The sequence below is a fragment of the Tenrec ecaudatus genome, chromosome 2, assembly GCF_050624435.1.
Source record: "Tenrec ecaudatus isolate mTenEca1 chromosome 2, mTenEca1.hap1, whole genome shotgun sequence".
NCBI lineage: Eukaryota > Metazoa > Chordata > Mammalia > Afrosoricida > Tenrecidae > Tenrec > Tenrec ecaudatus.
Genome location: NC_134531.1, coordinates 289,335,346 through 289,469,036, shown reverse-complemented (window position 1 = coordinate 289,469,036; position 133,691 = coordinate 289,335,346). Strand labels below are relative to the sequence as shown.

General features: G+C 41.8%; 1 protein-coding gene, 1 non-coding gene and 2 pseudogenes across 5 annotated transcripts; 2 read left to right on the top strand and 2 right to left on the bottom strand.

Moving 5' to 3' along the window:
- Positions 1-13,416: 13,416 nt before the first annotated feature.
- LOC142439877 (OX-2 membrane glycoprotein-like) lies at positions 13,417-59,995 on the top strand. 4 transcript variants are annotated; one of them, XM_075542536.1, is made up of 7 exons: positions 13,417-13,571; positions 19,092-19,173; positions 21,711-22,037; positions 24,762-25,034; positions 30,881-30,988; positions 57,557-57,686; positions 57,779-59,984. In XM_075542536.1, exons 1-6 carry the CDS (start codon positions 13,560-13,562, stop codon positions 57,646-57,648), a joined length of 894 nt encoding a protein of 297 aa, XP_075398651.1. In that variant the 5' UTR covers positions 13,417-13,559; the 3' UTR covers positions 57,649-57,686; positions 57,779-59,984. The 4 variants fall into 4 exon arrangements, with proteins under 4 accessions (XP_075398651.1, XP_075398650.1, XP_075398652.1 ...); XM_075542535.1 differs by having other exon boundaries at positions 57,557-59,985; XM_075542537.1 differs by lacking the exons at positions 57,557-57,686; positions 57,779-59,984 and adding an exon at positions 48,147-49,235.
- Positions 38,250-38,413, top strand: LOC142441829 (U1 spliceosomal RNA). The gene has a single exon (XR_012783148.1). It is a non-coding gene; the product is annotated as a U1 spliceosomal RNA (small nuclear RNA).
- A 5,355-nt stretch (positions 59,996-65,350) lies between the features above and the next one.
- LOC142441663 (small nucleolar RNA SNORA26) lies at positions 65,351-65,466 on the bottom strand (annotated as a pseudogene).
- Positions 65,467-70,422: 4,956 nt separating this feature from the next.
- Positions 70,423-71,051, bottom strand: LOC142441507 (eukaryotic translation initiation factor 1 pseudogene; annotated as a pseudogene).
- Between the last annotated feature and the right edge of the window lie 62,640 nt (positions 71,052-133,691).

Here is a 133,691-nt window from a genome sequence, read left to right as displayed (position 1 = left end):
TGGGAATATAAATCCCAGGTCTTTATAGATCTTTTTCTGAGTGTTCTAGTGTTGCTGCCTACAGAGATATGTTGACAGTTTTGTGTAAAGTTCTCCACTTTCGGCACTTCTTACCTATTTGTGTGTTGCTTAAAAAGAACTCAGTGAGACATTAAAAAGTGTTCCTAAATAATGTCTGGGCATGCACCAAAAAAGACACAAAGTTCTTCAAAGAATATGCACTCATTTTGCTAATAGTTCTGGGAATGAGAATCACCTAACAAGGATGTTTCTCCACCACAAATGGTCATGGAGAATTCTAAGTAACAGATTTTCAAAATCCAAGAAATTACTAAGAGCAGATGGATAACAGCTGTCTAACAATCCGGACATAACAAAAGTCATCAAAGTAAATATACATCTTGCTGTGAACAACAGACCTGAAAATGCAAAATACGTACTGGCTGAGCCATTTAATGGAAACACAAATTTCTAAAAGTCTGTCCATAAAGTATACAGATTAATTTCTCTTTTCCGTATTGTGTATTCTGTAGGAAATCCTACGCAACAAAATATCTGCCAGCCCCACTTCCACGTCGACAACTCAGTGGCCTTGATTCTATATCCCATGGGCCACCAGTATCTCTAAATCCATTCTAACATCCAACCAAATCGAGCAACCCCCCAAAAAAAACCTTGCCATTACCGCAGTACCAAACCTTGCAACTGTGAATAATCTTTCCTCGAGATCATATGGAAGCTGTCCTTTTGACTGTGATCGGTGGCTCTATGGTCATTCTGTGTCCTTCTTTGGGGAGCCCACCAAACTGTTTCCCCAGAGGCTGCACCACTGTATATTCCCTCGGCGACGGAGGAGGGGCCACTGTCTGCAACCTGGACATAATTGGCTATTTTCCTTCTTTTGTTAAAGTGTTTATGATCACGAGTATTCTAATAGTTCTCATAGGGTGATTCGATAACTCATGTTGGTCTACTTTCCACAATTTTAATAATGTTGAGCGTCTTCTCCTGTGCTTCTTTGACATTTGGAGGTCCTTTCTGCTGAAAGGTCAGATCAAGGTGATTGCCTATTTTTGGAAAGGTTGGCTTCTTGTTATCAGGATTTAGTTTCATTTTTATATTATAGCTCAGAACAATAATTGATCATCAAAATTATTGGATTTTGTTGCATTTATGAGATTCTGAAATTTTAAAACTATATCCAGTGAGCATCACTAAAGTAGAGCCTGTATTAGGATTTGATAGTTTTCTCAAAATAGCCGCTTTTATATATATTGATGGTTGGGTTAGTCTGGGTTGACTGGAGGAACAAATTCAGAGACAATCATATATATCTAGGAAAGAGGTTTTATATAGAAGAAAAATTGTATTATGAGAACATTTCCCAGCACAGTACAGAGCAACTCCATAAATCCAATATTAGCCCATATGTCCAATACCAATCTATGAATTCCTCTTCAGACTCACGTAAGATATGCAATGACGCCAAATGCGGGAAGGTAAAAGAACAGTAAGTGGAAAGTCTTATAGATCCAGTGGCAGTCGAAACAGTTCCATGTGTCTTGTCAGCAGGAATGCCTCACAGGCCGTGACGGTGTGTCCCACCTCCAATGAGCTATTTATCTCCTTAGCACCTCCAAATGAGGTGATAGGCTAAACTCCACCCCTTCATTCTTAATATTTTCAAATTATGTAACTACCACAGGCCACCCCTTATTAATTTGACACTTTCACACAACTCTTTAGCCATAATTTTCTTTTCTTTTAAAAACCCATTTTATTGGGGGTTCATAGAACTCTTATCAAAATCCATACATCCATCCATTGTGTCAAGCACTTTTGTACATTTGTTGCCCTCATCATTCTCAAAACATTTCCTTTCTACTTGAGCCCTTGGTAACAGCTCCTCCTTTTTTTTCCCTTCCCTCCCCACACCATTCATTCCCCCTCACGAACCCTTGATAAATTATAAATTCCGATTTTATCATGTCTTACACTATCTCAGGTCTCTCTTCATTCCCCCTTTTCTTTGGTCCATCCCCAGGGAGGGGGTTATATGTAGATCATTGTAATCGGTTCCCCCTTTCTACCTCCCATTCCCCTTCCCCTCCTGGTATCACTACTCTCGTTATTATTCCCGAGGGCTTCATCTGTGCAGGTTCCCTGTGTTTCCAGCTCTGATCTCTACCATTGTACTTCCTCTAGTCTAGTCAGATTTGTAAGGTAGAATTGGGACCATAAATAGTTAGGGCGGGAGGGGCGGAGCATTAAAGAACTAGAGGAAAGTTGTATGCTTCATTATTGCTATATTGCACCCTGACTGGCTCATCTCCACCCTGTGACCCTTCTATAAGGGTGTGTGCAGTTGCCTGCAGATGGTGTTTGGGTCCCCACTCCACACTCCCCCTCATTCACAATGATATGATTTTTTTTGTTCTTTGATGCCTGATTCCTGATCCCATTGACACCTCGTGATCACACAGGCTGGTGTGTTTCTTCTATTTGTGCTTTGTTGCTTCTGAGCTAGATGGCCACTTGTTTATTTTCAAGTCTTTTAGACCCCAGATGCTATATCTTTTGATACCCGGGCACCACCAGCTTTCTTCACCACATTTTCTTATGCACCTGCTTTGTCTTCAGCAATTGTGTCAGGAAGATGAGCATCATGGAATGCCAGATATATAGAACAAAGTGGTCTTGCATTGGGGGAGTACTTGAGTGGAGGCAAATGTCCATCTGTTACCTTAATACTAAACCTATACATATATGCACATAGACCTATTTCTGTATCATCATATATAAATATATTTACATATGTACGTGCCTGTATTTAGACCTCGATAAATGCCATTTTCCTCCTGGTTCTTTCCTTTTACTTTCCTCTTGTCCCATTATCATGTTCAGCCTTCATTAGGGTTCCAGTAGTTCCTCTCAGTTACATTGCCCTTGATCAAGCCCTACCAGGCCTCCTACACCATCCTTGCCATCAATTTTGGATCACTTGTTCCATTGTCTTGGGTCTGTTAACACCCACTTTCTTTCTCCTGCCTCCCCCCTCTCCCATGTCCCCCTGGAACTATCCATCCCATCCCATTGTTTTCTCCTCCAGATTGTTTATCCCACTTGTTATCTAAGATAGACCTTGCAGAGATAATATGCACAAAAAACAAGATGGAGCAAATCAAAGCAACAAAAGAAAGCAAAGCAACAACAAAACACCAATGACAAAAAGAAGAAAAGCCTGTAAATAGTTCCAGGTCTGTTGGTTGACCTTTAGGAGTGTTTTATGGTTGAATCTGATGGAGTACCAATCTATTTTTGGTATATCCTTGGGACTTCTTTGCTCTGCTCCACTTGTTGTTCTGTTGCACGCCCTTAGTGTTTTGCCTTGGTGTGGTGGGGTCAGATCGGGCACAGTTCCCACACTGTGTCTAGTGTGTTGTCCCCTGTAGGGATATGGGTCCATGAGAGATGTCCTCTCTCATAGTGGGGCCGGCCATATGATCCTTTCTATGCATTGGCTGCTCTGAGAAGGGATACTGTCCTCAAGGCTTGGTGCACTAGGATGTGCTCCATTCTCTCTTCTTCCCACTTCATTTGCTCCTGTGTCCTCTGGTCAGACATGTCCCTCTCCCTGAGATGTAGCTTCAGTGCTATCCTCAGAAGTAAATTCTTCTGGGTCAAAGGGGTCTGTCCATTTCATTGGGATTGGGGATGGCCCACTATACCTCTTTATTAGCTTCTTGCTTTGTGCCAGTATGCTGCATTCACATCTTGGAGCACTGGGTTGAAGTCATATATAATATTCAAACAAACAATAAAATCATATCTATACCTAACAGGACAATACTGAAATTCATATTATTAAATATGTGCCACCCTCATTTAAATGTAACATTCTATAAGTGAACAAAACAAAAATATCCTATACTTATGTGATACCTACACCATAAACCTAGGAACATATTCCTATGAATATATTCCCCCACCTGTGAAAGTTTGTGTAAGCCAGCCACTTCATGCCTTTATCCGCCCCATTTTTGGTATCCAATTTCTATACTGCCCACTAATACCAACCCAGTGCTCTGAGGAGACAAACATGTTCTTTGATGTGAAGAATCTTCATTCCAGTCGGGACCCAGTGTGTCTGCATCCATAAGCAAAGTCAGATCAGGACAGGCCATGCATAAAGTCAGCAGCAATATGCACCAGTTCACAGGCTCAAATATGTTCTTTACATCTGGTCAGGTTCTGGTCACCTCAGATAGGCTACTTCACTTAACTTCACCTGGGTGTCATGGTAGCCTCATCTTTCGAACATGGACCCGTCACAAATTCTCAATAACTCCAACTCCCTTGGGCTAGGTCATGCTATAGGCTCAGGTTTCACACAATCCTATAAACTTCCGAACAGACAACCTGCTCTCAACTCCTTCTCTAGTTCCCATAAACCAGGTCCACAGTGTCAGTGGCCAGACTCAACCCATCTCTTTATTGCTGCATTTCTCCCACTTCCACTCAACAAGTGGATCCAGGTGGTCCCCCTAGCAAGCATTTCAGCCTGCTCACAGGTTCCCTTTAAGATTCGGTTTTAGAGGAGTTTTCTTCATGGTTCAAGATTTTTGTCAACAGCCCTCTAGGCAAGTCTCTTCACCTTCGAATGTTCTGAGGGCTCAGGACACTGGGTGGGGCTTAGCTCTTCAGAACCTTCTTTGCAGGGGTGTTCTAAACCCACTTAAGTTTCAAATGGTAATGGCAGAAAGCAAGGCTTACCAACTCTCTATTTTCACACCTGCCAATAATCATTTCTATCAATCATTATATCAACAATAAGAAGCAGAAGAAATCGGTATAAACAAAGTAGAATCAGATCCTAAACTCAATTCAGAGAGCAGTCAAGTTCAATCCTTAGCTATCTTATCTTAATCCTTATCAAAATTATTCTATGGATACAAAGTATGGGATTAGGCCTCAGACAGCATCAAGCCAGAGCCATTTTGACCTTTTGTCAGCCATGTCCACTAAGCAGCCTAATCTCTGAGAATGTCAAGGGGTGATTTCTATCTCTGAGCTCAAAATATATATTAACAACATTCATTTTCACCATTTCAAACAAGTATAACCAAAGACTACACCCAAACAAAATAATCAAAACTTTAACTATGGGAAACAGAGAGATTTGTCCCCCAAATATATGTTAGACTTAGGCCACTGCTTGCAGCTAATGGTAATTGATTGTCAAGTTACCTCCCTGGGAGTAGTCAGTTGCCAAACTACTGTCTGGTCCCACCACAGGTAGGGCCCATTCCCTGCTGTTAAGGACAATGGGCTACTTCTCCCTAAAGGCTTGCAGCCATCAGTCTGGTCCCTGCATGGTGGGTTTGCACCCTACTGATAATGGTTTCTATAATGAGCCAGAGAACAGGTCATACCTGCTCAGTGGACATCCAAAGTTAGGCTGCTTCCCTGAATCTAGGATCCGCCCATCTTGTCACATGCATACCCCCATTACCTCCTCTTCCTATTGTGTATATATCCTTAGATTGCCCCCTTCTCGTTGCTACAGTACCTATAGTGCAACCCCTTCCTGTGACGCATGTCTTTACCTGTAATTAGGGGGCTTGCATGCCCTCCCAAAGGTATATAAGCCTGCGTTAGCAGTAAAGATCTCCCTTGGCCTCAGCTCTTCCCTTCCTCTCCCCCTGTCCTCTCTCCCCTGCTCCCTTTCCTCTTATCATCCTTCCCCTTCACCCCTCTCCTGCCCTCTCTTCTCCCATCTCCACATGGACCACCGAGTGGGGCTGAGGTCAGCATGCTACAATAAAATGGGTCTGACTCCATTATTTCAATCTCTTCTATCTCTCATGCTCTCTCTGACTTTATTAGAATCTTTATAGATCTCTACCGTACAATTGGAACTATAGGATCTGTGATTAATTGTGGGGGCTGGCCTTTCCCCCCACATTTAGCTTCCTATATGCTTCCCAGAAAGCAACATGGTAAACTGCATGGCCATACCTAACGTCTGGCTAGCCAAAGGAGAACTGCCATGAGGCAGAGGTCATCCAATATCCATCTCTGATTTGTTTCTCTAGTAGCCAGCTCCCAAGCTACCATCATGTGGTCAGTCTGTGTTGACTAGAGAATTTAGAGAGACTCATATGTGTATAAGAAAGAGTTTTATATAAAAAAACTATTGTATATTGAGAAAACCTTGCAACCCAGTCCAGATCAAGTCCTTAAGTCCAATATTAGCCCATATGTCTAACAGCAATCTATGAATTCCTCTTCAGACTCATTCAACACATGCAATGATGTTGAATGCAAGATCACAGGCCACTGGGTGGAAATTCTTGTGGATCCAGTGGCAGTGGAAACATCGCAATGCTGGCAGGGGTCTCCACATGCCTAGCCCAGCACCAGGGCTCTAGCTTATCTGGTTGTGTCTCGTTAGCAGGAATATTTCACAAGTAGTGAATGTGTGTCCCACCTCCATTGAGCTATTTATCTCCATAGTGCCTCCAAATGAGGTCATTAAGCTGCAACCTGAGTGACTGGCTAAACTCCACGCCTTCGTTCTTAATAGTCTCAAATTGACAACAGATTATGTACCATCCACAGTGGTCAAAATTTGACTTCTTTGTCCTTCTAGCAATGAAGGCTCCCTAGTCAGGCAGAATTGAATTTTCTTCTCAACTGTGTCATTTGGGTGATCTGCTGAGAAATCTGAGCATTTTCCCATCTATGTCTATTGATTGCACTATTTGGCACATAATTTTTGTAAGATGCTTTAGTGTATTACATCAATCATTAATGTTGAATTTCAATTATTATTTCTCCAATTTTATTTTCTGAGCTTATAGCACACTCCCATTTTAGTAATTGGATAGTACTTGATCAAGTTCTGTTGATTCTATGCTATGATGGAACATGTAAGTGGATATATCTTTTTTCTCCCTACTGGTACAAAATTAATATTTTATTAAGTTTAGTTATTTATAACAATATATAGCAGCATCGACATTTATTGTTATGTCACCTTATGAAATGAAAAGTAACAGATCATCTCTGGGCATTCATTTGAATGTCAAAAACAAAGAACATTTCAAGTTTACGCTCCCACACTGCCATCAAGTCAATTCCAACTTGCAGTTTCTTTTCACCTTTGGGTTTCAGAGATTGTAAAGTATGACAGAAGTAATAATGCTTCCATTTTTCTGCCAGGAATAAGCTAGTGGTTTTATACGGCTGACTTGCAATGAGGACCACATGCCAACTGACAGTCTCATTTTAGGTAAAATTGTCAACTGTCAGTAGTGTGTGGATAAGATGTATAGTCACCATGAGTGTGTCTGCTCATGTTTTCCAGGTACTGGTTGCTATCCTAACGATTGGAAATTCATAGGATGGGTAGTGCTATATACTGCTTCCACTGTGCTATGTACTGCTGTCTCTATCAGCATCATTATCTATATTCTTCAAAGGAGAAAAAGGTGTAGTACTCTCAGCCAATGACTGAGAAGGTGAGTAAATCGGGTCCTTTAGTTTGTACTGGGCCCATTTGCATCTTAAATATTTTAATTAGCAGTGGGATACACAGAAAACAAATAGCTCTTTTCAAAATCTTGTTGGAGAAATTACCAAAAATATAATGTAATTTTTGCACACACTTTCCCAAGTCTCTTTATATACGTATTTTTGTACAACCCAGGTGTAACTAAGCAAGGAATAAAGACTCATAATAATTTCAGTCCTTATTTCTTCCACTCATAAGTTGCAGACATTTAGAACTACATTCCTCTACCTCTTCTTTAAAAGTCTCTTTGCCCTCAGCCTGCAGCTCAGCTGCTTGTATTTCTCTGGAGGCTGACATGAAGCCATCCTTCATTCAGGAATGGTCTGGTCCATTAAAGGTCATGTTGGATTGGATTGCAATAATTGTCCATGGACTTTAATCACATGGCATGGTAATACAAAAGACATCCTAAGTGATTTCCCATATTACAGATATATGGTTTTTTACCTTCAATAGCTCCTATCAGTCTGATTTCTGGTTTCCTTGCCTCTTGATTCAGCGATATATAGAAAATGAAGTGAGCAGGCATCATTTCCTACTAGCAGCTAATGGAATTACGGTTGTTTCTCTTGGTGGGGTCATGTTCTAGAATAGAAAGGTAATCAGGTTCTTGAAGACTAAACTGTGACATAATGTAAGAGAGATTTCATAACTTGTGACATTGGTTCTCCATGGAACACCACCAGCTGCTATTCAACAAAAATATGGGCTTACAATTCCCATAAAGAGTTATCTGGGGCTACAGATGGGCATTGGGTCTCCACTCCATGCCCCACCCCATAAACATTGGGTATGATTTTGAGGTCACAGGGAAGAGATGAGTTAGTTGGGGTACAGTATATCACCTATGAGACACTCTACTTTCCTCTAGCTCTTTGGTGCTTTCTTTACCCCACTATCATGACCAGAATTCTACCTTAAAATTCGGATTAGACCAGAACATGCACACTGCTACAGATAAGAGCCCACAACACAGGGAATCCAGGATAGATAAACCCCTCAGAGATAACAAGGAGAGTCGAGATACCAGGAGGATTAGGGGAGGGTGGGGGGCAAAGAGGGAATCAATCACAAGGATCAACCTAGAACCCCCCCCCAGGGGTATGAAAAATGGAAAAGTGTGTGAGGGGTGATGGAAGATGATGTAAGATATGAGAAACACTCTATAACTTATCAAGTGTTCATGAGAGAGGGTGAGGCGGGGAGGGAGGGCATAGAACTGGGAGCTGATATCGGGGGTTCAAGTGGGAAGAGAATGCTTTGAAATGATAGGGATGTATGTGCAAATGTGAATGACACACTGGAGGAATCTAAGGATTGTGAGAAGAGATGTAAGAACACCCAAAATAGTATTGTAAAAAATAAAAATAGAGTAAAATAAGTTATCTTTACCAAGTGGTGAAGAAAGCTGATGGTGCCTGGCTATCAAAAGATATAGCATCTGGGGTCTTAAAAGCTTGAAGATAAACAGGTGGCCTTCGATCCCAGAAACAACAAAGCCCACATTGAAGAAACACATCAGTCTACCCAGTCAGTATCGCTGAAGACAAAGCTGGCACTTAAGCAGCTGCGGTGAAGAAAGCTGATGATGCCTGGTGGTCAAAAGATAGAGAATCTGGGGTCCTATAGTTTCGAGGATAAACAAGGGGCCATCTAACTGAGAAACAACAATGCCCACATGGAAGAAGCACATCAGCCTATGACATCACAGGGCATCAAAGGGATCAGGTATCAGACATCAAAGACCAAAAAATAAAAATCATAGCATTGTGAATGAGGGATAGTGTGGAGTGGGGACCCAGGGCCCATTTGTGAGAAATTGGACATCCCCTTGCAGAAGGGCTGTGGGGAGGAGAGGAGCCAGTCAGGATGCAGTGTAGCAATGATAAAACACGCGACTTTCCTCTAGTTTTTGAATGCTTCCTCCACCCCATCGATCATGATTCCATTTCTATATTACACATCTGGATGGACCGGAGGATGCACACTTATACAGACAGGAACTGGAAACACAGGGAATCCAAGAAAGATGAACCCCTCAAGACAAGTGTTGTAAGTGGCGATACTGGGAGGTCGGGGGAAAGGTGAGGGAGAAAAGGGGAAGAGATTACAAGGGCTACATAGAACCTCCTCCCTGGGGGAGAGACAGTTGGGAAGTGGGTGAAGGGAGTCGTTGGATGGTGTAAGATATGACAAAATAATAACAATAGTAATCTATAAATTATCAAGGGTTCATGGGGGGGCAACATGGAGGGAGAGAAAATAAAGAAAAAGTTAATTTTACTCATCTACTTATGGCATACTCATATAACACCATTAGAGGGAGCGTTTGAGCTATGTAAACCATTCTTCGTTTTCCCTAGGATAACCAAGATGCAGCATCCAACAGAAGAGCAGGCACTGCAGCGTGAGACCATCCACGAGTACACCAAAAGGAGACCTGGTGGCAGAGGGGTAAAAGAGCTCAGCTGCTAACCAGAGGGTCAGCAGTTCCAATCCACCGTGAAGAGGTGACAGTCTCCTCTGTCACTTCTCCTGGAGGAGCAGTCCTCTGCCCTATAAGGTTCCTGTGAAACAGAATACACTGTTGGGCATTGGTTTATTTCAAATGTGAATGGTAATTAACCTTCTACCTCAAATTATGCATTTGGTAGCAGCAACAAAGATTTTAGAAATAAGTGAATGAAAAGAATTTGTTCAACTATAAACTCCATTTCCTGAGTTTAAATAATATTATATAATATTCATGTTTTTGTTCACCCGATGGATCCCATTACTACAAACAACAAGTAAATGGCTGCTTCACTTTATATATTTTTCTGATCAATAAGAAAATTATGTATGTCTTCGTATCTGTTTATTCATTCTGATTTTTGTTACCTGATGGTCTCATTTACACGTACTCATGTGTTTTCTGGTATATGTTTGTATTTGCTAAATTCAATACAATCATTTTTTTGTATTCTATGTATTGTGGTAGTGGTCTATTAAAGGCTTCTTCAAAGGGGTGATTATATTCTTGCCATGGAACATAAAATATTATCTTTAGCTTCGAAGAGGTCTGTTTTAACAGACTCTGGGGGACTCTGGGTTCACCCCTGACCACTAAAGGAAAGTACCAAGAATAATCATGCGTACATCAGATTCTAAACCAGGAAAGCTACGAAGGGAGCTATGAGACACAGCCAGATTGATGACAGGGGTGTTTTCTTTTGTTTTGTTTGGGGGGTACGTGGTGGGCAGAGGTTGGCAAGTATCTCAGGTTGACATCTGCCCTGTTTGATACACTGGCTCATTCGCAAGAAGCTACATTTTAAAAAAGGAAAAGAAAGAAAGAAAATTAAATAAATAATAAAGTAAAGCCAATATTTTACAAAAGAAAAATAATGTGCATATCAAAATATATCTCAAGGGAATATTTGATGCAAGAAGACAATGGATGAATATTTTTAAAACACTGAATTAAATAAACTTGGAAGTGCACTTAGGTTTTTATCAAATTACTGCCTCAATCTCTCTATCGACCTATCTATATCTATCTACCTATCAAGTGTTATCAATATAGGGGAGGTCTGTCCATGTGACACATGTGATTTGAATAACCACAGAGGGAACATATCCATGTAACCAGAACCATTACCCCGGGCCAGTCTTCGCTTCACAACCACACTGTTGTAATGCGTAATAACTGTCCCACAATCTTACATAGCTTAGACCTTGTTTAAAATAGGCATGTCATCACAGAGCACGTCCTCATACGTGTCTAATTTCTTTCATTGACGAGGAGAATGAAGCATGTCTTCATCTTATTTCATGTAGTGCAGTTCATCCAACTCTCTGCCTCTGCATAGGTCTACGTCCTGGGGAGAAGGTGCCTTTGGAGGGGATAGCGGCGGGCAGGGGGCCTACAGGGCGATGGGGGCACATACTTTCCCTGGGTGTCGGTGGAAGTCTTGCGGGTAAGTAGGAAAGTACTGGGAGCTGAGGGGAAGGCGAGTTCACAGTTTGGGCCAGAACTTCCATTGTCACAGACTAGATCGTTTCCAGGCCACAGAAAGCAGCTGGAGGGAAATGGTGCTCAGACCTCAAGACCAAGGTCAGAGATAACACCAGTGATCACCACAGGAGCCCCAGCCCAGTATGTGTGCTTGCACGTGGCATGGACTTTTAGTGTCTCACACTCGTATCATTTATCAGTCTTACGAGATGGAATCTGCTTGACGGTAGGGTTTTTTGTTGTCGTAGGTGGTGCTGTTTTTCCAACAGATTCGGAGTTTGGTGCTATAATTGCTTTGTTTCCCTTTCTCTGTCTGAATCATGAGGGAAGTCTTTTACGTGGCCATGGCCACGTAGCTTCCTCAGGGAGGAAGGAGACCTAAGAGCCTGCACACAGACTTGTTCCACTGAGAGCTCAGAAACCCAGCCACTGGATGCCAATGGGATTCGCATAGAACCCTCTCAGACTAACTTCCCCATGGCTTAAATGTGTGACCTATTATTTTCCTACACTGTAGTTTCCATGTCTAAAACGAAGTGAGGACAACCATTGTGGTTCTCACCTATCTAACACAGAAGGAAATAAAATAAAGGTCTTAAGAAGGCAAAACCGTGGGTGGAGATCAAACAATCCAGAGCCTCCTTGTATTTTAGTCTCAGGAAGCCAGTGCCTAAATGGCCCCTACTCTCCACTCTTCAGGCAGGCGACGCCATGCTGCGTGGCCTGGGAAAGTGAGTGTGTCATGGGTCCTTAGAGCAAAGACATCTATGCCAAATCAGAACTTAACCCACTGCCATCCAGTGCATGTGACTCCCAGAACCAGTCTACAGGCTAGCTAAGCGCTGCTCCTTGGAGTTTCTGAGACTGAATGTTTGCTAAATGGGCAAGCTCCATTTTCCTCTTTTGGAAAGGGGTTTGCACCATTCCATCTTCTTATTAGCTACTCCATGCTTAATCCACAGCACCAACAGGATCCCGTTGTTAGAGTCAAATAACCCAAGTTAGAAGATGTTAGTAGGAAGACAGAAAGGGTTTCAGGAGGTAGATATTTTGCTGAGCTCTCTGTCATTTTTTTTATAAGCACTATACATAACCTCCCTGCCACAGACAGGACCCTATTGGACAGGGCATTGCTGCTCCTGTGGTTTGCCCAGACTGGAATTCTTGTTGGCAGTAGACAGCTCTGTCTTTCTCCCACTGAGAGGCTGGTGGCTTCCAACTGTTGATTTTTTGGATCACAGATGAACTCTCACACATTATGCACCAAGGCATCAAGAATCCTAGAATTTGCTGAAATAAGAATCTCTCCTCCCTCCACCCCCAGCCAGTCCTGGGGCTTTGGGGCTTGGCTCAAGGGGAGACCCTTTGGGACATGGGTATGAGCCTTTACCCTGGCATGTCTACACAGTAGGGTATGCGAGGCCCCTCTAGGGTTTCCCTTATGGGCTCCAATAAATTTCTTTTCTTCCCTTTTGCTTAAAAAGAAAGAACAAAAGAAAAATCTAATCACTCCCACTAGTGCGAGCTGTAGGGAAAAAATGAGAGCAGGCAAGGGGAGGTCCTTAGAGAACTGATTGCTTAGAGATCGTATTTGAGTCTGGATATAAATAGTACACGAAGATGTGTTTTCTTTGAAAGTGGCCTTTGTTTACACCACCGAAGCAGGAGAAAAAGAAACTGCATTTCTCAGCAACAGGCTCCTCCTATTTGCAAGCCCCCTTTGTAGTTTCCCAATGCAGTCACTGTTCTTGTTTAAAGAATTCACCCCCCAGCCCACATTTCCTCTCCCTTCTGCCCACAAGCAGACATTGCACTAAGCACCTTCCCTCTGTGACCTGAAATCCCAACTGCACTATTGGTTAGCAAAAGCTATGGTGGGCGGTGCTACATTTCTCAGAGGCCAGCTGGATCTTTACAGCACAGACTGAGAGCCTGGAATGAGGAGCCAAGGCTGAAGTCCCCCAGTGCAGGAGCCTCCAGATAAAGATGAAGAGGCAGGTGAGCTAATTTGGGACTCAGGGGAGGGTTGAAAAAGGACTGCAATCTCCTGCTGTGATCCTGGAGTGGTGGGGAGAGACCTGTGAAATTCTGAGTTTGGCTGCCTATTCTTGTTTACAGACCCATTATCTGTCCCTTTGTCTCCAAGTGGTGGCAGGATTTGTCTTCTCTCTTATGTAGTAGTTGTTTTTGCCCAAATCCAGTCATTCCAGAGTCTTTGTTCTTTGCTCCCATCTACAGATGGCCTCCCAGAATGCAGACAAATATGCTTGTTTTCAGGCAGTAAAATCTTTCGTGACTCTCCTTTGACTAGAGGGGGAAAAAACCGGTACACAATTAAAATACATCTACATATGTACATTATCACAAAGCTTTCATCCTGATTTCGTTTGTTTCAATCATTCTGTTCAATCATATGAAATATTGTTGATTCCTAATCCATACGTCTTTTCTCATGGCAAGCCTTCATGGTATTCCGTGTCTTAAAATGCAGACTTTATTAGTAGCCAAGCCATTCCAAGTATCTCTTCACAGAGTTTGCCTACATTACCATGTTAACATGAGGTATCTTGTAAATAGCTCAAGGGACAGAGAGATAGACAGACAAACAAGCAAACTGGGTGGGCTTTGGGGTGGGGTGAGAGGGACAGAGAGAGGCAGATAATGTAAGTAAGTAGAACTGGGATGCCCTTCTCTGCATTCTCAAAATCCGTCATGGTCTGTCCCATTATCATCATTACATCTTTCCAGGTTAAATCAGAGGCTAGAGTGAGGTGCTAGAAGTGGTCTATGTACTGTTTGGGTTTCTTAGAGTAACTGCCTAAGTCATTTTTAATTTGCTTGAGTTCAATTAGGGTAAAAGGATTGTAAATTGCTTGGGGACCAAGCTCCCCTGCTGCCTCCACTACAGATAGAATACTCTGGGCTGTTTCAGGGTTGGGGTAATAGTTGCCCTCTAGTCCAGGGTCCCTCAGGGGGTCCTGTGTGCACTGGGAATAAAGATATTTGTTCTTCCTTAAAAGAAAGAATGCTCTAATATACGGAATCTCCCACAAGCTCTCCATCATTCCACAGAAATGTTCTAGCTGTTGCAGGGTTGGAAGCGAAAGTGTACCAGTGACTGGCCATGATTCCCCTTCCTGTAAAACATACTCTGGCCGAATAGAATTGCAAAGCGTAATCGGCTTCTGCCTCTCCAGCTGTTCTAGCTAAAATCTTTCCCAATTGAACAGGATGCATCTGAAGGGGCAATTCCTGGGTATTGAGCTGGTCTGTTCCATCTGGAAAGCAAACACATGAATGTTATCAAGAGCTTGATGCCTCAAGGTTAGATAACCTCAGATTCAGCACCCACATCTGGAGTGTTGTGAATCTGAGGCTTTAGGCTGGTGCCCTCCCCCAAGGGAGGAAGAGTCTGATACCAGTCAGGACATTTTAGTCCAACTGCTTTCCACATCACAGGCTGAGGGCCACTGTGTGGCACGGCCCCACGACCTTCAAAGACGCCTGCAGGCAGGAGCAGACCCTCAAATTTCTGAATGGAAGTGACGTCTATCTGGCAGCTCGGGAACCTTTAAAGAATCAGAATTTCTGGCTGGAGCATCCTTGCGGTGGAGCTGTATTAAGAGATGTCCCAGAAAGTGACGGAGGCAGCATCAGTGGAAGGCAAAAGTTAACAGTTACTCTGGCTTAGCTTCCGAATTCCTTTGGCCTAGACCTGGGCAACGAAAGACCCACTGGTATCAAGGAACAAACCCACACAGGTAGAACACCAAAGCAGCTTGTTTGAAAATCCAAGGGAAGCTAAAAGGGAGTGGGGGAAAGGGGAACATCTGGCTCTGGGACTAGAGCAGGAGCTAGCTCCCGGGACCACAGGAGGGACTAGCTACCCAGGTACCTCCCCTCCACGTGGTTGGAGCGGTGGACGCCATCTTGGTAGGGTCACGTGCTCCGTTGACCTGTAGCAAAAATGGCGGACACCAAGTGATGCCATGCTGCCGTGGCGAGACAACACACATGGTCTGGAAAAGGGCGGCTGCCACTTGTGGCCTAGAGGGAGATAAGCATGGGGCAATTGAGATGCAAAGAGGTTTGGGGAATGGCCTTCAGCCCACAGTGTCCCAGCCCCCTCACAGGAATCCAGCCTGGGGAAGAAATGCAAACTCCCAAGAAGGGGAGCACAGAGAGACAGACAGATTCTGAACATCAAAAGGATGGGGTATGGGAATACTTTACGAATTTCTTTATGTGCGGCTTGGGGAGCCATCCATCTCCCAGACATTACTGGAGCAGTTCAGCCTGAGTCCTTACAAGTTACTCATCGTCTCCCATGGGTGGTGAGGTTAAGAGTCCAGAAAGTGCCCAAAACCAGTGAGACCAGGATGAGAGGGAGGGGAGACCTTGGAGTCTGCTTTTTATTCTTTTTTTTTTTACCTTGTATCTCCGATGTCACGGTACCACTTAATATTAGATCTCTCTGGGGATAGAGTTGCACCTCGGTCCTTGGCTCCAAGCGAGAAAGAATTAATGTGAAGGCTGGCTCATGATCCAAGTGAGTTTTGTGAGAGTTAGATGAAGTTCCAGGTTTTATGCTGCACCCGTAGTATTCCTCCCGACCATGCAGCCTGGCAGAGACTGCTCAGCATCACACAAAGATCTTTTTCCCTGAGACTCTCTGTTAGATCTCTCTCCCAAGTTCTCCTCCAAAAAGCACTCTCTCCCTCTGGGCTCCTGCCTTTTCAAGGATTCCAGGGGGAGGCGTGGTGAATGACCCCAGATCGACCCCATTGGCTGAATTGCAATCACGTGGCCCAGGTGGGCCGATACAGGTTTAATGCCCACCCATGCCCACCATGGGATAACCTAGGGCTCTGAGCATGTGCAGTGTGCCACCCTTTGTTCTCCTGTTTGACTCTCTGGACATGCGTCAATGGACATCCCATCCCTGCCTATCTGCCTAACAATACTAGGGACATGATCACATTGCTGCTGAATTACTTCCACACCAAACCCTTTGTGCTTGAGTGGACTTGCTCCCCAGAGAGATGAGCAAGTGATGCACATGAGCTTAATCTTTTCAGAACAGCCACATCAATGTTGGCTTCTTCAAGGTTAGTGGTTCTTTTTTTGTCCCGGAATCAAGAGATAAATGAACTGGAGTAATTGAAGAAGTGCCCATGGATGAGTAGCTCTTAGTGGTTGAGGTCACCGATGGTGCTTCCAGCTTCCAGAAGTTGGTGTGCTTCTTCCAGGTGTGCTTAGTTGACATCTCACACACATGGTTGCTTGCTTGAAAACAAACCTTTAAGAGCCCAGGTGCTATTCTTCCTGATCATGAGGCACCATCTAATTTCTTCACCACGCTTTGCTGTAGCACGCTTATCTTCCATGTTTCATGCACACCGACTCAGGCCTTTTGTAAGCACACGTTATTCTTAGATTAGAGCTGGGATCCCGTACAAGCCCAAAATTCATTCATTCCTACATATATTTTCTATCTGTCTCTATTTCACATTACAGACATTTTATTTAAAAAATTTTATATTAGAGAATCTTACCAACCACATGCCTGGAGCATAAGACCCTTGTGTTTATAGTGTCATTGATTTAGTCCATGATAATGTATTTAAAACACAGTTGGGAAAGGGAGATAAAGCAAATGTTGGGAAAGTACAAATCATAGTACATGTATTATTTACTTGTACAGATTAAATCCAACGTGTCTGGACACAGTTTACACCAAGAATGGAAGTTGATGTGCAGGGAAAACTTCCAATAGCATTCTCTGGCAACATCAGGTCCAGATCTGCCAGAATAGAACATACCTTGTGAAGTAAAAGTCAATATTAGTCCATTTAAATACAGTTCAATACGCTTGGTAGAACTGTCCTCTGCTTCTCCACACACCTTGTAGTTTGGGCCTTAAGTTCTCAAGCAGCATGTGTGCCCTCTTAGGAATACAGTAACAGGATACTCTCCCCTTGAGTCTGCAAAATATTGTTAGTCAGTTTCTCCCCTCTAGGAGGTTTGATCCCCTTCTTCTTCCAACAGAAATGCACTGTCTTCTCCAAGATGTGTATGCTCCCCACGCCCTTCTTGACTAATTTGCCATCCGAATCACTTATCACTCTGGGAGAACAGTTGCTGGTCTGGAGGAACTTGATCACATGTTAGCAAGGCAGCATCTACAGGGGCATCTTCCTTGGCCCTGTTTTGAAAATCTGACCCAGCAGCAATGAGGGCTCCTCTGGCAACGTGATTTTCAAGATCTTCCCACAGAGAGGATGGGTTATGGTTCTTGGCCATCAGTCAGACTCTCTACTGAGCTGCTTGGCAGAAGAGGTTCGTGAATGGCAGGGCCTGAAAGCCTGAGTTTGCTTTTCTCTTTGTGTTTACCCTTACAGCAGTGGACCAATACAGTGTTTGCCTTTTTGTGAATGATGACTTCACTCAGCGTAATGAACTCCAGATCCCTCCATGGCATCAAATCTTTCGTGTTTCACACTGATGTTTAGGGATGCGTAGTGTTCCACTTTGTGTCTATACCAAAGATTTTAAGTCTGTCCGTTCTGAATTTGGGTTGTTTCCAACGTCTTTATATTGTGAACTGTGCTCCAATCAGCATGATAGAGCACATGTCTGCTTGATCTCTTATTGGATGGGGTGGTGGAGCATATGCCCAGCAATAGCTCTACTCTGCAGTATGGTGTTTCCCTTGCCAATAGTTTTAACAATCACCGTATCATTTTCCCCACTGGTTGTATGTATTAAAAGCCCACCAGCAGTGTTTACAAGACTTCCAACACGTCCACACCATTTGCAGCATGTGTTGTTCTCTGTTTCTTTTTCATCGCCAAAAGGTTGTAGAGTTTAAATAACTGGAACACAACCCATAACAATATCTTAACCCTAAGCCTTTAAGTGACAATAATCCAATATTCTTGAACTACCTTTTCAGATGATAGTAGTAGAAGCTGCGACCAAGCAGGGTCAAATAAAAACATAAATTCACAATGGAATAGCTTTATTGAATTTATTGCAACAGCAACTATTGGAATGGAATAATGGGCTGTGGTATCTTGCCGAAACACAGGTTTTGGCACATATTTATGTTCTTGGTCTTGGTCCCCAAAATAATGTAGGCAGAACCCCATATTGAAATCCCTCCAGGTGGAAAAAATAAAGCCATGCCACCCAGAAAGCAGGTCGTATTCCAACTCGAACACATAACACAGGCTGAGGGAGAACAGCGGCTTCCGAATCAGGAGGTTTGGGTTTGGTGGTAGATTTCCTTTTTCCACGGACAAGGGAGAATGGTCATTCTGGGAATTTCAAGGAGCTCAGCGTGTGGGGAGTTCCAAAGCGAGCAGGCAAAGGAGAATAGTGACTCGGTGTCTCGGGGATTTCTCTGGTGGGTTGAAAATCTGGTTACATATCCCCTGAAAAAACGATGAGACCGAAGTTCCTTTGGCTTTGTTCGAATCTCACTCCCCGATGCTGTCCTGTGCTCTGTGTCCGCAGGTGCAGCACAGGTGCTTCTACCATCTGTTGACCTACAGGCTGATTTGCAGCTTGGCAACCCTGGCCCTGTGTGAGGCTCAAGGTAAAATGCACTTATTCACTTGCTGGAGCCCAGCAACGCCAAGCCCTTTGGCTCCTGATGCCTGTGCTGTGTTCTCTCCATTTGTTTCCATGAATTATTTAGCATGGTTTTCTGGGAGCTTTGGGAGTGACTTTCTGTCTCTACCTTTCTGTTTTTAGTGTTGAAGAACCCTGTGGCATTTAAAAGCTGTTTCCTGACATGGACCAGACTTAAGACAAAAATATATGTGTTTACATACTCCAACTCTGTGCCATCAAGTCAATTTGAACTCACAGCGATCTTGTATATAGTTTCTAATCTGCCTTCACGGGAGAAGGCACCTCATCTTTCTCCTGTGAAGGTGCTGATAGTTTGATCCACCAACCTCGTGGTTAGGAGTTCAATATCTAACCCACAGAAATGCCAGGGTGTTGCATGTGTGTGTACATATATGTTTATTTCCATGTCCATATTTGTTCCAACTAAATTCATATTTCTACTTAAGTTAAACATATCTATGTCCTGTGTTGCTAATGGGGGTGCTTGAGACAGGATGAATGGATGGATTCTTTAAGAAAATAATTTCCCAGAAGCCTTAAAATCGCATGTGTGCCTAGTTACAGGACGTAATGGAGAAAGAGAGGGATACAGGATCCCATCGGTTCACTTTTTTCTCTTGCGCAGGAAGTATGTCTGTGCTCTCTCTCTGACCGCTGATTTCCCCAGTTGCACCCACTCTTCATTCTGCTTTCCCCTGGAGGCCAGCCCGTACATGGGTGCTGTCCTTTCATCGCCTGCCCTGGCTTTCCAGTTTCACACCCAGCATGTACCTGCCACAGGCTCTAAGAGCAGTTCCGTAGAAACAAACAAGGAAAATCATATTTGCATCTAACCTCATACAGTTAGCACATGAACAGACAGAAGCCCCTCACCCTGTTTTGCATCTAGTGTACTATAGACGAAGAAGAGAAAAATATCTGATGCAGAGAAAGAGAGAGGGAATACTGACAAACAGAGACCTCACGTTTCTAATCGACTTTCGTTCTTAAGGGGTCTGGGCCATTAGTGGTCATGTCAGGATTGAGTGGTTGTAGTTTTCCATTTAACCTACTCCTAGTACCAGAAAGCGTTAGGTTGGGTGTTCTAGAGAAACAAATCCAGTGACATTCCTGTATGCATAAGAAAGCTTTAGACTGATAAATAATTATATATCGGGAAGGCATCCTAGGCCAGTCCAACTCAAGTCCAAGGCTAGTCCAGAAATCTCTCTGCAGACTCACGCAACCGCAGACCCGTGACAGAGGTCCAAGAAGCCAAAAGATCACCGGCCTGCAGGTGAGGAGTCATGTGGGTGCAGTTTCAATGGAAACATAGCAGGGCACCAACAACTCTTAGAGTCAGTGGCAGAATCCCAGAAAGCAGGAAGGTAAGGGGCTAGAGAGAGAAGGTAGTTCCCAGGTTGCCCACAAAAGGCCACATCCTAAGGAGGTGTACTCCAACTACCATTTGATTCACAGATTTGACTTGACCACTGACCATGACAGTCTAGTTGACATAATCTCTAACTACCACATCCTTTTCTTCATGGTCCATTCTAAACGCATTAGTTTCAAGTCTCTGTAAAATCTTGATAAACTTTCTGGATGCTCCAACCTTAGCAGCAGGCATTGTCTCCAAGGACTTTTCCATCTTCCAAGAGTACACGTCACCAAACTTGGAGTTACGGGACATGTTTTCCATTTGTATGTGTTGTTATGCCTGCCTGTTCATTGCTGATGTTGTTGAGGACCCCTGCTTATAATTGCCTTCATTTTAAAAGATTGCATTTGTCAATTTTCTCTATGGTAGTAATCTTCAAGTAACCGTGGCATATTTTTTGTGCTTTTGACCAAGTACCTCTTTGTATATACTGATGTCATTTCTGAGTTTTTAATAGAGGAGACCTTGTGCTGGATTGCATATGCACTGGGCTGCTAACCACAGGTCAGCAGTTTGAAATCACCAGCTGCTGTTCCGTGGGACATAAATGAGGCTTTCCACTCCCACAAGGAGTTACAGTCCCAGAATCCCACAGGAGCAGTTAGTTCTACTCAGTCCTAAAGGTCACTGAGTCCAAATCAACTCTATGGCAGTGAGTTTTTGATTTGGGAACTTTTAATAAATATGGTTAAATTAAACATTCCTCCCTTTGAAGTGGTTTACTTATTATACTATAATGAACAATTCCCAAGATTTTAATATATGGTTGTTTTCATTTAGCTACATGAATTTATAATTCCTTTTCTATATTTTACAGAAGCCTTGGTGGTGGTGTGCTTATGTGTTGGGCTGAGCTTCTCAAGGTCAGCCACCATGTGTTTTGCAGGAGAAAGACAAAACATAATAGTCTTGTAGATAGTTGCAGTCTAGGAAACTCAAAGGAGGCCAGTTCTACCCTGTCCTACAGGCTCTCTATGAGTTGGCATCCGCTTGATGGCAGTGAGCTTTATTTGTTTTTTTTTAAATTTTTTCCTCTTTTGTATATTTGAGTTTTAGAATATAAATGCTTTTCTTCCTAGAGAACGTGATGACCCAGAATGAAAGAGAATTGCTGAATACACCTGCCTCCCTAAGATGCTCTGTGCGGACTTACCAGGAAGTCCTGATTGTAACATGGCAGAAAATTAAAGCTTCAGGTCCAGAAAATATGGTTACTTTCAGTAACATCAGTGGAGTTGTACTTCAGCCTGCCTACAAAAGCAAAGTAAACATCACGCATCTGGGACTCAGTGACTCAACCATAACCTTCTGGAACGCCACCCTGGAGGACGAGGGCTGTTACATGTGCCTCTTCAATACCTTTGGTTCTGGGACAATCTCAGGAAAACCCTGCCTCACCCTGTATGGTGAGTCAGAAAATGTATTGCATTTGCTGGATGTATTTTGAAGAATGTTGGAAGCAGGGCTGATGTGCCTAGTACTGGAGGCTCTAGCCACTGAAATGTTAGTCTCTCGCATCGAATATTGTTGTTCGGTTCTATCCACTCAATATTGACGCATCATGCCTCCATTCACAATAAGAAAAATGCTTCTTGGCCCTGTGCTGTCTTTACAACTGTTGTTACATTTGAGGTTATGCTTGTAGCGACCGTGTCCGTCCATCTCTTGGACCGTGTTCCTCTCCTTCGCTGGCCTCTGCTTTACCAAGTAGGGTGTCTTTTACCAGGGACCGAACTCTCCCGATGACATAGCTGAACTCTATGAGGCACAGTCAACTGTAGCAATGGTTATGGGGACTGGAGAGTCCCTGGGCTTCATTGTGACCTTGTCTGATAGCAGTCTTTGCTCTGTGGATGCCCAGGTTGACATAAATGGGTAAGCACTTGGCCGCTACTCAATAGGCTGCCAGTTTGAACCACTCCAGGTTCTTTGAAAAAGGACTGAGGATGTAGTTCTAAAATGGAACAGCTATTGAAAATCCTATGACACAGTTTTACTCTGCATTTATGGCTTCACCAGGAGCTGGGGCCAATTTGGTGGCAACCAAACATTTTTTTTTTCCTTTTGGAAAATCCCAGTCGGAAACAGTAAGGTGTGTATGCCCACGAGCAAGATAAGCTCTCCTCGAATAGCAATTTGGGACAGACCTGGTTCTGCCACTGATCATCTTTGAACCTAGAGGAGTCATGGCCACTGTGTCCCTGAGTTTCTCAGTCTGCCCAATTACTGCTTTTAAAGATCAATGCTTTTAAAGGTCCCTGAAGCTACAGGGATAGCTTCCCATTTTGCTCCAAGGAAACTTGCCTAAGGATTGGAAACCAAACTTGCAGAAGAGACTCATACATGAAGTGACATCAGTTTGGAATTCATTAAATCACATGCTTTTTTTTTTGAAACCCAGGATTGTTGGCTTGATGAAATTCTGAGATTAAGGTTTGAGTAGAAGCAATCAGGAATAATTTCAGCACATGGGACACTTGGTGGTTATTTTAAGAGAAGAAAGACCAGCTCAGACAGGATAGTTAGGAATATTACAAAGAGAGTTTGAGCACACCAAGAATATTGGGCACGAGGGAAGAGGGGGCTTATTGGTAAGGATTCAAGGCAAGTGTGTGGACACCAAAGATAAATGTCTTCCACTTTGTTTGTCTGTGAGTCCTCTGTGCACGGTTCATTGTCCAGCTCCCTTCTTGAGTTCCACGGCTTTCACTTGTTCTTTCTAGTCTACCTCCATCCTTCTTCCTTCTTTCCCTCCTGCTTTCCCTTCCCTTGTTTTTTTTCTCTCTCCTGTTTCTCCTTGAGCCATTTATGTGCCTTGCCCCCTCCAGCCCCCCATTGTTTCTCCTACTCCCTCACTCCTGCTCTCATAAGCATCTTTCTAATTTTTAGTCCGAAAACCCAAATCCCCTGGGTTTTCTAGCCAGGAATCCTGGAAATGTCTTCTATTTTGGCTCTTTTTAACGAAAATGGGCATCGTTCATCTCTGTCATTCTTCACCACACCCAATCTCACCATATCAGCCACCCTGCTATTTCTTTATTTTTCTGTCTTTTAACCTCCAGTGCACATTGAAGTTAATTATCTGTCATCCGTTGAACGGAACCACAACCCTCCGCCCTCATTTCCTTCATGCTACCATATCATTCTTGAGTGAATAAACACAGGCCATGTTTGGGTTTTTTAAGGACATTTAGTACATGTTTAGTTTTCTTTTCATTACATTGTGGGTTCCGAAGACAACAACGAAAAGGCAAGTCTGTATTTGTTCCCAGATATAAGCCGCATGCCTAGGAGTACAAACTTTAACTGCAGCTGGCCTGCGGCAGGGAGATGGAGCCTTTTCTCTCATGCTGTCATTTGGGTTCTGTGCATCTGCCAACAAGACTGTGTCTCTTCCAGTTACTTCATCCAGCGGTCTAGCTCCAGAGCACAGCCCCCTTTAAGCAGCACCTCCTCGGTGGGCTCTCTCTTTCAGTGCTTCTAAGAAGTGCAGGCAACTTGCTTGGAGTGACAAGCCTGGAATTATTGTCAAGTTAACGAGCAGAATACTGCATACTCCTTGGGAAAAACAGATTAAATAAAATATGGATAGCTTGGGAGAGAAGAGTCATCCCAGACCACTCAATGTGCTCTCTCCATCCAGCTAATTGTCTTAGGGACACATTTGGGACACAGTCTCCACCCTTTAGACCAGTGTTTCTCAACCTTCCTAATGCCACGACCCTTTCATACAGTTCCTCATGTGGTGGTGACCCCCCCCAACTATAAAATTATTCTCATGACTACTTCATAACTGCAGTTTTGCTACTGTTATGAATTGGGCGAACCCCTCTAAAAGGATCTTTTGACCCCCAAAGAGGTCATGACCCACATGGTGAGAACCGCTGCTTTGGACTTGAGATTTAGTCTAGTCTAAATAAACTGGCAGACCCCAGCTGGGGTAGAATGTTCTACCTTGTCTTTGCTCATTACATTGTCTGTCTGTATAGATCTCTCATGTGGCTCTCTCATTTCTGAGGTGAATAATAGGCCCTGGCTGGTGTGTAACTGACAGCAGGCCATTATTTATTTATGTATTATCTATCTATCTTTCATTTATTTATCTATTCATTTCTTTATTTTTGTCCCAGTACAGCCTATAGTATCCTTTTACTATAAATTCTCTGAAGACCACTTAAATATCACCTGCTCTGCCACTGCCCGCCCAGCCCCTGTGATCTCCTGGAAGGTGGCTGAGTCGGGGATTGAGAACAGCACGGAGAGCTTCCCACACCCCAATGGGACCACATCTGTCACCAGCATCCTGCGGATGAAAGACCCCAACAGTCAAGTGGGGAAGGAGGTGATCTGCAAGGTGCTGCACCTAGGGAACGTGACTGAGTACCGACAAACCTTGAGCAAAGGTAAGGGAAGGTGGGTGACATTGACCGTGGTCACAGCTGTGTGCACATACCTGGAAGGTAGTGTCTCCAGCAGAGCCCTTTCCCTTCTAAACAAGAGGGCTTCTCGGGGGAGGGGAGGGAAAGCAAATGAAACACTTACCTATCCAGAAACACTTACCTATCTACCAAATGTTATTGTTGAAATTCACTCATTCCTTTGGGGCACTCCAACAACTTTGACTGAGCGTCTGTTGTGTGCCATGCCATGGGTCGAACGTGGGAGAGACAAGAGTGAGCAAGCGAGTCCCTACCCACAGGGAGCGTCTTGTCTCCCTGGGAATACAGAGGAGTGACTGGGCAGTGGAACAGCAGCTGCGTGTTCAGTGGTTCCGTTAGCGTGCAGCGGAGCAGACTGGGAGCAGAAAGTGGCAAGCTCAATGTAGAGAAATGATGATTTCCCACACATGACATACCTGAGGACATCTGCGACCACCTACACTGTGGAAAGATCCTAGGAAGGGAGCAGATCTGAGGAGCCTTTTAAAACCATCTGCCTCCCATTCAAGGCCCCTGTGGCTCTCTGGGGTTTCTATCTAAACTGCTATCTCTGAGCCCCTTCCGTACATGGAAGGAAGATGATGGGGCGGCAATAAGATGAACAGTGCTTTCCAAGATCAGATATTTTAAAGATGACAGTTAGAGAGAGTTGAAGCAATAACTCTGGATGAAGCACTCAGAGCACACCTCCTTTGGAACACTGCTACTGCTTCTCTTTGGGATTGGGAGGGTGGCGTTTTGAATAGCAAGACCTGGGCAAAGCTGTCCTGCACAGGCTTACAAGGGGGCAGCCGCCTCTAAGAACATTTCTCTAGGCATTTCCGGTGTCCCTGAACAAAAAGCAGATGGATCAGAAAGTGGATATTTGGGGAAATTTAGTCAAAAAATATTATTGCAGTTAGACCTTTTTGAATATCATTTTATTGGGGCCACTTACAGCTCTTATAGCAATCCATACATCCATTGTGTCAAGCACGTTTGTACCTATGTTGCCATCATCCTTTTCAAAACATTTTCTTTCAACTTGAGCCCTTGGTATCAACTTCCTCATTTTTTCACTCCCTCCCCCATGCTTCCTCCCTCATGAATCATTGGTGACTTGTAAATCATGATTTTCATATCTTACATCAACCCTTCACCCATGTTTCTGTTGTTCATCCTCCTTGAGGTGGTTCTATGTCCATCACTGTGATTGGATCCCTCTTCCTTCCCCCACCTTCCCATCCCCTTCCTGGTATCGCTACTCCCATCATTGCTCCTGAGGGGTTTATCTGTCCTGGGTTTCCTGAGTCGAGAGCTCTGATCTGTAGTGTACTTGCTCCGGTCTAGCTGGTTTGTAAGGTAGCGTGAAGAAGCATTAAGGAACAAGAAGAAAGTTGTGTGTTTTGTTGGTGCTCTACTGCATTCCGACTGGCTCATCCCTTCCTTGCGACCTTTCTGTGAGGAGATGTCCAACTGTCTACAGATGGGCTTTGGGTCTCCACTCGACCCCCAGCTCCTCCCCACCCCCAAGTTGGACACTGCTATAGTTTATTGAGAAATAAACTATAAATATGGATTTCTTAAATTGGTTTTCCAACCTATTTAGTCTTGACGGGGATACGTCTACTACCCGTACTAATCCGTGGTGTGAAATAGCAAAGATAATACCTAAAGTAGCACCTAAAGTAGATGACGTGCTGGATAAAGGAGATGCTCTAGGACATCGTATATTTGATATTTTCCAGGAGTTTTGTGATAGTGACAAGTATAGGGAAGCTGGTTGGCTGGTTCTTCGTACAATGGAAAGTGTGATTGAGGAGAGGGATGATCTCAGAGCCTCAAAAGCACGCCTCAGGTGCAGACTAACAGATTTGAAAATTTCCATCTGTGCTACAAAGGAGAGTCTTCTCTCCTCTAGTAAAAGAGCTGACATTGCTGAGAACCAGGTCCAGAGTCTCATTATATGAGTGGCTGAATTACAACGGCAGCTGAATTGAAGATCTAGAATAGTGTCTGAAACCAAAGTAAGGGCATTAATTGAGAAAAGTTGGGACCCAGAAACATAGCATGGGAACATATGGGCTGATGATCCAGAAGAGGATATTGAGCCCTTAGAAACACCTGAGCAGATTAGCCAAACTATTCAAGTTGATATGCCAGGTGGGGCTGCATCAGTAGCATTACCTGAGGAAGATGCCTCGCAAGACATTGCTGAGAGCACCTAGGAAACACCCTCACCACCCATTATTTCCGCTAGACCAGTCACTAAAATTAATCTCAGAAAGTTCCTAAAGGTGAGGTTGAGATGGTTACCCAAGAAGAAGCGTGCTATACTCATAAAGACCTGCTCGAGTTCTCAAATACGTACAAGCAGAAGCCTGGGGAATATCCCTGGGAATGGTTACTAAGGGTGTGGGATACTGGTGCACGAAATGTAATATTAGACCAGTCTGAGTTTCTCGACATGGGACCCCTAAGCACAGACTCTTCTTTTAATGTCTCCTCGAGACAGGCTAAAAAAGGATCTAAGTCTTTTTTTGGTTGGTTCAATGAAGCATGTACTGCCAGATGGCCTAGATTAGACCAATTTGAAGTACCTGACCTACCTTGGTACACTGTAGAGGAAGGCATCCAAAAGCTTAGAGAAATTGGTATGTTAGAATGGATCTATCAAGATATTCCCATCGATGCAAAAGGGGGCGTCCTGAAGACATACCCTTTACCACAACCATAAGGAACAAGTTTGTGAAGTGGGCCCCAGCATCTCTTAAGACTCCTTTAATTGCTATTCTATGTGCACCAGGATTAACAGTGGGCACTGCCCTAAGCGAACTCCGACATTTGCCCACAATGGGGCTGATGGGTCCCCGTGATGGTAGAGGGCAGGTGTCAGCACTGAATCAACAGAGACAGGGTAGGCGTGGTTATAATAGACAAGTTTTCAATAATAATCAAAGCAACCTGTCTCGTGTGGAATTATGGCATTGGCTACTTAGCCACGGTGTCCCAAGGAATGAAATAGATGGGAAGCCTACTAAATATTTACGTGATCTGTACAGGCAAAAGAATGGTAGATCAGGTGAACAGCAGAATAGACAGTCACTATCGCTCAATCAATTCCCAGACCTGAGCCAGTTACAGACCCACAACCCCTTGAATGAAGGGGAGGCCGTTCCCTTGTCAGGAGGATCCTGTTACATCACTGAAGGTCTGGGTCACCCCACCAGGCCAAAAACCACAGCCAGCTAAGGTGCTTGCTGAGGGCAAAGGTAATACAGAATGGGTAGCAGTAGACGGTAGTTCTACCTAACAATTACGACCACGTGATCAATTGCAAAAGTAAGCCTTGTAATTGTCAATGTATTTTCTTTGTATGTGATTATTGTGTATATTTCCTTTGTTCAAGTATGTTATATCAGATATAATTTGACTCAGTGTGTTTTCATTTATATGTATGATAGATGATTGATGATAAGTATAAGTGTGATTTCATTAATATCTGGAAATTATATAAGTATGTATGGGTAAATAATTGTGTACAGGTGCCAGGCTGGCAAGGGGTGGATTGCTATAGCTTATTGTGCCAGCCTGGCCGATAAACACAAGTAGGACTAACTGAAGGGCAGAGGGATAAATGGCTTGCTTGTTCTGTGCCTCAGTTTAAAGGGGTACACTACCTGTGTGATGCCTAGCCTGTGGACTGTGTTGCTGTAAGTTGAGGTCCCTTTAAGCCCACACGATTGGAATGTTCATCTCTGGAGCTGGGGACTGACAGTTGATGACAGTTGGGGACCTGCCTTGCTGTTTGCTGCCTGGATATGTATAGCGAGCTCTCTCTACAGAAGGGGACTGCCAACTGGCAGCTCTCAAGCCTTGAAGGACTGCTAGTGTCTCACTGCTTTATAATTTAACTGTTAATTTCTTGTATTATCTATCTGTATATAATTTAATGGTTTATTTTTTGAATTATATATCTATCTTTATAAATATATTTATATATAATTACTAGCAATCTGGTTTGTCTCTCTAGAGAACCCTGTCCAATACAGACACTTTCAAGGAGAACTTTGCTGGCAGTCATGTTGTTGCAATAGAGTTCGCACTTTCATGCAAGACACCTATCCTTAGCCAGTTCCTCTCTGCCACTGCAATCTGTGAGTTGTTACGATGCTAAATAGCTTTCAGCAGAGCTTCCTTTGATAGGGATGAGACAGACCAGGCTAGAGAAGAAATGGAATAGCACAGCACCCGATTAGAAGAAATGCATTCAACACATGCAGATAGGTTATTTCTAGGGATTGGGATCCTGACAGGCATCGTTGATCCTTTACAGTTCACTGGCTATCCGGTTTTTCCTCAATCGGCATATGTCACTTTAATTATAACGCGCAGCGTGACATTTTCATAACATTTAACCATAACATATCTGGTACCGAAATTAGAAACTTGAGAATTGGGTTACATTTAGAAAAACATTGAGCGTTTTGTATTTTTAAATATATTTTGGTTGTTGCCTCTATATTGATAACTATGAAAGTGAAGATTACAAAGTGAAAAACAAAACATTTTTTTCCTGAAATTAAAAATTCAGGCGTTTAATGGACTCCATAGAAGAGAGTCTCTGGCCTGGAGGCAAGCAAACTTCTGACCAAGGCTGAGCGCTACCATGTAGTCCTGTGCCTCATGACTCATTTCACTTGATTTCTCTGAGCCTCAGCTTCTTGATCTGTTCGCTAAGGAGATGGAGAACTACACCTAATTCTTGGAATATTATATGGATTACAGGTAATAACAGCTTTTATCAAATAGTGATCCTATAAAGCATACTGTTACTCAAATATTGATCAGACAAAATGAGGTCATGAATGCCGGCTATCAAAAGAGATAGTGTCTGGGGTCTTAAAGGCTTGAAGGTGAACAAGCGGCCATCTAGCTCAGAAGCAACAAAACCCACATGGAAGAAGCACACCAGCCAGTGCGATCATGAGGTGCCAAAGGGATCAGGGATAAGGCATCATCCCCCTAAAAAATACCATAGTGAATGAAGGGGGAAGTGCAGAGTGAAAACCCAAAGCCCATTTGTCGGCCACTGGAGATCCCCTCACAGAGGGGTCTAGAGGAGGAGATGAGTCAGTCAGGGTGCGATGTAACACCGATGAAGAATACAGCTTTCCTCCGGTTTCTAAAAGCTCCCCCTGCCCCCCCCCCCATTATCCGAATTCTATCTTGCAAGTCTGGATAGAGCAGAGGTTGTACACTGGTGCAGACGGGAGCTGGAGGCACAGGGAATCCAGGGTGGATGATACCTTCAGGACCAAGGGTGTGAGGGGCGATACTGGGAGGGTAGAGGGTGAGTGGGTTGGAAAAGGGGAACAGATTACAAGGATCTACATGTGACCTCCTCCCTGGGGGATGGACAACGGAAAAAGGGTGAAGGGAGATGCTGGATAGGGCAAGATACGACAAAATAATAATTTATAAATGATCAAGGGCTCATGAGGGAGGGGCGAGTGAGGAGGGAGGGGAAAAAGAGGACTTGGTGCAAAGGGCTTAAGTGGAGAGCAAATGCTTTGAAAATGATTAGGAAAAAGAATGTATAGATGTGCTTTATACAATTGATATATGTATATATATGGATTGTGATAAGAATTGTATGAGTCCCTAATAAAATGCTAAAAAGAAAGAAACCACACAGCTTTTGTATTTGGTAATAATTTTCATCGAAAGCCAAACTCTAACAATAGCTGTTGTATTACTTTTTGCCTCTTGTACAAATTCCTCTGTTAATTTTGTTTTCTTTTTTTTTTTAATCTCTCCAACATCGCTAGACGTTTGGCTTTCAATTCCTCTCTTGCTGAGTGTTGTGTCGCTGGTCATTCTTCTGATCTTGATCTCCATCTTATTATATTGGAAACGTCGTCGGAATCAGGATCGAGGTGAGTAGAGAGCGAGACAAGGGAAATGATTTTTAAGGTCAATTGGGGACCAGTTGAAGATGTTGACTAGCTGCTAGCAGCGGTATGCTTTGTTTGCTATTTTGAAAATGCATACAAGTTGCTGTGCACTTTGGGGTCATGTTCTTGCAGTAGGCCACTAAATTTGACATTTCTGCATTTATTTGCCAACATATTTAAAGGCTCACTAAATTCTCCTATTTTCTGCTGAGTTTACTATTTTATCCTAAGGCGTCTCATGCCCTGTCGACAACATGAAGATGGGGATCAACACTTAGAGTAACTTATGTCCTGCTGCCCTTTCATACTGTACGTTGTTCTCTGTGCCTCATCCAGTGCACACTCTCTTATGTATACTAGGTCCTCAGTCAATGTCCGTTAAGGGAATGAAGATATAATGAATCTACGGGTGAATAGATCCTTCTAAATAATTCTTTGGGCCAATCTTTTTTCCTTATTGTCACCTCCGTGCCTTAGAGATCCCAAATGGAAGTAAAATGTTGTGAGACTATCAACGAGAGGAATGAGAGTGACAGACAGAGAGATGATTACATTTCTTTGCTTCCTGAAGGCAGTGCATACTTTTTAAAGTGAATCAACTCTGCTTTTTTTAAAAACAATTTATTAGGGGCTCATACAACTCTTATCACAGTCCATACATATACATACATCAATTGTATAAAGCACATCCATACATTCCCTGCCCCAGTCATTCTCAAAGCATTTGCTCTCCACTTAAGTCCTTTCCATCAGGTCCTCTTTTTTTTTTCCCCTCCCTCCCCGCTACCCCTTCCTCATGTGCCCTTGGTAATTTATACATCATTATTTTGTCATATCTTTGCCTATCCGGAGTCTCCCTTCCCCCTCTTCTCTGCCATCCATCTCCCAGGGAGGAGGTCACATGTGGATCCTTGTAATCAGTTCCCCCTTTCCAACCCACTCACCCTCCACTCTCCCAGCATCACCCCTCACACCCTTGGTCCTGAAGGTATCATCCACCCTGGATTCCCTGTGCCTCCAGCCCCCATATGTACCAGTGTACAACCTCTGCCCTATCCAGCCCTGCAAGGTAGAATTCGGATCATGGCAGTTGGGGGGAGGAAGCATCCAGGATCTGGGGGAAAGCTGTGTTCTTCATCGGTACTACCTCCCACCCTGACTGACCCAACTCCTCTCCTAAACCCCTCTATGAGGGGATCTCCATTGGCCGACATTTGGGCCTTGGGTCTCCACTCTGCACTTCCCCCTTCATTCAAAATGGTATACACACACACACACACACACACACACATATATATATATACATATACACACATATATCTTAATTTATGTTTGCATGATGCCTTATACCTGGTCCCTTTGGCACCTCGTGATCGCACTGGCTGGTGTGCTTCTTTCATGTGGGCTTTTTTGCTTCTGAGCTAGATGTCCGCTTGTTCACCTTCAAGCCTTTAAGACCCCAGACACTATCTCTTTTGATAGCCGGGCACCATCAGCTTTCTTCACCATATTTACTTATGCACCCATTTGTCTTCAGCGATCCTATCATGGAGGTGTGCAGCCAATGATATGATTTTTTGTTCTTTGATGCCTGATAACTGATACCTTCGGGACCACTCGATCACATAGGCTGGTGTGTTCTTCCATGTGGACTTTGTTGCTTCTGAGCTAGATGGCCGCTTGTTTATCTTCAAGCCTTTAAGACCCCAGTCACTATCTATTTTGATAGCCGGGCATCATCAGCTTTCTTCACCACATTTACTTGTTCACCCACTTTGGCTTCAGCAGTTGTGTCGGGAGAGTGAGCATCATAGAGTTCCAATTTAATAAAAGAAAATATTCATGCATTGAGGGAGTGTTTGAGTAGAGGCCCAAGGTCCTTCCACCACCTTAATACTTAACCTATAAATATAGACACATAAATCTATTTCCCCATCCTCCTATATGTATTTGCATGTACATGTCTTTGTCTAGACCTCCATAAATGCCCTTTGACTCCTAGCTCTTTCCTCCATCTCCCTTGACTTTCCTCCTGCCCTACTACCATGCTTCGTCACCACCTGGGCTATGGCTATACCTTTTCTCTACGCAACCTTACTCTTGATCATTCCCCACCAGGCCTACCACTCCCCCCTCTCTACCATTTTGGGTCCCATGTTGTTCCCTTGTCCCTGTGTTTGTTAACACCACTTCCTTACCCCCCACTACCCCCGCACCCCAAGTCCTCCCAGAACTGTCGGTCCCGTTGTTTTTCCTCCAGATAGTTCATCCAGCCTGTCCTATTCAGACAGATCTGTGGAGACATTAACACGCACGAAAACAAGACAGAGGAAAACAAAGCAACAGTATACAACCAAACAACAAAACAACAAAAACAAACCACTGACAAAGAACAAAAAAAAAAACACTTCACAAGAGAAAAGCTTGTAGTTAGTTCAGGGATCGTTTGCTGGCCCTTAGGAGCGTTTTCCAGTCCAGTCTGTTGGGGCACCACGCCCTGGCCCCAACGTCCACTTTCAGCATTTCCTGGGCACCTTGCCACTCCATTCCCTTGCTGTTCCGCTGCACTCCCCCAGTGCTTTGCCTCGGTGTGGTGGGATCAGGTCAGGTGCAATTCCCATACTGTGTCTCCGGTGCTGTCCCCTGTATTGCCATTAGTCACCGAGTGGCATCATTTCTCCTAGTGGGGCCAGCCATGTTGTTATCTCTGTGGACTGGCTGCTCTACTCAGGAACATCATCCTCACGGCCTGGTGGACCAGGCTGTGTTCCACTCTCTCCTCCTGCCCCTTCATCTGCTCCCGTGTGCTCTGATCTGATATGTCCATCTACCGGAGCAGCAGAGTCAATGTCGTCCTTTGGAACAAATTCTTTTCGGGGGGGGGGGGGCAGGAATCCACTTAATCTACGGTGCTGGGGCCAGCCTCCCAGACCTCTCCACTGGTTCCCTACTCCACGCCGGGATATTGCATTCACACCTTGCAGCACTGGGTTGAATCAACTCTGCTTTTTATGTGTGTGTTGGAAATTCCCTAGGTTAAAGGGTGAGATATAAGTCCTCTCCATCTCTAATAACTGAAAGCTAGAAGCCGGCAAACTGAAAGAGTGGGCTGAGTATTAACTTACAAGCGTCATATACATCTTTCCTGATTTTTAACCTTGGGGAATCTCCTTGTTCTGTTTGAATGGCAGCCTCTTGGTCCATGCAGAAGCTGTGCATGAGCTCAATGAAGGCTTCTGGAATTCCCACTTTTCCCAATGTTATCCATCATTTCTGAGGATCCACACAGTTAATACATTTGCATTGTCAGCAAAGCAGAGGCAAAACCCATTTCATCGGTTACTCACTTTCAGCCCAGGGCCATCAGATACCAACACCAAGAGCCCTCCTTTCATATCCTATTTGAATCCCTGGCAGCTTCCTCTCAAGGAACTGCTACAGACCTGTTTGGATTATAATAATATTTCAATAACTTTTGCATTATGTCAGGCTGCCTCTTTTGAAAATGGATATGAATATGGAGCTCTTCCAGTGGTTGTTCAGAGAATTATTTTCTAATCTTTCGGCATAGATGAGACAGGGCTTATAGCAATGCGTGTTTGTTGCATTTCATCCATATTCATATAGATTTAACCCTACAATGCCTGGATTGTTAATTTCAGGAAAAGGAATCCTTTTTGTTTTTATTCTTTACTTTCATAGTTACCAATATATATTATAAATCTATGTATAGTAAATGTTACGAAAGCAGCATGCTTGGCATTGTAGGGATAATATGTTGTGTTGCACTTGTGGTTCATTTATTCCTGGAACCTTGTTGTTGTTGTTGTTTTGCCAATGCCTTCCATGCAGTTTGGGCTGCTTCCTTTAATACTCCCAGACCCGAACATGTGCTACCTCCTGAAACGTTTGAACATTAACCAGTCACAGTCAGTACATTGACTCTGTGGTATGTTCCTTCCATTTGCTTCCAACATCACTAAGTATTTTGTCTATAGAATCCTTCAACATTACATCTGAGACTTGACTCCCCCCCCCTCCTTTTTGCTTGAGAACCCTCCAGAATGTTCTTTCTTTCTTGTGTCCTAACTCCGGTTCTTTGCAGATCTCATCCTAATTTTTTGTATTCTGGAGCTGCCTTGTGAAATCTTTCATTCGCTTCCTTTCTTCCTTCACTTTAGCTAATTTTGTGTTCAAAAGCAAGTGGCAGAGTCTTTGATGATGCACACTCAGAAAAGTCACAGACACTGCAGAGGCAGACGGCTCTTTATTTTTGCATTAGACCAAAATTTGTCTTTTCCTATTAGACAATAGTAGCCTGCAAAAAGGGAGTTGCTAGCTAGTTAACCGGAAGCCCAGGACTAGAAACCTGGTCACCTGACATATGCCGGAAAGTTTTTTCAATCATTATTGATAGCCTACAGTAGTGACTACAAAGGGGTTATTGTGACATTTGTTTCAGTCTATGTTTGCCATTGCCACTGTGTTCTTTTGAAAAGCTCAAACAGACAAATATGTTTAAGGTTATTTTCAAAGTCCCTTTTTAAAGATTCTTCTAAGACAGTCTCTTCAAATTCTAGGTACATTCCACTAGAAAGGGGTATTTTCCAACGAATCACCCTGTGTTTATTAACCATGTCTTGAATTACATGAACACAGTCATTAATGTTATCAAAATTTTGAAGAAGAAACAGTCAGTCTATCTCTGTACATGGCCTTCTCCTATTTTTGTAATCAACACTGCAACTTGGACGTCTTGTAAATACAGAATTGCCATTTGCTGATCATGTCTGAATGACATGTGACCAATTCATTTGTTACCACAAACTAGCAGGGGACTATTTTGATCCAGTGGAATTTTGACTGGTTCATAATTTATCAGCCAGATAATTTGGTCTTCTATCACTAGAGACTTAAACATTCATCCCTAAGGAAAGCACTAGCTAGTTAATACCAACATTGAAGATTTACAAGGGTTTAGGAGAGAGGTGAGAAAATCAGAGAGTGTAGTACTTTCTGGGTTTTTTTTAATGAAACCTTTTCTGATTGCCCATTTATGAGTAAGGGAAATAGTCCAGCTACATTTGCCTTCCCTCTTTTTTCCTTACCCTTCTTTTGTATTTTTCCTCTGATTCTTCCTTTGTTTGGGGGAAACGGAACATTTGTGGGCTGGCAAAGGTGACAGGAAGGCTCTGAATCTGGCGACTTCAAATATGAGAAACTCAAGGAAGAAATAGGGAAGTGAGGACAATAGGAATGAGTGTCCCTGCTTATGTGCGTTCGGAAGAGTCTATTTTTTTACGGAAAGTAAATTACCATCATTTCCTTCATTTCACTTTCCATGGACACGACTTATGAGTGGACTCTTTGCAATGATAAAATGGAAGTCAGTAAAATGTTATGTCTTGGGAGAAATTCTGTCAGTGTCTTGCTTTTTGGCACCATGTTAAAATATTGCTGTTATGTGCTCGTGAGTTGGTTTCAACTCATGGAATCGATCCATACGCGGAAAACTTGATGGACACAGATTACCAGGTCTTTTCTCCCATGGAGCCACTAGTGACCCTGAATCAATGAATGAACTTTGGGTGTGCGGCTCTGTGCTTATCCCATGTACTAATACGCTTCCTGTGTCAGAGGAAGTGCTCAATGAACAATCTGCGGTCTGGTGTGCTCAATGGGAAAGACAATTACCAAGAGTATTTGTTTCAGAAAATAAAGAATCTGTGCTGGCTTGTATAATTGCACTTTTGCTTTCCAGATGTGGGGTAGGTGTGCGGAGATGCCTCCTGTCCCTCTAATTTCCTCCTTGTTTTGAACACAAGGAAAGAGGTGGTTTAGAAGAGAAAGGCCTTACAGAGCCTTTCAGGAGCTGCCATAATTCCTGGGTAGTACAAGGAGTTCACATGTTCAGCAGTTAGCCTGAAGTTCTAGGTTCAAGTTCACCCAGGGACACCTCGGAAGAAAGGAATAGTGATCTAGCTCCCCAAACTCACCCGCTGAAAACCCAATGGGACACAGATCCACTCTGACACACACGGAGTGGCGGATTGTCATGAGTTGGAATTACCTTGACAGGAACTAGTAGCACCAAGTTATGATGGTCAATTTTTCATAGGAAGAATTCTTGCAATTTACTACCAACCTTTTACCGTGGAATGGAAACACATGTCACCCATTATGTCAAACTGGGATGACATAATTTGATCAAAATTTTTTATCTAACAGACCCTAAAATCTGGACAGTCTTGAGGGCAGTGTTATCCCTTAGTGCCCCAAACCATGTGGACTCAGGTGACCCAAATTCTGAGTGTCAGTCTGGAGATGGGGAACACTACGGGTCAAGGTATCTCTGTCTCCTGCCCAGGAATTAAATGTTAGTTCAGGCCCTGAATTGGGACACTTAGCCCCTCAGCTATTTTATGATGGGATTGCTCTAAATCATCGGTTAGACTCTTGGATACAAAATCTGAAAGACAAGGAAAACTAGCTGAACAATTTTCCAGTATCGGTTTTCCTTTTGCATTTTAGTCAATACATGCTTTACATCTGGTGTCTCTAATGAAATGCTAACTTCAGCCACAGAATCATACCAATTCTACCCAATTTTAGTCATACCTATTCTACTGAACATCAGTGGGATAGTTATACCCATTCTAATAAATTTTGCCCTGAGCAAGTGCAAGCCCCTAGTCCTTACTACCAGAAGTCAGCTGGACTTTGTACTAGACAGATTTGGGTTGCTTTATGAAAAAAATATCCCACAAGACTCAGCTAAAAGATAAATATAACTACTGTATTAATTTCCTAATTCTTTTTAAGAATCCATTATTTGGACAATCCAGAGTGCCCTCCGCACTTGAAGATTTTCAATTTAATCACACCTGCAGAATCTCTTTTGCCATTGACATTCACAAGTTGATGGGGTTAGGACATTGACATCTTTGGGGACACTATTACATAAGCTTCCGACAATTGCTAAGGGGAGAGGAAGGTGAGCGGGGTGGAGGGGTCACCATCAAATGAGTTCCTCAATGTTCGTGTTCCATAGCTACAGTTCTACAGCCTTAGCTTTGTCCCACAGCATTAGCTTTGCTCATGGTAACTTTGTACCTCTGACCACATTGCTCATAGCCTTCTGACCAAGCAAGACATCATTGAAAAGAGTTGGCATTTTTTGTTTCCTAAAATAATACTGAAAGGAACTATTTCTGTTTTACTTCCTTTTAAAAAGGTATCTATTATACTTACCTGGCAGGGGAGATACCACGATCACGAAGGTGGTTTTCCCAGGGCGAGGCTTATCCATTGCACTCCGGATGTGCTGACCCCTGCGATTTCCCCAAATGTGGGAAACTCGACTGCATAATTTGTGGTAGTGGGGGACTGCGTTCGCGCTCTCCCCTGAAAGAAAAAAAAAAAGGTATCTATTAACGTTACAGAGAACTGAAGTTTTTAATCTTCAACACTGTTACAAAGACAAGTAATTTTGACTTCCCTGAATATCTTAGTCAGAGTTGAATTGCTGGTCTCTTGTGACCTCAAATTGATCTTTTCCACTTTAGCACAGCTTGCTGAAATGGGGGAATTCTGTATCCGTATCATTTTCAAAGCTAGGCTTGGAGGCCAGAGGGAATTTTTCCAATACAAGTCATTTCTGTAGAAAGGACTCCGCGTCAGGAGGTGTTACTACTGGCATCTTTCCTAAAAACAGATTAGTGAATAATATAAATGCATAACTCTAGATCTTGTACTTGTTATTCCATCCAAGATTTTACTGTGAACGAAAGCAAGCATTTTCTGAGCATCATAAACTGCTTTTTCACGGGTTAAGGCACAAATATCTTCCTGAATATTTTTTTAAACAATTTATTAGGGGCTCATACAACTCTTATCACAGTTCATACATATACATGCATCAATTGTATAAAGCACATCTGTACAGTCTTTGCCCTAATCATTTTTTCTCCTCTTTTCTTTTTTTACATTTTATTAGGGACTCATAAAACTCTTATCACAATCCATACATATACATACATCAATTGTATAAAGCACATCCATACATTCCCTCCCCCAATCATTCTCAAAGCATTTGCTCTCCATTTAAGCCCTTTGCATCAGGTCCTCTTTTTTTTCCCTCCTTCCCCTTTCCCCCTCCCTCATATTTTCCTGAATATTATCTTTTATTACAACTGCAGCAAAATGGATAGTGAAATCATTTTATGTTACTAATATAAAATCTTGATCACTACCGATTTTCATTTATGGTTTCCATTAAGTAATATACATGCATTCTTAAATATATCATGTCTAGATAATTTTTTTATTACATTAGAGGGTCAAGTTATTATCACTCACATTGAGTCATTGTCATTGTCTAAATGCTGACTCAAAGTGACCCTAGCAACAGAATGAGGTTTGGAAACCCACGGGATTTCCAAGGCGCTAAAATTTACAGAAGAAGGACTACCCGGTCTTTCTCCTGAAGAATGTAAACGACTGACCTTTCAGCTGAGTGCTCATGTAAAACATGAACACAATCAATCACAGGCTTAGTGGAGAGTTTGGGTAGATGCTTGCTGAACTTAGAACCCAAATATTTTCCACACAATTCTTTGAAGTCGTTTTAAGATTCCCATTGTAGATTCAAATTGATTCCAACAATCTTTATGCAGGAGAGCAGTTTTCCACTATAGACACATGATCAAATATATCGTATTGGATGTTTTAGAAATACTGGTGAAAGGAAATGAACACCCTGTGCATGTTTTCAGTACAATTACATGAATGCATTTAATTCTCTTCTAACCATCATACTGTAAAAAAATTAAGCTTTCCGTAGCAGATCTCATCTCGCATGCTCATTGACCTACCATCCAATTGATGCTGACTCATAGCGACCCTATAACTCTATATGTCAGAGTAGAATTACCCCTGTGGGGTTCTGAGGCTGTGAATCCCTACAGAAGCACAAAGCCTCATCTTTCTCCCGAGGAAGAGCTGGTGGTTATGAGCTGCTCTCCTTGTGATATGAGACCACACACCACCGTGGCTCATTTACTTAACAGACGGTGAGAAAATAGTATATTTTTTAATACAAATGTGTTCAACAAATATTGCAAAAATCACAACCTTGATATTAAAGACTATGTCCCATCAGAAGCAATTAGAGAAGTTTCTTAAAACACAAGAGTAGTTGAAGAGTCTCATGAGAGCCTCTTGCCTTTCTCTGGAAATGGACTGCAAACAGAAGTGCAGTATCGTGATGACTGGCCAGTGTTTCTAGTCTGAAGTCTCAGTAATCACCGGTTTGCATATTCTCCAATCTACTACCACATGAAAGTCCTCAAAAGATTCTCAATAAATATATTTGGGACTTGTGTGCACTAGTTTCTCTTTATATTAACAATTGATGACCCACATACAGTCATTGAAGATTGGAATACAATGCTTCCTTAGAGTCAGTGTAAGCCTGATTGTTTCCGAATAGGACTTTTCTTTGTAGCTACGATGAATTACTAAATGATTTTGATGACATTTTGTCTCTTTACAATGAGTTGAGTGGCTTTGGGCAAGTCATTGAACCTCTCCATGTCTCTTTATCCAACTTAGTTAAAGGGGACATCATAGTCCTATATCTCATAAGGGTGTTGTTTAAAGATATTGCATACAAGTGTGTAGAACGTCAATAGTGTCCTGGTAAACTAAGGAAAAACAGGGTGAAGAAAGAAGCCCACTTTTGTAGCCACTGGCAACTTCCATGTAACTATTCCCACCCTGGTCTAACTCAGGCTATCAACCATTTAACCATCAATTTAGAACATTTCTGAGTAACTAACAAGTGACTTTTATTAGGGAGGCTGATATAATTCCCGCAGACCCATGTACATAGTAAATTCATAATATATAATAATTAATGCCAGCTCTTTTTATTAGAGCTCTGTTGTTCTGGAATAAGGGATATCATTGCTGATCTCAGATGGATCTTAGTCGAAAGCACAGAAGGCTTGAAATATCTTTACTTGTGTGTAATAACTATGCATACACATTTGATTGTTTGGGCCATAACAAACTATGTTTAACCTTGACAACCATGATAATTCCAAAATACTGATGTGTCCTCGGGTAGAACCTATCCATAGACCACGAGGCAGCCATTTGAACAGAACAAAGGGGTGATAGGGATCGTGCATGGCTTAAATCAGGAAAAGAATGTGTCAAGGTTGTTCCTTCAACTATACTTAATTGTTGTGTACACCAAGCCAATAATCTGAGCAACTGAACTGTATGAAGGGAAAAAAAGGACATCCGGTTTAAAGGACAGTTCATTCATAACCTTCAATATGACAGAACCCTGCTTTCTGACAGCAGAGAGAACTGATGCACTTATGATTGAAGGTCAAGGACAACAGCCTTCTTAGCAAAAAGGATGCAAAACTCCTTACAACTGGACCAATTAGCAGCATAAAGATAAACAGGGAAAAGATGGATGTTCTCAAGGATGTAATTTTACTTGTATCCCTAATCAACATCCATGGGAGCAATCGTCAAAAACTCAAGTTATGTATTGCATTAGGTCAATCTGCTGCAGAAGACCTCTTCAAAGTATTAAAGAGCAAAGGTGTGGTATTTGGAACTAAGGTAGGCCTGATCAAGTCATGATATTTTCATTGCTCTTGTTTGAAAACAGGGCAGTGGATTAGGCAGACTAAGAGAAAATTGATTTCAGTGAATTACGGTGCTAGCAAGGAATATTAAGTGTATCACGTACTGCCAGAAGAATGAATAGATATCACCTGGAAGAAGTACAGCCAGAATGGTTTTTTAGAGACGGGGATGGCAAGCCTTCATCTCACAGATTTTGGACATGTTATTAAGAAGCATGTGTATGTATGAACAGGTAAATGGAGGGGGAGAGAGGGGCATAGAGAAGTTTGGGGACTTAGGTAGGCTTTGAGGAAGAAAATTTCAGGATCACTTCATTTTATTTGGACATGTGGACAAGAGGATTTGGAAAAATAGTACATAAAGGTTATTTCCCCTGGCAGGCTTGGGAGAAGTTTGGAGCGGAGAAAACACTTATTTATCACCAATCCCAATGCCAAAGTGTCCATTGCAACTCATAGTGACTTAGCTACGTGAATTTTACCAGAACAGTTAGCTTAATTTTTCTCTCAAGGTGTGACTGTGGTGGTTTGAACCAATGACCTTGTGGTTAGCAGTCTGTCTTGTACAGGGTAGCACCACTCCTTAATTACATGAGACTATGAGCACAGAAGTGAATGTATGATGCCTAAAATTGATTTCTACATATTTGAAGCTTTTTTTCTTCTACTTGAAGAACAGAAACTGTTTTTTGTGTGATTTTTATCTTATGGTTTTGGGTGAGGAGAACATGAGGGTAAGCCCATTTGTGGAATGAGGACAGTTACTCACTGTAAGGAGGGGAGAACTAAGCAACTTCTCTTTAAGGAAAAGTTGCTGTCAAACTGACGTGTAGACTGGTGAGTCATGGGTTTTCCATCCAGTTTCTCCTATGTTATCATGAGTGTAACATTTTCTTTCTTTCTTTTTTTTTTTTTTTCAGTTTCTGGTAAGACTTTATTTTGGGGGTGGGGAGAGGGGGGCACGGCACTCAGTCCTTCTTGGCAGCGGCCTTCCTCATGGCGGCCAGCACGTTGCTCAGCTCCTCTCTCTTCCTCTTGGCCCGGATATGTGTGCCCACCCGCTTCTTGATGAACTTCAGTGCCCGCTTGTCCTTGGAGACCTTCAGCAGCTCCATGGCCCTTCGCTCATAGGGTGCGAAGCCGCACACCTCCCGGATCATGTCCCGCAAGAACTTGGTGTGCTTGGTGAGGCGCCCGCGGCGGCGGCTGTGCCTCGGCTTGCTCAGTTCTCGGTCACCTTGTGGCCCTTGTGGAGGCCCAAGGCCATAGGGGAGCGCACAGCCATGGCGGCGACTCTTCGGTGGGTGCCGCGGCGGAAGGAAGGGAGTGTAACATTTTCTTATTTGCATTAACCAATTTTTTTCCACCATCGGTATATCAATAAACACACTTTAATGTTTCTGCTTATAAATAGTTTCTCTCATAACACTGGTTCATCGGTGGTCCAATACAATCTTCCAGCTATAGCGCTCACAGCTTGCTTCTTTCTTTCTGCAGCTTCTTTTTCATTGGAAATCACCGGAGATCATAATTGATTTCCTTGTTTTATGCATTTCCATGGAGTTCTGATCAACCTGTTGGTTGAGTACTCCCCTCCAGGGACAGCTGTAGTAAGACAGCCCTATCAGAAATAGGTTAAGGAAATAGTAGCAACAGGAACTTTGCCTTAATTAGAGAAGGGAACATATTTTTGAATTGGATTCAAGATCGAGGAATCCATCAATAAAAGTTTCATAATTTTTAAAAGAAGTTATTGTGTTTGAGTGTTCTCTAAAGAAAATTAGCCAGTAGATTGGATTGTTTTCCAGACCCCAGCATATATTTAGGTCTTATGTACAATTTCAGGTTCTGTTACTGCTAATTGGCAGTTAAAAATACATAGTCATACGCTTTTGGGGAAATAAAGATGCTTACATTTGAGATGCGGAAACTTTGAAAAAGGGAATGTGCTTGTGAGGGAAGGAGACTTGATGCCCACTCTTAAACATTTAAGTCATATAGACATGACAAAAGGACTCGGTTTTCAAGAAACCAAGGGCTCAGACATAAGAATAATTGTAAGGATGGTACAGCACCCGGAGGTGTTTTGTTCTACTGTACAAGGGTCGCTCTGAGTCGAAACCAACCCATTGGCACCTAACAACAACAACTGACTAGAGAATATTAGATGTGGCCTCCTCTTTTTCTTTTTTTTCCAGAGAGAATTGAAGGTGGGGCGTGATGGCATGTAACACATTCAGCATATGCCAAAACCTTAATATGACAGTGCCAAGATACTTTAAAACCATGGGATCAGATAATCTTTAAGGTAGAACTCTACTCTGATATCTCATAATTCAGTGGCAATAGTAATTGTATTCAAATGAGACCGTGGTAGAGAAGCTAACTACGAAATGTATTCAGGCTGTGTGAAATAAGAAAGAGGACTTTGTTTTATGAAACCGTCCTTTGCAATCCTCACACTAGAATAACACACCACCTCTCCTTTACCCTCAAGGAGGGAACCAATTCACATGAGAGAAGTGTTTATTTTTGCTTGCAATGTGTTTTATAGCTCTACAATGGATAATCAAAAGCAAATGACCTGGCTAATTTATGAAATCGGGTTTTAGAGTGTGGAGCAAATACATGGAACTAATTTGATGAAAGAAGTGAAGTAAGGAAACTGAGCATTGGGTTCTGCGGCCTGTACATCAGCTATCTAACTTACACTAACATTAGTGAACAAATATGTTTCTACCAAGCTTCATGATTGTAAGAATATTTTTATATATCTGATTTTATATCAGTCATCACCGTCCTTTGATGTGCCATCCCAAGATTTTATCATTTTTAACTTTTTATTGTGAATTGGGTGAAGGTTTAGAAAGCAGAGCAGCTGATTTCCATTCAACCATTCACATGCATTTTGTTTCATAACATCACTTATCTCACTTCCTCCTCATGTTTCCTGTTTCCAGTTCTCTTTCTTTCTTAACTCCTGAATTTTATCCATGAATGAAGGCTGCCCCTTTGCTCCCAAACAAATGATAATCTAAAATGTGTCTCCCTCACAAACCTCTCTGTTGCTTGTTTGAAAATGGAGTCATGGGAATGAGTTCATTTCCAGACATGATGTGTGATGAAAGACCATGATCTTGGAGGTTCCACCATATTGACCTCTTAGGATTTTTAGTCTTGTTCCATATCTTTCTCCCACTTTCACCAGGACCTTGTAATGAGATCTTTTTCAGAGTAAGTGGGAGTGGTAGCCAGGTATCATCTAGTTCTTTTAGTCTCAGGGTTGTGAAGACTGAAGTTTCTGTGGTCCATTAGCCCTTTAGATTAATCACGTCCATGGGTCCTCTATTTTTACTGCTCTTCTTTCCTCCGTGGTATCTTCCAGGGCCTCATATGCTTTTGAAAGGGGCACAGTGAATAAGGGAAAGTTGATGTATTTGAATTATGATATTAATGAATAATATGAAATATTAAAGTAAAAATCAAAATAATAAGAACCTTTATTAAACAAAAATGTAAAACAATGAAGCTATTATTTCTTGAGATTTCCTCCAACAAGGTCTTACATATCTGAAGTCAATGTCCCCATCTTTCCAATTCTACTCTGAAGAATTCTTCATTCTTTGTTTATACCACATCAGAATTGTACTTTTGGCATACTTGAAGGCCTTAAATTTTTCTCATTTAAAATGTTCTTTGAGTTTGGAGAATAAAAAAGAAGACTAAATAGGAAACATGAAGGCTGTAGATGAGATAAGACGTCCCAATAAAATTCTCATAGGAACAGCTCTTATAATCCTAGAAGAATGAGCAGGTGCCTTATTTAAATATTTAAAAATCCTGGACACAACTTCCCAGGCATTTTTCTCAACAATTAGTTTCTTAAAACTTCATAATTAGCCCCATTATCATCCTATGTCGTTCAAGAAAATGTATCGATTATCCCAAAGCAATCCAATAAAACAGCTACCATGACCATCTAAGCTTAACTCCATTGAATTTAATGACCCCAGAAAATCTCTTCAGAAGCCCTGGACCTTTTAAAATTTTAAGACACCCCATGGATACCAAAAGAAGTGTCTTACTGAGTTGCAACCATGCACGGATTGCCCAGACATGTTGAAACATTGTTGGTTTGGAATCAACCTGTGCACGAATGAACAGGACCCTAGTAGCAATACTTCTCCACTGACCCTCAAGTACCATGGCTGCCGGATGAATGAACAAATCCATCTGGGAAGAAGCACAGCCAGAATCTTCTTTAGACAATAGGATGGTGACAGTTTCTGCTCATGTCCTCTGGGCATGCTATCAAAGAGAGCAGTCCCTGGAGAAGTCCATCATGCTTGGTAAAAGTTGAGGGTCATCCAAAAGGAAGACACCCCGTGGCTGTAAAAATGGACTCAACCCCAACAATTGTGAGGACGGCACAGGTCTGGGCAGTGTTCTGTGTGTTGTATGGAGGGTCACTAAGCCCGGGAACCAACTTAATGGCACCTAACAACAACAACAGCAAGCAGTGTCTATAAATTCATTGCTGCTGAGTCGATTGTGACTCATAGTGACTCTCCAGGTCAGAGTAGAACCTTTGGCATTTCTGTGATTTCAGTCTTTGCAGGAGTCGATAGCCTCATTTATCTCCTTTGTAGCAGCTGGCGGGTTCGAATTGCCAACCTTGTGGTAAGTAGTTCAATATGAGACCCGCTATACCACCGGAACATGTGTATTGTGACGACAAAAGCAAAACAAAAAAATGAAGTTTGAAAAATTTGAATTCTAAACTTTTATGAATGATCTTTTTTTCTTTGATTTTTACTACATAAACATTAAAAATCTGATATCCATATAGCATACAAATGAATAAATTAATATTTGTGAAATACTTATATTGCTCTTACACTATTCATGACACCTTATACACGGTCATATTGAATTCCGTTTTCACAATCTAGTTCCATCTCACACATGATAAAGGTTACACGTTGATTTAAGAAGGATACGTGTTAGTTTCTTCATTTATTTCACCAATATATATTAAAAATGTATTACATCCCAGGCATTGCAATTACTGTGGCTGCAACAATGGACTCAAACATGAAAACAGTTGTGAGGATGGCACAGGATCGGGCAGTGCTACCTTGTTTTATGTAGGCTCTCGATGAGTCAGAACAAAACAGGACACATGGCTGGTTGGGGGATACAGCCTAGTAGGGTAGGGCAGAGAGACAAGAAGTAAATCAACAAACAATTACAGAGTCTTAATTTTCTAAAAAATTAGGTGAACGTTTACATAGCAAATCAGTTCAATAATTCATACACATTATTTCATGACACTGATTGCTTTCCCGACAACGTCATAGCACTCTTCCCACTTCCTCCTGGGGTCTACCACATCCATCCATCCTTATTTGCTCTCCCCGCCTGCCTTCTGAGCTTTATCCCAGGGATGTACCCATTTTGACTCTCCTATGGCTGTGTGTATGTTTGGGTGACAGTGCATTCACTTTCAAAGTTGAAGAGGGACAAAGGGTCAGAGTATTAGGGGCTTCACCAATCTCCTAAGCCTGTTTTTGTTGTTGTTGTTGTTTTTAATTATTTTGAGGGTTTTTTTACCCCCCAAATTTATCCCACTCATTCAGGCCCCTTATTGTGATCCCAAAGGAAATGCTCAGCAGTGATAGCTGCGTACCATCTTTTCCTGGTCTCAAGTTCAGGGAGGCAGAGGTTCGCATGACCCATCAGTCCTTTGAACTAATTGTTTTCCTGTCTCATTAGTATAATCTTTAAACATGAGAAAAATGTAAGAAACAAATGTGTATAACTCATTGCAGAAGAATAACTTGAGAAAAGGACTACTTGTTTGGGATCTGCTATGGAAGAGTGTTCTGAAGGGGATGATGCTTAATCAGAAACCTGAATGAAGGGACTGAACTAGCCATGGAGGAGAGAAGGGAGGCGAGACTCCTACCTACGTAACTATACAGTTGGGAGCACGAAGGCAGAAAAGCAACTCATACGTACATTCTTGCTACCCAAAGATTGATCTGATGTTGATTATCCATTCAAGAAATTGTATTTATCTGTCTTCAGACAAGGAGGTAAAGAAGTGAAAATAAATGCTTAAACACTGTGATAGCAATTTGACGGGATAATTTTATTATTTAGACATACAAACATTATAGTACAATTATTCCTGGATTGAATTTTATCTACCTGTTCTTTGATTCCATTTAGATCAGTTACAACTACCGAAGACGCTCCATAATTTGTTGTCTTAGGAGATTTCTTAAACCATTACTTCCTAGGATCACCTATGGCCTTGCCAAGAATGCCACAGTTCCCCAATACCATATGGGGTTAGCTATGTCCACTTTTTCGTGTTTATTTGTTGCTAGTGTTCTTTATCTTTGAAAAACAAATTAGGACAGAAATAACAAATATCCAATCGATGTCTTGCTGTTTCCTTTGTCCAGAGCTCTAGAGGAATCGCACAACGTTATTCCCTGCTCCACTTGAACTTGAAACAGGAGGATTTAAGGTCATTCTCCATGAGACCAAAAGAGAAACAGAGGCAGGAGCTACAGGCCTTGGAACTTCGGGGGTTTCTCCTGTCATCAGATTTACTCAGTTCTGTTCTGAGTTCCAAAAGGAGACTGTTTAACTTCTCAGGTCTGTTGTAGGACTTGGTTTTGTGAAACAGTACAATATTGCTCTGTTTAAAGGACACTGGACTTAGTCAGAAACCCTGGGCTCCCATGTTGACTTTGACGCTTGCTGTTGACAGCCCTGAGCCCTGTCTGAGCTAGTTACTTTACCTCAAAGAGAACATTCCAGAGCTTGATAAATCATGGGACCATTCACTACTGCAAATCTATGCAGAAAAGAAGCAAAAGAGAAGTCAGAAAGAGGGAAGAAGGTCATGGAGATATTAAAAACCAAAGAACATTCCTGAAATGATGTTTTATCTTTCTTTCACATTTGTTCTTCCTTTGTTGTTCTTGGTTCGAAAATCTGTTTTCCTGTTGCTTATTTTCTGTGCACCTTGTTTTGCCAGTAACCAGTCTTGCTCAAAGCCCCGCTTTCACTGTTAACCTGCAGGTTTTGCTACTAGCTTTACTACAGCCAGAATGAGACAGAATGTATTGTGAAATGTCATCGGTAACCTTTGCTTTACTCAACTATTTTTATAGCAGTACAAGAAAACTCATATTAAAAAATTCTTATCTGCCCACTTACCTCATAATATCCTAAATCCAATTAATGACATATATTATGAGAAGAGGCTTTTGGAGGATTACATGTATAGTGCTCAAGAAACTCACAAACCCTCTTCTGGTTTCTTCCATGATTTAGCATCATATAGTAGCAGAGGACGAAATATGAGCATGTATATCTCTTAGTTCTAACAGTTGGATTCTAACATTCCAAGAACCAAGACTGCTTTTCCTGGATGTTTTGCTTTCTTTGCCTCTATCTAGTGAACTCAGAGCTAAAACTTGTTTTTAGCCGTCAAATTTGATATTTATATATCTAGTAAGCATTTTTGTTACTTTTTAATTTCTTATATTTGTATGAAAATATAAAACAATTAAAGATATTAACTCTAAATATTTGGTTTATCAAATTCTCTTGGGGAATGTGAAAGTTGCGATAATCGATATATCTTGCCTCTGTGTCTGAAAATTACATCTCCTTTCAATTTTCTATCTTCTAAACAATTCAATTGGAGGTTCTGGTGGTGTTGTCAGGTAAGTATTGCACTGCTAGCTACAGTCACCAGTTCAAAACCACCAACCCCTTCCTCTGAAGAACGATGAGGCTATTTGTTCCCATAAAGATATGCAAACTCTTGACACCCTATATAGAGTTGCTATAAATTGGAATGAGCTTGAACACAGTGGATTGGCTTTCTTTTGAAGATCAAGTTTGGTTTGAAAACCCAACTGTTTAAATCATTAATAAAGGGATGGCTTGTTGGGTTTAAAAAAAAAAGGCATGCACTGACCTTCCTGATAGAGAGTCCCAATAAAAAAATGAAATTAAAGCATACGAAGGTCATCCACGCAAACAGAAATTATGACTTGTACATATGAGAATTACATAACCAAGCCCATTGTGATGCTATAGAAGCAGTGTTGTTATTGTCGGCTAAGATCAAGTTGGCTCCTGACTCATGGTGACTTCATGTACAATGCATAATTCATAATGCATCGTGAAACCAGTGATTCTTACTGTTTATGGTGGCTGTAGGAAATATATTGTGATATAGATCAAGTCTATTGGGCCAACCTGACCGAAACACATGTGGGGTTATTTGAAGGGCGGTGGGATAAAGGCTCAGTGAGCCTCGCCTTTCGAGTTCTCGGGTCTCTTGCTTTCTGATGGTCACACCAGGGTGCACCTGCCTTAGCCAGTTCCCTGCTTCGGCTGGCAAGGCTTCCTTCCTGCAAGACATCCCCAAGGAGAAGCCACATGGACCTACCCTGATGTAGCCCTGGGTGCTGGAGCAGCCATGTGGAGACCCCTGCCAGCGCTGAAATATTTCCATATTCACTGACTTGGCTTTCCTCCTGCAGTCGGCATCATTGCATCTGTTTTGTGAGATGGAAGAGGACGTTGTGGATAGGTGTTGGACATAAGGGTTAATGTTGGACTTGTGGGCTTGGGAAGCACTGGGTTGGGGTGTTTTCTTGATGCACACTTACCCCTTATATAAAACTCTCTCTTTTACATATGGGTTTCTGTGGGTTTGTTTCTCTAAAGGATCCAGACCAACACAGATTGCCAGAACATTCTTCACAGACTGTTTAGCCTGAAACCTGCTCAGCACCATAGTAACAAGGAAGCCTACACTGACAAGTCAGTTAGCATGAAGACACATAAGTTTGACCTAAAGTTGAAAAGTCACTAAGAATGCAGCGCCTCAACTAATGATTTCCCAGAATTAAGCTGTTAATAAAGTATCGTCTCTGACATAGACAGAGACTACATCAACAATATCTTTTAATGTCCATGTCTGCACATCGCCGACAGAATTCTGAGTACAAGTACTCAGTTTGCTTTGTGCTCAGTGTTGCTATGCAACAGCTGTCTTCCATAAGGAGGGTATTGTTTGTCTAAAAGCACAGAAAAGATGAGTAACAAATCTGATTTTATGAAAAGCAACCTTCTGCACATATTTATATTTTACAAAATCTTAAAAGTCGAAAGAGACCTGCAATGATAACCAAATATCTTTCACCTAAATTTATCAGCTATCATCAAGTCAATTCTGACCCATGCAACTTCTTAGGGTCAGCATAAAATATATTACCATATACATTCGTGTTTAAGCTGATTTTTTTAGCACATTTTTAATTCAGCTTTTTGTGGTAAAATTAGGTGCCTCGGCTGATATTTGGGTCGGCTTATACTCAAGTATATAGGTACCTAGTGTTTTCCATAGCAGACCTTTCTTCCAAGGCAATTTTGAGTGGAATAAGATTTCCACTGAGACACTTTATTAATTTGCATAGATCTCATGGAGCTACACCTACCTTTTCCTAAAGTTTTGCCAACTAATGTGAAGAGAGGGAAGGAAGGGGAAAGGGAGAGAGAAGGGGAAGGTGGGAGTGGGGAGAGGCTGGGAGAGGAAGAGGAAGAAGTGAGCTGAAGGCAGGGAGGAAGGAGGAGAGAAGGAAAGACAGACAGAGCTGTCCTTCCTTTCACAGTGCTGATAGCCTGGTGCCCTTCTGGGTTCTCGGTAGGAAGAAGGTCTGTTCTGGGATGCTCCATGATCTTCCTCCTTACTCCCCCTTAATCTTTTTCTTCCCTCACATACCCTTCCCTGCCCAGTTTTTTGTAGTTTTCCTTTTAGTAGGAATTCCCAACTGAGTTGTATTAATGTGGGAGTGGAACATTTGCTAAAAGATCTCCAGGATTTCATGGAGTTTTTTTGTTCTATTTTCGTTTCTTGGTGTTAATTTGGGTGATTCCTTCTCTTTCCTCTCTCTCACATGGGTAGAAGGTTCCGACTACCCTTTATTAAATTTGGTACAGAACCACTGTGTTAGTCCGGGTAGCTAGAGAAACAAATCCATAGAGACTCTCATATGTGTGTAAGAGTGAGTTTTAGATAAAGGGTAATTGTACTTAAGTCCCATAGTAGCCCATATGTCTAATGCCAATCTATAAAGCTCTCTTCAGACTCATGAAATACCTGAAATGATGCTGAATGCAGGAAGATCACAGGCCAGTGGGTTGGAAGTCTTGTTGATCCAGGGGTGGTGTAAGCATCTCAGCGTTGGCAGGGGTCTCTCTGTGGCTGCTCTAGCTCAGGGAACTAGTGTAGTTCATGTGTCTTGTCAGCTGCTATGTCTCCCAGGGTGTGAGCAGAAAGAGTGAGTATCTCCCACCTCCAAGGAGGAATACTGAACTTCCCAGAATCCTCAGGAGAAGGCCATGCCCTCACAGAGGCCTCATTGGCTCTGATCTGATTGACAGACTAGACTCCACCCCTTCACTCTTAATCCTCAAATTGACACCAGATTATGTTACCAGTGCAACCACTCGCCAGAGCTATGGTATGGTGTTAGAAAGGTAAAATATATTGTTTCTTTAGAAAATAAAAAGGCACACAGATTCCTTTTCAGCCTGGACCTCTCTCTCTTCCTACCTCCACCCTTCCCTTTAATTGTCTCATAATACAATTTATGTCTTGGCTCCATACAAAGGAATCTGGGCTAAACATTCCTGACAATAACACTGCCAAGATGATGTGCATTCTGTTTGGAGGCACAAAATTTCTGTGTGTACATATTTGGTAATCTTGAGTTTGTTTGCTTGGCTCACTTTCTGACTGACTCTTTCGAGCCCAGACTATCCAGTGGGCCAGTTTCTCAAAGATAACCTATATTGCTTTCAGAGTTCCATACGGAATCAGTCCGTTCCTGTTCCCATGCAAATAGGTTAATTCGTGACCTATCAGCATGAAAACCTGAGGGTATGCATGATAGCTCAGCGAGGGGTTATCCCAAGTAAACCTGGGAAGTGATGTTTTGCGTGATCTGAATATCTTTTTTCCCAACAAAAATAGTTGTAGCATCCATGGTGAATCTGTTTTCTGAATTTATGCCTTAGACCTATTCATTACATAGGTGCTGAAAAATGTTGATTTTCTAATGCTCATTTCTTTTACACCAAAAGAACTCAATGTTGCCCAGCTACCATAGTCAGGGATTCTGAAATGTATCACGTAGGGGGTCCTAATAGAGTGGGTAGAAAATGTGGAATAAAACTCAAAATCATAATTTAAAAAATACCTGGCTTACTAGACATGTACATAGAGGCTTGTGGTTTCGAATTGCTGACCTTTGGTTAGCAGCCCCACGAATTAAAGAGATGGACTCCCCATTGGTTAAAGAGATGGAAATAGATAGAATAAACCTAGATGGAGAATATGTGTAATAACACATGCTTCACATTAGATATTTCTGTTTAATAAAGTTGTCTATGATTTTATAGCAATGCTTTTTTACTAACCCTTGTGTTTCATACAGTGGGAAAACAAATAGATTTTTACTGATGCACATCCTGGCGTTGTCAAGTTGATTCTGAGTGCTAGCAACGCCACGTGATAGTATGCATCGCAGGTTTTCCTAGGCTGTACTTCTTATAAGAACAGATTGCTGAGTCTTTTCTCCTGAGGAGCCACTTAAGGCTGACAACCTTTGAAGAGGTCGCAGCCGAGTGCTTAAGTACTGAGCCACCAGGGATCCTTACATACCTTGCTGGTATCTGATAAATCTTTTAATTGGCTATTCAAAAGGCTGAATCAATCACGATGGACAAAACTTAATCACCCTAAAATGCCTTAGGCTATCTGCACTTGGAGGGGGAACTCCCAGAAAAGAAACGGTTCAAATTGAAGTTGTGGTTGAATGATGGAATGCGTATCCTTTGTTCAAGAAAGCTATCTAGTGAGGAGTCCCTTCGAAATAAACTCACAGAACTTGCTCAGAATATTGTCATTTCCTTTACGCAAGCAATCTTCAGTACTGGCTCTGAAACTCTGTCGGAGGCCACTCCCATGGCTCAAATTTCAGCCAAGTGGTAGATAGGTCTATAGTGAACAATTACACCTGGGAGGTTTAAATTCCCAAGAACCATCACCCACAGGCGATCCAAAGGGCAGCGCTGGTCCTGGGACAAGCCTCTGAAGGCAGGGATAGATGGGGGGAAAAGGAGGAATCGAAGAAAGAAGGAGGGATGTGCTGTTTACGGTGACGGTACTATGATTACTATGGTCAACGTCATGAAACAAACGATGTGTGAATTGAATGGAAAACAAACGTGCTCTGTAACCTTCATGCAAATAACAATCAAAAGTAAAAAGAAAGAAAGAAAGAGAACTCAGCAACTTCAAACCTGTGCTTCAGAAACGTTCACCATTGGAATGCACCTTGGCAGAGGGGACCCAGCATCATACTTCCAAAAAGTCACAGTCATGAAGAACATGATACAGTTCTACTTTGACACGCAAAAGGTCCCCAAGAGTCCAGAATCGGCTCCAGTCTAACTGATTTTGTTGGTTGATTTGAAGTAAGTTAGTGAGGGGTGACTTGGAAATAAGAGATGTGAGCTCTGATTGGAAAGACATGGCAGGGTTGTAGAGAAAACCAGTCGGGAGAACACCAGGGGCTTGCTCTGTCCTTTGTGACTTCTGCCCTTTTCACCTCTGGCAGGGCCTTACCAGCCTCTGCCACTAGTCATCCTAAGCTCATTACTACCGATGGTCTTCCTGTGTTTGTGAACTGGAAATGAGTGTTCTGGGCTTTGCACCTTTGGGTGAGATTGGGAAAGTTTCAAAGGATTGGTCAGATGTTTGGCAGTCAAAATTTTTCAAAAACTCCCATGTGCTTAACCTACACAGAGGGAAACAAAAGTAAAAGAAGCTTTTGTCCTTAAAACTAAACCCAACGATGGGACTTTTTCCTTTTCTTTTTGGTTCACTGATTGATTCATCACTGACTAGGTATGAGTTCAAAAGTCCAGGTTTGGAAAGAGCACACTCTCCATTCCTTCTAAGAATCACAACATTTTTGCTAAGATAATTTGCATAAGCCAGTTAGCTTTTCAAAAAAGGGAGGCCTATTTTATAAAACAGCATTCTACACTCGTTCCTCACAATTAGAATATTGTCATACTGTGGTTGGCCTGCATGTTTGGGGATTTTATGTTGTCATTTGTTTACTTGTGAGGGGGGTTGCTTGGAAGATTTTGTATTTATCTCAAGATCTTCCTGATTTGATTTCCATGTCTGCTTAAACCTAATTAACTTGCAGTAGACCTCCCAGAGATGTAGACATCTGATTCAATTTTCAAGTCAGATGGCTCCAGAGCCTAGTTCTGCCCAGACATAATTTCATTTCAGCCTCATAATAACCTTGTGGAGTCAGAAAGGCTGTAAAACTCATTTGGTGGGCGTGAAAAATGAGGTTACCCAAACTTTCCGGTCGGTTTACTGAAGTAGCACTGGTACATGAGTGCTGGAGTGGACACTACAACCAAGTACCAGAGTCCTGTCCACAGCCCCCTCTTTTCCTTCTACCCGTAGTGTAATACACACTGTTTGTCTATTTACCAACATATCCTGTTTTCTCTATTCAAAGTATACCCAGAATGCTCATGTTACATATCAAGAACAATCACAGTACCTGGTCCAAATCATCATGATCATGCTCTTAGATTGTTTCCATAGCTGCTTACTCCCTCTTTACTTCTGCTTGGTCCCTCCACTTTCTGTGATTTTTCCAGGCACGGTTCTCTAAACAAGTCATCAAGTCAACACGTGTAATGGCTATGCATACATTTTCCAAATCGTCTCACTTGCAGTAGAATACAACATCTTGACCCAGGCGACAAGTCTCGAGAGAGAGAGGACGGGAGAAGGGGAGAAGAGAGAAAGGAGGGATGAGTAGATCAATAAGGGTGTTAGAAGAGACTCTGAAACTGGCTCTGGAATAGCGTAGCAAAGTGACTGCATGATGGTGAAGTAAAATGCCTAGGCAGAAAACTTCAGAGAGTAGTGCAGAAGATAAATCATTTTCATGAAATGTGTAAAGACCTTGGGTTCGAAAACAGAAAGGGAAGAATCTGTGTAATATACCTCAACCCGATAAAAAGTGAAAGGATTCAAACCTCATTTTGAAATAGCAAAGGATTCAATGGGCAAAGTGTTGAAGGAGGCAGGAACCATCAGAAGAAGATGGAAAGAGTATAGAGTTGCTATAAAAAGGTTGTTTGATACTCAATCGTTTCAAAAGGTAGCATATGATCAAGACAATAATGAGATAGAAGGAAGATGTCCAAGCTGCATGAAGGCACTAGGAGTTGATGGAAGCACCATGGAGATGTTTTAATAGGCTAATAAGATGGGGAAGCCAGGCTGAGAACCTCCATAGTCTGCTTCCCAGTCTCGGGCATTAAAGCATTAACCGTGGTTCACGATTGCTTTAAACTTTAAAAGGATAACACTATAAATGTATAATTCTGGAAGCAAAAATATGATACATATATAACTTGATGTCATCTATAAATAAACATACCAAATTTCGTCATTTCCAATTTGAATGCCTTTTTTTTTCCTTTTTCTTTTTGGCCCAGTTCTGGATAGAACTCCTACAGGGTTGAATAAAAGTGGTCAGAGAAAATATACTTTCCGTTTTCCTTATCTCAGGATGAAAGATTTCACTCATGATTCAGTAGAGTGATATAATAGCATGGCTGTAAAGTTGGTATAGATGTCTTTTATTTTGTTGAGAAAGTTCCTTCTCTTTTTATATCTTGAGCTCTTTTTAATTCTGGTTTTAATCATGAAGCTTGTTGTACTCTTTCAAATGATTTTTCTACACCAATTGAGATGACCAGGTAGGTTTTTAAAAATTTCTTTCATTGTATTAATGGTGGTGTATTACATTTGTGTGTTACATTGATGGGTTTTCATATGTTGAATTACCCTAGCATCCCTGAAATAAATTCTACTTGTTCTTGATGTATTGTCCTTTCAATATACATGTGCATTCAATTTGCTATTATATTACTGAGGATTTTCAAATCTATATTCAAAGAAGATATTGGCTTTGTAGTTTTCTTTTCTTGCAATGTCTTTGCCTGGCCTTTTTACCAAGGTAATGTCGGCCTCGTAGAATGAACTAAGAAGTGTTTCTAATGATATAGATATTTTGAGAAAAATTGACATTAACTCTTTTCCAAATGTTTGACACATTTCACCAGCAAAGATATCTGATCTATTATGATTTTTAAGACAATTTTTAAAAAGCAGTACTGATTAAAATAAATGGTTTTTCATTTCATTACTTTAGATAACTCAATTTAAGTTTTGCTGTTACAAAAAATGGCCCATGCCAAATCATTGACAACTACATTACCCTTAATTTCCCCACTGTTCTTTAGAGCTACTCCATTAGGCAGCTATAATACTGTGCAGTTTGATTCTAAAGTGAAATCTAATTAAAATGTCTTTGAGATAATTCCAAGTCAACGTGACCTGACTGGACAGAGTAGAAATCCCATAGAGTTTCCAGAATTGTAAATCTTTATGGAAGCAAACTGCTATATTTTCCTCACACCCAGTGACTGATAGCTTCCAACCACCAACCTTTTTGTTGTTGTTGTTGTTGTTGTTAGCACTGGGCACCTAAGGCTCTCAATTTCAATGACAGTATGTCAGAACCTTGTCTTTCTCACAACTGCTCATGAGGATTCCTACTGAGGAAGGTCAAGAGGGTTGAAAAAAGGTGAAAACACAACAGAACTATCTTCAAGAAGAAATGAAGTCACTAATTCAATGATTAATTGCCTGTATATTTTCTCATATCTTTAGGTCCTTCTCAAGGGCAGTTATATATGCACAGTGTTGGAAGTACTCACTCATCTATGCCAAGAAATTTGGAAGACACCCACATTGCCAATTGATTGGAATAGATTTATACTTATTCTCATTCCAAAGAAAGGTGAGCCAACAGAATGCAGAAAGTATCCAACAATATAATTACAAGCACTTACAAGTAAAATTTCACTGAAGCTATTTCAAAAATAATTGCAGGAGTACATTAAAAATGAACTGCAAGAAAATCGAGCCAGATCCAGATGAGTCAATGGAACGAAGGGTATGATTGATGATAACAAATGAATCTTGCCTGAAAGGATGTTTACCAGAATTTTATTGAATAGGCAAAGGTATTCAACTTTGTGGATCATGACAAATTGTAGATAATATTGTAAAAATGAGAATTTCAAAATGCTTCATTGTGCTCCTGTAGAACCTGTACGTAGGTTCAAAGGCAGCCCTCCAAAGAGAGTACGGGAAAGGTGCATTTGTTATTCCCTTAGCCAAAGGTCCAGAGAGCAGAGCTAGACCCCTCTGGGAGGAATGAAAAGGATGAATTTCTAATTATTGTAATTTCTCAAGACTATTAGGGACTGCGTTATAAAATAGTTTATGTATTCCCACTGGTCAGATTTAGATATTACTCACCATAGTTTTCTGGAATCGCCTCAGCGAGGTCCCCAGGGAATGCTGAAGGTGGACTTTGGGGCCAAGGCATAGTGTCCCAACAGACTGGACTGGAAAACACTCCTAAAGGCCACCAAACGATTCTTTAACTAACTACAAGCTTTTTTTTTCTTGTTGTGTTTTATTGGTTGTTGTTTTTTTGTCGTTTGTTTGTTGTTGTTGTTTTGTTGTATATTCTTGCTTGGTTTTGCTCTGTCTTGTTTTTGTGCGTGCTATTAGCTCCGCAGGTCTGTCTAAATAAAAGACTGGATGAACAATCTGGCACAAAAAAAACAACGGGACCAACAGTTCCAGGAGGACATGGGAGAGGGGGAGGTGAGGGGAAAGGAAGTACTGTTAACAAACCCAGGGAAAAGGGAACAACAAGTGATCCAAACTGATCATGAGGAAGGTGTGGGAGGCCTAGTAAGGCATGATCAAAGTAATGTAACAAAGAGGAATTGCCGAAACCCTGGTGGGGACTGAGCGTGATAGTAGGAGGAAAGTCAAGGGAAATAGAGGAAAGAGCTGGGAGGCAAAGAGCATTTATAGAGGTCCAGATAAAAACATGTATATACGCAAATATATTTATATAGGATGATGGGGTAATAGATCTATGTGCATATATTTATAGGCTTAGTATTAAGGTAGCAGGACACTGGGCCTCCACTCAAGTACTCCCTCAATGCAAGAATACTTTCTTCTATTAAATTGGCATTCTATGATGCTCACCTTCCCAACACACCCGCTGAAGACAAAGCAGATGAATAAGCAAATGTGGTGAAGAAAGCTGATGGTGCCCGGCTATCAAAAGACATAGCATATGGGGTCTTTAAGGCTTGAAGGTAAACAAACAGCCATGTAGCTCAGAAGCAGCAAAGCCATCATGGAAGAAGCATACCAGCCTGTGTGATCACGAGATGCTAAAGGGATCAGTTATCAGGCATCAAAGAACAAAAAATCATATCATTGTGTGCTCACCTCCATGATATGATCGCGGAAGACAAATGAGTGCATAAGCAAATGTGGCGAAGAAAGCTGATGGTGCCCGACTATCAAAAGATATAGCATCTGGAGTCTTAAAAACTTGAAGATAAACAAGCGACCATCTAGCTCAGAAGCAACAACGCCTACATGGAAGAAGTACACCAGCCTGTGCGATCATGAGGTGTTGAAGGGATCAGGGATCAGGCATCATCAGAACAAAAAATCTTACCATAGTGAATGAGGGGGGGGGAGTGCGGAGTTGAGACCCAAAGCCCATTTGTAGGCCATTGGAGATTCCTTTGCAGAGGGGTCTCAGGGAGGAGACAAGCCAGATGTAGCAACGATGAAAAATACAACTTTCCTCTAGTTCCTAAATTCTTCCTCCCACCCCTACTATCATGATCCCAATTCTACCTTGCAAGTCTGGCTAGACCAGAGGATGGACACTGGTACAGATAGGAACCAGAAACACAGGGAATCCAGGGTGGATGATCCCTCAGGACCAGTGGTGTGAGCGGCGGTACTGGGAGGGTAGAGAGGGTGAGTTGGAAAGGGGGACCTGATTACAAGGATCTACATATAACCTCCTCCCTGGGGGACGGACAACAGAAAAGCGGGTGAAGGTAGGCGTCGGACAGGGCAAGATATGACAAAATAATAATTTATAAATTATCAAGGGTTCACGAGGGAGCTGGGAGTGGGGAGGGAGGGGAAAAATGAAGACCTGATTCCAGGGGCTTAAGTGAAGAGCAAATGTTTTGAGAATGATGAGGGCAATGAATGTACAAACGTGCTTTACACAATTGATGTATGTATTGATTGTGATAATAGTTGTATGAGCCCCCAATAAAACGATTTAAGAAAGAATCTCCAATTTTAACTCATATCCTTGTCTATTATTTCCAGATTTGTTAAAAATAATAGAGTTAGGTATAAACAGGAAAAAAGGTTTTCCAGGGCAGGAAGGTGATGTCTGTACTTGGAAAATAGATTGGGAGAACCTGGCACAGTTTCATGTCTGTTCAGCCCACATCTCTGAAATTGGTCCATCTAATGTTTTCTGTTTACAGGGAAACAGACATTCCTACAGGCAAATAAAGTTACCTTTTTAATAGTATTATAATTTCTTTGGGCCACTATCTGTCCTGGTGTCACAAAACTTGCACAAATGCATTTGACCTTATAGTTAGCTTAATAATTTTTCCTTACTGTTGAAATATTAGGGAATTAATATTCTAAATCCAATTTGATTATCTAAATAGATGTCTACTATTTTTCTACCAGTAGGGTTTCTTAATGTGGGCTTCAAGGGAATGTGGAGGTATTACTTTTGAAATAGTTGCTTTCTGGAAGCACATCATTGATTTCAACATCACTAAGTTCAATTAATGTTTATTTTGTTTTTTTTACCTTTTCTCATAATACCTCACACCAGACTCTCTTTCTAGGCTTTCCTATTATCATCTTTGATTTTATGTATTCTTGATTTTGCTTTCATGCATTAAACCCACCCTCATCTATCCAACCTTTAATATATGCATTTCTTGAAAGTTGGATATTGACATGCTAATTTTAATGTCTCCCTCTATGTTACATGTACTATTTATATACATATTTTCCTCTGTGTGTTCTCACCCATGCTTTGGGATTCAATTACAATCTATTCTATATACTCACAAATCAGATTTACTGCTTCTAATCTATACTGCTTCTGTGGGCTTCAGGTATGTGTATCTCACTACCTACCTAATATGTCTACTTCAATAATCCACAGGTAACTCAAACTGCACAGGTATAGCTGAACCCATTGTCTTTCCAAGTCCTAGCCTCAGCCCTCTTCCACTTTTCCCTATGATAGTGATGACTTTTCGTCCATCTAGGGCCACAGACTAGACACCTGGTAGCCATGCTAATACTCTTTACCCCCTGTGTACTCAGAGCTAATTGATCAAAATTCTATTACTATTACTTCCTAAACCTAAGAGCCACATTTCTTCACCTCCACCACTACTGCCTGATTTCTAGACATTATCATCATTTATCGGTAGTTGCTGATAGATTCTGCTCATACCTGCCTAAGTAACTTTTCTAAAATGTCCTTTCCATTATTTTTAGAACACATTCAATATTTTTAATAGGGACAATTGTCTGAGATTGAACTGCTTTACCCACTTCATCTTGGACCATTTCCCAACTCCCTGAGTCCTTCAGTATGTTTGGAATCAGTTCTCTCACCTTACAATGATGTTGAGCAAACAAAAAAGAACAAGAAGAGTAACAAAACAATCTCATTTCCATGGAGTTTGTTTCACTCATAGCAACCCTGACTACCACTCTTTACAGGAGTAGAAAAGCCTGTCTTCCCCCCATAATTTGGGATTGCCAAATCACAGAGGCATACAACACTGAAGTGTTTAGTTCAGCTGGCTACTCACTTGCTGGGAATCAATTGGCTGTCAAGAAAAGTAAGTTCTGCTCCACGTCTTTTATTCACCAGCAGGTTAGGCAAACAAGGTTAAGTACATAATACTTTTTGTATCTTGCACTTCAAATAGGCATATGTCACTTCTACTACATCTATTTGTCAAAACAAGCATCAGGACCATTCGCATTCAAGGAATATGGATATAGATGTTGCCTTTTAATGAGAAAAACTTTAAAGGCACACAATAAAGAGGGAAAATAAAAGGTGTTGTGAAGAATCACTGCCATCATTGCAATCTATCACCTTTCAATTAGCTGGCCGTGCCTTTTTAACTTTTTCCTCATGCCGCGAACACATGCTCTTCCTTTCTGTAAAGTTTCCCTCATCCCATCCTTACTACTGCATTTGATGGCTAAATTCTGCTAATTTTTGAACTTTTGCTAACAAAATTTCTTATGAAAAAAACACCTAGAACTTAGCCTTTCAGGTTAGTACAGGTAGTCACATACCTGTACCCTGGCCAATCTTCCTCTCCTTGAGAAAATAATTGCATACTTTGAAAACGAATTGCTGTTTAATATCTGGTGGTCCTTTTAGAATGTAAGCTTCATAAGAGCAAGAGAGGACATCCATGATGTTCAGAGTTACATCCGCAGCTCTGAGCATAATGCCTGGTAGAGAGGAATGGCTCAGTAAATATCTGTTGAATATATGATTGAACGCTTGCGTCTGAGGAAAGTTCCCGTTACTTTCATTAGATTCTCAGAGGGTCTGTGATCCTATACAAATTTAAGAACCAAAGTGACAAGGTGATATAATATAATAATACTATATAATAATAATGACAGGTATATTATGGGACAGAGATGTGCCAGGGTTAGTTGAGCTCTCAACTAATAGTCTGGAAGCCCTACATAGCATAAGAATACATAGGGTAGAATAGATAAACCCCTCAGGGCCACCAATGAGAAGAGAGCTGCTGGGAGGATAGGGAGAAAGTGCAGGGGGGTGGGGGAAGGTTGGAATCAATCACTATGATCAACATATAACCCCCTCCCAGGGGTATAAACAGAAAACAGAAAAGTGGGTGAAGGGCAACTGAGGAAAATGTAAGATATGAAAATAATAATCTATGACTTGCCAGGAGTTCATGAGGGAGGGAGGATGGGGAAGGTAGGGAGGGGGAAAATGAGGAGCTGATATCAATAGGTCAACTAGAAAGAAAATGCTTTGGGGATGATGATGGAAACTGTGTACAGATGTGCTTCACACAATGGGTGAATGTACAGCTTGTGCTAGGAGATGTGAGAGCCCCCAATAAAATTATTTAATCAAAAAGTTAAGGAAATGCTTGCACATATAAACAGTGTTAATGTTAACTGGAGGGGAGGAGAAAAACAAAGTACCAACTAGACAATCCAAAAACTCAAAAGATCATTGCCTTCAAGTTGATTCTGACTCCTAGCAATCCTACACAATAGGGTAGAACTGCCTCGGTGGAGTTCCATAAAAAATGATCAGACTTGCTGGTCTAGCAGAGTGCCTGGCCAAATAAATAAACCCCCCACACCATGCAGATCTGCTCAGAGTTGGCTGATGCTACTCTCTGTGGACCATACACTAGACCACGTGTGTGCTCAACCGGGAACTAGGAAGTGCTGCCTCATCTGGCTAGGGGCGCGGACGTGCCCGTGTCCACCAATCAACAGTAGCCTTCCTTATCTGGCTAGGGGCGTGGACATGCTTGCATCCTCCAATCACCAGCAGTCTTCCTCGGATGTGCCGGTGCCTGCCAATCCCTGACCACCTTACTAGATATGGGCCCAGGGCCAGCCCAACCACATGTCTCCTGGCAATAAAAGGATTGTTCCAATAGCCAAGAGGTGCCACTCCTCCGGCCCAGAAACTGTGGACTGTGGGACTTCACCCATGCTGGGTTTTTCTCCCCAATAAAGGCTGTTTGCTCTAATTTGACTGATTTGGTCTCTAGCGCCTCTTGACTTCCTTACACAGATATTGGTGGAAACCCTAAGACAATCTTAGACAGCCTTCAAGTCTGGAATGGAATCCATTCTTGGGGATCACTTTGCAGCCAAACATCAGACTGAGCTATGAAGTGGAGAGTAACATTCCTGAGAAATGTTCTTCTCCCAGTCATCAAACATGAGACCCAGAGCACAGCGTCTGCTCCAAAACTAGGCTCAGAAAACTGGAAGGTGTAAGAAAGAAGAACGGATGGAGATGGAGCACTCAGGAGAAAGCAGGAAGAATACTGGTATATTAAGGTAATTGCAATGGATGTTGTGAAGCAAAATGTGTATAAATGATCGAATTAAAAAGTAGTTTTCTCTGTAAACTTTCACCCAAACATCAATATAAATAAATAAATAAATATTGGAGAATGTATGAATAGATGAATAGATAAAAGGATGAGTAGATAGATAGATAGATAGATCATCAAAAATATAGAAAGATTGTGTAGAATGTAGGTAGTAAGTGTTTGTTTACCACACAGTTATTTCAACTTGTTTGGATAGTTGAAAATGTTCATAATAAAATGTAAGTTAATTAAAAAATGAAGAAGAGGACAATCTAGGGGCCTGCTGAGACTGTGAAACGGTCCTCTCAGAAAGCAGATTTCCTCCACCTCTTTTTGTTGTGCTCCATCTGGTTGCTTTTTCAGCCACTTTGGCAAAACTCTTCTGTTCTCAATTTCCTGTCAAGTTATTATTATCTCGAAGGGATAATAGAAGCAAATTTTAGAAGATACATGCAAAATAATAACTAGTAGCCATCGAGTCAATTTCAATTCATGGGGATCCCTTGAATGTCAGAGGAGAGCTGGTCTCCACAGGCTTTTCTGTGCTCAGTTTCTATGCTCAGCAGGTCTTTCTTCTGAGGGACATTTGAGTGGAGAGAACTTCAAGTTTGACGGTTCACAACCAAACATGCTAATTATTTGTGCCAATCAGCGTCTCCCTGCAAACTACAGAAGGCAATGTTGGGGGGTGGGGTTGGTGTTGGGACATATTTGTTAGCTCCTATGAGCCAGATTCTGTGTCCCATTGTTTCCATTGATTATTGATTAGCCTTTTAGAACTTATAATTATTCAGACTTTATAGATAAGAAAAACAAGGTCAATCGACTAAAAAGTATAGTTATGGACTTTGATAATAGGTTGTTCGGCTTTAAACTTTTGTTGCGATTCTCTGAATGAAAGTTGACAGAGCCATTAGTTTCCCATTCAATAATTAATATATTTTAAATATATATATTGACTGATTGTAATTCCCACAATGTAACATCACTCTTCTCACCAATTCTCTCTGTTCATGATTTATACTTATCCTTTTCCATCTCCTCTTATCTTCATCCCTGGGAGATACTGCCTGGTTACTTGTGCTCAGGAACACATGCATTACCTGGTGGGGGTCACTTTAAGGAGCTGGCAAAAAGTTAAATCATGGTGGTCAGTTCAGTTCCAAGCTTGAAAGGTGCATGAGGGCTATAGTCTGGGGGTAATCCATCAATCTCTAACAGAGCCATCCTGGTCCTTTGTATGATTTTGAATTTTGTTCCACATTGTTTCCCAGTCGATACAGTACCTCCCATTGTGATGGCTTTCTGATCTGAAAGTAGTGGGATTATTTGATTTCGACAAAACTCTCTTTTCAGCTTTAGGCTTGTTCATTCTTTAGAAAATACAAACAATGGAAAATCAAGACAGGACCCAATGAAAAGTTCCTGATCTCCTCTCTGGGGTTTACGAACAAGTGCTTTCTTCTCTTAGCCTCCTGAAACACTGCTACAACCTCAAGAGGGCAAAAGAAAGGACAATTCTTGTTTCGTTTTAAAGATATTTTAAACTACGTAGCAAAAATGTTCCGATGTAGAAGAACATTTGCTTGGTGTTCCAAGGATGAGCATCTTTGCTTGGGTCCCATTGAGGTCTCAGGCCAGTTTTCCAATTATGCTTTAATTTCTTTCGGTTTCTTTCTAGGCCACACACTTTTTTGCATGTTGTTTTTCTCTCCTTATTTACACCAGACACGAAATTCCTTCTACCTTAGGCCTCTCAGATGTTGCTCAAGCGGCCTTACTCTTTAAAGATTAAAGAGACTTGATTCAACTCTGACTCATGGTGACTCGATGTGTGTCACAGTACAGCTGTGCTACATAGGATATTCAATGTCTGGTTTCGGAAGAGCATTTCGCTAGGCCTCTCTTGTAGGCATCTCTGAGTGAGCTTCACCCTCAAAGCTTTTGGTTAGCCACAGAGCACATTGATTATTTGCCTATCTTTCATAGGCTTGACAGAATATTGAATTTTGGGATTTCATTTTTATGAATTACTAGTTATATAACTATAATACCATTAACTTTTATCAGTCCTAAATTACTTACGTGGGAAGAGAGAGAGAAAATATACAACACCTTCTTCCTCCAGCTCTGTGCCTTCAAAGCAACCGTAATTAAATTGAGAGAGAGAGAGAGAGAAAGCACAAACATGGAGAAGTTAAGAAAATCTTTGAAAATTCTACCTTGGGAAGACTGTTTCATATTTTCTGGACACAAAACTGACTATAAGAAAATGCTTTAGAAGTTGTGTATGTTTCTGAGGGAATTGCTTTATAAAAGAAGCCGCTAACCAGAACTGAAAGGCTACTGATCGTTTGAAATGTTGAAGCAACAATGGGGTCATCCTTGAAGGAGCAGGTGTTTGGTTTACGACCAACACCTACTTCAGTACCCAACCCTGTGCTTTCCATGGGCGTTAAAGAGTGTTCATTCCAAAAAGACCTGGCTTCCTGGTTGGAGAGACAGATTGAACTCCCAATGCGATGACTTAGTTACCTTTCAGGGCTGGAATTGAACTTGCCCCCACAGTTCAATTTTCAATCAGACAGCAGAAGAACAATAACACTAGAGAGGAATATATTCCTTAGGACTATTAAGCATTTGCAATCAATAGGGCAGCTTTTGCCCAAGGACAAAGTTCAGAAAGCAGGAAGTGTTAGGGAAGGAAATGGAAAACCCTGGGGAGAAATGTGCTGAGCTATACGGCACTGTGAAGGTAACAGTCAATATCACAAAACAGAATGTGTATGAATTATTGAATGGAAAATTGATTTGATCTTTAAACAGTCAACCCCAAAGGGGAAAGGGTGTGCATGTTTAAAAATGTGTATTTCCTCATATAGATTTTCATTCTTAACAATAAATCTATTTTTATAATTATTAAACTAATACCAATGACATTCATTATTTTTTCACGTTGTGCCAACATTTGCTTTAATTGTCTTCTAGTTGCTTCATCTCCAGGCCTCAGATTTCCATACCTTCTTATCTTCTCACCTTTCCTTTGGATTAAATATCAATGTTTTGCATTTCCGGTAGATTTTTTTTTAGAAGTGGGCTGATCTAGCCGGCAATGGTGTTTAGTTATGAAGGAAGTACCTGTTTTCTGGTTCTGAGTATTAGAATATTGATTCCGGGTTTTAAATGTATTCCTAGATTTAGAACTAACCTGCTGCTATCCTTGCTTCGGGACTCCACGCTGACAGCTGCTTCAGGAACGTGGCAGTTAGCGGGATATGGTATCGTATTTGGAGAAAGGAATTCCCTAGATATTGCGGCATAACTAGTCGGATTACTCATTTCCCTGATAAGCCAACCTGCTAATCTTATTCTTCTGGTTGTCCCAGAGATAGGGGCTCAGTCTAGAAATGACAAGCATTTAATCATCTATTAGTCAGAAAGGAAATTTAGAAACCTGGATGCACAGCTGTCAAATAGATCCAAGGCATGGCAATCCTCCAGGAGCAGTAGAACTGCTCTATGCGGTTTCTGAGACTGAAAATCTTTACAAAAGCAGACAGTCTCATCTTCATCTCTTATAGTTGCTGCTGGGTTTGAACCAGTGACGTTTCGATTAGCAGTCCAACACATAACCCACTCTATTACCAGGTCTCCTACTGGGTCACCAGTGCTCCTTATACATTCACTCTTTTGTATAAAACCATTTGAATACTCATCATTTCCCCAGGAGGACTCTTCAGGTCTTTGATTACAAGTAAAACTCAGAATATGTATTGTGACAGTAATATTGAAGGGAGATATGGAAAGAATATTTTTGAAGTTGTGGTTGTAGTGGTTATGTGTTGGGCTGCAATCTCCAAGGTCGGCACTTTAAAATCACCAGCAGCTCCAAGGGAGGAAGATGAGGCTTTCTACTCCCATGAAGTTACAGTCTAGGAAACTCACACGGGAGGTTCTACCCTGCCCTACAGAGTCACTATGAATTTGTATTGGCTCGGCAGCCCTAAACGGAGATTTTGTTTATGGCATTCATTGGATTATCATTCTTGAGATGTGTGGTCCAAATACATTTGCCACTCCACGGGAAAAAAATGAAGCTAGCTGATCCCATACAAATTTACCTCCTCCTGGGGACGGACAACAGAAAAGTGGGTGAAGGGAGATGTCGGACAGTGTAAGATATGACAAAATCATAATAATTTATAAATTATCAAGGGTTCATGAGGGAGGGGGCGGGGGGGAAGCAGAAAAATGAGCAGCAGCTATTACGGACTCAAGTAAAAGCCAAGTTTTTGATAACAATGAGAGCAACAAATATACAAAAGTGCTTGACACAATGGATGTATGTATGGATTGTGATAAGAATTGTACGAGCCCCCAATAAAATAACTTTTTAAACATTACCTCCTCAAAAAACCCTGTGTAGGGGCCTTCACCCACTTTTCTGTAGTTCATCCCCTTTGGAGGGGGTTATATGTTGACCGTTGTGATCGGTTCTCCTTTTTTATCCCCACCTTCCCCTTACTCTCCTTTATCACTACTCTCATTATTGGTCCTGAGGGGTTTATCTGTCCTGGATTGCTTGTGTATCCAGCTCTGATCTGTACCAATATACACACTCTGGTTTAGCTGGAATTGTAACATAGAATTGGGGTCATGATAGTACATGGGGAGGAAACATTAAAGAACTAGAGGAAAGTTGTATGTTTCAATGCATTTGATTGAGCCCCACCAGGCATCCCTTGTTTCCTAGTCACTGGGTTTGTTGGCACCCCCTTCCTTTCCCCTGCCTCCTCATCTACCTCCCAACCAATCCCCCACCCAACTATTGGTCCTGATACTTTCTCCTCCAGATTGTTTCTCTCGCCTATCTTATCTCGAGAGACATGCAAAAACAATAATAAGCACAAAAACAAATCGACACCAACAAAGAAAACTAACAACCAAAAAGAAAAGCCTATAAATAGTTCCAGGTCTGTTTGTTGACCTTTATTTACTTGCCGTTCTAATCAATCTTTGTAACATTGTACAAGTAGGGCAGAGGCCATGCCAAAAGGCTGATGGCAAGAGAGAGCTCTGTCTGTAGCCATAGCAGAGACTGAATAAATCAATCCTGAGCATCTCTCATAGGAATTGCCACTTGTCACCATCCCTAGGAAACCCTGTAATTGTGAGTACTCTCTGTGAGTCCTGTGTGGCCATTACAATGGCTTATCAGACCCAGCCACAGAAGATGGTTGGTGTAAGAATGGGATAAGAAAGGATGGAGAGAGGAGGCATGTCTGACCCTGCCTTGTGGCAATTGGCCTTGGGAGCCAGAGGAGGTCAAACATGGCCTTGATGCCATGTCCTCGCGTATAAATCACCTTTCCTTAATGCCTTCACTCTCTGCTGCTCTCTCTCCCATCCAATATTACACTCGTTTTACATGCACACAATGACCCATCCCGTCTTAAAACTATAATTCCTTTCAAGTATGCTAAAAGTTCTTTTTCTGGTATCTAGTTCATAAGAGAGGCTTAGAAACATTAGCTGCTTCCACTGTGGTTACAAAGAAAGTGGTCTGATGGGCTTGTTTGTAATAAAATATTATCAAACCAAAACATTGCCATAGAGTTGATTCTGACTCATTAATCCTAAAGGATGGGGGTAGAATTGTCCCCATGGCACTCTCAAAAACTGTACTCTTTACAGAAGTAGAAAGCTACAATTTTTTTTTCCCTCTGAGCAATGGGTGGGCTCACATATCCAATTTTTTGGCTAAGAACTCAGTGTTACCCACTGACCAGCTGGGCTTCTTTTTAAAGTGTTACTATCTATTTCTAATCAGATAATTTTCACATAAATTATGAATTTCCCAGAGAGACTTATTAACTGAGCAAGGTTCTAAAAATGGGCTACCCAGGATCTCCTTTGCCATAAACAGGATTGGCTTGGCCTACAAGTGATTCATGACATTCTTTTTTTTTTTCTGCAAACAAGTTTTATTTAAATAAGTTTAAATACATCACATCACATGAAAACTGAAGGGGGGGGGGACCAGTTGTTACTTCACGTGGCATCGGGCAGCTGTGGCTGTGAATTTGCGAGCACTCCAGCTAGCTACATCCGTTTGCAATGTGTTCCCTTGTCAAAAGTTTAACGCGGATCGAAGATTGGCCTCACAGGCTAATGATCTTTGGACACACCCTTGCTAGGATATGTCTCCTCAAAAAGAACCAAGACCCTGGTGGCAAAGCCAGAAGCCCTATCACCTTACCGGAGGGAAGGGGCTGATCTCCAAGGGCCCATCCCCTTGTCTGGTTGGCCGCAACACCAGGGGATCTTTCTCTTGCTACCAAAGCGTCCCCGCTAGTGGCACAACTGCCTTACCACTTCCTCCCATGGGGGGCCAGCTGTCCAGGTGGTGAATGCCATTTCCTGAGGGCGGGGGAGTTTCTGGCCAGACATAGGCATCTGAGAACTCGGGGCTCTGCGCTTGGCTGAAACATGCTATTGTTTTGTTTCAGACTGGGCACTGCCAGGCGCCTACTGCTTGACCTGTTTCAATGAGGGACTTCAAGACTAGACAGCATGGCTCTTTTCAGTTTATTGCATGAAGGAGTTACACTAGTCCAAGTTAAAAGTGAACCCCAAATGGTTACATCATATAAGCTGTGAGGTTTTAAACTTGTGACAAGGGACAGAGGGAATTTGTCTGCTCATTGCAAGGAAATCCTCACTTAAGCTTCCGTGAGCCACTTGAGCACTTAAAATTCATGAACCTTCAGCTGGTCGTCCTTAGCCTGTCCAATCTCTACAAGGAACTGGCATATGTTCGTGCGCTGGTCACCCTGGAGCTGAATCACTGCCCCGTATTCTGGATGCTCCATCACAGTATCATTGCAGGCAAATGTCTTCTTAAATGCCTTCACTAGCTTCTTTTTGTCGTAGTCATCAGCGATCCCTTGGACTGTGGTCAGGGTCTTCCTGCCGTTGCGCTGTTGAATTCTTATATGGATATAATCCTCTGTCCCCACAGGCAGCAGGTCATCACCCTTACTTGCATCAGCAAAGGGGTCGAAAGAGTAGAGGTTCTGGATAGCGGACATACCATATGATTCCTTTTCCTCCGTGGAAACGGCCTGTGGAAGGAGGCGGCTGGAGAAGGCGGGCAGCGGGGACGGAGCGTCGGGAAGGGAGGGGGCTCAAAGGGGGGGCTGCTGAGTCCTCGGCGGCAGCTCGGTGACTGGGCTCTTTTTTTTTAATGTTTTATTAGGAGCTCATACAACTCTTATCACAATCTATACATACATCAGTTGTGTAAAGCACATCTGTACATTCATTGCCCTCATCATTCTCAAAATATTTGCTCTCCACCCAATCCCCTGGCATCAGCTCATTTTCCCCCCTTCCTCCCCACTCCCTCCTCCCTCATGAAGCTTTGATAATTTATAAATTATTATTTTGTCATATCTTGCCCTGTCCAACGTCTCCCTTCACCCCCTTTTCTGTTGTCCGTCCCCCAGGGAGGAGGTCACATGTAGATCCTTGTAATCAGTTCCCCATTTCCAACCCACTCTCCCTCTGCCCTCCCAGTATGGCCACTCACACCCCTGGGCCTGAAGGTATCATCCGCCCTGAATTCCCTGTGTTTCCAGTTCTTATCTGTACTAGTGTACATCCTCTGGTCTAGCCAGACTTGCAAGGTAGAATTCAGATCATTATAGTGGCAGGGGTTGGGAGGAGGAAGTATTTAGGAACTAGAGGAAATTTGTATTTTTCATCGGTGCTATATCACACCTGGGTTGACTCATCTCCTCCCCTAGACCCCTCTGCAAGGGGATCTCCAGTGCCCGACAAATGGGCTTTGGGTCTCCACTCTGCACTTCCCCCCTCATTCACTATGGTAAGACTTTTTTGTTCTAATGATGCCTTATACCTGATCCCTTTGACACCTCGTGATCGCACAGGCTGGTGTGCTTCTTCCATGTGGGCTTTGTTGCTTCTGAGCTAGATGGCTACTTGTTTACCTTCAAGCCTTTAAGACCCAGACGCTATACCTTTGGATAGCTGGCACCATCAGCATTCCTCGCCACATTTGCTTACGCACCCATTTGTCCTCAGCAATCGTATCATGCAGGTGTGCACCCAACTATATGATTTTTTGTTCTTCCCAATCATGACATTCTTTTGAAATTTAGAATCCCATGTCTCCATCATTTTATTTGCCCGCCACACCCCTCAGTGAGTCACAGTTTGTATGTAGGACATCTGGTCTAAAGAAATATCCCTGAGAGGTGTCAAGAATTTGCATCTGTCTAAAGGTTGGTAATTTGAACCCATCCATGGCCTGGCCATCTGCTTCCACGATGATTACAGCCAAGAAAATCCCACAGTTTGAATCTGACACAAATGTTGCGGTGGGGGAGGGTCACTGTGGGTTGGAATGGGCTTCCTGGCAACTGGTCTGTTTGGTTTTATGACATATAATAAGAGCAATGATTAATTCATATAAGATTTCATTTCAGGGTTTTAGCCACAGCGGTCATTTTCCCCAGGGACAATTTCAGATCATGCACCCATGGTTTGGGGACAGTACTGTATAGACCCAATCACTTTTGGGGGCAGGGCTTCTGTGGGTCCAAGTCTAAGACCCATGCTCTTTTCTGTCCACATTTTGCAACACAGAGCTGCCTTTGTGAGAACTATCCTTGAAAATCCACTAGTTGTCCTCAATTCAGATAGAGGAGTGGGGGAGGAGGAAGGAACCCGGACCCATTGGTCAGGAAATGAGCATATTTGATTAAAACAAAAGAGGTGGGGGGTGGCAGAGACAATAGAGCACTGTTCCTGGAATCCCAGAGCTGGCACCAGGCTGAGCACAATTTACAAACCATCTTTGTTTCAAAGCCTCTATGCCTGCTGAAGCCTACTTATGGAAAGGATCTCTGGGTGGAAATGCCAGTTAGATTAATTTTTAACTTATCAAAAGCTGTGTGCATATTCAGAAGTGGGAGATGCTCTGAAAAATAGTCTTAGCTGCCGCTTATCTAGTTTTCTTATGATGCAATGTTAGCATTTCCTTTCTCCAACATTCTGCCTTACCTGTTACCCGCTAATAATCCTGAAAGTCCCATTTTGGCTCAGGTTGCCTCTCCCTTTCTTCCTAGAACACTTTTGACCAGCCCCAGACTGACATAGGTTGAACTGTTTAAAGTCTTCATAGACTTCACAGGGAGTTTTGTGTATAGAAAACAATACTTACAGTAGCATGAATTCTTATTGGTATTCAATCTCCTACTCTTAAAAGTTAAAGAACATGTTTCCTGCCAGCTTTTAAACACAGAATAAATCAATTTTATTTTTATTTTATTTTTTTAATCATTTCATTAGGGGCTCATAAAACTCTTATCACAATCCATGCACACATTGATTGTGTGAAGCACATTTGTACATTCATTGCCCTCATTATTCTCAACACATTTGCTCTCTACCTAAGCCCCTGGCATCAGCTCCTCATTTTACCCCTGTCTCCCCACTCCTCCTCCCTCATGAACCCTTGATAATTTATAAATTATTATTTTGTCATATCTTACCCTGTCCGATACCTCTCTTCACCCACTTTTCTGTTGTCTGTCCCCCAGGGAGGAGGTTATATGTAGATCCTTGTAATCAGTTCCCCGTTTCCACCCCAGCCTCGTAATCAGTTCCCCGTTTCCACCCCAGCCTCCCTCCACCCTTCCGGTATTGCCACTCTCTCCACTTGTCCTGAAGGGATCATCTGTCCTGAATTCCCTGTGTTTCCAGTTCCTGTCTGTACCAGTTTGCATCCTCTGGTCTAGCCAGATTTATAAGGTAGAATTGGGATCATGATAGTGCGGGGGAGGAGGCATTTAGGAACTAGAGGAAAGTTGTATGTTTCCTCGTTGATACACTGCACCCTGACTGGCTTGTCTCCTCCCTGAGACCCTTCTGTAAGGGGATGTCCAGTTGCCTACAGATGGGCTTTGGGTCTCAACTCTGCACTCCCACTCATTCACACTGATATGATATTTTGTTCTGATGATGCCTGGTACCTGATTCCTTCGACACCTCAGGATCGCACAGGCTGGTGTACTTCTTCCATGTGGGCTTTGTTGCTTCTGAGCTAGATGGCCGCTTGCTTGTTTACCTTCAAGCCTATAAGACTCTACACCCTTTATCTTTTGATAGCCAGGGACTACCAGATTTCTTCACCAATTTTAGTTTTAAACCTAAGAATTTGTAGCTTGAAATTAAGCACAATTTGTACTTGTTTACTTTGTTTGAGTCCTGTAGACACTTTACCACAAAAATGTATTTGAACTTTTAAAATGCTATATATAAAAAGTTAAATTATTACATATTTTAACTATCCAGTAAAGCAAACATACAAGCTAAAATTTTTTAAATTCTTCCCAGGCATATAGGAACTATAATAAAGTTCTCAACCAAACTTACACATTTTTGTCTCCTTCTCTTAATTACGCATTTCAACTCCCTAAAACCAAAAATCATAAATTTAGTAAATCAGACTACTAATCATTACAGTTAGTTTTATTGAGTCAGCATAAAAAGAAAGGCAATAAATAATTCAAATGAGAGAGAACTATGCTTCTGTTCAGACAGGTGATTCACTCGTGACCCGGTGATTCAATACTAACCTGCTTATTCCCAGCACACCATCAATTTTTCATTCTCTGGATTCTTGGGAATTAGTACAAGTATAATTAACCTTTAAAACATCAGAATGGGGTATCAATATGGAATATTGAAGACACTGCAAACACAATTTATACATAATAAGTACATCAAAGGCAGGGATCAATAAAGGGCAGGTGAATAAGCAGGTAGGTCTCCCTGCTCTTTACTTCCTATTACAAAGGGATCTGGGGGGTCTGAACTGATAAGGTCTTGGGTAAGGAGTCTTCATTTGTTTTCCATGTCATCAGTTATAAAGGGTAGGTTAGGTACTTGTCCTCCACATGCCCAAGTGGAGGCCTTAAGCCATATAGGATGCACTGATGGTATTATGAGACCTAAGCAGAGAGCATAATGCTCATGAAGTTTACAGATGGCATTATAAAAAAAATCATTTCCAAAATTAGCTTTTTATTGTTATTATTAAAAGATCATTTTATTGGGGGCTTTTACAATTCATATAAAAACTCAGACATCAATTGTATCAAGCGTATTTGTACTTATGTTGCCTTCATTATTTTCTGAACATTTACTTTCTATTGAGCCCTTGTTATCAGCACCTCTTTTTTCATCTCCCTCCCTCCCCTAACCCCTCCCACCTTTGTGATTGAATAGCTTTATTCTTATTCATTAACCTTTGAAGTTCTGCTTTCAAATAGCTAGTTTAAATGTTCAAAGGACCAATGCGATAGTTAAGGTTTATTGTGCCAACCTGCCTAATGAACACATGTGGGATTAATTGAAGGGCGGAGAGATAAATGGCTCCGTGAGCCTCGCCTTTCTAGTTCTCGGGTCTCTTGTTCTCTGATGGTAAGACCAGGGTGCAGCTGCCTTAGACAGTTCTCTGACAGCCTGTAAGGCTCACTTCCTGTGAGACATCCCTGAGGAGAAACCACAAGGACCTTCCCTTGTAGCCCTGGGTGCTGGAGCAGCCACATGGAGAGCCCTGCCAGCGCTGAGATGCTTACATGCTCACTGATTTCGCTTTCCTCCTGTAGTTGACATTATTGTGTGTGTTTTGTGGAATTGAGGAAGACTTTGTAGATTGGTGTCGGACATATGGGATAATGTTGGATTTATGGTCTTGGACAGCACTGGGTTGGGATGCTTTCTTAATGTACAAACCCTTTACATAAAACTCTTTCTCATATACATACAAGTTTCTGGGCATTTGTTTCTCTGGTTTATCCAGAGTAACTCAACCACATTATTAGGATACTCCTCTGCCATCAATTCAATTCTGACTCAGGTGGATTCTATAGAACAGAGAAGACCTACACATTAGGTTTCTGAGACTTTAATCTTTTTTTTTTCTACAGCATAATTATTATTCATGTAAGAATCTTTGTAGTTGATCCATTGTCTACATTAACTGTGCTGCCTAGCCTTACTGACATGGTCTGTAATTAAGTCCAGAATTAAGTGGGGCCATTTAGCATCTAGTTACATGTTTTCATGATTTCTTTATAAGAAAATTGTTCTTTTTTGGGGGGGTGGGGGTGCTTCTTTTTTTTATTAAATACTTTTATTGGGGGCTCTTACATCTCATCACAATCCATACATTCATCCACTGTGTCAAGGACATTTGTACATCTGTTGCCATCATCATTTTCAAAGCATTTCCTTTCTACTTGAGCCCTTGATATCAGCTCCTCACATTCCCCTTCCCTTGCCCCACCTACCTTCCCTCCTGAACCCTTGATAAGTTATAAATTATTTTTCTCATATCTTACATCATCCTCTGTCACCCTTCACCCACTTTTCCACTGTTTGTCCCCCTGAGATGGGTCCATATGTTGATCCTTGTGTTCCATTCCCCATTTCACCCCTCACCTTCTTCTCATCCTCCTGGTATCTCTATTCTCATTGTTGGTCCTGAGAGGTTTATCTATCATGGATTCCCTGTGTTGCTGGCTCTAATCTGTAGCAATGTGCATGTTCTGGTATAATACAATTTTCAAGGTAGAATTGAGGTCATGATAGTGGGGGGAAGGAAGCATTAAAGAACTAGAGCAGCAGTACTCAACCTCAGGGTCGTAACCACTTTAGGGGTCAAATGACCCTTTCACAGAGGTCACACAATTCATAACAGTAGCAAAATTACAGTTATAAAGTAGCAACAAAAATAATTTTTATGGTTGAGGGGGTCACTACAACATAAGGAACTGTAGTTAGTAAAAGGTCGCGGTATTAGGAAGGTTGAGAACCACTGAACCACAGGAAAGTTGTGTGTTTCATCAGTGACCCCCACCCCAATTCACACTGGATATGGTCACACAGGCTAGTGTGCTTCTTCCATGTGGGCTTTGTTGCTTCTCAGTAGATGGCCGCTTGTTCACCTTCAAGCCTTTAAGCCCCAGACACAATATTTTGGATAGTCAGGTACCATCAGCTTTCTTCACCACATTAGCTTATGCACCCATTTTGTTGAAATCATGTCAGGAAGGTGAACATCATAGAATGCTGATCATTAGAACAAAGTGTTTTTGTGTTGAGGGAGTTGTTGAGTCAAGGCCCAATATCCATCTACAACCATAATTCTTAACATATAGATACAAGTACATAAGATAAATTCCTCTCTCGTTACATATAAATATATTTACATATGTACATGCCTGCCTGTATTTAGACCTATATAAATGCCCTTTGCCTCCTGGTTCTTTCTCTATTTCCTTTTACTTTCCTCTTGTCCCACCATCATGTTTGGCCTTCATTTAGGTTTAGTAACTTCTTGCTGCTATATTGCCCTTGATTAAGCCCCACTAGGCATTCTATGTCCTTCTCTCCATTGATTTCAGGTCACTTGTTGTTCCCTTGTCCCCGGGTTGCTTTCCTCACCCTCTTCCTTTCTTCTACTTCCCCTTCTCCCATATCCCCCTAGAACAATTGGTCCATTCTTTTCATCTCCGAATTGCTTATCCTGCCTATCTTATCTAGATAGACATACAGAGACATTAATAAGCACATAAACCAGGCAAAGCCAAACAAAACAATAAAGGAAATCAAAACCAGCAAAACAATAACGACTAAAAATAACAAAAAGAAAACCGATAAAAATGGAAAAGTCTATAAATAATTCAAGGTCTGTTTGTTGGCCTTTATGAGTGTTTTCCAGTTGAGTCTGATGGGGTTCCACACTCTGTCTCCAAAGTCTATTTTTGGTATTCCCCAGGGATTTCATCACTTTGCTTCCCTTGCTGCTCTGTTGCATGCCCTTAGTATTTTGCCCCAATGTGATGCACTGTGTCTCCAGTGTTGTCCCCCATAGTGCTATGGTTCAGTGAGATATGTCATGTCTCATGGTGGGACTGGCCTATTGTCCTCTCTGCGCATTGTCTGCTCTGAGCAGGAATATTATCCTGGGGGCTTCATGGGCCAGATGTTATCCCCTCCCTCTCCATCCATCTTCATTTCTCCTGTGTGCTATAAACAGGTATGTCCTTGTCCCCAAGCTGTAGCATCAGTGCTGTGCTCTGTGGTGCATTCTTCCAAGGCAGGGTAGGGGGGTGGGGGTGTCCACATAGTTGGGATTGGGTCGCCCCATAGACCTCTCTATTGGTTCTCTGGTACATGCCAGTATGTTGTATTCAGGTCTTGGCGCATTGGGTTGAAGCTTGGTCTCTTTCTCCCTCTCCTGTGGAGATAGAAACACTGTCCTCTTGGGTGGGTTAGTGCCCTGTTCCCCCCTTACACATGTCATTATTTTTTCCCTGTTCCTTTCCCCCTCCTATTTAGTTGGCTGCCGTATATATCCCTGAATTGGGTTTGGCCCCTGCCATAATACCTAGACCTCACCCCTGGAATGTATGTATATAGTAACTTTTCCTCTATGCCCCATTTTTTTAAGCTTACTCAGTGGACTTATGTTATACTTGTCCTCTTGTGCTTGGCTTACTTTGCTTCGCATGATTTCCTCCAGTTCTTCCCATGCAGCAAGGTGTTTCATGCTTTCGTTGCTCCTTTTAAGGGATGTGTAGTACTCCATTGTATGTATGTACCAGAGTTTTTTGATCTATTCATCTGTTGATAGAAATTTGGGTTGTTTCCAACTCTTTGCAATTGTGAACTGTGCCACGATGAACATTGGGGCACAGATATCTGGCCGTAATTTGTTTCTTGCCTCTTCTGGGGATATGCCCAGTAGGGGGATTGCTGGGTCACATGGGAGCTCAATTTCCATTTGTTTTAGATAATGCCAAATTGATTTCCTTAATGGCTGTACATACCTACAGGTCTGCCAGCAGTGGGTGGGAGTTCCTATTTCACCACAGCCCCTCCGATACTTGTTGCTTCTGATGTTTTGAATTGGGCTTACTTTGAGGGCATTAGGTGGTATCTCATAGTTGTTTTAATTTGCATTTCTCTTATGGCTAAAGATCGGGAACATTTTAGTACCATCTTAGGTATTGCTATAAGGACCCCAAGTCATGACATGTCATTTTACAGGAAGGCACAAAATATAATATAAAATTTCCCTCAGGCTCTTTTGAGAATACCCAAACGATTTCATTATTTTTTTCAGATAAGGTAACTCTGGAAGGAGACAGTAGCATCCTATCTCTTCTCTTCTCTTCTCTTTTCTTTTCTTTTCTTTTCTTTTCTTTTCTTTTCTCTCTCTCTCTCTCTCTCTCTCTCTCTCTCTCTCTCTCTCTCTCTCTCTCCTAATTCATCCATCCATTCACCCACCCAACCATCCACCTATTTTTAATGAGGCCTCACTTTCACATGGAAATCTAGGCTCTAGGAAAACTTGTGAAGGGAAAAGTAGAATGAATTGGCTCTTGCCCTTGTAAAGAAATATGAATTTTTAGACAAGTGTGAATGTAAGGGAGCGCGACATGATAAAGACAAGTATTAGGAACCAACATTTCATAAGCAAAAAGACAATGATTGAAGCTAAGGAAATTAGGTAGGATGAAAGGCTTGCTTAAATGTATATATATAGAGAGAGAATTCATTTTATTTTGTATAGGTTTTTATCCCTGTAGACTATGGAGTCACTGAAGACTTACTGCTGGAAAGTAAGCACGCTTCAGTGTACAGGGCGGTTGCCTCTGGATGGCAGCTGAGGGCAAGGATTGGAATAACTGGTGTTTGGGGTAAAAAAAAAAAAAGTAGGTGTGGAATACAAAAAGACTTTTCCCCAGCTTTGTCTCCTCCAAAGTTACGCCAAACATGAGAGGCAGTTTACATGCACATGGTGGGAGGTCAGATACTTAGAAATATTCTCCCTGAAAGCATTCCACCATCAGTCGGGGTCCACTGTAGGTGGGGCTCATACCCTGCTGATCAGGTAGTAATTGTTTCCATGGATAGCCAGAGAAGTGGTCAAACACGCTCAGTGACATCCAAAGTTAGGCTGCCATCCTGAATGTAAGATCCGCCCTTCTTGTCACATGTGTGCCCCCAAGCCCCTCCTCTTCCTATTGCGTGTATACCCCTAGACCACCGCCTTCCTATTACTGTATTACCTACATTACCACCCTTTCCTGTGACTTATTCTTTACCTGTAATTAGGGGGCATGCACGATCCCAAAAGATATATAAGCCTTGGTTAGCAATAAATTGCTATCACTCATCACTGTATTACCTATAGTACAACCCCTTCCTTTGACATATGTCTTTCCCTGTTAATAAAGAGCTTGCATGCTTCCAAAAGATATATAAGCCTTGGTTAGCAATAAATTGCTCTCACTGTCTCTCTCCTGCCCTGTACCACCAAGAAGAGCTGAGGTAAGCATGCTACCATGAAATGTGTCTGACTCCATTATTTCGATCTATTTTCTATCTCCCATATTATCTATGACTTGGCTATAATCTTTACTAAATATCGTTGTACAATTGTGCCTGCCGGGCTTGTGATGATTTGTTAGGGGCTGGCTCCCCTGACAAGTAGGTGTGTTGGAGAGGACAAATCATTGTATCACTCTGCGGCACAGGGACAGATACTTGTACTAGCCCCTTGGTTTAAAAGAATAAGTCCTGGCATGAATAAGTCCTAAACAAGATAGGCGGCTAAACTCAGAGAATTTCACGGTCTCCCCCACCACACAAGGATACCAGCAGCTCTATTCCATCCTCACCGGTCCCCAAATCAGCTCACTTACCTCTTCATCTCTGTGCTGAGCCTCAGCACTGCTGGGCTAGATGGGCTATTTGGTGATGTAAGGGCTGTGAAACAGAAGTTGGGTTGAGTGTATGAATGCCAACGAGGCAGAAACCCATTTTGGCAGCGCTGGAAGCAGAGGTCAGGTGTGGAAATCCAATCTGTTTAGAAAGACATTTACACTGGATCTGTTCTTTTGGGCAGAAGAGAAACGGATGTGGGTTGTGAGGGTGAATTCTTTAAACAAGGGCAGGAATGTTTGCAGCATTTTGAACTACGAGGAGAGCTGGCAAACAGGATGCATATTTCTGAGAAAGGAAAAGAGTTTCTTTTCTTTCTCCCACTGCGCAGTTGAAGTAATGCACACTTTATAATAAAACATCTCTTCATTTAGGATGTGCATCCAGACTCAAATGAGATTTTTTTTGAGCAGCTATCTCTGTATGGACCACACCTTTCCTGCTCTGACCTTCTCCCTTCATCTTGTACTGTTGGGAGTGAATCTATTTTTACAAATTCCAGGCTTCTTGAAGCCATGGTTTTGTAGTGCTTAGGAGCTTGGCTGTGATCCAAAAGTTCAGTAGTTGAAAATTACCAGCTTCTCAGTGGGAGAAAAACAGAGCTTTCTTCACTCACAAAGAGTTACAGACTGGGGAAACCACAGGAACAGTGCTGTCCCTGCCCAATAGGGTCCTGTCCACGGCAGGGAGGTTTAGGTTAGATCATTTACAAACAGCAACAGAGAGATCAGTACAATATCCACCTCCGGAAGCCCATTCCGTTTTCTTACTACTTTCTTCTGGGTTTGGGTTGCCAATCTCTAACAAAGGGGGCCTGGTGGTGCTGAGAGTTAAGTAGTGTGCAGTTAACAGCAGGGTGCAGTGGTGAAAACCCACCAACCTCTCTAAAAAAGAGAGAGAAATGAGGGCTGGCAACTTTGCCAAGATTTAGTCCCGGACTCCCCAAGGAGCAGTGCTATCCCATCGAGTCGCTAGGGGTCACAGTGTACTGATGGCAGTGGGTTCAGTGCTTTTGTGCGACAGATGTTTTTTCTCTAAGATGTAAACATGGTGCCTCTTGTTGCCAGGCTGCTCAGCAGAGCATGGCATGTAGCCACGAGTGCGCGTATAGCTGGCGCATTAGAACAGCCCTACAGCGACGGAAATACAAGGAAACCAGGGAGGTTGCAATTTCCACCCATCATTTTGTCTTCTCGAGACCTATAGTTTCTTTCCTATTTGCGGTAGTCTGGGTAGACTAGAAAACAAATCCAGAGACACTCACATGACCATAACAAAGAGCTTTATATATAACAGCAATTGAGTATTGCGAAAACATCCCAGCCCAGTCCAGATCAGATCCATAAGTTCAGTATTAGCCCCTATGTCTGATACAAATCTATAAAGTCGTCTTCAGACTCACAAAACACATGCCGTGATGCCGAATACAGGAAGGTCAGTGGGTGGGAAGTCTTGTAGATCCACTGGTGTTGTAAGCATCTCAGCTAGGTCAGGGGTCTCTGCCTGGCTTCTCCGGCTCCTGAGGTTTGGCTCATCAGACTCTCTCGTGTGTCTTCTCCACAGGCAGGTCTCTCAGGGTGTGAGCAGAAAGAAGTGTCTCCTGCATCCTGGGAGGAATACAGGCGCTCGTAGAATCCTCAGAAGAAGACCATGCCCACACAGACCTCATTGTCTATCACTTGATGACAGACTAGACTCCACCCCTTTTCTCTTAATCCTCTCAAATTAACTAACAAGTCTATAACTACCACACTATTCTTATGTGGGATTAAGGTGACAACCCTAAATGTTTTGCTCACTTCATTTTAGCCATGGGCACTAGTTACGCCTTTAAAGCAAGTGGAAAATCTTACAGAGTTACATGTCAATCCCATTGGGATCTAGTGGCTGAATTTTTTGAGAGCTACTGGAACAAGTCTGTGTGTTGGTTCTTATTTTACCTTCGTCACTAGGAAAGCCATTCGATCTTGGGCAAGTACATTAATTCTCTCAGGTTTCAGACAGAAAGACAGCAATGAAGCAATTATAGTTCCAAAAACCAGACTGTCTTGGTAAAAACAACAGTCATTTCAATTATCCCCAGAATATGGGCCCCGATGTACCAGCCCTAGTTGGGGTCCTCTATTCCCCCCTTAGCTAACACCATAGCATCCAAAGGTCATTTCTCATTAGTAAATTAGCTTTTTCTACACCTGGCTGAGCAGTGAGGACCTAGACATGTAGTCTGGACCCACCAAGTACTAATGTAAGGTGTCCCCAGGAGGAGCTGGCCACACCTCACAGCAGGACCAAATCAGCTAGGACCCACCCCATCCCATACACACACAGGTGTTTACAAACACCCAAATTACATAAGTCCACCTGTTTCAGAGAGTGTAGAGTAGACATTAAGTGAGGTATAACGGTGTCCATAATTTCTCTCAGAATTACTATTATTACTTGTAATGGATGCTGTACAATTTCTGTGTTGAACAAGTAATACACACATCATCAAATATATTGAGATCGTGAAATCATTCCCTTTACACTCCCATTATTTCAGGCTCTCTCCAAAGTTGACTCTCTGCTTTATTTGCAAAGCTTTCCCGTTCCGTCATTCCCGCACACCCTCAGAGAAGGCCGATATCTGCATAAGAGGAGTCTACGAGAAGAGGAAGAATTGAAGGGCCAGAGATGAAGTGACTGAGTTACTAAAAAAAACAAGTACATAAGAAAATGAAATACACCTCCCGAAAGGATTCCCAGAAAAAAAACAAGTACATAAGAAAATGAAATACACCCCCTCAAAGGATTCCCAGAAAAAACACAAGTACATAAGAAAATGAAATACACACCCTGAAAGAGAAATCCCAGTTAGAAACATATAATAGAAATAAGAAGATTTTAAAAATCCAAGATCATCAAAGATGAAACAACCTGGAGTCAGACTGTTTGTCTGCCTTGAATGTGAGTAGTCACTGCAGGTGGAGGTTGGGGAGAAAGAGATTTCTGGAGCAGTGCCTTCAGGGTGGGCAGCTAGACGGAGCTCAACAGCAGAGACGGAGCCTCCACCAGCAGAGAATTCAAGGAGACAGTATAGGTTTCCAGGGTTTGTAATGGAGGGTTTTGAGGACTTTCCTGGATGGTCATTGCAGTTACCCCCAGAGTCATGTGTAATGTGAGCAGCTCCTTGTAGGATGACAACGAAAGCTATAGGTCAATCCTACATTGTGTAGAAAGCATTAAAAACCTGAACATCTGAATTAAAAATAAAATGCCAAGGGAGTCGGGCAAGATGGCGGACCACATACTCTGAGAGCTCTTTCTAACAAAGAGGGTTTGGTGTCCAGGTAGCCAAGCAGTAGGAGTCTGGTGAGTGAAATATCCCCCCGGGTCAGCACGCCACCCCCACCCCACGCTTTTCACCTGAGCAGGGACCTTGGCGATACAGGACCCGATTCGTGGGACATCTCCTGTCACTAGGCTGCCACCATCGCAGCTGCGACTCACTAAAGCCCCACTCCATCTCCAGACTGGGACCCAGAGCCCATATTTGCTTCCCTGCCCTGCTGAGACACGCACAGTGGTCATGGTACCCCCTACAGCAGCTGCCCACTGGCGTGACCCCACTAAGACAGAAGCTTCCCTTTCCCACGGTGCACCTCTCCTCTCTTGGCAGGGATCTGCCCTTGGGCCCGCGTCCCTCCCTCCATTCATAGAAGGCTGGGGTAACTGACCAGCAGGCCATCAGGGGCTGCCTGGCAACCCCCACAGGGGACCGTCCACCGCCACCGCTACCTGAGGCCGCTCCATCTGCACTCTGTTTGCCTGGCCGCCCACCCCCTTCAGCTTGGCGCTCATTCCACAACCAGCCTGGGAACCTGCGCTGAGCACTTCCCACTGGTGTGAGCTGCACTAGAGCCCAGATCACGCCTACCACTGACACCAGGGAAGCCACTGCAGACTGGCCTGTAGAGACCTGTAGCCGCAGCCCAGGGCGCTGAGTCTGCCTGCTGAGGGCGGCCCCTTCCAGTGTTGACAGCTCCAGGTGCAACAGTGGGTGCCCCTGCCTACTGGGAGCACAAGTGACAGGGTTCTGCACTCCTGCGGGAGTGGCATTGGCCTCCCTGGTGCGCTGCGGGGACACCAGCGGCCAGTGGCTCTGAGCTCTGCGCCTGGGCAGAGGACAAGCACATTGCCCGCAGTTTCCCACCAGAGCCACAGCTGTCTGATCTGGCTCAGACCACCTCGCTACAGAACCTGCGCTGCTCACAGGACCGGCAGATTAAGCAATAAACGTCCCCACCTGCTAGGGAGCCTAGGACATGGCTTTGCGGTTCCCACCAGAGCCATCTGTGTGCTCCAACAAGCTCTTACCACCGATGAGCCATGTGGGGTCCCTGTGCCAGCTCCTAAGCCTGCCCCAGCCGTTCCCAGTCGGCATAGGAGGAGGGTGCTGCACCCTATACCTCTCTCAGCACCAGTACCTCTCTCAGCACCCCAGCATTTTCCAGCCAGTGCAGGATGCCCGTCCTTGGGGGGCTAGTCCTGCCTGTGTAGCCTTTGCCCACAGGCTCAACTCTACAGGCCTTCAGGGACCTGGGAGGGCTTGATGATCTGAAGAGCATTGTCCCCCACATAGCCCGGCACCGGAGCCCAGATCAACACTACATCCTGTGACAGCGAGGCCTCTCCCACCTCCACCTTCTCTTAGGCATCACTAGAGCTTAGAGGGAAAAGAAGGGGGGGGGAATTTATATATATAAACATATATACATCTTTTATCTCGCACTGGTTTCTCTCTTTTCTTTCTTTTACTTTCTGTGTGCCTTTTCTAACTTCTTCCTCTTTTTTCATTATTGCTAGTACTTCTGTTCTGCCCCTTTTCTGTAGGTTTTCCTTCTATCGCTTTTTTCTTTTCCTCCCACTTCTACTATTATCACTTCTATTCTCTCCTCTGTTATACTTTCTCCTTCTTCCTCTCCATTTTTACTTTTTCTGCCCAAAATTTTGTTAAAAATTATTTTTAATTTTTAATCTTTTAAACTCTTTTTTTATTACTAAATAAAAGAAGGGCTGCTAAGGGAACCCTGAAAAACCAGGCCAAAGCATCCTGAGGGTACTCACTGAGGCTCCAGCCCCACCCCCTCCAGTTGCTGAAACATCTCACCATTGTGAGTCACTAAGCCATTGGGGAACTATGCCTACCTCCACCAAGACCAAACAGTCCACCATATAGCCCATCTCCATCTAGAAGCCAACATGCCAGCAGCAATTACCAGGACAACAGGGTCTCAGATGGAAAAGAGGACAAGATAGAAACTCTCCACTCAAATACAGCACTCTGATAGGAAGGGAGATAGGTAAAGACCCAAAACAGGGTATGGCAACGATGAATCCACAGATAGTGATCATAACTCTGAATTCCAATAGACTCAATTCATATATTAAAGAATAAGGCTTGAGGACTGGCTCAGAAAACATAGTCCATCAATCTGTTGCCTGCAAGAGACACATCTTAAGCGCACAGACAAGAATATGCTAAGAATAAAGGGTTGGCAGAAAGTTTACCTGTAGAACGGTAACTCCAAAAGGGCAGGGGTGGCTATCTTACTCTCCGACAAAATACACCTCAAGATCCAAACAATTAAAAGAGACAAAGAGGGACACTACATAATGTTCAAAGGTTGAGTAAACCAGGAAGTACTTAGCATATTGAATATTTACGCTCCTAATAATGGTGTGGCGAATTTTGTCAAACTATAAAAAGATGAAACAAGAAATCACGGAATCAAGAATCATAGTGGGTGGCTTTAACACTCCACTATCAGGGAAAGAAGCTCAGCAAAGAAGCCAGAGAGCTAAACAATATAATTAGGCAACAGGGCCTGATAGACATCTATAGAGGTTTCCATCCAAAAAGCAAAGGATTTCACATTCTTTTCAAATCCACATGGATCTTTTTCAAGAATAGATCACATGCTGGGACACAAGTCAAGCCTGAGTAAATTCAAACACATAGATATTATCCAGACATCTTTCTCATATCACCAAGACATAAAGCTGGAGATTCATAAGAGGATGCCCAGAAAAGGAAGGGCAACCAACTGGAGAATGAACAATGATCTCCTGTGACATGAATGGGTACAGGCCCAGATCAGAGAGGATATTAGGAAGTTTCTAGAAACTAACGAGAATGAGAATACAACACATCAAAACTTATGGGACTCTGGCAAAGCTTACCAAAGATAGAAAGGAGCAGACATCAATAGACAGGATGAGGGATGAATCAGGGGCAATAACAACAGACCCCAGTGAGATTAAAAGGATAATTACTAAGTACTATGAAGGTTTGTATTCTAATGAATTCAGAAACCTGGAAGACATGGATAAATATTTGGAAAAACAGTTTCTCCCTAGATTATCTCAGACAAAGATCAAGAACCTCAACAAACCCATAGCGAAAGAAGGAAAAGAGAGGGTCATCAAAAGCCTACCAACAAAAAAGGCCCCAGGGCCAGATGGTTGCACAGCAGAATTCTTCCAAACATTCAGGGAATAGTTGATACCAATCCTCCACAAAGTATTCCATAACATAGAAGATGATGGCAAACTCCCAGACTCATTTTACGAAGCCAGCATTACTTTGATACCCAAACAGGGAAAAGACCCCACAGGTATAGAGAATTACAGACCAATATCTCTAATGAACATAGATGCAAAAATTCTTAACAAAATATTGGTCATTAGAATACCAAAGTATATAAAACATATCATCCACTACGACCAGGTAGGAATCATCACAGGGATGCAGGGATGGTTTAACATCAGAAAATCCATCAATATTATACATCACATTGAGAAGAAAAGGGATTAAAACCATATGATAATATTCATAGATGTAGAAAACGCATTTGACAATATGCAGCACCCATACTCATGAAGATAGGATAGGATAGGATTGGAAGGTAAATTCCTCAAGCTTATACAAGCTATCTATGAAAGACCAATGGCCAACATCATAGTCAATGGAGAAAAGACAAGAACAATCCCACTGAAAAAGGGTACAAGACAAGGATGCTCCCACTTCTATTCAATATCATTTTGGAGGTTCTGGCTAACAACATAAGACAGCTGAGGGACATCAAAGGGACCCAAATGGGAGAGGAAGAGGTGAAATTATCGCTATTTGCAGACGACATGATCCTGTACATTGAAAACTCCAAAAGCTCCACAGCTGGAGTACTTACAGCGATAGAGGAATACGGAAGAGTAGCAGGATACAAGATCAATAAACAGAAGTCAGTAGGTTTTCTATACACATCGGACTTGCCTTACCCGATTTTAATGCCTATTACATAGCTACAGGGCTCAAAGCAGCGTGGTACTGGCACAACGACAGACACTCAGACCAATGGAAAAGAATAGAAAGCCCAAGAGTAAAATCATCAGCGTATAGACAACTGATCTTCGACAAGGGTCCCAAAACCATTAAGTGGGAAGCGGATGCCCTTTTTAACAAGTGGTGCTGGAAACAATGGATATCCACATGTAGAAAGATGAAACAAGACGTTTACCTCACCCCATACACAAGAATAAACTCAAGGTGGACCTAGAAGTTAAACCTCAAGCCTTCAGGAACATCAAGGTGGGAATTGGGACTAATATCAGAGCACTGACTCAGGGAACTCATAGGCTCACTGCAATAGGGAAGGGTACACAGAGAGTTGAACTGGAAATCATCAGATGGGATTTAGTAAGAATAAAGTACCTGTGCACCTTGAAAGACTTCACCAAGAGGGTAACAAGACAAGCCACAGACTGGGAGAGGATTTTTAGTAACAATACATCGGACAAAAGGCTCATTACTAAAATCTGCAACACCATCATGACATGCCAAACCAGGAGGGCAACGTAAAGCGTGGAGGAACGCACAAAGTGACTGGACCATACGCTGACCCAACCAGAATTAGCCCGACACCCCCACCATCAAAGGGAGCACCACAGAAAATGAAATGAGATCGTCTGGTGTGGGAAAGGAACTGACCTACCACACCACACCCAGAAAGAAGCTGAAGCAAAGGAAGGAGGAAGAACTGAGCGGAGCACACCTGGGCCCACCAAGCTCAGAGGACGATAGCCCGGCTCGAAGGGCCCAATATACAGAGAGGATCATATAGCCAGCCCGACAGTGAGATGCGACATCCTGCACTGACCTATGGCCTTGCACAGGACAGCACCTGAGACACAGTGGGGGATGTGCGACTGAGCTGACCCCACCACACTGAGGCAAAACACTGGGGGCATGCAATGGAGTGGCGGGGGAAGCAGAGCAAGGAGGTCCCGAGGAAGTATGAAGGATGGACTTTGGGGCCAGGACGTGGCACCACATCAGACTCATCTAGCAAACCCTCCTAAAGGTCACCAAACAGACCTCAATCTATTAACAGGGTTTTTGTTGTTGTTTGTTTGCTGTCTTCTTGTTTCTTTTTTTTTTTCTCTTCTTTTAAATTTTGTATGCCAGTGACTTTTTGTTTGTTAGCGGGTCAGTGTTACTGCTGTCGATGCCATGTTCTTATGTGCCACCGTAGTGCTGTGAAAGCTGTCTGCATTTGTATGCACATATTACTATATCAGCAAGTCCACCTAGATAAGATAGGCTGGACTAACAATGTGAGAAGAAAATAACAGGACTGATGGTCCTGGAGGGACATGAGAGTGTGGGAGGGAAGTGAAGGGAGGAGGTGTTGGCCAGCCCAGGGACAAGGGAACAACGAGTGGTTCCTAACCAGTGGAGGGAGGGGATGGGAGGACTGGTAGGGACTGACCAAGGGCAAGGTAACTGAGAGGAATTACTGAAACCAGAATGAAGGCTGAACTTGGTAGTGGGATAGGAGGATAGTGTAAGGAAATAGAGGAAAGGAGTAGGAGGCAAAGGGCATACATAGAAGCCTAAATACAGACATGTACATATGTAAATATATTTATGATTATGGGGGTAATAGACCTATGTGCACCTATTTGTAGGCTTAGTAATAGGGTAGCAGATGGATATTGTGCGTCCTCGCACGCACTCCCTCAATACAATAGCACCTTGCTCAGCTAAACAGTCATTCCATGATACCCACCCTCCCAACATGATTGCTAAAGACAGACATGTGCATAAGCAAATGTGGTGAAGAAAGCTGATGGTGGCCGGCTATAGAAAAGATATAGCATCTGGAGTCTTAAAGGCTTGAAGGTAAACAAGCATCCAGCTAGCTCAGAAGCAACAAAGTCCACAGAGAAGAAGCACACAAACCTCAGTGAACATGAGATGTTGAAGGGATCAGGTAGCAGACACCAAAGAACAAAAACCATCATTGTGTGATCACCTTCCCCACATAAATGCTGAAGATGAATATGTGCATAAGTAAGTGTGGTGAAGAAGGCTGAAGGCGCCCAGCTATCGAGAGATATAGCATCTGGGGCCTTAAAGGCTTGAAAGTAAACAAGCGGCCAGCTAGCCCAGAAACAACAAAGCCCACCTGGAAGCAGCACACCAACATGTGTGATCATGAAGGGCCGAGGGGCCCAGGTTTCAAGCAACAAAAGCGGGGGGAGGGGAAATCATATCATCGTGAATGAGGGGAGTGCATGATGGGGACCCAATGCCCATCTGTAGACAACTGGACATCCCTTGCAGAGGGGTAGTGGGGAGATGGGTCACTCAGAGTTCAGTGTAGCAATAATGAAACTCACTTCCTCTAGTTCTTAAACGCTTCCTCCCCTCCAACTATCATGATCCCAATTCTACCTTGCGGACCTGGTTAGACCAGAGGATGCACAGCGGTACAGTTGGGATCTGGAAAAGCAGAGAATCTAGGACAGATGAACCCCTCAGGACCAACGGTGAGAGTGGTGATACCAGGAAGGAAGGGGCCATAGAAAGGGGCAACCCATCTCGGGGATCTACATATAACCTCCTCTCTGGGGGATGGGCAACAGGAAAGTGGGTGAGGGGAGACGACGGGCAGTGTAAGATAAGATAAAATAATAATTTATAAATTATTAAGGGTTCATGAGGGAGGGGGAGCAGGGAGGGAGGGGGAGAGAAAAAAGGAAAATGAGCTGATTCCAGGAACCCAAGTGGAAGGCAAATTTTGAGAATGATGAGGGCAATGAATGTATAAAGGTGCTTTACTCAATTGATGTATTTATGGATTGTGATAAGAGTTGTATGAGCCCCAATAAAATGATTTTTTAATTAAAAAAATAAAATGACAAAAAAAAACCCTGAACATCCAAATTTAAAAACTGGATGTTAACAAGTTGGAAAAGATATCTCTGTGAACCTGAGGTGGATGAAGACTGTTTAGGATTGGACATGTATTCATAAATGTAAATGATGGAATGTTTCTGTTTATTTACTGAGATAACTGCAAATTTAATAGACTGATACCACTAGGAAGTGTAAATCAATACATAGTATATAAAATATAATCTTCAAAGAAGTTTAGCAAATACAAACGTGAACCAGAAATTACATGAGAATGCGTAGAAAAGAACATTATGTAATGGAAATCAGAATAACTAAAAATATATAGACATGCTCATATTTATTAAACAACAGTAAAAATGTAAAGTTCAGCAGCCATTTGCTTGTTGGTAGTAATGTGATCAATCGGAGTGAATAAAAATATTCTGTAACATGAGTATTATGTAGTCTTATTTGTATTCATGAAATTGAATTCAATAGGTGAAAACATATTTGTATCCATTTACTTCTAAAATCTCTGTTGCAACCATCAAATGTATAATTCCACGTCGAAGGTTAATTCAAATACATATTTGAAATGTACCAACACCCGTTGACCAAAAGTCAATTCTGTTTCACAGTGACGTAAAGCAGAGGATGTACACTGGTACAGACAGAAACTGGAAACACAGGGAATCCAGGAGATGATCCCTTCATGACCAGTGTTGAGAGTGGCGATATCGGGAGGGTGGAGGGATGGTTAGGGAGAAAGGGGAAATAGATTCCAGGGATCTACATATAACCTACTACCTGGGGTACAGACAGCGGAGAAGTGGATGAAGGGAGACATCATATGGTAAGATATGACAAATTTCTAATAATTAAAAATTATCAAGGGGTCATGAGGGAGGAGGGTAGGAGGGGATGAGGAACTGATACCAAGGGCTCAAGTAGAAAGCAAATGTTTTGGGAATGATGATGGCAACAAATGTTCAAATGCTTGACACAATGGATGTATGTATGGATTGTGATAAGAGTTGTCTGAGCCCCCAATAAAATGATTTTTTTTTTTTAAAGAAAGAGCAGAACTGCTCCTGCAGGAGAAGGGAAAGGAGACTGTCCCATCTTGATCTCAGAGTGGATGGTGGATTGGAACTGCTCACCTTCTGGTTAGCAGCTGAGCTCTTTCACCACTGTGCCACCAGGTCTCCTTTTGAAATGGACGGTGGCCACAAGAGTCAAATGACAGCTCCATCCATGTTTGTGGAAACAGTCTTCACTCGAGAATGGCTTCAAGTGGGATTGCCTACTCTGTTGTTGAATCCTGACTGTTCTTTGAAATAGAGAAACACAGGACAGTTTATACAGCTCAAATACTTACTCCCACTAATGGTGTTATAAAAGTATGCTGTGAATGAAAAGTGATAGGATTCATGTTTGTTTGTTTGTTTGTTTGCTTATTTTCTCAATGGGCTATCTATTGAAAGGCAGAATGATAAACCATTTGCCATTGAGTCTATTTTAATTCATGGCAACCCTATGTGCTTCAGAGTAAAACCAGTCTAGGATTTGGTAAATAGCTGATCTTTCAGAAATAGAGTGCCAAACCAGTTTTCGTAAGCACCCCTGGATGGATTTGCACCACCAGGTTTTCAGGCATTAATTGAGCACTTAGCAATTTCTGCTACCCAGGGTCTCACTTCAAAAACATACTTCAGACTAAAAATATTCCAGCTATAAAACTTGGATATTATTTTAATTCTCCTTTAAAAATGAGAGTCATAGGTTATGACCTGTGCTCCTTGAAAACATGCCAAACTTGTAGCTTTGTTTATCAGGTCACTGTATTCCCTGTAAATATATTTAACATCTTCCTCTAAATTATAAATAGATATTTCAAAATTCACTTGTCCAAAATTGAAGACCAGATCTTTCTTCCAATGTTTTTCTCCCTCTGATCTGCATATTTGTAAAAGATCCTTTCCCCTAATGATAAAAGTTTAAAATCTCTGAGATACAAATTAGTCTAAAGAACGAATGGACCACAGGAACCTTGGCCTCCATCGCTCTAAGTTTAGAAGAACTAGAGAGTGCCAAGTGCCTACTCAGTAAGGAATAACATGCAAACACCGTGGAGCGAGGGGGCGAATCATCTGGAAGTGAACTCTGGCTTAAAGCCTGACAGATTCTGGTGGAACCCGCAACAATAGCCCTAAGTCTCTGCTGGTTCCCTGCTTCATGTTGGTATATTGCATTTACATCTTGGAGCACCGGGTTGAAGTTTGGTCCCTCTTTCCCTGTGGAGATATAGACAATACCCTCCCTGTGGTGGGGTAGTGCCCTGTTCCCCCACTACACATTTTTATCTTTTTCTTTCCCACCCTCCTTTTCAGTTGGCTACCATATGTACCCCTGGATTTGGTCTGGCCCCTGCCATACTACCTGGATCTCACCCCAGGAATGTTTGTATACAGTAGCTTTTTCCCTATGCCCCATTTGCATTTTTTAAGCTTATCTCAGCAGACTCATGTTGTACTTGTCCTTTTGTGCTTGGCTTACTTCACTTAGCACAATTTCCTCCAGTCCTTCCCATGCGGCAATATGCTTCATGCATTCATCATCACTTTTTAGCGATGCATAGTACTCCAATATATGTATGTACCACAGTTTTTAAATCCAATCATCTGTGGATGGAATTTTGGATTGTTTCTAACTGCTTGCAATTGTGAACTGTGCCATGATGAACCCTGGAGCACAGATGTCTGGCAATGGTTTGTTTCTTGCCTCTTTTGGGTATATGCGCAGTAGGGGAATTGCTGGGTGGATGGTAACTCAATTTCCATCTGTTTTAGATATTGGCAGATTGATTTCCATAGTGGTTGTACATACCTACAGGTCCACCAGCAGTGGAAGAGAGTTCCTATCTCACCACAGTCCCTCCAATACATGGTTGCTTTCTGATTTTTTTTTAATTTGGTTATCTTTAAGGGTGTTAGGTGGTATCTCATAGTTGTTTTAATTTGCATTTCTCTCTGGCTAATGATCAGGAACAATTTCACATATGTTTTACTGTGAAACTTCTGTTCAGGTCCTTTGCCCACCTCCTCAGTGAGCTTTTTTTTCTTATTGTAAGCTTGCAAAGTATTGTAGATTTTAGTAATAAGGCGTTTGTCTGATGTGTCATTGCTAAAGATAGTTTCCCAGTTGGTGGACTCTCTTATTACTCTCTTGGTGAATTCTTTTGATGTACACAGGTAATTTATCTTCAGTATATCCCACTTGCCAATTTGTGATTCATCTATATTTGTATCCTTCCTTATTTCTTTGTTTGTTTTTTTGTTGTTGTTTTTAACATTTTATTAGGGACTCATACAACTCTTATCACAATCCATACATATACATACATCAATTGTATAAAGCACACCAGTACACTCTTTGCCCTAATCACTTTCAAAGCATTTGCTCTCCACTTAAGCCCTTTGCATCAAGTCCTCTTTTTTCCCCCTCCCTCCTTGCTCTCCCCTCCCTCATGAGCCTTGATAATTTATAAATTATTATTTTGTCATATCTTGCCCTGTCCGACGTCTCCCTTCACCCCCTTTTCTGTTGTCCGTCCCCCAGGGAGGAGGTCACATGTAGATCCTTGTAATTGGTTCCCCCTTTCCAACCCTCTACCCTCCCAGTATCGCCCCTCACACCCCTGGTCCTGAAGGTATCATCTGTCCTGAATTCCCTGTGCCTCCAGCTCCTAGATGCACCAGTGTACAACCTCTGCTCTATCCAGACTTGCAAGGTAGAATTTGGATCATGGTAGTTGGCAGGGAGGAGGCATTTAGGAACTGGAGGAAAGCTGTATTCTTCATCGGTGCTACATCGCACCCTGACTGACTCATCTCCTCCCCTAGACCCCTCTGTGAGGGGCTCTCCAGTGGCCAACGAATGGGCTTTGGGTCTCCACTCTGCACTTCCCCCTTCATTCACTATGTATTCCCTGCATCAAGGTTCTCAGGTTTGTCCCAGTTTTCCCATTAATGGCCCTAATTGTTTGGTGTTTTACATCAAGGTCTGTGATCCACCTTGAGTTTATTCTTGTGCATGGAGTAGATAAGGGTCTTGCTTCATTTTTCTGCAGGTAGATATCCATTTTTAACATTACTATATATTGAAGAGGGCATCCGCTTCCCATTTGATATTTTTGGGGCCCATATCAAAAGTCAGTTGCCTGTATGCTGATGTTTTCATTTCTGGGTCTTCAGCTCTTTTCTATTGGTCTGAATATCTGTCGTTATACCAGTCCCACACTGTTTTGACCACTGTTGCCATATAATACATGCTAAAGTCAAGTAAAGCAAGCCCTCTTTCTAATTGAGGAGTTCTCTGCAAATTCTGGGTTTCTTCCCTCTCCATATAAACTTGGTAATCAGTTTATCCACTTCTTTGAAGAAGGATGATGGTATTCGTATTGGGATAGCATTTAATCTATATAGTGCCTTGGACAGAACTGACATCTTTACTATATTGAATCTTCTAATTCTCGAGCCTGGGAAATTTATCCATTTGTTGAGGTCACGTTTGGTTTCTTGTAATAGTGTTCTATAATTTTCCTCATACAAATATTTCATTTTTTAGTCAGGTATATCCCTTCATATTTCTATTTGTACTTAGCTATTATAAAGCATACTACCTTTTTAATTGCCTTTTCTCTGATTTTGTCTGATGTGTATAGCAATCCAATAGACTTCTGTTTCTTGATCTTGTATCCTGCCACTCTGGCATATTCCTCTAATGCTTCCAACAATCCACTCATGCAGTTTTGGAGATTTTCAATATATAAAATCATAATGCCTGTGAATAACGATAATTTCACTTCTTCCTTCCCAGATGAATATCTTTGATCTCTTTTCTTTGTCTTATGTGGTTAGCTAAGACCTCCAGTATGATGTTAAATAGGAGTGTGGACAAGGAGAATCCTTGTCTGATTCCCTTTTTCAGTGGACTTTTTTTTCCATCTGTTCTCCATTAATTACCACGTTGGCTGTTGATTTTTCATATATAGGTTGTGTAATATTAAGGAATTTTTCTTACACTTCTATCTTCTTGAATCTCTTAAACAGTAATGGGTGCTGTATGTTGTTGAATGCTATCTTCTCGTCTATCTATCATATTATCATGTGGTTCTTGTAATTTTTCATGTCAATGTGGAGAATAATATTAATGGGTTTTCATATACTGAACCAACTCTGCATCCCTAGTATGAATCCCACTTGGTCATGGTGAGTTATTTGTTTTCTATGCTTTTGTATTCTATTTGCCTGTATTTTTTTAAGGATTTTTGCATTGATGTTTATTAGGGATAGTAGTCTGAAGTTCTCAATTCTTCTGGAATATTTGCCTGCTATAGATATCAGAGTTATTCTAGCTTCCTAGAAAGAGTTTGGGAGTTTTCCATCTTTTTCTATGCTCTGGAAGAGTTTGTGTAGGATTGGTGTTAGTTGTTACCTGACTGCTTGTTGGAATTCTCCTGTGAAGCCATCTAGCACAGGGGATTTTTTGTTGGTAATCCCTTAATAACCTTGTCTATTTCTCCTATTGATATGGGTCTGTTGAGATTCTTGATGTCTATTAGGGATAGTCTGGATAGGGATTGATTTTCCAAGAATTTTTCCATGTCTTCCAAGTTGTTGAATTCATTAGAGTACATGCCTTCATAATACTGTGCAATTATTCTTCTAATTTCATTAGGATCCGTTGTGATGTCCCCGTTTCATCCCACATCCTTCTATTGAAATTTGTTCCTTCCTTTTTTTTGTTTAGGTTTGCCAGCGGTCTATCATTTCTGCTAATCCTTTCAAAGAACCAACTTTTAGCTGCATTATTTCTTTCCTTAGTTTTCTTCTTTTCCCTCTCCTGTATCTCAGCCCAGATTTTTATTATATCTTTCCTTTTGCTTTTAGTAGGATTGTCCCATTGCCTCTGCTCTAAGTGGTGTATAAGTTTTGTGCCAGTATATCAACCATAAATCACACTTCCTTTTTCATGTATGCATATATTACTATCACACTTTCTCTGATAAATGACTTTGATATGTCCCAAAGGTTTTGTACATCGTATTTCCATTCTCACTGTTTTTTAGAAACTTCCTGATTTCATCTCTGACCTGGGTCAATGCCCATTCCTTTTGTCATAGGGAGTTATTCAAGCTCCAATTGTTTGCCCTTGCTTTCTTCATGGTCTTTTTGTTGATTTCCAGCCTTATGGTACATTGGTAAGAGAGAAAATTCTGTATAATCTCTATGTGCTTGAATTTAGTCAGGTTCATCTTGTGTCCCAGCATGTGGTCTATCTTCGAGAATGTACCAAGTGAGTTTCAAAAAAATGTGAACTTTTTGCATTTGGGTGCAAAGCTCTGAAACTATCAGGCCAAGTCGTCCAATTGTGCTGTTTAGATGTGTAGCCTCCTTGTTTAGTTTCTTTCCCTGTGATCTGTCTTTTTCAGAGCGTGGCATATTTAAGTCACCTACTATAATTGTTGAGCCTGTGATTTCTTTCCTTTTTCCCCCTGACTTTATTTATTTTTCATCTTTTGGAGTGTTTGATTTACGAATTTGGTGGGTCTCTTGTTGGATGTGTAGATAGTTATTGTGCTCACTGGTTCTTGATCTACTCTTCCCTTGACCATTATGTAGTGCCCCTCTTTGTCTCTTGTTGTCGCTTGTACCTTGCAATCAATTCTGTCAGAGATTAAGATTGCTACCCCTGCTTTTATTTTGAATTGCCATTTGTTTGTTATATTTTTCTCTTAACTATCAGCCTGTTATTGTCTGTGAGCTTGAGATGTATCTCCTGTAGGCAGGAGATTGATGGGTTATGTTTTCTAAGTCAGTCAGATAACCTCTGCCACTTAATGCCTCAGTTCAGTCCATTGATATTCAGCATTATTACATCCATCTGTGGACTCTGATGTCATCTTGTACCTTTTGTGTTGAGTGTTTTCCTACTTACCTATTTTATCCGTTTATGTTGTGTGTGTGGTTTATTCTTGCCTTCTTTCCCCCATTGAGCTAATGGTATCTTGGGGGCTATTTTCTCTTTGTTGCTCTCCGGGTGGAGTTGTTCTATGTGACAGTCTCTTATTTGTGCTCGGTGAGTGTTGATCTTCTGCCCATACTGGGTCACCAAGGATCTTTTGTAGGGCTGGGTTTCTTTTTATGTATTCTCTGAGTTTTTTCTTGTCTCGGAAATGTCTTACTCTTCCATCTATCTTAATAGATAATTTGACTGGATACAGTATTCTTGGGTTTGCATTCTTTTCCTTAAATTTTTGGAATATATTACTCCACTGCCCTCTCTTCTTCATCATGTCTGCTGATAGGTCTGAACATATTCTTATTTGGGTATCTTCATAAGTGACTATTTGTTTTTCCCTAGCTTCTCTCACGATTTTCTATTTTTCCTTATAGTTGGATAATTTAACTATTATGTGTCTTGGTGCCTTCTTGTGATTCAGTCTGGCTGGTGCTCTTTTGGCCTCCCGAATGATTGCCTTAATTTCATAATTCCCTCACTATTTTTGCTGATAACTTCTTTGTTGTGTCTTGTTCTGGTAGTCCAGTTATTCTAATATTGTTCCTATTCATAGCATCAGACATGGTTCTCAGGTTTTCTTTAACTTCTCTGTTATCTTATTTGGCTACCTTTCCCACTTTTTGAAGTCTGCCTGGTTATCCTCTAGGTTACTGATGTGATTATCTGCTTCCTCAACTCTGTTGGCAGAATCAGTTACTGTATATACTTGTGTATAAGCTGAGTTTTTCAGCACATTTTTAATACAGTTTTGTGGTAAAATTGGGTGCCTTGGCTAGTATTCGGGTCAGCTTATACTTAAGTAGATATGACAATTTTCTACTGAATTTTGTTATTTCATCCCTTATGTCTTGTATTTACCGTTGGTGTATGGCCTTTATCTCCTCTATCATTTCATCCTTTTTCTGTATTTCTTACCTCATATTCTGTATAATGCCAAGCAGCATTATGAAGATTTCTTTCTGTGGCAGGTCAATGTCTGCTTCTTCTGTGCATGTTGTTAGGTTCATGACTTCTTCCAACATTGTCTTCTGTTTCTCCTGCTTTTTCGTTGAGGCTGTTGGAGCTGGTTGCTGTTTACATGTTGTTTTAGAGGAGCCCGGAGCTATCTTCCAGCATCAAAAAGCATTGGGCTCTCCCTCGGGGGACTCATATGAGTGCTTCTTTGAACTACCTGCACGTAGCTACACTGACGGGTTAGGCTAGTGCTCTATCTTCCTGTGGTTTCACTCTTACCCTAGCCAACCAGTGTTCCATTATTTGGAATGTGAGTTGGATAGTCCTCTCACAAGATGGCGCTTCACTGACTGATGTTCCAGGAAGCCATTGTGGTGTGTCCCATGGGGCTTGGAATGCCTCAGATGGTATGTGTTGTATCCCTATGTAGCTGGAGTACTGTGAAAGGCAGGTGTGTGTACCCCTCTTGGTGTAGAGCACTATGGATGGCAGGCAGAATTACCCTCTTAATGTTCTGATCTGGCAGGGGGAGCTCCGGGCGGGTAAATCTACCTGGACACCATTTTCTCACTGTCTCCCGAGACTGCAAATCCTTCTGACAGCAGACAATCTCAGCATTCTCCCTTACTGAGATTGGTGAGTTTGGACAGCTCACATTGAAGTTAGCAGCCCATTGCCTAACCCTTTTGGTCATCATCCTCCTTAGTGTGGATGCTGTGATTTCCAGCACTGAACTCCATGAAAGTGAGTCCAAGATACCTTTCCTAGAGTCAATTTAGTTCCCTGAGTTCTAATGGACAATTACAAGAGTATTTTATTATATCCCCTGCTTCATTCAGAAATCACTATGAATAGAAAAATGGAAAATTGATCTAGTTAGCAAACCTTCCCTTGTGCTCAAAGAATGAACTTCATGACATTCTAAGACTCTTCACTCAAGAGAGTTCCCAGATATTTGACTGTTTGCCCCCACTCCCAAAACTTAAGAAATAGACCATTGCCAACTCCTCATATCGTTTAAAGTTCTAGAAGAAAAACACTAGTGCTTATTTCTTTTTCTAATTTATTAGAGGTTTTTGTCTTTGAATTTATTCTCCTTGACACCTCATGGAAGCATTAAAATGTTTCTTTACTAGGGCATTTTCCAAGTAAACATCAATATTCAACCAATAAGGTAAAACAATTGAAAATCACACAATTTGCAATCAGCCAGCATTCTAACTAAGGACTGAGAAGAAGGATTTTTCACAAGTTTGTATACTAAACATCTTGCAAGATCATTATTTGTTACTATAGAAACAAGATGAAAATCAGGTGCACAGTAGCCATTGCAGAATGAAAGGCTAATATTATTCAAGCTGTCATTGATTCATCTTCTGCATGGAAGGGTTGTTTTAGAGAGAATACGATGTTAGGCAAACATCTTTCCTACAGAAGCTATCCCATTGCTTGGTTCAAAGATGGCATCAGAGAACAATTTCAGATTAAAGTATAAAGATTGCAAACAAGAAATGGAACCACCACAACCATCATTTTGATTGTGACTCAGTGACCCTTGAGAGAGAGTCTGAAGCTGCGAATCTTTGAATGAACAGGTAGCCTGAATTTTCTCCGACAGAGCGGCTACTGGTGGCTTACCAATCTTTGTTTCCCCCAAAAATATTTTATTACGAGCTAATCCAAACATCATGCCTTGGTTCAATACAAAGTGCAATCACATCAAGCTGTATTGTACAATGGCTACTGCAATCTGTTTCAAAACATTTTCTTCCTTTTTGAACTCCTAGTCATCAGTTCGCTTGTACCAATCCCCACCCCCTTCTTCCACTGCACCCCCCCCCCCCGAGGAACTCTTATTCTACTTGTTGTATCTATAGGCACATTAATCCTGGGCTTCATCTGCCACAAAATAGAAAAACATAAAGTAAAGTTTCAAGAAGGCTACCCACAATGACAAAATACATCAGAGATAAAACCCTGTGTAAAGAAAAAGAGAAAATATTGAAAACCCTTTCAGTCCTCTCTCCAACACTTTCTGTTTGTTAACTAGTTTATTACTGTTCCCCATTTATGGTTCAAGGGAAATTTCCAGAGGCGTATTTCCTATGTCGATCTTGCAAATGCATATTGGGCTTCCGCAATCGTCTCTTTCCTTTTGCAAACCAGAATCTCATAATTAAAGCTTTGATATTATATCCTTTGGATTGGGATTATAGAATTTGAAATCCTTGGGTCATGGGTGCTGGTGTGCTTCTTCCATGTGGATTTAGTTGATGTCACACTTGGATGGCTCCTTGTTTAAAAACAAGCCTTCAAGACCTCAGACTCTATTCTTTTTGCTAGCTAGACACCATCTAATTTCTTCCCCAAACTTTGCTATAGCACCCATAACTTTTGTGTTTCCTTTGTGAGGGTGAGTATAGAGCAGGGCCATGATGTAATAACTACTTGTTCTTTTATGGGTGCTAAGTTTAAGTGCAAGCTCAAAATCTATTCCTGGATCTTTGTCTTTTTATCTGCTTAGAGACCTCTTTATTAATTTATGGTAGGGAATCCTATAGTTCATCTCCCTGGAACATAAGGATGTTCGGTTGATAGTGTCATTGATTAGCTCATGGTACTAATTTTTTTAAAACACTTTGAGAGAGGGAGACTGAACCACTACTGTGAGCTAACTACATATCAAAATACTTGAAATATTCATTTGTACAGAATAAATCCTTACATGGCTGGATGCTGCAAATACAAGCAATGGGAATTGGTTGTCAGAAGTAATATTCGCTGACAATTTCAATCACAGGTTTTTCCAAATATTACATATGACATATAGCAAGTAGGATATTCTTATCCTAAGGCAAGGTTGGTCCACTTACGAATGGTTCAATACTCTTGGTATATTGGTATAGTTGTCTTCTGCCTTTTCACACACCATGTAATTTTAGTCTGAAGTTTTCAGGTTATAGGTGTGTTCAAAGTAGAGTTTAGTTCACCTAGTGGAGTTCCTATACGTATCCCCTCTGGTATGGCCTTTGGAGCATGTTCGGTTCTGTAGGTTTATTGTGCCAACCTGGCCAATAGAAACATGCGGGATTAATAAGGTCATAGACTGATTGGAGGGCAGAGAGATAAATGGCTTGGCAAGCCCTGCCTGGTTCTCTCTTGCTCTCTGGTGACTGGACCAGCATGAGGTTCCCTTAGCTAGTTCTCTGCCTTATCTTGCAAGTTACACTACCTGTAGATCATGTTGCTAGAGCATGAGGTTCCTTTGAGACTTGCTTCCCCATGCTGCTGATGTGTACATCGCTTGATCTTGGGACTGTCGGATCCTTTAATTGGCTGACTGTTGGTAACTAGGCCTGCTGTTTGCTGCCTATGGCAGGACTGCCTGCATTGCTCTATGGAAGACTCAGCTGTCTGCTCCCTTAACCTTGAACCCAGAAGCCCTTGTGAGTTGAAGGACTTCCAGTGTATTAACTGTTCTATGGAAGTGAGTTGAACTGACCCCTCTGTACTGCTGTGTGGACTAATTAGCTGTTATATTCCTTTGTGCTTTATATAGCTATCTATATTGATCTATCTAATTAAAATCATAAGTGTTGTGGTTTTGTTTATCTAGAGAACTCTGTCTAATACAGGTGCTTTGAAGATCCTAGATCCAATGCCCCAATGTTCTATGGTCTGAGTGGTCTGAGTCCCGAGGGGGTGTGTTAGGCAGGGTTCCCTAGATAAACAAAACCAGGGATCTATGAATATATATATACATATATATATATATATAAAATGAGAAGGAATGCAACCGTTAATGAGTCCACACAGCAGTACAGAGTGCTCAATCCAACTCACTTTCATGGGACAGTTAATATATTGAAGGCCCTTCTAACTCACACCAGCCATGGTCCAAGGTCAAGGAAACAGACAGCAGAGTAGCTGGTGGGAGGTGGGCAGGCAAGATGAGAAGAGTCACTCCCCAGGCAGCAGATATGGCAAGATGAGGCAGCAACAGCAGGAAAATGAGATGTCCATGTATAGCAGAAGCTGGTAGCACATAAGCACAGTGAAGCAGGTCATGATGGACCCTCCAGTTAAGTTGTAGCAATGTATGGCATAACAACATGATCCACCACAATCCACTGGTTGGCTCAGCCCATAAGTAGTGCAGAACAGCTAAATGGATCACCTTGGAGAAAGAAGAAGAGGCCAGCCTGAAAGAGCCATTTATTTTGGTTGCCCTCCAAGCAAGCTGCGATCTGATTGACAGGCTATATTCTGTCCTCATGTTCCTATGGAAGCCATGTTGACACACAAAAAATCTCACTGTCACAGGGTGTAGACAGAAACCTGGACCAATGTGGCTCATTAGCGGTGCATGCTACCAGGCATACTCCCCTCTTAGGTTCCTTAGATATGTTGTTAATTATTTTTATTTCCCTACTTGGAAGTCAGGCCTCCTCTGTTTTTCCACCAACAGACATGACCTTGTCTTCTCCCAACCATGTCTGCTCCCTTTCCCTCTCCTGACTTGACTTTCCCATCAATGTCCATCATCTCTCTATAGGGATGTCCTCCAGTCAAATCTTCCCCTCCCCCTTCCTTGACAGTCTGATCCCAGCTGATGTGAAAACCCCTTCTCACCAAAATGGCTTTCAAGATACACACCTGCAGAGGATGGAAAGCAGTCACGTGCTGATCAGACAGTCTTGCTTTCAGATTGTCCACTTAGCAATATAAAGGTTGATATATTTTTCCCCTTGCTATCACTTTAGCAGGCTGTCTACAATGCATTATGTCCCTGGTTTAATGATTATACAATAAGGAAATTTTCTTCTGCTTTTATTTTTGTGGAATAATTTTCTGGGTTAGGAATGGTTTGCTTTTGAGTAATGCACGCCCCACCCCCACTCCAGTGTTCTTTCAGACCCCACTGTCGAGGCAGCTGGCATGCCTCTGGCTCTTTTCTGAACTAAACAGATCCTCCTTGTTTACATCTGAACCTAGCTACTATTTTGGATACTGACACAGGATGCAGCTGACTTGAAACAAAAATAAAGAGGCTTCAAAAAAATTCATGTAAACTTCTCATTACCATTTATTGCAGGGGAAGGGGGACTATTTATTTATCAAAACTTTTTTTTTAACAAGCAGAAGCCCTAGTGGTTATGAGTTGGGTTGTGATCCAAGTGGTGGGCAAATGTAAATTACCAGCGGCTCCTAGAAAACCTGGGCTTTCTACTCCGTAAACAGTTGGTCTCAGAAACCCACCTGTGGGGACCAATGACTCAGCTAGACTCCGTGGCGGTGAATTTGGGTTTTTAAACATCGTTAAAATTGTAATAAATGGAAGCTCATATCTCAGATCATCATTTTTATTTTAAATGGCATAACTACTCAATCAACCCCCTCGATAGCTTACCATACTCCCTCCTTTGGTTTCTCTTTTTTTGTCTTGTGAGTTACTCTCTGCTGCTTTACCTAATTTAATAATTTTCTACCCCCATAGCCTATTACTGTTTTTTCTGCTTTGCTCACCCCTGCTTGGTAACCTCAGAAATCTGTTTACTTTGGCATGAAAATCTTTGTCTTGGTTCTTTTCTTCATAAACAGTGACCTTGCATAATATTTGATGTTCCATTATCTTTTCATTTCACATTTACACCAGCTTTCGGGAGCTATATTGTTGTTTTTTTTTTAATAGAGAACACAGGTATGTCTAACAACTCTGAGCAAAATAGACTCTTTTTTAGTAATCTGTTATTGAAGCTTGGGTAGAAGTTTATGGAGAAAATTCAACAGTTTATACACATTTTGTTTCATGATATTGGTTGCAATTCTCCACTTCATTCTTCTTTCCTGCCTTCTGAGTCTTGTTGTTTTTTTTGTGTGGCAAGTTTGGCCTTTTTAGTATCATATAGCTGATCATTCTAAAGCATGTGTTCCTCTCTGGTGCTGTTGTTCCCCCAAAATGAAGTTTTAGATCTGTGTTAGTCTGAGTTGACTAGAGAAATCAATTCTGTGTGTATTAAGAAGGAGCTTTATATCAAACAGCAATGGTATATTGAGAAAGCATTCCAGCCCAGTCAAGATCAAGTCTGTAAGTCTGATAGTAGTCCATATGTCTGATTCTAGTCCATAAAGTTCTCTTTAGACTCATTCCGCACATGCAGTGATGCTGAAGGCAGGAAGATCACAGGCCAGTGGTGGATCCAGTGGTGATAGAAGCATCTCAGCCCTGGTGCAGGTCTCCACATGGCTCCTCCAGCGCCAGGGCTCTGACTCTCATCAGCATAGACCCATGTGGCTTGTCAACAGGAATGTGTAGCAGAGAGAGAGTCTGTCCTGCTTCCAGGGAGGACGACAGGAGTTCCCAGAATCCTCATGAGAAGGCCATACCCAGAAAGAGGCATCAACCAGACTGTGACCTGATTGAAAGTCTGGACTCCACCTCTATAACCTATTTAACAAGGTGGCATGAAATTATGTAACTTCCATAAGATCAATCAACATTCCAAAAGAAAGGAAAATGGTGGGGAGGCCCTCAGCATATTTTTTTGTTTGTTTGTTTTAGTTATTTCCAACTTCACCCTCTTACTTTTAGTTTTCCATGTACATTTGGAAATTAATCATGTACTGCATAACTGGATTTTTAGGTCATGTTATTTAATATTTGTTGAGTGACAGATTCATTCATTAGCGCAGAGATAAGGGACAGATTCCACTAACCAGGAAAAGATTATCGGAATTTTGAATGAAAGGGGAAAATTACTTTGGGATTAACATAAATTCAAAACTCAGTAATTAAACAAACAACATAGATCCAGGAATGGGTTTGGGGCTTTCACTAAATGCTAGCTCCAACTTTAGAACAATCAATTCTCATATCATGACACTGCACAAGTCTCATCCTCAGGAAGGGAACACAGAAACTATGAGTGCTATAACAAAATGTGGTGAATAAAGTGGATGGTGCCCAGCTATTAGATAAAATCATTTCTGGGGTCTTAAAAGCTTGTCCCCATCAAAGTGAGATGTCAACTAAGTCCACATGGAAGAAGCACACCACAATCAGTCACTGTGGGACTGTACATCATATAATCCAAAGTCGAAGGAGAGAAGAGTATCAGAGCCTAAATTGGGAGAATCTGGTTTGCAGAAGCTATGCCCAATCTAGAAACCTTTTAGAATTTGGCTACGGGTGACAGTGGGAGCCCAAAATTCATTTGTTGGAACTACACAGGAAATAAGCCTCCAGTGAACTCCATCTGTCCATTATAGAGGGATGGGAGGGCAGTGGTTACTAAGCAGAGTGCATTGGAGAGATGACTATAGAAGAGCAAATGGATACACCTGACCTGAACGGTTGAAACCTTGTCAGTTGATCAAGCCCCCCACTTCCGCTGCCCCCCCCCCTCTGATGCACACTGGGCCTGTCCCGGTTTCCAACATTTTCTGTATTTTTTGTTTTGTTTTTCATTTCTTCATATTGGGGTTTATCTCAGATTTGTTATGCCATTGGGAGTCACCCTCTTGGATTTTTGTTAAATGTTTGTTTGTTTTTTCCTGGTTTCCAGTAGATGAAACCCAGGATTGATGAACCTATAGGGACAGCAAGTAGAATAAGGGTTCCTGATGGGGTACAGTGGTGGGGGTGGTGAGGGTGGGGGTGTAAATGGGAGCCAATGTCAAGGCTTCCAGGAATGAAAAGAATGTTACACGGACACGGTAGCAATTGTATGACACTGCTTGATGTGATAGCATTATGGAATGATAGGATATATATGAACACCCAAGTGAAATCAATTTCAGTGGGAATTGCCAACTCAGGTGGCTATAGGATTCAGGGAAGGCTAATTGGCAAAAGTAATTTAAGAGAAACAGGCATCTGTAGAGAAACTCAGACTTCCCTCATTGCTTTCGAGATGATTCTGACTCATAACCATGTTATAGAGTAGAGTAAACCTGGCTCCCGAGGGTTTCCAAGGCTGAAAATCTTTATGGAAGCTGGTGGGTTCAAACTGCCAACCTTAGCATCAGCAGCCACGTGTGTGGCTACTGCCCTGTCAGGGCTTCTTGAACTCAAATTCTGGGTAGTTATGGTAGAATACCTTGGAAGGCAGAGCCTGTGCCTGGGGCCCAGGGATTTTAGATTGTGGTTGATAAAAGAAATATGAAGTGTAGTGAAATCACTCACATATCCCTTGTGTAATCTCAGGCTAATTCCCTCCCCTCCCCAAGTTTCCCAAATGCGGTGCACAGTCGATTTCCAAAGTTTTAAAACAACAAAGAAAGAAAAACAAAGACGTGGCAGCTTTGAAACTCGGCTCTGGAAGTCTTCCACCTCCCGTGGAATTGAGATGCCAAAGCAAAGAACAAAGGACTACAACAAAGGTGGTGCTCACTTGCAGCTGTTGTTGGTTGGCCTTAGGTTGATCTGGGCCCATGGTGACCTCAGGTGCACAGAGTGGAACTGTATTTATTGGGGTTTTCGAGGGTAGAACCTTTCAGGAGTAGACCAGCAGGCCTGTCTTCTGAGGTGCCTCTCACTTCCATCGAGTTGATTCTGACTCGTAGCTACCCTGTAGGACAGGACAGATGAGCCCCTTTGGGTTTCTAAGTCTGAAATGCCTTATGGGAGTAGAAAGCCCCATCTCTCTCCCTCAGAGTGGCTGGTGGGTCAGGACTGCCAAACTTCAGTTAGCAGCCCAATTCAGGTTCAAACTACTAACCTTTCAACTAGTAGTTGAGCGCTTTATCATGTGTGCCCCCAGAAACTCTGTGTCTTTCCTTAGGGTGCTTCAGTAATTCTCCTTACATTCTGTCTTTTTTAGGCAATGTTTCCTTTTGACATTCGACCTGGTTTCCCTCCTCTCCCACCTTTGAAAGTTTGAATCAATGCAGTGCCTTGACTTCTAACTCCACCTCCCCCAGGATGTTATCTGGAGTTCCCCTTTACCCTGTAATGCATTGCCTAGTAAAACGCTGTCACTGTCAAACTCAGCCCTGACTACTGAGATTTCAGCCAAGAACAGAGTTCTTTGGTCACTGCTTGCCAAGGACAGGCATGTGAACACTGGCAGTGTTGTGTGAAAACTATGAGAAAAGGTTCTGCCACCCTACAAGTCATTAGGTGAAGGGTCATCATGAACTGGAAGCAACCTGGTAGCAGGGAGTTGGGTTTTGAGGATTAGGTCATGAAACCTTCCAGAATGACGCTTTTGTGGATTATATTGATGGAAGCCAGCCTCAGGATGATGAGCCAAGTCTCTGTTCCATAACTAGTTGGAATATGTGTAAATGTCCTCTGGACACTGGAGCGTATCAAAGACGATGATTAAAAGGGCAAGGAGAACCTTTTGATTGTAAAGGGTAATTCCATATGAAGATTTCATTTAAATAATAACGTATTACCTTACTTTCCTCTTATTTAAAGTTAGTTCAAGTGATCATGCTCATCACTCGAATTCAACTCTCAAGCTATCAGCACATATTTGCACGGTCGATCACATAGCTTCAATTATTTTTTAAAGGACTCAATGTACCTGACTCCCTCCCATGATTCCAAATAAAAAAAGAAATTTTATTTGGGTAGGAGGTTAAACAGGGTTCCTTAAAATGGCAGGACATAGAATTATAATTTAACAGGTTGCATTTATACAAAGAAAAATCAAAGTGGCATATACGTATTAAATATTTGTTACTCTTATGCCTTTCTTCCTATTTGCATTTGATAACAATCTTTAATGCTGTATATAAGCTAAACAACTCACTTCTTTTTTTATTGACTTCTGTTACTATTTAAGCAATTAGAAATTATGTTTTGCTTTATTAATTGTGTGAAATGGTAAGAAAATAGCAAAAACCTACCAAGAATATTGAAGAGTAGGAAGGTACAACAAAAAATTGACATAAAAAGAAACCAGGTAGGAAAAGCAATGTTTAATGATTCGTTATTGAGCTAATCAATAACTAATCAATCAATGTTGGTTGATCAATTCAATGATTAGTTATCAATCAACACACATCCTTGATAGGGTCTGCAGCTAGAAGTATGCTTTGGTATCTCTTACAAAACGGGGCCCTACTATATTTTGGCAAAGACAGAAGTATGCTTTGGTATCTCTTACAAAACGGGGCCCTACTATATTTTGGCAAAGACAGAAGTATGCTTTGGTATCTCTTACAGAACGGGGGCCTACTATATTTTGGCATTCACTTATAGGCTCTGCTCCTAAAAATTTTATCTTTTTTAAAAATTTAAATCATTTTATTGAGAGCTCATACGACTCTTATCACAATCCATATATACATCCATTGTGTCGAGCACATGTGTACATTTGTTGCCTTCATCATTCTCAAAGCATTTGCTTCCCACTGGAGCCCTTGGTATTGTTACTGTTGTTGTGGTTACGTGGATTCTGACTCACGGTGACCGCTACGGCACAGAGGAGAACTACTCTGAGTTTTCGAGATGGAGATCTTCCAGCAGTGGATTGTTAGACGCATCTTTTGAGTCACCACTGGGTGTTTTTACACCATCAACATTTTGTCTAGTATTAAAGCACTGACCAGAGACCCATAATTTTATAAGGCCTTTGATTAGAACCACTGCCATCAAGTCAAATCTTACTCATTGCAACTGGCCCTGTGGGTTTCAGAAACTGTACATCTTCATGGAAGTAGAACACCTTTTTCTCCCTTGGAGCGACTGGTGTTTTTGAGCTGCTGACCTGGAAGTTAGCAGCATAACTTGTAGCCACGATGCAACCAGGCCTCCTTTTAATATCCTTGGTTGGGTCAAGCAATGGTACTATATTCAGTCAAATTACAAAGCAGGGACAATAAATCCCAAAGATGAATGCTTTCAAATTAAATGTGGTGTCTGCAGTGTATATGACAAATTTTAAATGGAGGGACTCTAATTGGGTGAGTCCAGGCCTAAATTAAAAAACTCCATTGGAATAAAACTTCAGTCTCACTTCAAAAAGCAAAACCACCACCAAAGTCACTGGCATTGAGTAGATTCGGACTTACAGGGACCTAGAACCTTAGACTTTTGCTGAAAAGAATTCAGACTTTAAGTCGAAGTATAGTTACATAGATATAAGGTCAAGATTTCTGGCCTAGGTAAAGAATTATTTGCTAAGGCAGCCTATTTAAGATGCTCACTCAGCTTGGCCTAAAGAGGGTCTTACATAGGTAGGCAATGCTTTCCAGAGTAGTAGCCATTGAAAACAGATGGAAACTGGCAATATCAAAATGAAACCTGTATATCAAATATTAGTTCCATTATCCCAACTGACAAATTAAATTTCCACCCACCGTGATTTTCCATTGTAAATGTGTAACTGAAAAACAAGAAACAAGATTCATCGTTAAAATAAGGAAGCCTCTGGAAGGTCGCAACACTGAGGTTGGAACAACCTCAAAATGTAATAAGCAAGGAACCAAGTGGAAGGAGAATTTTGAGAATGACGAGGGCAATGAATGGATAAGGGTGCTTTACTCAATTGATGTATGTATGGATTGTCATAAGAGTTGTATGAGCCCCAATAAAAAGATTTTTAAAAGTGTGTCATCTTGTAGAATAATAGATCCTTTGTAGCATTTGCCATGCCTCTTCCCTCTTTCCTGTGTGCCTCAGATCACAAAACCTGTTTGCCACGCCACACCTGTTTCAAACCCTCGCTGTGTTCCCTGTAATTCAGAGCTTTGTAACATCCTGCATGATGTCTTTAAATTGATCCCCATTCCCCGAAAGTTTCTCCTTTCAATAAAATGTTTTGTTCTTAATTCTAGCAAAGTGTAAGTCTATAAATACAGTGAAAATAAAGAAGGGAGAATCGATATCCTGATAAAAGTTTTCAGTGGTGTAAGGAATAAATTCTCTAAAAGTAAAAAATAGTCCAGGGGTTGCTTCTGACTCACAGCCAAGCATAAGGACAACAATTGATTGTTAGGAAAATACCAAATGCCCATTTCTTGGAGGAAAGTCTTTATCCATAAATTGTCCTTTATTTCCCAGTGGGTTGATGTAAGTATTACAGCAATACTTACATAGGTTTGCTGTTTATCCTTGAGGCTTCCTTTACACTTGAAACTGCTCACGCCCAGGAGCTACTCATGGTTGTTTTCAATGAACATTTCCTCTGTGAAGAGATCTTCTCATCTTGAGTGGATTTGTTATTGGTAAACTTTGATGAATCAACCTTTTGCTTCCCGGCAGGTATCAGACGGAATTGATGGTCCTTTTCCAATTACTACGCACATCATGTAGGCCTGGGTTCCTTTAAAAAAACAGGAGTAGAAAAGCATAAAGCTCTAGAAACAAATTCTTAACCATATTCTGACAGTCTCCCCTAATTCAAGCAAAGCATAATTCTGATGTGAACAAGACCATACTGAACTTCATAATGGTAGCGTGGTTTAAAAGAAAAAAATAGAAATCCCAATATGTGTAAACTTGTTGTTACTCTGTGTAGGAATAAATGGCATTAAATTATGATTTTCAGCAGAGAAATTTGAAATAACGGAGAGGGCAGCCCTCCAATACATGAGATGAGAGGAAGCAACTAGAAGTTCTGACTGGTCCCAGAGAAAGAGAGGGCTAAGAAGTAAACATGTGTTGGTGGCAAACTGGGCATCTGTTAAAAATTAAAGGGCTTATTGAAGGAGCAAAACAAACCAGGTATGTTTGACAGGGTTCTCTAGAGAACACAAACCAGAATGCTAATAAGTATATATATATTTATACAGATCGACAGATGTACAACATAAGAAATAAACAGTTACTTAAATTATAAAGCAGTATAAATGGCTCAGCGCAACTCATTCCTGTGAGACAGTTGTGAGACACTGGCAGTCCTTTAAGTCTTGAGGGTTGCCGGATAATCCTCTGTAGAGCAATTCAGGCTATCCAGGCACAGGCAGCAAACAGCAAGGCAGGTCACCAACAGTCAGCCAGAAGACAGAGTCCAACAGTCCCCAGCTCAAGAGATGTAAATTCCAAATTTGTGGTGAAGTAGGTCTTGAAGGAACCTCAAATTACAGTGACACAGTCCCCGGGTTAGGGGTTCCCACAAGTAGTGTAGCTTGCAAATTGAGGCAAAGAACAAGCAAGGCAGCCACCCACTGGTTCTGATGATCAAAGTGCAAGAGACAAGAAAGGCAAGGCTCACTGAGCCATTTATCTTTCTGCCCTTCAGTTAATCCCACATGGGTTTATTGGACAGATTGGCACACTACACTACCTACCTCACCAGGATTGAGCAGTGCTTTGCAAGGATTCCCAAAGTATCGCAGCCCTGGGCATTTCCCATAGAGACTGAATATAGAGCATCCAGGAGTTTACCAGAAAATTCTACCTGGCTAACATTTGTAAAAGTAGGCTTTAACATAGACAAGACAATGCTAAGACCCCCTCAACATAGTTGAGGGATGTGAATCACCCTGTTACCAACAGACAATATTGTAAAGTCAACTCTGGCAGGCATAGTTAGGGGAAAATGTAATATCTTATCATTTGATCTCTCTTTAGACCCATATTACAACTGTTTCAGTTTTTTTTTTCTTTTAAGTGAAAGGAAAATCCAGGTGGATTAGGCCCTGGTGAATCTCCTCGGGACCTGGACCAGGGATGTAAGAAGCTTTATTAACATGCAGAATGCATTGGAAAGTGGATTGGTGCAGATGCACTTAGGTTAAAATGTAGTCCTCTTATCATTTAATCTCCCTTATGATACATTTATAATAATTTTTAATATTTTCTACTTTCTTTTCAATTGAGGTTTTATCTGTTTGACTTTGTTAGGTTTTTTTTAATGTTTTTCTGTGTATGAATTCCAGGATAGGTAAATCGACAGAGACAGATGAACAATTCCTTGGGGTATGGCAGAAGAGTTTGGGAGGAAATTGGGAGCTAATAATGATGAGAACCAGATTGAAGAAAATGTTCTAAAACCACTTGTGGTGATTGTACAGCTCTTCTCAATGTGACTGATGTGTGAATCACAGACCAGTAAAACTGTTGGAAAAGAAAAATTAACACTGAAAATGAAATATAATAAAATCTTAAATGTGAAAAAATAAAGAACCAATTGTTCTTAGATTGGAGCTAGAATTAAATTCAAGCCCCAAATCCATTCATGCATCTATGGTTTATAAATGTCTCTGATTCACCTTAGAGACATCATTATCATTTCATGTTGGATAACATTATCAATCATCCTCTGCAGACTCTGAGACTCAGAGGATCAGGTCTACCATGCCCTAATGCGTTGCTGTGAGTTAACATTGACTTGGCAGCACCTGCATTAATTTAAATGATTTTTAGTTTACTTACACATGTTTCTCCCACTCTATCTAGGACCTTCTAATTCGATCCTTTTTAGAGCAGTTGGCAATGGTAGCTGGGCACCATCTAGTTCTCCTGGTCTCTGGATTGTGGAGACTGATGCTTATGCAGTCCATTAACTATTTGTATGTGTCCTTTGATTTTCATTTTCTGATGGGGAAAGAGCAACAGTTACACCTTAGATGACTGCTAACAAGCTTTTAAGGCCCCAGTTATTACTCTCCAAGTTATGCCAATTGATCAAGTTATCCCAAGACGATATATAGTCGTTATCCCCAGGCCCAGGTAGTCATTCCATCAAGGTGTTCATGTCTGTCTATGAAATGTTCATAATGCCACCTCCTGCATGCTCCACCACATTCACAGGTATATTTTGCAGCACAGGCAAATACACATATACAAATATCATGTGTCAAACGCATGTGCTCTCTTGAGTGTGCTCCCACACTCCCCCGCACACCGGTGTGTCTTTCCATGTTTGCATTGTAGATCAATCAGCACTATTGGCAGGATTGTGTCTATAACAGTAATTGTCTCTGCTGTCTTTAACTCTGGTGAACCTCCCACAGCCTCCCTCTGTATTCATCTTTGTTACCAAACTCCCTCTCGCAAGATAACACTTGTCTATCTTCTAGCCCGGGACTCTCCCACTTTCTTCCTCTCCCATCCCTGGTAACCATCAAGGGATCTTTCCTGAAGTGTGAAAGCATCTTCTTGACTTTTTATAAGAGTGATATCATGCAATATTTGTACTTTTGTGATTGACTGATTACACTCAGCACAATGTACTCCAGGTACATCTGTATTGTGAGGTGTGTGTGCCATCAGCATTTCTTCATTGGTCTTTCCTTGCTTCTATGTTGAATCTGATCATTTTATGCCTGAATGGTGGTTCATGAGGACACATGTCATGAGCATACACGTCCTATTACATCCACAAACATAGGGGTTATGATTGACAGTACACATCTTGGGAGAATACAACGTGTTTCATATAACTATAAATAAAGGGGTCCTAACATTAGTGCCATTAACTTCATCTTGATATTTATTAGAAATATAGAATTTCAGACCCACTCTACTGATTCGGAATCTGAAAGTTAACCAGATTCTCAGGTTCATTTGTCAATCCACTGAAGTTTGAGGAGTGTGATATTGGTTAAGCACTGGCTGTTTATTAGAAAGATTCACAGCTGAAACCCCGCAGACACATGTGACAGTATGCTTCCATGAGGATGACAACTTTACAAACCCTTGGGGTGGGGGGGGGGGCATCATTCTTAAGTGGTTCCTCTTAGATGGGATCAACTCAATGGCAGCACATATACATAATTTGTAAAATACCCATTGTGTAGAATATACACTGTACCAAACACATGTTGTGTAAAATGCATTATGGATAGAGCAGAGGTTTGCAACTTCATCATGACTGACATCTTGGCCAGGAAAATGCTTTGTCGTGAGATGCTACCCTAAGCACTGTCGGATGATTAACGGTCCTCGCCATGTATTGATCCTTGCTCAATAAATGTTCTGAGCATTCCCCTCCCAATTGTAACAACCAAAGATTTCTTCTGCCTGGCAAATATCCCCAGGGGTGAGGAGGAAATCACCTTGATTGATAAATGCTTCTCCAGAAAATGCCACACCTGGGGACATTTTCACTTGACTGGCCTTGGTGGTGTAGTGGTTATGCATTGGGCTGCGATCCTCATGGTTGGAAACCACCAGCAGCCCCGAGGAAGGAAGATTGGACTTTCCACTCCCATAAACAGTTACAATCTTGGACATGCACAGAGGGTCTCTTTGAGTCAGCATTGACTTGATGGCAGTGAGTTTGGTGTTTGGGTTTTATCATAGTCCTAAGAAGTCCTAGTGGTATAGCAGACTATGTGTTGGGCTGTCAACTTCAAGATGAGTAGTTCAAACACATCAGTTGCTTCAAGGGAGAAAGATGAGGCTGCCTGCTCCTGTAAAGATTTAGAGTCTCAGAAACGCAAGGAGGCCCCCTACTCTGTCCTATAAGGTTATGAATTGGAATTGACTTGCTGGTAGTGGGTTATGATTAAGTTTTCATAGTCCTATGAGCATGACTAGATCACAAACAGAGAGTAGGTAAAATGGATTACCATTTTAGATGTCACTTGTTACTTGTAATTTTGCAGTTTATAATATGAAACAGTAAAACAGTTGCTGACATAGCTGGAATTAAAACATCCAGGCCTGAATTAAAACATCATTTTGAATTAAGCTGAAATCGTCATTTCTACTATCCTAAAAAGGTCTATTCAGCCTCTTTGCACATGTTTATCTCCTTTTTGGGAGTTGGACTTTCTAGCTTGGATGAGAAACTGTTCACTGACAGTGTCGGTAAGAACGTGGCCTTGGGGTGGTCTAAACAGAATGCCTTCATGAAACTCATCCCTGAATCCTGGAGTAATAGAAGGAGGCTTGATAAGATTAAAATAGAGAGAGTAGCTGTCTCATAACTACATAACTAACGCAAACAGTTCATCAAATCTCAGTTATACTTTAACAGGCTCACCCAAATTAAATTTCATCTACTGAAATATTTGTAAATCATAAAACCATAAACTTGTTACCTTAAGATGGAGAAAAGCCCATTCTGACTTCTGGCAATCCTGTACAACAGAACAGAGCTGTCCCACAAGGTTTGCAAGGCAAATTTCCTGCAAAAGTTCTTTACCACTACCAACTACTCTGAAAATGATCACATTAAAAGGCCCTTGATAGAGAGGTAGATAAATGTGGTGTGAGAGAGAGAGAGAGAGAGAGAGAGAGAGAGAGAGAGAGAGAGAGAGAGAAAAGAGAAGAGGAAAGGAGAGGAGAGGAGAGGAGAGGAGAGGAGAGAAGGGGAATTCCAAATCATAAAAGAAACCATATTTGCTGGTCGGACATAGACAGGTGGAACCCCCGAGACTATGATCCTTAGTCACCCTTCCGATATGGAATTGAACAATCCCATGTTAGAATAATCACCATTTAAGATCAGAAGGAGAGCATTTACCTAAAGACCAAATTCAGAAGGTTAGAGCTAAGAGGACTACATACAAAACACAGAGTCAGTGAGATAAACGATGGCACGGTATGAGGATTGCAGTGAATAAAATGAAGCAAATGTGCATGAATTGAACCTGGTCTCGTCTGCAAACCTTCCCCTAATCCACAATAAAAGTTTCTAAAATATTAAAAGATATCACTTTGAAGATTCAAATGCATCTACCCCAAGCCATGGTATTTCCAATCATCTCATATGCATGTGAAAATTGCACAGTGAACAAGAAAGAGCACAGAAGAAACGATGTCTTTGAATTGTGGTCTTGGCAGAGAATATTGGATGTGCCACAGACTGACATATGGACAAAGAATTCTGTCTTGGAAGAAGTAACAACAGCAGGCTCCCCAGAAACAAGGACAGCCAGACTTTGATTCGTGTCCTCTGGACATGTTATCAGGAGTGGCCAATTCGTGGAGAAGGGCATCATACTTGGGAAAGCAGAAGGTTAGCAAAGAAGAAGAAGAACCTCATCCAGAAAGTTGACACGATAGCCCCAGCAACAGGCTCAGCCATATCAACAGGTGTGAGGATGTCACAAAACCTGGAAATGGTCCAACACAAGATTATAATGATCCAGATAGACTAGATGGAGCCCAACACCAACCATCTTTATGGAAGCTTACTGACAGTCTTTCTCCCATGGAGTGTTGAGTGGGTTCAAATGTTTTAAGCAGTACATATCTCTACAGCTACCAATACTATCATCACTATGATTGCTACGGAGTCGGTTCTGATTTACAGTAACTTTACATAGGATTTCTAAGAATGTAAAACATTATGGGAGCCGACAACCTCCTCTTTCATCTGCAGAGCGGCACATGGGTTTGAAGCATTTTCGTTATGTAGTGGTCAAATTTGAATTTGCATCAGGTTCATCTGAAGGACTTGCTAAACCACAGGTGCTGGGGCCCCACCATGAGTTTCTGCTTCATTCAGTCAGGGATGGTGCCTGATAATTAGTGTTTCTAGCAAATTCCAGGTTATATTCTATTCCAGGTTTTTTTAATGTCAGCTCATTGACATTTTCGCTTGGTGCTTAGTGAGATGGTTAACAACATTCTTGACCTCATCCCTCTAAACGAATATCCCCTTTGGCCAAATCTGCCCCTCCCCCCCCCCAAAACCCTCTGTGCTTTGTGGGCCTCTGAAGCAATACATTATCCTTTATTGACAGCAACAATGTCACCATTCATGTGGTTTTCTATGGGTCCTTTGTGAAATCTCTCCTCCAGAAAAGGACCTCAATAAATTACAGGCAGGAAACGCACAATCATCATGAAGACACAAACATGCTCTTTACCTCAACAGGGCTTTTATCCCAGAGCCAAAGAAAAAATTATAAAATTCTGATTCTGACCAATTTATTTCCAATCATCAATTCTCTTTTGTTCCTTTTATCCATCAGTTCCCAACAAGGCTCGCCATGAACACAGTCCAGGGGAAATGATATACATAAAGTCCATAACGCCATTGTTATACTCAGAATTACGCACATCCTTTAAAACCAGATGCCCTCGAGTCGACCCGGACTCAACGGACACTTGTGTGTTAGAATAGCATGGTGGCTCCAATCTCCCACCTCCAACTTCTTGGTTAGCAGTAGGGCATGTTAATTATGACTCTGGCATCTATTATTGACTATGAAGGGGACTACAATAGGCCCTTCCTTATCTTTGATCCCGTTTATTCAAGTTGCCACCAAGTCTCATGGATCCAACCTTTTAAGCAGTTCTTGGATCTACTGATATCTCTCTGCTTCTCCTGCAATGTTTTCTTTTGTTTCCATGACTTCAACAACATCCTAATATTCCCCTTCCATCCTTTTTTTGTATTCCTTCCATTAGTTCTCCTGACAAGAGTTAGCAATTTAAAAAAATACCTCATGAGCTTTATTGCTGTGAGACACTCATATGAAGTAGTCAATTTTTGCTACACTTTACCACCCACACACCATTCTCTCCCTGCCCCCCTTAAAATATAACCCTGCCTTTTGTGTTTTCTCGAAGAAGCTAATCCCATTTATACCTGGCCCGTCCAAATCCATTCTGATTCATAGTTTTTATAGGACAGAATAGAACTGGCCCATTGAATTTTTCCTGTCTGTATATCTTTACAAAAACCCACTGCCACATCTTTCTCCTGAAGAGGAGCTGGTGGGTTTGATCTGCCAGCCTTTCAGTTAGCAGCTTAGCACTGAACCACTGAACCGCCTAATCCCAAATGGAAATAGCCTAAATTGGTAGGTCCTGATTGGCTTCAGCCAATCAACACACAGCATTTCTCTAGTTGAGGGAGTTCCCCAATTTGAGCAAGTGGACGGCTAGAAGTTTTTATCATAGTTTTAAAGAGAAGCAATATCCAGCTCCTCGAAGAGGGTTCTTGTTAGTTGTCGGCAAGTTGACTCTGACTCCTGGCAACCTTATTTATAACAGAACAGCATGTTGTTTGCTGGACTCACACCAAGATGGCAGGGTAGGCAGATAGATATCCAACATAGAACTTGTTGGGTTTCTTGTTTCCCTGTACAACAAAGACACAGAGACCAAATGAAACAGATAGAGATTATAGTCCTGAAACTCTGATACACAGAGAAGGAGACAGAGGTGGATTCAATACCAATTAGGAGAAGCTGAACATAAAATGGTGAGAGAAGAAAAAGATGAGTGAATCGTAGCTAGCCTGGTGAGGCATGGCTATCTTGACATTTTGGAAAGAGCATCCCATCTTGACATAGTCTCCTGGCCACTAGATCGCACCCTGATCCCCAAGTCACCAGGGACACCCCCTTTGAAGGGTCTGCTTCCCCTGATGTACAAGCCACACCCTTGATGATCATTCCCGGGAGACACCCCATCCTTGTTGCACATGAAGGTAAGAGAACCCTAGCCCCAGCCCACCAGCAGAACATGTGTACAAGGCTCCTGGCCACCAATTGACAGGGGCTCAAAATAAGTATGCCAAACATAAGAACCCTGACCTCAGGTATCACTTGAATGACATAAACTACTTCCAGGTCAGGTCATTTCACTCTAGATAGCATAAAGACTAGCAGGCACTCTATCTAGGACCAAACATCTCCCCAGTGCCCTCATCACCCCGTGAGCTGCTTGGTTGGCAGACAATGCCAGCACACACAGAAAGCCCTGCCCACCCCCCAGCAGTTTTCTCCTTTTTTCTTCGTTTTAAAAAATATCATTTTCCTTTATCTTCCTTTGTTTTTATCTTCTATTTCTCAGCTACACTTAAGGCAAATACAAAAAATAAGGCTCTAAGAGTTGATGGACTATCCATTGACTGTATCAAAATGGTACAGCATTTGAAGCACTTTCTGGTCTATGCCGCCTTTTCCTTGCTCTCTATTTCTTTCTCATAGATATGTGAATGTTGCTGGTTTTGTTTCTCTAGAAAATTAAGCTTAACACAACATGTTCTTAAGAAAGTCTGTATCTGAAAAAATGCACCATGCTTGTTAAGGTTGAGGGTATGTTTAAAAAGGCAGACTTTCATCAAGATAGGTTAATGTATTCTGTACGACAATGATCTCAAGTTTAACAGTGATTTTGAGGATGGTTCTGGGTGGAAGTGTTTTATTCTGTTGTATAAAAGTTCACTATGAGTTACAGCTGACTCAATGGCACTGAACAGCAACAGTAGCGGGTTTTCTTACTGCGGATACATCTCTATCTGATTTGTCTTCTGGGTCACATTGTCATGTACCATTATTTCAGGTTTTTAATCTTCCCTTGTTGGTTCTCTGTCTGAAGAACTCTCTTTAGTACCTGTTATAAAGTCAATCTGATTTTTATAAATTCCTTTGATTGTTGTTTACCTTGAAATATCCTAATTTTGCCATCATATTTGAAGTATGTGATTCTTAGTTTTGCATATTGTGTTAGGTAGGGTTCTCAAAAGAAACAAAACCAGGACACGTATGATTATATAGACACAATCATAACTCATAAACACATGCACATATATGTTTATACAGCGAGAAGGAATTTAATAGCTAATTAGTCCACACAGCATTTCAGAGGACTCCGTTCAACTCACTTTATTGGAATAGTTAATATACTGGAGTCTTTCAACTCATGTAGTCTGATGGGTCCAAGGTCAAGGAAGCACACAGTGGAATCCTCTCTCAGGCGAGGCAGGCAGAGTCTACCCACAAGCAGCAAACAGGTAGATCATCAATTTCCAGTAGCTCAGGAGCTTAGCAAAGCAAGCTGGGGTGGGATATCGAACTCAAGCACTGCAAGGTGATAGTATCCACAAGCCTCAAGCTCAAGCGATGTATGCACCAGCAGCATCGTGAAGCAGTTCTCAAAGGAGCCTCAAGCTCTAGCAACACGATCCATGGGTTGGCTTGGCCCACAGGTAGTGTAGCTCATGGGTTGAGCCAGAGAACTACCAAGGGCAATAGCATGCTGGTCTGATCACCAGAGAGGCAGAGATGGGGGCGGGCCTTGCTGAGCCATTTATCTCTTTCCCTCCAATCAAACTGCAACCTGCTTAATCCTACATGTTCCCATTGGCCAGGTTGGGCATAGTAAACCTAACTATCACACATATTAAAGAATTATTCATGTGATGTCCTTTCGGGTTGAATTTTTTTTCCTGTGCCAAATTCATTTCTGATTACTTAATCTGTGAAAGTGGATATGAGACCTTTAAATAGTTTTCTTTGGGTAACAGGTATTATATGAACATTTGTCAGTAGAGCACATGGACCAACTCAGGAGAAAGGATCTTCCTTCCTGGTTGCTGTGCTTGATTCACCAACCTCCTAGAGAGCATGGTTTGTTTGTTTGTTTGTTCTCCACTGTTTGATCCACAATGTCTTCATCAGAGCTAAGTATATACATAGTGAAGCTGTCTCAACTAAATCCACAACTCAGAGCTAGAGAAAGAGGAGTTATTTATTATTTTACTAAAATCCCAAAGGGAGGATTTTAAATAGGTAAGTGCTATAATTTCGGTTGTTCAAGATTCCTCTGACTGGTGGCTGGGGTTGGGATATGAGATGGATCTTATCTATGAAGAGGGAAGGATAGTGGGGAAACCACTCCCCCAGCAGGGAAGAAATTATAGTAATGTGGACTAGGGAGGTAGCCACGTGGATGGTGAGAATTCAGTGGAATAGGAACATTTTTTTTGAAATGAGTGTGTACTATCTTGTGATTGATGATTGGGAAAGAGCAAGAGAGAATTCCTGGATAGGTTGCTGCATGTTTTACTTACTTAATTAGAGACCTTTTTCCAGTCCTTGAAAAGGACATCATACATGATAAAAGGTCGACAAAAGAGGATAACCTTCAAGGGGATGGATTTGCACAGTGGTTGCAACAATGAGTTCAAACATAACCATCGGGACCATGACACAGAGCCAGGCAGGGTTTCTTTCTGTTGTACAAAGGGTCACTAAGAGTCAGAACTGACTCGATGGGACATAGTAACAGTGTCAATAGTTAATGTGCAGGCTTTCATCAATTAAACAAAAGAAGAAAGCAGACACAAGATTAGAACAAGGAAATTCAGAGTTTGGTGTCAACCATGTAACGTTTGATATTTATATGATATATCAAAGAGAAAAGACCAGTTGTTAGCTATGGGCTTGCCTACAGAGAAAGGACTAATATAATATAAATTCAACTATGAAAATAGAAGAATAATGTACGTGTTCCATACTTGAGATCATTTCATATGTAGAAGAATATGTGGAAATATATTTTAGGCATTGCTTAAGTATATTTTAGGCATTGTTAGAACATTCTCACTAAATTTGTTGCTTGGGGAATTTTGTAATAGTGTAAAAGCACCTGCAGGTGTGCTTGAACAAAGTAATCAAAATGAGATCAAAGGCAAGCATATAATGATATTTTGGGCAGGAGGAATATGGTGATATGATAAGCTTATTGGGACTATATTATGTTTTCCATGGTACATATTTCTCCCTTTTCTAAAAGTGCCCATGTCCCCAAATCCCCAGCTGACCCATGATCTCTTCACAGAGGTCAAGCACCTTCAATTTTTCCTTGTGGCAGTAACATGAGCGGAGTTTTCTGTGTCCCTGTTTCTAATTAATGATTAAGCGTCTATAGCCAAAAGCTCAAGGTATTAATTAATAACAATTGAGAAAGTGAGATGAAAATGAATTGCTTAAATTTTTGCAGTCTAAGCCTTCCCTAATCTCGTGAGCCTATGGGTTCAAATAAAGTATCATTACCATAAATAATCCAATTTTTGCCAACTGATGCCTGATTAAGAATCTTGTTCAGGCCATACCTTCCCATGCCCCAGTTAAAATATCTTCCAGTTAAAATGAGCGGCTGATACCAAGGGCTTAAGTGGGGAGCAAATGTTTTGAAACTGATGAGGGCAACGGATGTATAAATGTGCTTGACACAATGGATGGATGTATGGATTGTGATGAGAGTTGTATGAGCCCCCAGTAAAATGATTTTTTAAAAATAACTTCCAGTTATTTTTGGAAGCACTCTAGGAAATTTCTAAAATATGCTCAGGACAACATGTTCTTTGAGACTGATATTTAATGCTTGATTGAGATCATCGGTCATGGAACACTTAACTGACTGTTTTTAACCAATGCTCCCAGTGAGAAAAACATGGCTGTCTCTGCTGAGAGAGCTGTCTTCTTCTGCTTCCAAAGCTACATATCCTCCTGGTATCCAACAATCAGAAGTGTGCTCAGCCTTTCGTCATTGCTGAGTCTTGTGGATTTGCTTTCAGAAATAAATGTACATAGACATCCCAAACATTTCTTTTAGCATCTGTACCTGTCATTTTGGAGCGCCCAGGCATGTGATGACCTCACCGTTTAAGGATCTAACTCTAAATCCTTCCATATTATCAGGGCACTGAGTATTTTCCATCCTTCTATCAGAGAGCTGCAGAGAAGAATTTTTATGTATTTCATACAGGGCTTGAGGTGGAGTGGATCCACAATAGTAGAAGCTTTCAAGCGACCATGGATTCAGGCTCTCATTAGTCTCAAACTACCCCTCCTTTTCCTCAGCTGGTGAGAACCCTAACTTCTTATTCCTTCCAGTGTCTCATATTCCTAACACCATTGCCAGGTGTTGTCCAACACTGAATAAAATTTAGAATTTGGTGAATTTGTGGATATGCCTCCTTGGGGCTTATAACTGTCTATTTTTATCATCTACAGCAAAGAGGGAACCATCCTCCCACAGGAGGAAAATCATCATCTTTCTTTACTTAAACCTGAATATTTCTCATTATTCTCTTCTGTCACCTCCTTTTACTTGGTTCACCCACAGTCTCCATTCGCCCTTATTCTCTAGGACTTAAAACCAGTGACTACTCCCTTTCTTGGTTTTACATCAGTCTCTTCTGACTTCTTCTCCATTCCTGGGCATGCTTCCAACTACTTAATATAGCCCACTGTGTTAGGCCAGGTTGATGAAAGAAACAAATCCAGAGACATTCATATATGCGTAAGAGAGAACTTTATGGCAAAGAGCAATTATATTTTGAGAAAGCATCCCAGTCCGGTCCAGATCCAGTCCATAAGTCCAATATTAGCCCATAAGTCCAATACTAGTCCATAAAATCCTCTTCAGAATCACACAGACACATAAAATGCAGGAGGAGCACAGGCCGGTGGTGCAAAGCCTTGTGGATCCAATGGCTGTGGAAGCATCTAAGCGCTGGCTAGGATCTCCACGTGGCTCTTCAACAGAAGGAGAAGCAGAGGGAGAGGGAGGCCGGTCTCCAGAGAACCATTTCTCTTAGTCGCCCTCCAATCAAGCTGAGACCTGATTGACAAGTTAACCTCCACCCCTTCGCTCTTAATACCCTCAAATGGACATGAGGTTATGTAACCATCACGCCTACAAAAGCAATTCATATCTATGTAGCAAAACATAAAATAAACTTATAAATTCAAAAACAGTAAAAAACATTAATTCTACATAAATCATTAGAAAAATGTAGCAAAGCAATTATTTTAAATCTCAATAATAGTGGTACACCAAAAACTAATTGTCTCTTGGACCTGCAAACAGTGTGGTCCAGCAAAATACTGAAAAACAAGGTGTGATCTCTTCTCAGTTATTCCCCATAGTCCTTTAATTAGATAAGTCACAACCAGCGAAACTATAATTATTAACGTATTGTACAAAGGGTTGCTGTGAGGTGCTGTCGAGTCGGTTCACTGCACTTCCCTGTGTCACCCTTGCGATTGTTCCGGTGCCGAAGACCACCATGTCAACCCGGGTGTCAATCATCTCACTGAGGGCCATATCCCACAGAGCAATGAAGTGAAAGTGCCTTATTTTCTATGGAAAACTTAGAACCGAGTGGTATGCCACCATAACAGCTTCAGTGGCACCTCACTGCGCTCACAAACACCAGTTCCTTTCTCTGGTCTGCAAGAGCCCATCTGAATAAATAGGCCCTTAGTTACCTCTCCGTGATTACCTAGCACTGCCCCCTTTCTTCTCTCAAAGTGTCAGCCTTACTGGGTTTCCTTCTTTTTCTTAAACCTGAGGAGTTTGTCTCCAACTTCGGGGCTTAGCACTGACTGATACCTATACCAGGCACACTCCTGCTCCAGAAGTCTACAGTACTGATGACAGCTGAATTCCCACCTCCTCTGTGGCTGATTACCCACCTACAGGAGTGCCCTGATCACTCTCTCGGTTCCATTGCACAAAGTATTTGTTTCCTCCATTCCTCTACTAGATATTTTGGTTTCCTTTTTCTTTGGAACATTTCTCCTTCTTCTACTGCCCTTCTGCCGGTTCTTTTAAGTGGCCCGTGAAATAGAGAACATGGTCTACCTTCTTGTTGTTAGGTGCCATCGAGTTGCTTCCAACTCACAAGTACTTTTATGTACAAGAATGGTCCATTCTATGCCATCCTCAAAGTTGTTATACTTGGGCTCACTTTTGCAGCTACTGTATCAATCCATCTTGTCAAAGTCTCCCTATTTTACCAAGCATAATACCCTTTTCCAACGACTGGTCTCTCCTGATAACATGCCCAAAGTATATGAGATGCTGGCTCTCCATCCTCGATTGTAAGGAGCATTCTGGCTGTACTTCTTCCGAGACTGATTTGTGTGTTCTTCTTGCAGGCCAGGGAACTTCCTTAATCTTCACCAGCTCCATCATTCACATACTTCACTTCTTCCTGGGTCTTCCTTAATCAATGTCTAACATTCACATGCTGTGCTAGTCTGGGTATTTTAGTGAAACAAATTCACAGAAGCTCGTGCATGAGAGAGTTTTATGTAAAGGTTACGTGTGCATGAAGAAAGCATCCCAACCCAGTGCTGCCCAAGTCACAAGTCCAACATTAACCCATTAACCCATCTGTCCAACACCAGACCACAAATTCCTCCTCCGTCTCACAAAACAGACACAATGATGCCGACTGCCGGAGGAAAACCGAGTCAGTAAACATCTCAGCACTACCAGGGGTCTCCATACAGCTGCTCCAGCACCCAGGGTTGCATCGGGGTAGGTCCATGTGGCTTCTCCTCGGGGATGCCTTGCAGGAAGTGAGCTTTGTCAGTTGAAGCAGGGAACTGGCTAAGGCAGCTGAACCCTGGTGCGACCATCACAAAGCAAGAAAACCAAGAACTCACCGAGGCTCACTGAGCCATTTATCCCTCCGCCCTTCAATTAATCCTACGTGTGTTTATCGGCCAGGTTGGCACAATAAACTAACTCACATGCATATGAGGTGCTTGAAAATACTATGACTTGGATCAGGTGCACCTTAGTCCTCAAAATGACACCCTTGCCCTTCACTATTATAAAGAGATCTTGTTCAGCAGACACACCCTAGGCAATACATAGTTTTATTAGCATATAATTAATACATCATATAATTCAAGAGATCAATCACATTAAGAAGAGTTGTATAATCATCGCCACATCCATTTTAGAAATTTTCCCATTATTAGTCATCATTACTAGTTCCCCGTTTTCTGACAATTTTCCCTGCCCCGCCCACAAGGACCCATTAAGATAGTTTCTGTCTCTATAGACTTACCTAACTTGGATTTCATATACAGGAAAATATCGGAAAAAAGAAAAGACAAAAAACAAAAGCTAACAACAATAACCAAGCCCATCAAAAGCCTCAATTGAAAAGAAAGCAGAAAATGTTGAAAGTAGAGTACATTTAAATGGATCATAAGGTGCTCACTTTTAACCTAGCTGCCTCTGCTACGAGCCACTTCCCAAGGCATTGTGCACGACAGCACAGCTGTTCACCCCTCTGGTCCATGGGTCAGAGGGCCTTCAGCAGAGACACGTGGATTCATTTCTTTACTCCTACTTGCGTACTTGTGGTGGCTTGCATGTTGCTGCGATGCTGAAAGATATGCACCTGGTACTTAAAATAGAAGCATGGTGACCCCAAATGAGCAGGTTTCCGCAGAACTTCCAGAGTAGGGAGAGATTACATAAGAGGTGTAGGCTGTGCGCTTCTGGGGAATTTGTCCCTGAACACTCCGCAGGGGCACATTGTCCACCTTAGTCATTACTCTATTCTCGGTTCCAAGAAGAATGTTGGACAAATGAGAAATGCTGAGAAAAATATTTGGTGCTTGGATTCTCCCTCATTTACTTGAGACAGGTAGAAATTGCATTAATTCTTCCCATAACCTTCCCACCTCTGAGCATTTTTCAGTTCTCTATGTACCTTTACATAAGCCCTGGTGGTGTAGTGGTTATACATTGGGGTGCTAACTGCAGAGTCAGCAGTTTGAAGCCACCAGCTGGTCCACAGGAGAAAGATGGGCTTGGGGTTGTTTTTGGTTTTTTTTTTCCCTCTCCCATAAAGAGTTACAGGCCTGGAAATCCACAGGGACAGGGGCAGTTCCATCCTGACCTATGGGTTCATTATGAGTTCGAAGCAGCTCAGTGGCAGCAAGTTTGGTATTTACCTTTACAACGGCCTGGATTAATTAATTAAAATTAAAAAATATAAAGTGGATAATGCTAACAAAAATCATTTATTTGCTGAAAATAAGGCATTTAAATGAATTAAAATCAGAGTATGATTAGAACAGACTAAGTCATAGGATACTTGTACACACATTTTGAGCATATACACATATGTGAGGATTTTGATGTCTAATTCAAACTCCTTATAACATAACCTCCCCGATTTTTGATAAAGTGTTAGATGTAAGAATTACCTCAATATACATACTACCCCATATCTAAAGAAGTGATTGCACTGACTATAAATAGAAAGGTCATAGAAATGCCAACGAAGAACCAAACCTATTTTATAAAATTGTTCCATGACACCTGGGTCTAGTATTTAAGGACATAGCTGAATTGTTACACCAGTAGATTCAAATAATTTTCCACAGGAAATTAAGAAAAAGAAAAAAAATCCTTAACATTCTATTTAGTGAAGATATTGGAGGGGGGGGCATTTGAACACGAACTGCATATAACTCAATAAAGACATACAAAATAAAACAAAAATAATAAATCTAAAATTAAATTTATACACCATTGCTTTATCTTATTCAACTTTGTCTTCTGCCCTCTCTTTTTTATAACTCTCATTCTAAAACTGGAGAGACAAAAAGGCTCTAGATGTTTTCAGTAAATTTCTGTTGAATATATGGCTCTCTGCCAGCATTTTAAAGATGAAAAGCATTTTTTATGGTTCCTTAAAAAAGATGGACCACCACTTGTCTGTCAGTGTGTCGTACCATGGTGGCTTCTCTGTTGCTGTGATGCTGGAGCTATGCCATTGGTATTTCACACACCAGAGGGTCACCCAATATGAACAGGCTTCAGTAGGGTTTGCAGACTAAGAACAGACTGAATAGAAGAAATAGGATGTCCACTTCGGAAGAAATAGATGCTCAGAACCTTATGGAAAGTATGAAACACTGTCAGGTACAAAAACCTCATGGAAAGAAGCGGAATAATTTTCAGAGATAGTACTGGAAATTGAGCCCGTCAGGTCAGAAGGCACTCAAAATATGACTGAGTAAGAGCTGTCTTCTGAACGTAGAGGAGACCATAATGACGTGACTGGCATAAAGTCTGTAAGAAAACCTTCAGGGGTGTTGATGGGCATGGATCAAACTGGGGAGAAACTGCTGCAGACTTCAATAATAATCAGAACTTGGAATGTATGAAATGTGAATTTAGGAAAATTCGAAGTCCTCAAAAATGAAATGGAACACAAGTACTCATCATTCTAGGCCTTAATTGAGCTGAACTAGACTGGTATTGATGGTTTGAGTCAGAAAATCATATGCTTTAATATGCTGGGAATTAAATAATTAGAGAAATTGGATTAAGAAACTGGAAGAAGAATGCAGTATTGGGATTGGAAGAAGGCTTATTAACTACCTACAATATGCAGATGACACAACCTTATTCTCTGAAAGTGAGGAGGATTTGACACTTGCTTATGAAGATCAATGCTTCTAGCCTTCAGAATAGTTTACAACTCAATGTCAAGTAAAACAAAATTCTCACCAGTGGAACAAAATGTAACATCATCATAAATGAAGAAAGAATGAAATTGTCAAGTAATCAGTGTTCATGGGAACAACAATCAAGAGGGTATGAACCTGTATATATGGTACACACACACACATATATATATATTCACAATCACTGAGTTGACGCTGATGCCTAGTGGCCCTATAGGACAGAGTGAACTGCCTCTGAGTTTCTACGACTGTAACTGTTCATGGGAGTAGAAAGCTTTGAGTTTCTCTCACAGAGCACTGGTGGTTTCAAAATACTGACCTTCCATACCTCAGCCCAAGTCTTAACAACTGTATATATATATATCCTGTACCACCAGCCCAAGTCTTAACAACTGTACCACCAGGATGTATATATATATCATATACATGTATACTAATACAGATCTATAAATTGTACACATATATACTGATACATATCTATTGATTGTATACATGTGTAACTGATACAAGTATAATATACATACTTAAAATTTAGATATATTTAAATAATTTTAATATTTTGAAAGATACAGGAAGCACCAAAAGTCGATGGAAAGAATATGCAGTCACTCTACCAAAAAAAGAAAAAACTAGTTGACATTCCACCATTTTAGGAGGTAGCACACGAGGAAGAAGTTCAAGCTGAATACATCCGGCAAAAACAAGGCTCCAGGAAATAATGCAACACAAATTGAAATGTTTCAACAAGCTGTCTATGCCAGGCAATTTGGAAGTCAACACTCAGTTGTCTATGCTAGGCAATTTGGAAGTCAGTTACTTGGCCAATTGATAAGAAGAGATCCATATTTGTGCCCATTCCAACAAAAGGTGACCCAAGAGAATGTTCAAACTATAGAACAGTATCATTGATATCACCTGCAAGTGGAATGTTTACTAAAGATCATCCAGTAACAGTTGCAGCACTATATTGACAGGGAGTAGCCAGAGATTCAGGCTGAGCTCAGAAGAGGATGATACGGAGCAAAGGATCGCACTGCTGATGTCACTTGGATCTTGACTCAAAATAGAGAACGCCAGAAAGATGTTCACTTGTGCTTTATTGTTTAGGCAAAGGCATTCCTTTGTGGAACCTTTGTGCTGACCTTAATCGTGGTCAGTGAAGAATGGGACTTCCAGAACCCTTTATTGTGCTTATCTAGAACCTGTACCTGGATCGAGATGCGATTATTTGAACACAAGGGAATAGTGATAGTGTACAGTTTAAAATCAGGAAAGGTGTGCTTCAGAGTTGCCGCTTCTCACCACATTTGTTCAATCTGTATGCTGAGCAAATCCCCGAACCATCTGGTTTAGATGAAGAAGACTTTGGCGTCGCGATTGGAGGAAGGCTTGTAAACAACCTGAGAAATGCAAACGACACAACCTTCCTTGCTACAAGTGAGGACTTGCAACACTTGCTGATAAAGATCAAGAATTGCGGAATTCCGTATGGACTACAGCTCAATTGAAGAAGATCAAGATCCTCACAATTAGACCAATAGGAAACATAAATGGAGAAAAGGTTGAAGATGCCAAGGAATTGTCTTACTTGGATCTGCCATCAATGCTCGTGGAAGCAGCAGTCAAGAGATCAAAAGACATGTTGCACTGGGTAAATCTGCTCCACAAGATCTCTTTAGAATATGAAAAGCAAAGATGTTACTTTGAGGACTAAGGTGTGTCTATCCAAGACATGATCTTTTCACTTGCCTCATGGGCATGTGTAAGTTGGACATGGCATACGAAAGACCACAGAAGAATCGATGTAGTTGCATTATGATATTGGAGAAGAACATTGAAAGTACCATGGACTGCTAAAAGGACAGGTGGATCTGTGTTGGAAGAAATATGGACAGAGCGCTCCTTAGAGGCAAGGATGACAAAACTTGGTTTCATGTACATTGGACGTATGGCCAGGAGAGACTAGTTCGCAGAGAAGGACATCATGCCTGGTAAAGCGGATGGGGCAGCTAAAGAGAGGAAGGCTCTCGTGGAGACGGGTTGACACAGTGGCTGAAACAATGGGCTCAGAAATAGGAACTGTTATGAGGATAGTGTAGGGCTGAGCAGTGTTTCGTTCTGTTGCGCATAGGTTCCCTGTGAGTCATAACCTCCTAGATGGCACCTAGCAACAACAGTGGAAAACAAATCATCACGTTGATACGTTATTTCAGGACTTTGCTAAAGGCCCATGATACGCTGACTAGTGCTTTTCCTGAGGGCTTTGAGTCCCTGCCTCATCCAAGGTCAACGTATTCCCCACAACACCCCTGCTTTCCTTCCCCCTGATCAAAGAAACAGGTTCTCCTCTAGAGCCCCCAGAGGGGACCCAGCTTTCTGACACCTTGATTTGGACCCAGTGAAGTTGACTTTGGACTTCTGCCTTCTAAAGCTATGATAGAACAAATTCTGTTGCTTAAAGTCACCAGATTTGTGGAAATTGGCCATAATAAATCATAGATAAATAAGTGCCGGAGTCAAGCTCCACAAGGGTTGAACTGAATACCTGAAGGTGGTGTGGAGTTGGCGAACACAGACGAGACAGACACGAGAGATGTTCTGGTGGAAGCCATCTCTGCTGAGCTCTTCCAAACAGCTTTATTAATACCATACAATTTTGCAGACCACTACTTAAAAACAATGCTTTATGATTAACTCCAAAATCACCCTTATTGCTTCCACTAAACCCTGATAAAAGACCATTGTGAGGTCTGTACTCTTTTCTGTCACTTTCTGTCCTCTTCCTGGTGCTTTCTTCCTGGACTGTTTGTCTTATATGTCACATGCTATACTTGGATTGAGGTGTTTCGGAAAATTTGGTTAGACTCATATCCTACTCTCTACCCTATTTCCTGCTCACAATGTTCCTTTCCCGGTTGACTAACTTAACACAATGAAACTACCTCATGTGCTACTTCAAAGCCTACGTTATTCTAAAAATGTCTACAAGCAGAGTCAAATGCTTCTCAAATATTTTCATTTATTCTACAATGGTTCCATTATCTCATTTCGTCAAGCAATTTTCACAATTAGGGTAAGCTCTCCCATGGTAACTGTTCCATTGTCTACCTATGTCTCTTTTATTTTTTGTACTCCTGAGACACCAAGGGGGGGGGGGGCAAACCGTCTAACTCTTTGCCAAAGACTTAATGTTGCACCTTTTACTTGCTTTCTATTAATGTTAACCATTCTCTCTCTTTCTATATAAGCCACTGTCCAAGGTAAAGGGGCATCAGTTGGGGGAGGCAATATATAAGGTCCTCTACATTGGGGAGGCCAAAAGGTCTCCCACTAGCTAATCTGAATGGAATCAGGGTTTTTCGGTGGATTTCATCCCTCACTCAATTCCCACATATCCTTCTCAGAATTCCCAGAGATGCCTCGGTGTCTAAGCCTCTCTAATGTGTCAGTTAAGGAAAGCCCCGTCATATTGAAGCAAGTTTTACTTCTGGTTTCATTCGTCCTTCTCAAACTGCCCTCGCATCCGCTCCAGGTGTGCTAAACATGACAATGCACAAAATTGTCAAGAATGGATTTAACAACAGCGAATAGTTGAGGGATGTTGCAAACCCTCCCTGGGAAGCTCTGCTCTGCAGATGCTCCTTCCAACAGGCTGGAGTTTTGCTAGACAACATGGTTGGGATGGTTCCCAACAAATAAGTGTGATTTACTATAAGAAATATGTTGTTAGGTGTCATTGAGTCGGTTCCAACCCACAGAGACCCTATACACACCAGAAGAAAACACCGCTTGGTCCTGCACCATTTTCATAACTAATTACTATAATAAATTATATATATATAATGTAAATAAGCCACTAATATATAAAATATTTCTTTTTGATACCACATTACCTCCAATTTGTTGGCTTAAAACATTATAAATTAGATTTCTGGTGATGTAGTGGTTATGCGTTGGGCTGGAAACACAAGGGTAGCAATTCCAAACCACCAACCAGTAGAAAGATGTGACTTTCTACTCCCATAAAGAGTTAAAGTTTCAGAAACCCACAGGGGCAATTCTACCCTCTCATTTAGGGGTGCAATGTTAGAATCCACTCAATGGCTTTAGAAGCTTAGGGTGGTATAAATATGGAAGTGTAACTATACTTCAACACAAGATGGATCACTAACAAGATCAACTATTCCTGAAAGACAAAAATTACAGGGACTTTTTTTCAGCCACAATTCAAAAATCTATGCATAATTTCACTATGGAAAATGTGGGATTTGCATATGCAAACACACTAGACTTGGGTCTGATGAATACCATAAACAATGAGCATGATTATTTGTAAGAGGATCAATTAATCAATCATTGTCCTATTGACTTGTGGCAATGGTGGGAGTTGCCGTGGCAAGGTAAAGAAGTCAGTGAGGAATATTAGATTAGAGAGCATGGGGGATGGACAATGTGACTGCGATCTTTGGAAGAATTAAGAGCATCCACACTCAGGAGAAATGTGCACTGGATGCAATCCTATCAGCTCCCTGTAACTTTAAAGAAAAGGTCCTGGTAGGTTGCACAAACACTTACAGTCAGAAAATTGAAAATAAAATCTCCCCTAGACAGAGTGGATAACCAACAATAATGAGACAGTTGATAGAAATGTACACACAAACAATTTCTACACAAATTGCACAATGACATTTGTTAGCATTTTTCTAAATATGTCAACTTCCTCAATTTTTTGTTCTGAACTTTCACCAGTATCTCCAAATCT

Coding starts and splice junctions, on each gene's coding strand:
- LOC142439877 (XM_075542535.1), top strand. Junction 19,174..21,710: donor GGCCCTGTGTGAGGCTCAAG/GTAAAATGCACT, acceptor TTTTCTTCCTAG/AGAACGTGATGACCCAGAAT. Junction 22,038..24,761: donor ACCCTGCCTCACCCTGTATG/GTGAGTCAGAAA, acceptor TTTTTGTCCCAG/TACAGCCTATAGTATCCTTT.